The following is a 127,614-nucleotide window of genomic DNA, read 5'->3' on the forward strand; positions in this document are numbered from 1 at the left end:
AACCAAAGCAAAGGTACACTGTTACCTCGATATAATGCCACCCGATATAACACGAATTTGGATATAACGCGGTAAAGCAGTGCTCTGTGGGGGCAGGGCTGCACACTCTTGCAGATCAAAGCATGTTCAATATAACATGGTTTCACCTATAATGCGGTAAGATTTTTTGGCTCCCAAGGACAGCGTTATATCAAGGTAGAGATGTATATTGTAAACGCAGTGCGAGGGTGGTGAGAGGGGTAGGGTTGATCATGTAACTTGCAGTTTATCAAGGTAAGGTAAGACAGACAAACAGAAGCAAGGAAGGTGGAGCTTTAGCTTATCATAAATCGTATTCATGTGATGCCAAACTCTTGCTAATGCTTAGACTAGACTAAGGTTTTTACATGGCCTTTCATGCTCCTAGAACCTCAAAGGATTTTATCGTCAAGGAGCACCCCAGACTCATGGCTGGCGTACAACATGGGCCATCAAATAGAATAGTCTTTTGCCAGTACACCTATATAATTCATGTTTAAACTCTTTTTTAATTAATTGGGTATAATAAATAACTGTTTTCACAGACAATAAGGTCTTTGTTGCTGAGCTGCTTGAAAGCATTCTTGCTATAATTAATGACCATTTACCTAGCAACATAACACTTTACACAATGGAGAATACCACCCAATTCTCTTCTCCAAAGAGATTACAGTCTAAGGCCCCAATCCCCCAAGGAGCTCAAGCCCCTGCATAGACATGGACTAAAATAGGTAAGACAGAACATGAAATAGCAGTGCAGGTGCCGGAGGGCATAAAAACTTAATGATGAAGAAGTCAAATTTGGAAGGACTCCTGGAAGTGAGGTTTAAGGGGAGATTTGGAGGAGGAAGGAAAAGGGTGCTTGGCAGGTAAAATGTTGAAGACAGTTCAAGCAAATAAGACTGCATGACAAAAGATGCAATACAAAAGACTAGAAGGAGACAAAGGGAACAATGAGAGAGGACTGGCAGAAGGTTAGACAGTACAAGGAAAAGTTTGAGTCAAGATCACAGATGTAGTTGGGGTTCAGTTTATGTGGACTGATGTGGCAAGCAAGAAAACCAACGAATGAATTCAAGGCAGAGAGTAAAGTGGTTCAGGTTTTTCCTTTTTTATTTACAGAATTGCACACATAGGTTGTCATATCTGTGTTACTATGTGCAGACCTATGAGACAAATTGTACCAGATACCTTTCACTGCCCTGCCCATGTTCTTTTCATTAATCCATATCCTCAAACACTTGTTCTAGTATTCAGAACTTCTGAGCAACTTCAAACAGCTCCCACCTTTTCCTTTTCATTAATCTGGACAAAAATATTTTCTTCATCCCTAAAGTACAGTATGGCCTGAAATGAAGGCAGGAAACTATTCAGTGAGTAATACAGCCATCACAAATTTATGCCCGGGAAACTTTTACACCACATCTCAAGGTATCTAAGTATAGATTATTATATAGAATACATATTTATTCCTCTCTCCCCATGTGATAAACTGCAGAGCTGTGTGGTATGCTGTATTTAGTATCTGCATTTTGGGAGTGCATGTACTATTTCGTTAAATCTGTAGCAGAAAGGGAAGTGTGATGGGGCTGAGAAAGGTTGTAAGGCAGCAGCTCTACAGTAAAGCAGAGAGAAGCAGTAGTTTTAGGGTTAATAAATACTCTTTTCCTTATTCTAATAAAGTTCTGTATTCAGTATTTAAAAAAATGACTCTTTCAGCAATTCTTTATCATCATCATATGTCAACATTGAGTGCCTGATTTATGCGGCCCACTAATCTCCCTTCTCTAGAATTTATTTTAAGACTCACAAACTTTAAACAGCTTCCAACAGACACCTTTATGAAAAAGCTAGCCTGCCACAAAAGTATGTCACATCCTTGATTGTATATTTGGTCTCCCTTATCCACTGCTGCAACACAAATAAGTTGGAGAAAGCTAAATGGGAAGGTTAAAAAGGAGAAATGGGATGATATTTGGGAAATAAAAATAGTGACTGAAGATAGGGGAGTAACAGGAGATCTGATAAAAGGTGGAATAATCTTCCAAAGAAAGTGAGAGACGCTCCATTATTCAGATCGGACAAAGCACTGGAACTGGAGACAACAATTCTGTAGAAATGAATCACCATAGGTTTAATCTAATTGATTTCCCCTCCCCCTACCAAACAGAAAAAACAGTTCTTTGGTGTGTGCTGTTCTAATGTGACAATACTAATTCAGAGAGAAGACAGTGCCTGGATTTGGGGAACGTAGCATCACACAAAAGGCGAACAGACATCTTCCTTCCGCTCCCACCATATTAGAAGCAAAGTCTCACAATTAGCTTCACTGAGATTTGTGCAAGTAAATATTTACAGCATCAGGTCCTAGCCAACTAACCATTAAAAACCTTGTGTCCATACCAAGAAAAAAAAAAGTTAGCACTGCAAACTCTTGTTTTCTTAGCATGAATGACTCATGTTGAGTCATCTCTGCTTAGGCCAGATAATGGTTCCTCAAACTATATAAAGAGTTAAGCTTCACAAATAGAAGGTACAACCTTCATAGTTAGTTGAGCAGAAGGGCTGAAGTGAATCAAATGGAGGTTTGTTGGCTGTAACACCAGATATACAGAAGCTTGTCTGTTTTGAACATTCACAGATAATCTTCCCACAACATTGGTCACCTGCTGAGAGTCTGAATTGAATTAGGTTACATTATAATTGGATTTTCCTAAGGCACTGCATTAGCATTTTCCATGATCTCACCCTTATTAGCCAAATCATTAATCAGTTGTCTGCTAGTTAAATTATCTGCTGCTACAGTATCTGTAAGCCAGCTTCATACCCATGCAGAGATAGCAGCTTCAATGGATACTTGAGCTTTTGTGTCACAGGTTTCTCAAAAAATCATGAAAAAATAGTTATTCTACAGAGAATGGTTAATTTAGGATTTTGGTCATGTTCCTCTTGGTCTGCATGACCAAATAGGGTGGGATTTGTCTCCTTGAATGAAAAAAACAAAGCGGTTGGAGGAATTAATTTAATTGCAGAGAAATCCTTTCCCAGGGATTGTTTTCCATTGGGTCTGAATTCAAATGCTGAAAACATTTAATCCATGAAGCTTATTATTTTAATGCAAAAGTCTTTGTCCATTAATGGGAATAAAAATGGATTGTTATTAATGTGGAAATTATCCTGCATATGGCCATGAGGGCTGGTAGGTCCACTTGAAAACTCTGCCTTGGTACGATTTAGGAAGGTGTGGTGTGAAATTAGACTCACACTAAGAAATTTCTACTAATTCAGCAAGAACATCCATTAGACTTTTCATGTGACCTACTGCATAAGGCACAAGACTTACCCCTATGTAAGGCAGAGCCCTAACAGGCTGTGGCAGAATCCCTACAAGAATTGTCCTACTAAATATATGAAGGGAAAGAGCAGTAATACTGTGAGCAGATAACATCATGCAGTGTTGGCCAAACATCTATCATGCTGATTTCCTACAAAGTTTCATGGTTTAAATAGAACTATTCTATCTAAAATGTAATTGTGTTCTCAAATTAAAGGTTGGACAATTATGTTTAGCATTATTAATTACTAAAATCCTCTATAAGTAGAAACTTGTTTCCACTCTCAGTATAAATCAGTGGAATATTTCCATTAATATTCCATTTATACAAATATATATACAAACACAGAATTATGATCATATCCTTTGCAGGCCTTAGGCCCAAGCTTTCTACTATAGAAATAATTGGAAGAATTGGCCATGACTTAAATGGGAGCAGGTTCACTGTCTACCATGGAAAATTGAACAACGTGAGACATAATTACAGTTATTATGCAAATGTTGTTAAAAAGTAGGATTGTCATTTTCATCAGTCAACCTATTATTAATAATAATCATGTTTATTACAGAAGTGCCTAAGGACCAACTAAAAACGGGGCTCATTCATACTAGGCACAGTACAAACATAGAGTAGTAGACAGCAGCTTCTCTGAAGAGCTATCATTCCATAAATATATATGAAGAGAAATGAGTGCAGAATTCAAAATGGCACAACAAATAATTTTCAGAAATTAAATAAAATGGATTGTGATTCTTACACAAGATCACAATATTAATGTGCTTAAACATTTTATATTCAAATCAGATGCAACATCCTCTTAATATCCAGCAGTAGTTAAATGTTGTATCATAAGATGTTTCTATAGATCCGTGTAGCTAGTATGGGCAGCATCTTCCACAAAAGGAAGGGAAAGGAGTGGTGTTTCCCCAGATAATTTAACCAGTTCTTGAAGATCACATGTGTGAAGGATTTATCTGTGTCTCCATCATCATCACCACCCCCACTGGGATTTCACCAGGTACAAGTAACATGCACTGGAGACATAAGGAGCTATACGCAAAAAACAAAGAACAATAAAGTTACGAGGAAACATCAGGCTAGCTCCCAGTCTTTCACAGTATGGAAGCATGTGTAATTCATCTGCACTTCTCTAGTTCATATGCTTTCAGTGATGGACTTCTTTCTCTGAGGAAGTATCTGCAAGTAAATGAATACAAAATGTTTTAAAATTAAAAATATTAACTCACTTGTGATTAATTTCCCTTTTTCTTATTTGATTTTTTCCTTGAAGAATTTAAGTTCCATATAATCAAAAGCTTACAGTCCCCATAAGTATACAATAAACCAAAAGAGAAACAAGATGGGTTAGGAATGCCATTATTTTAAACAGTGGTCAGTGGTTACCATCTCATAGTCAATTGTGACCAATCTCAAATACCAGCTGTTAAGGAAATGTTAGGACCTATATGCCATGGCTTTGCACCTAGTGTAGCCTTTTACACTTCTGCAAAGTGGGAACAAAATGTATCACTCTCATTTGGCAGAGGTTTACATCCACTTTGCAGAAGTGTAAAAGACTACCCAAGGTATAAGGCGGTGACACATCTAGTAGCGTTAACTATTAGCACATCTGTGGTTCAAGCATATGTCTATGATAGTAACGCAAGTGAGCGTGGACAAAATGTCACCACAGAAAGGATAATACAAGATTGACAATATAACACATACATCCTTTCTGAAGAAGTTTCAGCAGACGTCCCTGAAATGTTGTAACATATTGCTAGGAACGCCATGAAAAAGCACACAGTACATCACTTACAAATAAAACATTAAAACAACAATAGGAAATACTCCCAAGTGTATTCTGAGTTCTGACTATGTCAGAGAGAATAATGTACTGCTCCAACATGTTATATCTGTCACTTACTTCTGAAATGTACAGTACTAATGACATCCAAATGCAGTTAGTCCTGTACTCAGAAGCCAATCACAAAACCTACCAGCCCTTTGGTTCCCAATTGAGGGAAGAATTTGGATGAATATGCTGAAAAGAGAAAATTAAATCCAAAGGTCCATATTTGTGGTAGGAGATGAAGAGGTAACATTGTTGGAATTCCAGGTTTACATAATAGAACTCTTCCTTTGTCTGTAACTGTTAGAAGCCACTTTATGTGTCTGAGATAAATTAAGTGATGAGTATGAGATGGATGACAATTAGATGATGAATATTTTCCATGTGTGAAGGTATATATGTAGAGTGTCTATTCATCTGACATACCACATGGATTACACATCCTCATACCTGAAAGGATCACTTCACCTTTGACCATAGTACTATTACAGTGGCGTACCCACACAATTAAAAAAAGAAGCAGAATTTACAAAGCAATCAATAACTCATGGTAAATTTCTGAAAAAGGTCTACTTAGGCCTAATTCAACATTGTCTAAAAGGCAGGTAGACTGGGCCCCCTCACACCTGAAATGCAAGATCAGGACCATAGAGATATTTTCTTCCCTTATTTTTTCTTACAACGGACATTTGCCTAAACATACAATCCTATGGCTAGATTCTGATCTCAGTGATACTGATATTGTCATAACTATAAAGGGAAGGGTAACAGCCCTTCTGTGTACAATACTATAAAATCCCTCCTGGCCAGAGACACCAAAATCCTTTTACCTTTAAAGGGTTAAGAAGCTCAGGTAACCTGGCTGACACCTGACCCAAAGGACCAATAAGGGGACAAGGTACTTTCAAATCTTGGTGGGGGGAAGGCTTTTGTTTGTGTGCTCTTTATTTTTTGGGGTTGTTCACTCTTGGGACTAAGAGGGACAGGACATCAATCCATGCTCTCCAAATCTTTCTGAACAAGTCTCTCATATTTCAAACTTGTAAGTAACAGCCAGGCAAGGCGTTTAGGTTTAACTTTGTTTTCTCAACTTGTAAATGTTCCTTTTTGTTAAGAGGATTTACCTCTGTTTGCTATAACTTTGAACCTAAGACTAGAGGGGGTTCCTCTGAAACTTTTTGAATCCAATTATCCTGTAAAGTTTTTCCATCCTGATTTTATAGAAATGATTTTTACCTTTCTTTCTTTAATTAAAAGCCTTCTTTTTAAGAACCTGATTGATTTTTCCTTGTTTTAAGATCCAGTGGGGTTGGATCTGGACTCATCAGGAATTGGTGGGGGGAAAGGAGAGGGAATGGTTAATTTCTATTTGTTTTAAGATCCAAGGGTTTGGATCAGTGGTCACTAGAAAATTGGTGGAGAAATCTCTCAAGGCTACCCAGGGAAGGGTTATAGTACTTAGGAGGGAAATATTCTGGGGAGGGAGGTAGATAGAGTTTCCCAAATAACTCATAAATAATTTGGGTGGTGGCAGCAAAACCAGATCTAAGCTGGTAGTTAAGCTTAGAGGTTCTCATGCAGGTCCCCACATCTGTACCCTAGAGTTCAGAGTGGGGAAGGAACCTTGATAGATATAAATCAGTGTTACTCCAAATCTGTATTTGTATAGAGAGCTGAATCCCAAGTCGTAACACTGTAACATCAGCACTGACTGTTACAGAAATGTATTTATCACAAGAAGGAATGATAATTTCAGGTAAGAAGCTAGCAGTAGGACTGATTCTCCATGGCCCGGGGGCTTTTGTAGTCATTTTACACTTATCCAAGTGAACGGAAAACCCTACCAAATCAGAATGGTAGTATTTTACACAGGCATAACTAACTATACAAGGTACAAGGCAATGGGGAATTCAGTTCACTGTTTTCCCGTTAACATCCTCAGTAATAAAAAAAAGAAGCAAAGGTAAAAAAACCAAGATAATTTTATAAGTAGAATTGTTTCTAAAAAAAAAGGATTTTTCAAAGGTGCCTGTGAAGTGTCAGTATCTGTAACTTTTTAAAAAGTTACTGAAAAAATTATAATGGGAGAGCTAGATTTTCAGCGCTTCGTGCAGAACTGAGGTGGTGATGGCCTCAAGCCACCTTTGGTATCTCTAGATCCTAATAACTGCTAGGGACCACTTCAGTTCCTGGCATAAATTAGAACAGCACAGAGGTGTCCCTCAAAAGGAACAGTCCAGCAGTTGAGAATTAGCCAAGTGCAAGGGCATTCCAGGTATGTTCCCTCCACAGATGGTCAGGAATGGGGTGATGTTCAGCTTCCACAATTTAAGAATTACCTTTACACAAGAAGAATCCCCTGTCAACTGGTTAATTTGGCTTTCTGGCTGCTTTGCAGCAGTGCAAATCAGCCCACAGTAGTTTGTATTTCAAATCTGGCCCACAGTAGTTTGTATTTCAAAAATGCACCGCAGTGAAAACAGAAAAAGGGAACTGGGCCCTCACTTCAGCAGGAATAGTGTATTTTTGATAGACTAAAATAATAAACACAGTACTTTCAAAGTTGGTGCATCTCTATTAGTGAACAAATAGCATAGAACTAATTTTGCATCTCCTTCACATAATGGATGAGAAAGAAGGAATTTCCACATGGCAAACGAATGTGGTTTCATGAAACCAACAGGAAAGAATCTAATTAATTAACATCTGCGTATTTACTGTATGTTACTGAAATACCAGTATTTCCACTGCCATATGAACTCACAATGTAAAGCAGAGAAAACCAAGTTACTATAAAATGCCTTGATATCTTCCCAGTGTCTTCAATCTAATTTAATATTAGTTTATCAATGCATCTGAAGCTATTTAAAATAGCCGGGACCATTTATTGACAGCAAAAGCGGGAAATGAGTACATATTGGAACATCCTGTTGCGGAGGTGGGGCTGTTAGCATTTAAAACCATACTACTGTTTAAATTTCGTATCATACTTTCTCAGCGGTCATCTCCAACTGGTATTCAGCTGAAACAATATGGAATTTTCTGTGATCTTAAGTTGAAGGTAGATTTTGAAACAAAAATTAGAAAATGAAAACTTCTGACATTTCAGGAAACAGAAATTGTAGGCCATCCTGAATGTGTTTATAGTTTGCATTATAGTGGGAGAAAGTATTATTTGAGCAGAATTTCTAAAAATGTTTGAAAGAGCTAAACATGGGATAAATTGTCAAATCCTTAGTTTCCCACGCGAAGACCAGCTCATGAATATGTCCTGGTTTGCTGGAAGAGATTCAAGCTTTATAAAGGCCAATTTTGAAATACTTGTGCAGTTTCAAATATGCATGCATGTAAACACACCTTGAGCCGGTCAATAATTTCCCATCAAAACAGTTTTCAGCACTTTCCGTGGAAAGTGTTGACTTTTCATTGAAAAAATAAAACTTTGTTTTCAGGTTTTCATTTTTTCTCTGAAAAGTTGTAATTTTCAACAGGAAAAAATCTGTTCTCCCACCAGCTCTAATTATAATATTAGAAGAATGTGTATGTTAAAGGCAACATTGGCTCCTGAGAATGAGAGGTGGCACTACACTAGGGGTACCTGGACACATATCACCTCTAGAGATGTTCAGATGTCCTGCCACATTTGTGAAATGGTGTGCCTAGAGTTCCACAGGCTGAACTCTGCTTACCCCATCTAAGCCTACTTAGCACCATTAGCTGACCGCTCCCATTCTTCCTAGGATCTTGCAACTAAATCAGTACTGCCCACTGAGCAGGGAGTTAGATGAGGAAGGACTCATTTTACCCTCTCCCTGTGCACTAAGCCAGGCCTGATTTGACCCCAAATTAAAATATATAATGAGTATATAAACATTAGGACTAAGAGTTCCTGTATTTAGATCAGGAGTTTTGAAGGGATAAGTGTGGTTCTTGAATACATCTACTGGGGGACCACTAGTTATTTCTGCCAAAATCAAAAAACTCCAAGATGCATCTCGGAAGCAAAAGAGAAAACACATGCCAGCAGCAAGGACACGTGAGCTCCGAGCAATAAAACCTCTTTTCCAGAGAAATCTTTATGAAAAGATGGTTCAGGGAAAGTCTCCAAAACCAATTTTTTTCCCAACCATCTTTTCAATTTTGCACAGTTGGATAAGGAAGGAAGCCAGCCCCACCTGCTAAATAAACTCAAATTAAATACACTTGCTGGAATTCTTTATCCTTTGCCCCTAAAGCTAATAAAAACAAATTCCAAGAACACTGAATGATATAGCACATAAAGCAGGTTTAGATACTGGTGCCACACAAGGGCAGCATGAACATTAGAGCAAGGTTAGACTGCAAGAAAGTGAGGAAAGCCTCAGACTTGAGATCCAGCACAAATCCAGGCACAAAGTAAAAAGAGGAGGGGCCAGGTTTAGCCCTGCTGGAAGCAGGTGCAGCTCCATTAAAGTCAGGCCACTGCTATGCTTGCTACCTTCCACTTCCCCTGCACGCGGTCCTTCCCTGGACACAAATCTGTCCTCTCCTCCACCTTTATATATTGGCCTTTTCCCTCTTTCAACCAACTGATTCATTTCCCCTCCGGTTTTTCCCCATCTATGGCATCTGCATTATCAGGAGGAGAAAGATGCACAGGCCTAAAGGGGAGGTGAGTTGTAGAACAGGCCACCTCTCTTCCCACCTATACTCCCAGTACCCATCCTTTCCACTTTCCTCTAGTCATCCTGCTTTTCTTACTCTGCTCTGGAGAATGGCTTTTGGATCAGAGGCTCTTATTAAATGGTCTCTTGCTGGCAACTTGATCCCGTATTGCCCACTTTCTGGGCATAGGCTGCTAAAGGCATGTCTCTGCAGGCACAGAACACAGCACACAAAAGAGGAAGAGCTGTGCTCTGCAATCCCCCACATTGATTTATGCCCTCAGACAAAATGAGCTTCACTAAGGGGTTTTAATAAGATACAATGTGCATCTTTATGGATATGAATGGGAAGAAAATCTTATTGTCTTGGAACCAATAACCATGAGTGCAGCCCATACCTTTCCACTTGCAACTAGCTGTTTTAATAGTCCTTGATTCATTTTTGATCCCACTGGTAAGACCCCTGGAGGTTAATCACTTAGGTTCCTGTGGACATAGAGCATGTTTCCTCCCAAAGGGCACATTCATGGCCTATTGACTTTACCCTGGGGTACAGCCTGGTGTTTCTTACCAGACCACTAGCAGCAACAAGGGTTTCCTTTAAGAAATGCTGCCCTGCAAATGTGCAAGGGCTTGGAATACACTGAGTCATTAAACACACCATAAAAGGAGAAACACATTTAATGTACATTTTTAAAATTAGGCTTCAAGTAGTTAAACTGTTTCCATAACCTGCAGCTAGAGGCAGCCTACGCAGTCTCCTGGCTCCTAAGCTTTTCTGGAGGATATATTTTTCCTAACCTCTAGGGCCTATTAAAACAATTTCTGGGTGAGTGACTATTTGGTTAATATCTAAGTTAAACTCCCGAAAGCTGCAGACACAATTTTACAAAGTAACTGGAATGTTCAGTAGTAGGTAGACTGAAGCAAAAAAAAAAATACAAACTGGCTATACACAAGTTACACATAAATACACCTTATAAACCCAGTGTCACTGTTTAGGAATCTGCAGCACTGTAGTCCAGATCAAATTTTCATGCGACAAGTGAAGCCCTTTGAATAACTGAGGGTGGAGATAATCAAGTATGCTGCTGCTACAGACTTCAAAATCTGCATTCAGATTTTCCCAACTGAGTTCAGCTTTCTAAGGCTGATGACAGCTCTCCCCAATCATGGCCAGCCAGCTTGGTGCTGCTCTGGGGACAACTGACCAGACAAGACAGCTTCATGCACTGTAGCTCTTAAGCATTTAAGGACTAAGGCATATACAGCCAGCCAACCAACTTCCTCCAGGCCAGCTGGCTCAACAGGACTAAACTTTATGTACTGAAGTCCTTCAGGACTGCAGCGCATACAGACGGACTGACAGCTTACCCAAGACCAACTAGTTCAGCAGATTGCAGTAGCATTAAGGAGCAACGGGCACTACAGTATAGCCAAATCTCACTCATGTGAAACACCCTGTTATGTGAAACAATTGGGGAATACAACCCTGATTAAATAAACAGGAGGTTCACAATAAGTGAAGTTCAATAATCAAAGCTCTGTCTGTTTGTAAATCCTCAACCATAAAGTCATATTTCACTGCAGAAATTTGAAATACAGCTGACATTGGGGCGGTTGTGCTTTTTAAAATGCCACTGCCTTTACTGCTACAGCTCAGGTTTATAAACAAAAAGTAAGAATTTCTAGTTAAACAAAAATGTGAAAATTGTTTGTCTTCAACATTACCCTTGTTTGTTTTATTCTGGTTTTGGAGGGAAAGCTTTTTCAAGAAGAAATGGGTAGGAGAATTTTTTCCCTCTTTAACTCCTTGTTTTCCTATTCCCCTTTGCATTTCCCCTCACCTCCCACCCATCCTTTGCTCTGAGGAAGGTATTCATTATCATTAAAATTAGAAAGGGTCCAAATCAAAACCCCAGATCCAAACCACCACAGTCTTTGGGAAAGTTCAGCTCTGGAGCCAAATGTTGAAGATTAGATCTATGTGTAAGTGATCCTCCGCCAACTGCACAAAAAAAGGGTCACGGTGCCTGGGGATGAGAGGGAAAATAAACAAACCAAAGAAAAAAAACAGGAAAATGAGGAAAGAAGGGAAGAAAAAAAGATGCTACTCCGTATTTCTGCAGGTCATTAAAATATTTCAGGGATGATTCTGGTTTCTGTGGAATTTTCCTTTTCCTAATTTCACTACATTTTTCTATTTCAAGTTATACTTCTTGATACTTCACCTAGTAAGTCCTCTCAACTCTCCCCGGTTGGTGTTAATTAACTTCAAATATTAAATGTATTATTTATTTTAATAACACCCCAAATTTGCAAGGTATCTCTTAACAGATATGATGAGGAAGTCCTGGTCCTGTTGAAGAATGGGAAAGCTCCTATTCACTTCAGTAGAGCTAGAATTTCACCATGGTCATGGACAGGACATGACCCAGGGATTAACAAGACAGTAAGGAGAAGTAGCGCAGGAACAACCCCTCTAAGATTATGTTGTTACTTAGCAATAGAAGGTTTTTTCCCATGGAGACCACAGAAGTTTCTTGCAGACTTTTGAAGAAGCAACTGGTCATTAAGGAAGTATTTAAAACAAGAGAGAGAATAATAGCTTTGCAGACTAGCTCAGAAAAGGGGTTCCATACAACAAAGGATGTGCCCATGAGAAGCAGAAAAACATGGCGTCGAGTCACCACTGGCAGAGTCGTGTGGATGGGTGCGGGGAGGGAGTGGCAGCAATGTGAAAAGAGGCTAGGTTAGATACATAGACTATTAAGTATATCTTCATTCAAAATTGCTTAGCCAAGCTATACATATTTAGTTCTTTTAATCTTTCCCTATAAGACAGTCTCTCCAGTAACACAATGCCCAGAACTGAGTGAGCACAATACTCCAGGTGTGGTTGTATAGGCTACTGCCTCCCAGCTCTGCAATGTATGCCTTTGGAATTGCAGGAGCCTTACAGTAAACTATGCCTACAGGATACTTTGTGTAAACATTTAGGATCTGGTCCAAAGTCCACTGAAGTCAATATAAAGACTCTCATTGATTTCAGTACAGAGCTAGGCAGTTTTTCAGCTGAATGTTTGGGTTGGAGGGCAGGGGGGTGGTTAAAAAATGGAGATTTGGCTACATTGAAACATTTTACAATTTCATGTTGCTTTCACCAAGCTGATGGTTTTAAGAAAAGAAAAAATATCCAAAAGAGTAGAAACATGTCAGCATTTTCAAAATGAAATGTTTTGATTTTTCAGGTCAAAAGCACCTTTCGTTTACACATTTCCTTCAATTTTATTTAAAAAAACCCACAAACACAAAACCAAAAAAAGCTCGAAATCGAAATAAAACTTTTTGGTTGACCCAAAGTAAAATTTTGTAGACTTTTCAATTTACCAAGCATTGTGAAAAAATGTTGGTTTTGATCAACCTGAAACTTATTCTATTTTTGATTTTTCAGAACCATCACTGAACGGAAAAATCCATTCTTTATGTAGCTCTGATTCGATGGTTTGTGGATCAGAATCTTATAGTATGTTTTATATCACACGGCCTATAGTCATATTTATACAGAGTACACACCTATAAGACAGAAATCCTTTGTTTGTCAATCAAACACATGTAAGGTACAAATTATGTGCAGATATAGTAGCACAAGCGACTATAATAAATACTTGTTCATGGATTCATTTTACTTGTGTGCAAGTCATGACATTAAACTATATGGGCCACGTCATGTAGTTGATGCTTGAATAAACTTCCCCTTAATGACAATGGAAATATTGCTTAGGTAAAGAAGACTAAAGGATTTGGCTGTACTATAACATCAATCCAGTGATAGATTCTGTATGGGGTGGTGGTGGGGGAAACTGCTTTGTGGTATCACAGACTGATTTGTTATCTTGTTTAATTTTTTTTTTTTTTTTTACAGCACCATACTTAAGCACTAATTCAGGAGAAAATCATTAACATTTAATAGCCAGTTTATTACCTAACTGGACATATATTCAAGCTAAGATAAATGATCCTTCTCAAATTCTGCTAGCTACACTATGACTGACTGTACAAACATTATTGTAGTTAGAGCTGGTCCAAAAGGAGAGAAGACAGGCGGAAAATTGTGAACATTTCCTAGTTTCCTCAGGTTTCTTCTCCCCCACTCCCATTTATTTTTGGAATTTCAAAATTCAAAGTCTTGCCAAAACTCAAAAAAATGTCAGTTAGCTCCAACTTTAGTCACTCTTGTTATTAAGTAAAATCAGTTTTTAATAAGCGTACTCAAAATTTGGGACTTCCTTAAGGTTAATGACTAATTTTTGACTAGTAAAAACAACATACAACCCCCAAAGGCTCAGTGTAGCCCTTTCTACACTCAACATCATTTCTCTATGTTATGGATTAATTATATACTATGGGCCAAAATTATGTAGCATGGGTTCCTATAACTGGGTGTAGAAAAGGAGGGAAAGTGAAAACTCTTTTTAAGTTTCAACTCATTGAGTTTCCAACTGTCCTGTTGAAGGGGGTGGCCTTGGCCCCTGTCCACCACCAATGGTGGAAAATACAGGGAGTTTGGCTTTAAAATAACATTTTACACATGAGAGAGTCAGAAGCAAACTCAAGGACATATAAAGGGAGAAATAGGCACAAAAGGGGTTTTCCTCAGACCCTTTAATAGAGACAAATTACCATAGAACTGCATCTGCAGTTACTCCCAACCTCCACTCTGATGTGTTCACAACATGGAGGGCATGGGTATGACACCATCAACATTCTTTTGTGCAGTAAATTCCCATGGGTTTAAAGGGAGGAAGCCATAAAATAATTCCATCTTCCTGGTGTCTGCATTCCCTCCCACCCCACCAGAAGCTCAGGCTACCTCATTTTTTAAAGGACTAGTCCATACATTTTAAAAGATATTGCTATTTTCATGTACTGCATCTCCTACATGTAACTGCTGGAGAAGAAATGGCCATATAGCTTCCCATTTGGATGCTGCACAAGATAGCCTCAATAACAACTCCTTATCACTATATGCAGTATCCACACCCACTACAGAACGATACATATGGTGATACCATGCAATACCTATCATTATACATTTAACTTCACAACTCAGGACAGCATAAGTCACTTGAAAGGTCATCTAGAAGAAAGAGGATTAGAGTACTGCAAGACCCAAAACCCTGGCTGACACCAAAATCCCCAAACTGGAGAGGAGGAGAAGTTTCCAAAGAGAAGGGGAAGGAAAAGGGACTTGGAATTCAAAACAATATCCTTTCCCCTGCTTCCCCACCCCAGTATCTATAATGGGTGGAACCAAAATCCATACACCCACAACTTTGTGTCATTTCAAACCTAGATCCTAATTTTGCATAGCAAGCCTAATCTTTTGTAAATAATTTGTATGCTCATTTGTCTCCAAGAGTCATTAATAATTGATACTGCCTTAGTACCTAGCATCTTTAACCATTCAGGGCACAGTTCTAGGCCTCTAGATTCCTGATTTTGTGCATCAGTTGATGTTAACAATGTCTCTGTTACTCAATCCAACAAGAAGAGGCATTTCAATTTGCATCTTTTCTACGGAGTGGGGAAAAAAATTGTTAACAGGGATAACTGCTAAAACCTGTTCCATTTCTCACCCTGTCTTCAGCATTATTCTTATCTAGTCTCGATGGGGGCACCAGAAGCTGTAAAGGCCAACTCTGAGGATAGCCTCTCTTTAAAGATTATTACTGTAACATACATTATAAAAGAGATGTTTTAAGGATCACAATGAAGTTGAAACCTATATCACAGACAGCCCCCCGTAGAACCTACAACTTCTGTCTTGTATATCAACTGCAGCCTTATAAAGTAGAGCCTTGGAGCAAGAGTGCACTATCTACACTTGAAAGTTTACTAAAAAGGCCTCATTAAAAAAATGAATTCAAAGTATGTTCAGTACAGCTGTTGTCTTACCATTTGCCTTGTGCTGCACATCTGGCGGAAACTGGTCCGGAACATACCATTGATAATCCGGCTGCATAGAACAATAAAACATTATTACAGCAATATGGACTTCATAGACACTTCAAACAAAAGAATAGTGGTATGTTAAAATATAATTATGCTGTGAAGCTTTTTATTAGTCATGCAAAAGTAATTTACCAAAAAACAAAAACAAAAAAAACTTAGATTTGGCTCAAAATTTCTACTGATTGAGCTTTTCAGCTTGTTTTCTTTTTCTAATATGTGTTTGAATTCTGTGAACAGTATCAACCTTTCTAAATATCACAAATCAAAGCCAACATTAGTAACATCAATCAGATTTTCAACAATCTTATGAACACTGTAAATAGGGAGTGAGAAGACAGAGACAAATGAAATGGACCTGAAGACATTATAAACATTTGCATTTTTAACTAGGACCATTGCAAGCAGTTAAGAAGCTAAGAGAATGGCATGCTTTGACATAGCAGGTGAAGCTGTTCCAATGTGAAAGCATGCAAAGTTTGTCAGCATTCATTTTCAACACCCTTCATCTCAAAAGTGCATTCCCCTATCCTCCCATAGAGTTAGATGAAGGTATCAATCGCATTAGGTAGCATCATGTACCACCTTGAATATGCTGTAGGACAGGGAAATTATTTAAAAAAAAAAACAATTTTTTTCTTCTTTTATGAGAAGACAATACCAAGATGGGTCCTGGTCCATAACTTGGGCTCCTAGGCATTATGGTAATACAAACAAACAAGACGATGATATTGCCTGGAAATTCCTCCACATTTCTCATAGCAGAAGGCAATTTTTTTTATTTTATATTGCAAAATGTGGAAAATAACTACCAGTCTATTTGATTCTGAAAGACCATTTGACAAAATTTTTTTTCTCATTACATTAGGACTCAGCCCTCATATACATTTGAGCACTTTCAAAAAACACTTTAACCTCAGTTGGAGTAGTGTCAGGCTTTCTATCTAGCTTTAGACAAATGAGGAAGCCTATGAAATGCCATACATCACCACCCTCAATTCATTAATTGGATGGGAGAATTCTATGGTCCCTGTTTTGCAGAAATCCCTCTGGCAAAATTCCCATCATTACCTAAAGAATTCCAATTTATCCATCCTCACTGGGAAGACACTTCACTTCACTGATTTCAGTAGGAGTTTTGCCTAAGTTAGAACTGCAAGATTGGGCTGTTGTTATGGATGATGGCTAAGGTCAGTAAAATGAAAATCCTTTTGCAGTTATGTAACATTATTCAAAAGTGGTCATAAGCCTAAGGAAAGTGAAGTCTTACTACAATTGAAAGTTCTACACTTCACACAAGAATTACTAATTTGAGCCAAAACACCTATGTACACACTTAACTTTAAGCACAGGAACAGTCCCATCAACTTCAAGAAGTTAAGCTTGTGCTTAAGTGTTTTGCTCTATTCAGTTCATAATAAACATGCAGTTCTCATAATTCATTACTACTTCTTTTCTCTCTCATATTACAGTCTTGAAAGAAATCCAAGGACAGAAGAGAGATACATTTCAAGTCAAACTAAATATAAAAGTTTCCTTAAAAATTTTCAACAGAAACAAAAAGTGAGATGCAGAAAAGGTGAAAAATCAGAAGCACAGGGTAAATGCACAGTATTACATTTGTTAAATCAAGACACTCATTAAATCGTAACACATTTCTTCTTCACTGACAAATTGCTCAGGGAGCTAAAGAGCTAAGAGCAACACTATGCTCGCATAAGAAAATAATTTCAAAGAAAACTCAAAAAACAAGTTTGAGAACTTCAAAGCAACAATCAGAAATGCACTGCACCTCCTCTGCACTCCTTTAGGAATGGCAACATTTCTAAACCCAGAGAGTCCTTCTGGTACAATTAGAAACACAGATGATGAAAACTCAAGGAGGAAAGCCAGAATAATCTGGGACTGACTCCAAACTGCTGTGAGAAACATTTTACAATATTTCAAACTCTGATAAACAAAATAAGTGTATTTCTAACACAAAATTTACCTGCTTGCCCACATTTTTCCTCAGATTTCTTAAGTTTGAAAGCATAAAAAACACATTTTGCAAAGTTAAGCTAAGCCTGAATAATTAACACATTTAATACGTAACTTTATATGCATAAATATAGGATTTAAAAATTAGTAGGTTCTTATCTTAATTTTTTGTTTAAAGTGTAATTTAATATTGTTTTACAATAAAATAAGCTTGCTTGAAAAATGACAAATTTTCATAAATCATTTAGGGCCATTTTCTACTACCCTTACTCATGTTGAGTAATACCTTACTCTTCTAGTAGTCCCATTTAAACACAGCTATCCTGGAGCAAGATATTACTAAATATGCATCAAGATGTCAAAATTTGGCCCTTAGGGCTTTATAGCATAGTTATGTATCTTTGCTACTAGTTCATCAATTTGCATAGAAATGTTTGCATGCTACGTAGAGAGGATATGATAGTGCAGTATTGTACATTACTCATGAATGACAAAACCATAAGAGAGTCAAGCAGGTTTTCCAAATAAATATGGTGATTCCCTACATACGACGGGAAAATTTGACACCATATTCAACAAATATTTATTTAGGCTAACTCCTGCTTTCACGCAAGTCAAGAAAATAATCACATTGATTTTAACAGGACTAGCATCTGGACCTTTGTTGTCACTATTATTTATTTTGAATGACCAGAGACATGCTACGTATCTTATGGAACAAGCCCATGTTTATGAATACAGGTTAACCATGCTGTATTGTAGAAATGAGACACGACCTGTGATGGGATTCTGAGTTGATCTAAATAATAGTGTAAAAGTCTAATCAAACTACGTGCGTAAAATTTATTTTCAATACTATTAGATATTTTCTAATTAAATCAAATTTAAAATAACCCCCCTTTTTCTTAGGAACATTATATATAAAATGTATTTATAAAGGTTTTAATTATTTCTCTCTAGTCAGAAAAAGCATAAATTGTACAAAACCCACAAGGGTCAGTTTTAATGAGATCAAGTTGGTGAAATATGTAAGTATGTCAGAGATCTGCTCAGGACAGCACTTGAGATGAAGTAGAGGCAGGGGAGAAAAGATGTCTTTTAGCCTTTGGGCCCTGCAGAGACTGATCTCGCCCTCAGCACCATTCGGGCACACTCAAGAAATGAAGAGGAATCCCTGCAAGTACTTTCCCTCCCCTTTAAGCCCACTTCTGCAGATTTTCCAAAGGAGGCAGGAAAGTGGGACCAGAGTTACAAATTTAACATGAAAAATTATAGGAGAAAACAGAAACATCAAAGAGAGAGAAAAGAGTTTTTCAGATGAGGCTTGAAAAGAAGTGCGGAATCAAAGGCCAGTCTAGATTTCACGAGAGGTCACAGAGCAGGACTTATTAAATGGAGACCAGTGATTTGTGTGGTGAGAGGCAGAGAGAGAGACTGAGCAGAGATCAGGCACAAGGCTGGTTCAAGTCCATGGACAGCTTTGAAAACACAGGAAAAATTTAATCTGGATCCTGAAATGGATTGAGAGACAACCAAGCTAGCTGAAGAAGAGGGTGGAATGAATCACTGAAAAGATTATAGTTCTCATGTAAGGTTGCCATGTTCTAAGATCTGCAAAATGATAATTGACAGAAGTCCTACTCACAGGGTGCTGCTGCTGATCATACATGCCCCGTGATGACATTTGTACTCGAGGGTCTTGGTAGCGGACAACTAATCCACAGTTTCCATAGTTAACACAAGGTGGAAGAAACATCTGAGGCAGGAAGCAGCACTTTTCAGATGACACAGGGAGGTCTTTTGTCTGTAGGAAAAAATTAAAAAAAAAAAAACAAAATACCATGCTACTAGCTGCACCTGTGGGTCAAACAGAATGCCAATACAAATTAATCCCTGAACATTAATAGTGAAGAAGGGTCCAGACCCATAACTGGCTACAGGGCTTCTAATTTAACCTATTCTGAATGTTGATGAACAAATAAATCTCTCTTGATACAGCACCTTCCGCACATCCTGCCAAGGACCATTGAAATTTTTCTGTTGGATGAAGTATTTGATACCTACCTTGCAAGCACTGTTTTCTGGCACCAAATGACATTTTTATCTCATGTAGTAGCACTCACTGTTCAACCAATACTAACCACATGCAGATTTGCTTAACATGGAACCAGGCTAATAAATAATATGAATAGTAATGAGCCAAATCTTGATGTCCTCACAGCTTTTGCTCTGTTGTTGCTTGGGCTTTACTGAAGCCCAATGAAAACAATGGAAATATGCTTTGGTAAAGACTGACTGGAGGCGGGGAGAAGCAAAAGCTGGACTCAGCACCTCACAGATTGGTCTAATCAAATAAGTACTTTGCACTGATATACCTAGCACTTATCATGAACCTTCACAAATATCATCAAATCAGTCACAGACTCTTTAATGAATGAATTTGGGCCAGAGTTAATACAGGGAAACATGCTTATAGAGGGGCTTACAGGGTACACAGGCATTGTGATGAGCCTCTGCAAATCCCTAGTGAACGCCGATGTAGTGAAACCTGCTCAATGGATAGTATGCCTGTAGCAACCTCCTTATATTTAGAGAAAGTTTTCTATGTGGAACAATGAGTTTATTACTATGGAATGCTTTCAGAGCTGACCCTGCAGCCCTTATTCTCATGTATAGTCCCAGTGACTTTGGTGGCACAAGACAGGTAAGAGCTGAAGGATCTGGCCCTTAAGGAGGAGAGATGAGTAGTTTAGAAGTAGGGATTTACTCTACCAGCTCACAGAAGCCTTGAAACATTTAATGTAAATGCAAAACACAAGGTATTGAAAAGGTGCACACACACCTGTTGCTTTAATTGCTTCTCTAGAAGTTCTTTTTCTTGCCAACATGCTTTTATCTGAGGAGAAATAAAAATTTCACTTCGATAAATCAACCATCTTGACTGCCAGTCCCAAAGCTGCTTCCAACACAACTGTCAGTTAATCACAGAAGACTCCAAGCATTATATACACACTGGTGCTCCTACAGCAGTGGGGCTGGAACAACTCCCACGTATGTGCATGTTGTGAATGGTCATGAGCCATCTACAAGAAACTACTTTTGTGTGCGCATGACACAAAATGCCTCTGCTATCCCCGACCACATCACTGGAGAGGAGTAGGTGGTTCCTCTCCTCCCCCCACATGTTGGTGTTTTAGAGTGATCTCCCAACACTGAAATGAAGGGCTGTCACACCCTCCTATGACCATTGGAAGGAAACTCTATGCAGCCACTTCTACTCCCTGGCTGGACTCTACCACAGCACAGATATCAATGAGAGAAATGGCTTTAAAACCACCTAAACTCTTTAAAACATTCCCAAGCTAATTAAAATGACATTCATCCACAGAAATACCCCATGTCTACTGAGTGGGTAACATACTAAGGATGTCCATGCTATTCCTGTGTGCTTGAATGCCCTGGATGGCATTACTTGTAGCATCACTAACGATTTTGCATTAAAATGAAATGTCGCCTTCTGTGCCATACAACTTTAACAATATTCTCTCATTTGGGCCTTATTCTGTGCAATGCTGAATACCTGCTGGGAGGTGCTAAATGCCCTCAACTCCCAATGAAGCTAATGAGAGCCATGTGCACTCAACACCTCTCCAGGAGGCACTCAAGTACCTTAAGGGGTATCAATCCCTTGCTTCGTATGCTACAGTAAAATCCAGTGTCTACAGTACTGCTTTGTGGGTTGGTTAAGAATCAGCTAATACTTCCGTGGTTAAATCAGGAAGTCCAGAGGGATGATAGTACAGCAGAGTACATTCCATAATGACTTGCCACTTATTGCAAAATGTTGCTCAACTTTTGTCACAGAGAAGTCTTGCGATTTCATTATTTTTTAGAGGAGATTGTGAAAGCTCAATATTTTGTACATGCCATGATTTCATTTCAGCTTCTCCCCTCTCAGAACACTCACTGGAGATAAAAAAGGATTTCCCAACCAATGGAGTGACTCCGTTCAGACTGCTCAATTAATCAGAACTAGGACAAATTCTGCTCTGGAGTAACACCACCGTCTCAGTTACAGGTCACTGTAACAGAGCAGGACTTGGCGCCACACATGTTTTATTTCCAGGTTTGGGGATGAGGCTGTGTTTCTTATATCAAGTGCATGCCAACAAAACAAATAAAAAGGGAAAGACAAAAGAACGGTGGTTTAAGAAATATTGAACAGCCTTTTTAATAGACACTCCATCTACTTAATTTGGAAGAAGTCTCTAATCATTTCTCATCTCTTTACAACATTTCTTCAGAATGATTTCATCCCATGTAGTGACATCAAATAAAATCCAATGTCAATTAAAGGAAGTCAAAAATTCTTGGGCTGTATGGAAAGTGAGAAAATAAAAATAAAATGAACATGTGCTGGCAATGGCAACTTTCTTTAAATCATACCTGAGAATTTAGCTTGTTCAGTTGGGACTGTGATCTTTCATTAAGTTTTTGCAGTGCTTCTTTCTCTTCATTAAGTCTTTCTCGGTCAGATCGCTCCTTTTTAAAGTCTTCTTCATATATCTGTACCTGAAATTATTAATATTATTTATGAAATGTATTGTGGTAGTGCTACAGTGATCCAAGATATCCATTACACTTTTTTTGTTTTTTAAACACATTCCAAATATGTACAGAATTCATCCTAAGAGGGAATTCTCACTGGAATTCTACAACCATGATCATTTCCTGTGTCATTTTTACAAATTAACCGACAAGAAACTGCTAATTTACAGAGCACTTTTTAGACTGATCCCTTCTATTATACATATACCTTCAACATTTTTCCCATGCTTTTCCTAACTTTAGTCTGTTTATCTGCATGCGATCCCACTCACAAATAATTCACAATCTCCGTATTTGTGGAATATTGCTATATTTGAATAGCTTGCTTGGGGACTGCCTTAGACGTGATTAGCACTAAGATTCCAAATATTAAGGGCGTGGATTCTTCAAGATGATTCAAATGCTGGTTTAAGATATAAATATTTTACATTTTTCCCCATTTTCCAACCAGCTCTAATGATTAGCATCTTCAGCGTCCACTGCTGGATCTGCTGGTTCTTACCTTGCAGGCGGTATTCAGGACCTTGCAAGGGATAGTCCCTGAAATGCTAACATGAGGATATATAAAACTGAGCTTATCACTCAAACAGAATGACGGGCCAGAGGTAAGCTGGGACCTATGAAGCATCTCAATGATCCCTTACCTGATGCACCATGAATTAAAAATGTTTTTGCTATTAACCAGTCAGCATTTTTATACATGCAGCACTTACATCACAAGTTAATATTACTGCTGTTTCTCTGGTTCAGTGAAGAAATGCCATCAACTGAACCCAAGAAAATGAAACAAGATAACTTGTAAATCACTATCTACATTATTTATATATAGCTGGCAACATCAGCAATGCTCTTTAGACACTTCTGCCAGTGCATGTAGGTCTATCGGTTCTCTTCCTGCATAAAGCTATGCATAAAAAGCCTTTTCAGAGTGTCAGCTCCACCACATTGTCCCCTCAAGGAGGCATGCCCAATGTCAGCTTGTAACACCTTGGGAGTGGGCACAGTTCCTGCAGAGAGTCATGTCCTATATGTTTCAGCACATCTATGAACAACCATCACCCCTCCACAGCACCAGCTGTATAGCAATCTATCCTGTCATGCTCACCCTGACAGCCAGGTAACCACATGATCTGTTAAAACTCTGGGAGAGCAGATTGTGTTACAGTTCACTGTGGAGTGACTTATGATACCCCTTTGCATTATAAGTTCTGATGCCCTGAAGAAGAGAGGGGGTGTTACATAGACTGTGTATCCCCCATCCCCTGCTTTTCCCTTTTCCTTTGCCCCTCCCCTCTTGTTGTTCAGAGCGTAGCCCTTCTGTGCCAGCCAGGGATGGGCCAAAGATGGCTAAGCAATGGAGATATGCTATCATATATATGTCAATCCCCTATTCTCCTCCACACAAGTCTTCTGTTCCCCTTCATGTTGTGTAAGGTCCAGAATGACTATACTGATGTCTACAACTGGAAACATATATTAATAAAACTGACCGGCTACATTTCAGTTCCCCCAGGAGGATTTTTAGAAATGATGTAAGCTATTTTATTGTCTAGCAGAATGAAATAAGTCATTACAGCACAATGAAGTAAAAGATTCTGCTCCCCAGCATGTGGCATACATTATATTAGAGAGTCGAGTCTGGCTCAACTGGTCAAACGTGACAAAAACAAGTATTTTATCCCATGTATCTTCTGATCACATCCATTTGTGTTTCAATAACTTCATCTAACATTGTACAGGATGACAGACCTAAAATTTAAAAATATAGGTACTTTTCAGGTGAGTTTAAACTGACATGTTCCTAGGTAGAGAGAAAACAAACCAAAGAAAATCATGTCCATGCCTCAAAATAATGATTGTAATACTCATAACCTCCAGCTTCTCTGACAACAGAGTTTTCCACAAGTTGAGGACTTCAATAGCTCAGACATAGGTCAGAGGTTTGTTACAGGAGTGGGTGGGTGGGTGAGATTCTGTGGCCTGCGTTGTGCAGGTCAGACTAGTAGATCATAATGATCCCTTCTGACCTTGAAGTCTATGAGTCTATGAGTTTTCTCTGCAGCCAGTATGCAGGCTGTTATTTGTGTCTGCCTGTGCTGCATCATTCTTCTGAGAGACTGGAATACTGAGATGTGCAACATCCTGGTTTTCCAAGAACAGGATTCTTATATAATTCAAAACAGTGACAGCTCACAAGAATGCAGAAGATCAATATCAGACTAACCAATAACTCTTGAAATATATAATTCATTATAGTAAAATTCAGCCCTGTACAAATAGCTAGCACAATGCCTATGACCTTCTTATATCCCACATAAGCCCTATGTGATGTTTTAAGTTAGGGATCGGCAACCTCTGGAATGTGGCTCACCAGGGCAAGCACCCTGGTGGGCCTGGTCAGTTTTTTTACCTGCCGCGTCTCCCACTGGGCACGGTTCACTGTCCCAAGCCAATGGGGGCTGCAGGAAGCGGTGCGGGGTGAGGGATGTGCTGGCCGCAGCTTCCCGCCACCCCCCATTGGCCTGGGACAGAGAACCGCGGCCAGTGGGAGCCGCGATCTGCAGAACCTGCTGATGCAGCATGTAAACTGGCCCAGCCCGCCAGGGTGCTTACCCTAGCGAGCCGCGTGCCAGAGGCTGCCGACCCCTGTTTTAAGTGATGCTGTGAGGGATTGCAGATCTCAAACCTGGGCCTGCAGGTCCCCAAGCAGTGCCCAGACAGCAGTCCAGAACTAGCAGGGATGGGGGCTAACAGGACTCTGGACCACTAGAGGCTCTGCCCATGAAGCTCCTGATTGGAGCAGATGTCCAGCTCCAGCAATTGGCCCAGACACATGACTTAAGCCAGAAGGACCACAGAAAGTTGTCTGAGCAACTGAGAAAACTCCTGATTTGCTGCTGAGCTGAACCCTAATTCTTGACTCTGGTATGACCCTGGCCTGATCCTCAATACCACACTCTGATTTTGGCTTCAGCTTGACCCTTCGCACAGCTCTCTGACTATGACTCCAGTCGTGACCCTCAGTGTGACTCCGGATACTGATTCTGGCATGATCTAAACCCCAGCTCTGACTCTGGCTTTGGTTTCTGGCTTCTGATCCCGGTTCTGACCACTAGGTCTAACTGCCCATATCCCCGTCCCCACAGGGTCATAGACCTTGTGCTGGTCCTCAGGACTGAATTTCATCCTATGACAATGCATACCACTGTGACAACAGGATCTTAGAAGCATCATTTTATCTGGACTAAAGCCAGGCTGCTTCCTCCTTTCAAAATCAGGATAACAAGTTAACCAGAACACAGTTTTTAGGAGAAAGGGGGAAAAATAGTACAGTGTTAAACTCAGTCAGCCTGACTTCCAGGCATTCTCACCTGCTGTCTGAGAACTTCCAGTTGGGTCCTCATCTCTTCATGGTTGCAGTTCCTATCAGACTTATCCAAATGAGGCACAAAAATGGACGGGTGTTGCTTTTGCAGTGCATCCAGAAGGGCCTGCAACAACAGGGAGTCACCACATCAAATGAATTCCTTTTTAATCATTACAATGTTGGCATCTCTGACTGAATAGATTCAAGCATGTCATGACTTGCTTTTGACTGCACTTATAATTGTCACAGAGTTCATGTGGTGTATAAACTGTGCAACTAATATTTAATTACCCAAATTTTCAAAGTGACCACATTACGGCTTCTAGGTTTGGGACACTATCATTCCTGGAGACTCAGTGCTCAGATTGCATACATAAGTAGCATTTGCACTTGCAAATCGAGCCATTGCAGGTCCATCCAATTTACATTTACCAATGCCTTTGCCTGTGAAAAATCAGAGTTTTGGAAAGCCCAGAAAAACTTCTAGGAAAAAAATGTAGGTTCCTAAAGATGGGTTTCCAAAACTAAAGATTTTTTTAAAAAACATTTAGCCATTATCTAGCAAATAATGGCTACAGCAGGGCCTGAACCAGAGACCTTTAAGCACTGAAAGTACACATTTCTACTGCATGAGTTCAAAATCCTTCAGCTCAAGGCATGCAGGGGATTGCATAGTCCATATGGCCAGCCACTAGAGGGAGTCATGATTACACACACTACACCATTGTATTACTGTTGCTCTGCTTTTCAGTCCAACCCTGCTATGATACTTTGCATTACTTTCCCTTACATTATTTTTTTGAGATTACTGTATTCCAGTTATTCATGTGTTTGGAATAATCTTAAAACTATTGCTTCTCCTCACTCTCTATAACCTATCACCAGCTAACAAATGTCACATTCCTTTATTATTCTGACATAGCCATTTGGTGTCATCCCATCTCAACCTCTGTCAAGGAGAGCATGGATGTCTCAACATTATGCATTTTTAAAAGATATAATTCCTGGAAATTGTTTCAGACTCCTCTCCTTGTCTGAACTGTTTACAGTTACCATCAAACAGCCAACTATTAAAAGGCTCCCAAGGAGTTCATAGAGGAACCACTCCCTGACATGGATGTCACTGAATTTTCTCAGAATGCCCAGTAGAGTCCATCAGAAGTGACTTCCTGTTGGCCAGCTCCCACACAAGGTCATAAGGGAGGGAAGACTGATTTAGAGAGACAGAGGGTGGGCAGAGCAGGAGTTACTATGACCATAGTAACCCGAAGGTTAATATTATGTGCCTTGTCATCCATGAAATAGTGACAGTAAAATTATAGTTATAACCTATAGCTTCCCAAGAAGGAAACTGAAAGAGGAGAGAGGATTTTTAATCTAATCCAAAATGCTGAGCTACCTTGAGTACTGTCCCAATAGTTGTGCCATTTGAGAGGCACATATATGTGCAGAGTTGTGTAAATAAGGTTGGATGTACAGATGAGATAGTATAAAAATACATGCAGTTGGTCAACTTGTAGATTCTCTGTATTGTATCAAACTTAGTGGGGCAGCCTGCCCCTCTGAGTTACAGTTATTTTGGACCATTCTATTCTGAAATGATATTTCACTACCATGTACAAGTAATAAAATTAATGGAGAGCCAAATATCTACAGCAAACCCCGCCCCCCCGGCCTGAGCAGTATGTCCTAATTCTCTGAAAGTGTATTTTAGGGCTGGTCTACACTAGGGGGAGGAAATGGATCTAAGATATGCAACTTCATCTAAGTGAATAGCATAGCTGAAGTCGAAGTATCTTAGATCAAGTTACCTACTGTCCTCACGGTGCGGGATTGATGTCCGCGGCTCCCCCTGTCGACTCCCCTACCGCCTTTCGCGTTGGTGGAGTTCCGGAGTCGACAGGAGCTTGTTCGGGGATCAATATATTGCGTCTAGATGAGATGCAATATATCAATCCCCAGAAATCGATTGCTACCCGCCGATACGGCCGGTAGTGAAGACATACCCTTAGTATACACTCTTGTTAAAATAACATTGAATTACGAGTTGGGGATAGGGTAGAGGGAAGCAGGGAAGAGATTTTGTAAAGCTTAATGGGATCACAATACATTTGAAAGCTAAAACACTCTCCTGGTCTGTTCCCAGTCAAACCCTTTCTTTTACATATGACTGTTAAGTATAGCTGCTTGGGATGAATGTGAATGAAATCTGGTTTTATTTCCCCCCCCATCCATGTGATATACACCTGTGCCTTGTTGACAATATACTTGCACATAGTGGTTCAGGCCCTCTGATTCAAAGATGAGCCTATTTCATTGTTCCTTGATGAGGTATTGTTTCCTCATTTTCTCTGATTTTTTTCACTCCTTTTATAAATCAGTCATGAAGCTTATAAAGCTTATTTGTCATATCCATTTTAACTCTGCTGACTTTATATACACCTTTAAAATAAAATCTTCGATTAGTTTCTTAGGTGGCAATAATTCCAAAATACTTTATGTCACAGATCTGTGCTAGTTCCAGATCATCTCACCACAAACACAGGTGGAAGTGGAGGAGATTAATTGGAAGAACGTTGTGAATTTTCCTAGCATATCAGAATTAGTGACACTTCTGTGCTGTAAATAATTTTGTGCTGATCCAGTAGGAGAATTCACAGATTATTTTTTGTCCCTCAACAGTTCTCATTTTTATAGTACCTGGAGAGGACGAGGGTGAGAGAAATCTACTGTTTATGTATTAAGCTCCAGTCTACTTCTCAAGCCATCTGGAAGAATTGTTTTTATGCTGTATGCAAAATAAATCTGTGCTTCTCTATTTATCAATGTCTTTATTTCTAATTATGAACAGTTGCCAATTCTTGTGACTTTAGAACAAATCTCATGATACTGGGTGCTTTTCTTAAAGGCCCAGCTCCCGGAGTCATGTGATGATGTGAGAATCTCAGCTTTCCCCCCACCCCCACCCCCAGATGTTTCTAGACATCATTGTGTGGAGAAAAAGCTGGGAAATGTGAATTCTAAAGGCTTAAAAACATAAAATGAATAAAAAACATTTATTTTCAAAATCTCATTATTTTGAGGCAGTCAAACTCAATTTTTGAATGTGTGGGGCTGGCAATACCCTGGACAACAGTTTCTATGTGCACTAGTGAAATAGTTATAGAAGAACCTAAATACCAAGTAAACCAGAAAGAACAATTCTCTCTTGCACTCAGCGAGGTCTGTATTATAGAGCAACAGGTATCTCACTGGCAGCACAGCTCTTCCCAAATGAGAATATTTTCCTCCCTTCTCCAGTCCCAACCACACTACAAGACCCTAGCAAAACAGAACAATATGTTCCAGTAAATTATTTTATGAATAGACCTTCAGAGCTGAAGTCACACAAAGTTCCTGCGCAAGTCCGGTCAATGCATTTTGGAGACAGCTAGAGAAACCACAAGTTCAGTCGAATTCTTTTACAAGGCAACATGCATTTTCCTTGCTTTGAATTTAGCCTAAGCATCATTCAAAGTTACGTCACAGTAATTTTTAAGAGCAGCATATTTCCTCAGGAAGCTTTTGTGGTTTACCAAGAGGTACATTGTTAGAAAACACATCTTGCTTTCTGTGATCTCTTGATTCAACATTTACTACATTTCCTCCTTTTTAAAAACAGCATTTCACTGGGCACTGTCTGGTGAAAAGGATTTGGATTCTGAGCTGTAAGGCCAGAGAAGGAAGGTCATTGGGTGCCAGGAGAAAAAGACTGTGGTGAAATCTTGTCCCGAAGTAAAAAAGAGCTTTGCCATTGACTTCAATTGGAGCCAGGATTTTACTCTATAAAGCTGAGCAGGGAATGGAGTAATGTTGCAAGGAGGAGAACGGGATTATGTCTGGGGCAACATGGGTTAGGGATCAGAGGATAGAGTGGAGGGAAGAGGCTGCCATTGTCAGACAGAAGAATTTGAGAAATGAACATTGCTGAGGCAAGAGGATGACTAGGAACCCACAAGGGACTTGAGTCAGGTTGGGAATCTGAAGCACAGAAGAGTGTGTGTGGGAAGCCAAAGCTTCCTCCAAAGTTGGCCTATAGGAAATTTATATTCCCCTTTTTAGTGCAACTCTCTGTTAACAGCAGCTGGCTGTAAGAATGGGCTCAGATAATCCCTTTCCTGTCTCCACTAAGCATAGCTCCCCACACTAAGGCACATAGATTAGTAGTGATCAAGGTTCCACTGCTATGCACCCACAGCAACACATCAGATGAGTAATATGGGAGGAGAGAAGAACACCCTATTTTCAACATTCAGAATCTTCCACATTGGTATTATCTGGCAGCAAAAATCTTTGAAATAAATTCAGGTCAAAGATACAAAAAATATTAAACTAATGTTTCCCATCTGATACCTCTCTTTGTCTATACCTTGTTGAGGCGACTTATTTCACACTCATAGTACTCTTTCTTTTTGGATACTGAAGTTCTTTGTTCCTTCAGGACCTTGTTCTCTTCCTTCAGGACCTTGTTCTCTTCCTTCAGTTCATTAAATACTTCATTTAGAATTTCTTTTTCTTTCTGGAATGTAAAAACATATAGAAATGTTGATAAGGTTCAGATGAAAATTTTTTTTCAAGAATGTTTTCAAACTATCTGGCAGATGTGTTGCACTTTTGTTATCCCAAGGAATTGTTCCAAACTACTGGAAGGAGAAGCAGCAGAAAAAACAATGGGTAGCTGGAGCCTGATGCGATAAAAAGTGCTGATATTTCACTGTGCTGACTACTCACATGATGAGAAAAAAAAAGACAACATACCAGACCAGATTCTGACCCCTTCATGTACTTGGTTGCACAAAGGGACCTTGAAGCCAGGTATCAAAACAGATGAGGTTGCAGAGAGATTATTACTCCAGTTCTACATTATAATAGTCCAGCACAGGAAGTGTCCACAACTAGGGTTGCCAGGCATTCAGAACGCCAAGTCGAAAAGGGACCCTGATGGCTCCTGTCAGCACCACTGACTGGGCCATTAAAAGTCCTGTTGGCAGTGCAGTGGGGCTATGGCAGGCTCCCTGCCTGACCTGGCTCCACACAGCTCCCAGAAGCGACCAGCATGTCCCTGCGGCCCCTAGGCATAGGCGTGATCAGGAAAGCTCCACGCACTGGCCACATCCTGAGCACCACCTCTGCAGCTCTCATTGGCTGGGAACTGCAGCCAATGGGAGCTGTGGGGGGCGGCACCTGCAGGCTTAGGCAGCACATACTGTGCAGAGTTGCCTGGACACTCCTCCACCTACGGGACGGACATGGCGGCCACTTCCAGGAGCGGCATGGAGCCAGAGCAGGCAGGGAGCCTGTCTTAGCCTTACTGCGCTGCCAACTGGGAGCCGCCTGAGGTAAGCGCTGCCCGGCCAGAGCTCACACTCTAAACCCTCTACCCAGATTGGAACCCCCTTCTGTACCCGAACTCCCTCCCAGACCCTGCACCCCATCCCCCTACCCCAGGTTGGAACTCCCTCCAGCACCCAAACATGCTTCCAGACCCTATACCCATGTCCCCTCCCGCACCCCAACCCCTTTTCCCAGCTCAGAGCCCCCTCCTGTATCCTGAACCCCTCATTTCTGGTCCCACCCTGGAGCCAGCACCCGCCAGCTGGAGCCCTCATCCTGTCCCGCATCCCAACCTCCCTGCCCCAGCCCAGTGAAAGTGAGTGAGGGTGGGGGAGAGCGGCAGGGAAGGGGCAGGACAAGGGTGTTCAGTTTTGTGCAATTAAAAAGTTATAACCTTATCCCCAGCATAGGCTGGAGTGCAGCAGTGCTCCAGCAATCCCTGGCTAATGAAATGGTTCCTGCAGCAGTTGACAATTAAGAGCAGACCTGAGGTTGCTCTACATTGCAATAGAGGCTTACTCAGCTCCCAGCTTGCTCCAGAATCAGTGGCCACCAAAGTACACCTCTACCCCGATATATAATGCTGTCCCAGGAGCCAAAGAATCTTACCATGTTATAGGTGAAACCGCATTATATCGAACTTGCTTTAATCCGCCAGAGTGTGCAGCCCCGCCCTGCCCCCCCAGAGCACTGCTTTACCGCGTCATATCCGAATTCATGTTATATCAGGCCGCGTTATATTGGGGTAGAGGTGTAGCTTAAAGTTACCTTTGTTCCCACCTTAGCTGTGCGGAGTGGAGCATGACCACAGTTAACTATTGCCCAATTAAGGAAAGTATCCCTAATTAGGACAGCACTTTTACCAAGTTATTTTTAAAATAGCATTGTAGGGATGAACATGAGTGGCATATTAATCATACAGTCCAATTCTGATTTCACATCACATCTACAGTCTTACTGGTGTCTGACTATAAAACACCATTGGTTTCAATGCAGTTACTGAATGGATTTACAGCAAAGTGGAGCTGAGATCAGTATCGAACTCCCAGAGTGACAGTATTGTACAAGCTTCTCCATATTCCTCTGAAGGGTTAAAACTTTCCTCATGAGCTGCTTTTGTCAGACTGAGTTAGATTAGAGTTATTTTGACATTTTTCTAATTTAATTTTAAAAGCTTGGGACTTCTTGTACAAAAGGAAAAATAAAATTAAGAGATTTTTGAGTTCTGCTGTTTTGGACAATAAAGAAACAAACTACAACAAACCTAAACCCACTGTGTTCAAGCACATCAGGGGCCATAAAACCCCATTCTTATGTACAACAGATCTGCCTCAGTGCAGTCAGCTACTGTTTTATGTGCAGTATTAAAATGCCCACCAAAAAAAGGATCAATCTTAATGTGCACATCCACCCACAGAAAAAGCACTTGGCAGGCTTACAATTACTGATAACGTGGCTACACTCCATCACTATACCCCAAATTAGTTGGAACATTTAATTTCTTTGAATCAATTTGTAATTTTAACAGAGCATCTCCCAATTAGTTAATTACAGATACATGAGTAAACTTGGAGTTTGGGTTTTTTTAAGCTATAAAAATCCTAAAAATCTTTATAAATGTTTTCATCTCTTCTTGCCTCAATGATTACTATTATTTCTAAGGCTTCCCCCATTCCTAAATCCCAACAAATGCAAAATGCTGGGGCTCCCCTTCTGATACATACAAAGGAACATAACCATATCACTACCTTATTTAGCCAAACTCCTCTGGTTCTCTACTCAGTTCAGATTCCAGCTCAAAACTGCCATCCTTGTTTTAAAACCCTCCATAGACTTGCTCCAGAACAACTCATTGACCCCTATTCCTGCAAACACTATCTGGTATAGAGCTGACTGCTCTGAGTAGTTCAATAGTAAACACACTATGTGCAGTAATACATGTTTGCTAGCTCCTGCATTAATGTTTGTTATTGGCTCATAGACTCATAGACTCATAGGTCAGAGGATAGAGTGGAGGGAAGAAGCTGGGTCAGGCCAAACGTCCTTCTAGTCCAGTATCCTGTCTTCCGACAGTGGCCAAAGCCAGGTGCCCCAAAGGGAATGAACAGAACCCTGTGATCCATCCCCTGTCGCCTATTCCCAGCTTCTGGCAAATAGGGGATAGGGACACCAGCCCTGTCCATCCTGGACAATAGCCATTGGTGGACCTATCCTCCATGAACTTATCTAGTTCTTTTTTAAACCCTGTCATAATCTTGGCTTTCACAACATCCTCTAACAAGGAGTTCCACAGGTTGACTGTGCGTTGTGTAAAAAAATACTTCCTTTTGTTTGTTTTAAACATGCTGCCTATTAATTTTATTTGGTGACCCCTAGTTCTATTGTTATGAGGAGTAAATTACACTTCCTTATTTACTTTCTCCACACCAGTCATGATTTTATAGACCTCTATCATATCCCCCCTTAATCGTCTCTTTTCCAAGATGAAAAGTCCTAGTCTTATTAATCTCACCTCATATGGCAGCCATTCCATACCCCTAATCATTTTTATTGCCCTTTTCTGAACTTTTTCCAATTCCAATATATCTTTTTTGAGATAGTGCGACCACATCTGCACGCAGTATTCAAGATGTGGGCGTACCATGGATTTATATAGCGGCAATATGATATCTCCTGTCTTATTATCTATCCCTTTCTTAATGATTCCCAACATTCTGTTTGCTTTTTTGACTGCCGCTGCACTTTGAGTGGATGTTTACATAGAACTGTCCACAGTGACTCCAAGATCTCTTTCTTGGTAACAGCCAGTTTAGACCCCATCATTTTGTACGTATAGCTGGGATTATGTTTGCCAATGTGCATTACTTTCCATTTATCAACACTGAATTTCATCTGCCATTTTGTTGCCCAGTCACCCAGTTTGGAGAGATTATTTTCAGCATTTTCTTTTATTGAGCATAAAGAAAAATCACCCACTTACAGATCTGTTTGAGAGGAGACGGGTGCACAATTCATATCAGTATGCTTCCACCCCCATACCCCAAATGCTCTATTCATCAGCCCTCTGTCAACTTCCGGAGTGACACTGCCACAAGGAGTCACTTGCATTTCTAGAGATGGATCTCCGATCTGCCATCTCCTCAGGAACATAACACCACCAGGCAAGGAACCCGATATTCTATTCTTATCTCACTGGTGTAATTCATCCCACGCTGTATCTCTTACTAGAGCAAACCCTATGTAACTCTATGGATACACACAATCAAGTAGGTAAAGTGCAATCCTCCTACCGCTTCCTGAAGCGGTCCATCTCTGACCAGGGCTTGCAGCCTCTCACATTCTTGCTGATTCTGGTGCCTTTCTTTCTCCAGCTCACTGATACTCCTCTGTGATGCACCCAGTTTTGCTTTCACTTCTGCGAGCTGTAAAATGATCACACACAGTCACAGCAGGGGTGATTGAGACAGAGGACACTGAGTGGTGCAGTATGCCCCAGGCTCCTTCAAAACCTTTCAGTACGCAACTAGACACAGAGAAGGAGCCAGAACCGTTTGTACAAAAATAAGATCCTCCTCCCTCCCTACCTTTTCAGGTCTCTCTCTAATGAAAAATTTTAAGCACTCTGGCCCTTGGCCAGATCCTCAGCTATTGTAAATCCAATTAGCTCCAAAGATTTAGCTGCCAATTTACATCAGTTAAGGAGCAGCCCCTCTACAGATTTCCCATTTTAATGCTCTTTTTTCTTCCCCATCATGGGCTCTTTCAGCAAAGATGAGCCTCATAATCCAACTGGGGGCAAAATGATCATGCACTGATGGAAACAAGTCATTTGTATTCTCTCTGTGTATAAACAATTCAGAAAATAACTGTGTGGTGGTGGTGGGGGGAATCAACATTTTGTTTCTGGTAGAAAACAAAAATAAATTGAAATGTCTTTTTCCTATAAGGCAGTTAGAGGCAGACACTGATGGAAATTATGATTATTTACTTAAAAGAAGAAACTCCACTCAGGTAACTGAGTTTGCTAGCCAACTAATTATGGTGTTTTCAAAAGAAATGTCTGTGGCATAAATACCTCAGTATGTGAAAGGAGGGAGGAAGAGACTACCACTTATTTTAACAAAATTCTTAATAAAAGAAAAGTAACAGTATTTATTTAAAATACAAGCACAAGAGCTCCTTATACAGTATAGCCTCTCAGCGGGTAAAATCCACCCAGGTATTAGGGCTAGTGAAGCTCCCCTACTAGGAGTACCAAAAAGGGGATCCCCATGCTGGTCATTCATAAATCAAGCTAGAAGGTAGCATAAGGGATGGCACAGGGGCATTTGGATCCGTGGTTTTGCAGATCTAGTGCCTTTGGCACACATTACACACCTGCAGATTAATTCTCAGGGAAGCATGGCTTAAAGTGAGCAGAGTTTTCATGATCTTGTGGAGGACTCTTGTTTTGATGACCACAATGATCCTCACAAGACTTCAAAGACCACTTTGAACCTTAGCTCCAGTAACGGATTGCCAGAAAACCCATATGCACGTTACTTGCTATTTTATGTTCAAACTCTCAAATTTTCCTTTACATGGGAGGTGGAGGTGGACACAGAATGCTAATGTTTTTATGTTATTTTTCAAATTATACATGTAGTCTAGTTTGTATCTAAGGATGGGGCTGTATCTAAGGATGTCACCTGGTGGCACTTTTAGAGCCCAATAGAAACAATCAAACCTACCTTTTTTTCATAGTGTTGTTTCATACTTCTGAATTGTTGATCCCATTGCTTGTTCACCTCCAGCAGCTGCAATTATCAGTCAGTAATTCTCAGTGAGCAACACTTGCCTGAAGTGCATTATTACATCATTTAAATTGACTAATTTTTTAATCCTGAAGGTAACAAAGGTGTTCAGCAGCTCCTCATCATCTATGGACAATTTACATTCAAGGAGAGAAAGTCCAAAGGCTGCCAACCTTTGTGGAATGTCTTTCATTTCTTTGATATTTGCATTCCAGAATACAGTCAAGGTAGAGATTTAGGCCTGGTCTACACTGGAGGATCTGGAGGGGTCACAACTTCAGCTACATCGGGGGTTCTCAAACATTTGTACTGATGACCCCTTTCACACAGCAAGCCTCTGAGTGTGACCCCCCTTATACATTTAAAACACTTTTAAATATATTTAACACCATTATAACTGCTGGAAGCAAAGCGGGATTTGGGGTGGAGGTTGACAGCTCGCGACCCCCCCATGTAACCTCCTGAGGGGTCCCAACCCCCAGTTTGAGAACCCCTGAGCTACATAAATAATGTAGCTGAAGTCAATGTACTTAGATCTACTTACTGTGGTGTCTTCACTGCAGTAAGTAGATGGCTGACGCTGTCCCGTCGACTCTGCCTGCACCTCTCATCCTGGTGAAGTACCAGAGTCGACGGGAGAGCGCTTGGCAGTCTATTTATCACATCTAGATGTGTTAAATTGACCCCCACTAGATCGATTGCTGCTAGTCGATCCAGCGAGTAACGTAGACAAGCCCATAAACTGAGGCTTTCCCCATCCACAACCAAATAGTTGTGCAAGAAGTGACATTTACATCACTCTGATAAGCAGTAAATTGCAAGTGACTCATGTTTAACACAGTAGCAATGCAAATAAACTACCACTCCCAATTTCTTTTTGAAGTTACATACACTTTTTTCCTTGTTTAAAGTTCACTATATCTTGCTAGGTATATGTGATAGGTATAGTTTTAGATGTTGCAAACCCCATTTGCCTTACTCATATGAAAGTGCCATTGAGTTCAGCAAGACTATTTTCATATATAAAGTGAACAGGGATTAGGGTGACCAGATGTCCCGATATTTAGGTGTTTGCCCGCATTCCAACCGATCTTTGGTGGGGACGCAATTTGTCCCGATATTTTGCTCCACTGGCAACACTTTGCCTTTTTTTCCCCACCCCCTTATCTGCCAGCAGCACTCGCCTTTCAACCCCCTCCTCCCCTGGCAGCACTTGGGTTTTTTTTTCTTTGCCAGCACACACCCCTCCGCCCATGTGTCCCGATATTTTCTCCTTCTCATCTGGTCGCCCTAACAGGGATTGGCTTTTATCGTAATAGGGGCCTACCAAATTCATGGCCCATTTTGGTCAATTTTACGGTCCTAGGATTTTAAAAATTGTAACTTTCATGATTTCAGATATTAAATCTGAAGTTTCACAGTGTTGTAACTGTAGGGGTCCTGACCCAAAAGGATCTTAGGGGAATGTCTCAGGATTATTGTAGGGAGGTTGCAGTATTGCCACCCTTATTTCTGCGCTGCTGGTGGTGGCAGTGCTGCATTCAGAGCTGGGCAGCCAGAGAGCGGCAGTGCCAGTAGCAATGCAGAAGTAAGGATGGCATGGTATTGGCTTGCCACCCTTACTTCTGCACTGCTGCTTTCAGAGCTGGGCCCTCAGCCAGCAGCTGCCACTCTCCAGCTGCCCAGCTCTGAAGGCAGCAGTGCAGAAGTAAGGGTGGCTATACTGCAACCACCCCTAAAATAACCTTGCAACCCTCTTTTGGATTGGAACTCCCAGTTTGAGAAACACTGGTCTGCCCTGAGAAGTCTGAATAGTATAGGGTAAAAGTACACAAAAGACCATATTTCAAGGGGGACACCAGATTTCATGATCTGTGATGTATTTTTCACAGCCATTAATTTGGTAGGGCCCTAATCATGCACGTAACTGGCACATAAAAAGTTAGCAGTGAACCCATACAAATGGTTTACACTCCTCAAATATGCCCCCTGGAAGCATCATGAGATCCAGCATAGATGGATCACTGTTTAGGATGGTCACAAAAAGAAACATTCCCAGTTTGCTAGGAGTCAGACACCCAATAAGCAATTTGTTGTTGCTCAACATTACCCCTTGGCATTACTATGAGCATCAATAAAGTTTACACTAATGTCTTATTGTCAAGGTTCCTTTCCCACTCTGAAATTTAGGGTACAGATGTGGGGACCTGCATGGACACTTCTAAGCTTTATTACTAGCTTAGATCTGGTATCACCGCCACCATCCAGTGGTGTCTGGATTTCAGTGTCTGGATCACTCCCTGTCCCCCCAAAACTTTCCCCTCCCTGGGTAGCCTTGAGGTACTTCACCAGTTGCCTGGTGAACATAGATCCAAAGCCCCTTGGATCTTAAAACAAGGAGAAATTAAGCATCCCCTCTCCTTTCCCCCCACCAATCCCTGGTGAGTCCAGATCCAATCCCCTTGGATCTAAAAACAAGGAAAAATCAATCAGGTATTAAGAAAAAAAAGGCTTTTAATTAAAGAAAGAAAGGTAAAAATCATCTCTGTAAAATCATGATGGAAAATACTTTACAGGGTAATCAGATTCCTATAGCCCAGAGGAACCCCCTCTAGCCTTAGGTTCAAGGTTACAGCAAACAGAGGTAAAATCCTCTCTGCAAAAAGGAACATTTACAAGTTGAGAAAATAAAAATAAGACTAACATGCCTTGCCTGGCTGTTACTTACAAGTTTGAAACATGAGAGACTGGTTCAGAAAGATTTGGAGATCCTGGATAGATGTCTGGTCCCTCTTAGTTCCAAGAGCGAACAACCCCCAAAACAAAGAGCACAAACAAAAGACTTCCCCTCACCAAGATTTGAAAGTATCTTGTCCCCTTATTGCTCCTCTGGTCAGGTATCAGCCAGGTTACCTGAGCTTCTTAACCCTTTACAGGCAAAAGAGGCATTAACCTTTAACTATCTGTTTATGACACTTATAAATCCTTACTCAGGGTTCAATAAATCATTAACCTTCAGCTTGGCTACTCCACCTTATATCAGCATATTATTAGTGTGTTTTCAGCCCCAATTCTGCAAGCACGTATGTTCTTGCTTAACTTTATGTATGTGAAACATGCCAATGGCTTTAGTCACATGCAGAAAGTTAAGTATACACATAAGTGTTTGAAGGATTGGGACCTTATTTCACGACAAACTGTGAGGCAAGAATATTTTGGTTCCAGACTGTAGGAGTAGCATTCCACAAGAAATCATGGCCCTGATTCTGCCATTGACTGAGGAGGAACTGCTAGAGAAGTAAATATTAATCAGTATGAGTAACAGTAACAATTTGAGCCCTATGATTTCCTGCTCTGGGAGACCAAAAATTATAATTTCATAATAGTATAATCAGTTACCTCTTGTCTCTGTCTTTCCAGTATTCTGATCTGTTGTTCAAGGGTACCTGTTGGTATCTTCTTTTTTGTCAGTAATGTACACTTTCAAAGGAGAGAAAAAAAACAATATTTAAAATAAACCCTTCTAAATAATACCCTCAAATTCAGTATTATCCTATAGAGCACTTATCTACCTTACATGTCTATTATATTAATGTTTATAAAGCAATTTGAAGAGGGACATTTCTATTTAAGTGCTATATTTACACTACTGTCCTTTAAATCTCCCTGGCAAGGCAAAAAGCCCTTAAAAATTGAACAAAACTGTAATTTACACTCACTTTGAGGCTTGCTTACTCTGTGGCGGAAATGAGAATTGTGGCCAACTGAAGTCAATGGAGCTATGCCAATATAAACCAACTGAGATTTTAGCCCATTGTGTATCATATTGTGTTACAGGGCAATTCTTTAAAAGAGCAGTTTGCAAAAGCCAGCAAAAGTCTAATGATTTTCTTCAGCTTTCTACATTCATATTTTGCTTTTTATTTTAAAGATACAGTGTATTAAAGTATTGTTTGCCTGCCTCACAACTAATAAAGGTCCTGTGCTTCAAACACTTACCACTAGGCATGCTAGCAGGCATGAATAGTCCCATTCATTCATGGACATTAGCACAGTAAGCATTATTCCTAGCAGTAAGTGTTTGCAGGAGTGGGCCCATAATTAGATCCACAATGGGTTCAAAATATACTTCATAGGTCATTTGTAACCAGTATGGTTTCAGGCAAATCCTCATTTTTATATTATTAGTTCAATAGATCATAACTTCCAAGAAGCTATCACAGGTTTTCATAACAAACCATGATGCACACTAGCTGCATGTAGAAACAGAATTGTAATTGGAATAAATATACATAACACAGAAAAGCACATTGGCCATGTCAAATGCTTGGTCACTGAAAGCGTTGCTTTCAATTCCTCCCCAACCAAATATCCAGTCAGTAGCCTGGTTTTCAGACCAAAACTGCACTGTCAATTAGAGGTCTGCTAGGACCAAATTTTAAAGCCTGATCTGTATCCGACTAGACCACAGCCAACCTGAACTCAAGTCCAAGCATATCAAGTTGTTTTCATTCCTGACCCAATCCCAACACTTGTAGTTGGACTCTATCAGGTTCCAGTTGGATTGCAAAGGTCTAGCTGCTGGCCCAGATTCCATTGTCTTTACCTTGTTTCCTCTGTGGCGCTGCCAGGACTAATAACCTCCCAATCCTTGTCACCCTTCTGTGACCCAATCCCTTGGTGATCCTCCCCAGCCTGTGTCAGTGCCACTGCCTCATCTGTGGAGCTTGGCCTCAGGGGAGCTTCTCACTCCCCATGCCCGCGATCTATCTCTGCTACTTCCTGCTCATGGAGTCGACCCAGTGGTAGTGGAGTTTCCCACTCCTGCCAGCTACTGTGGCCCTGCTGCACTGCAGGTGCTGCTGAGCTGGCACAGCTTGTCAGCCTAGGCAAGTGAAGCACAGCCTAATATAGAATTCTCAAAAGCTACCAAATACATTTTGCATATTCTTTTTATTCAATTGATAAATATATACAGCTTTAAGGACAAATTGTGATTGGTTTTAAATGTCACAGCTCACACTTTCCAGTAGAGAAACACAATGCTAGTAAATTCAAAGAATGCCCTGGTGCGTGTGGCTCAAATCTTGGTATAGCTAACAGTGCTGCAAGAAGCTGCCTTGTTCCCATGGCAATTGGCCATGCCCAGGATTAGCTTCTTAAAGAAAAAAATTAAAGACTAAAAAAGAGTTCTAAAAGATCTATAGCATTCCAGCATCACCTTCGTACATTAGAACAGAATACATTCATTCTGACAAGACTATTTCACCACACAAACCTATGATGATCCAGCCACAAAGTGATAGCTCTAAATGTCTAATTAGTTTGCACATTTCCATTAAACAAACAAACATGCCACTGATATTGCTCCCCATCAGAAATGCTCACTTACCTGTAACTGGTCTGCTGAAGTTTCCGGGCCATTCATGCCTGTCTGTGGCAGTCGAAAGAGGCTTTGGATGTCTGTTTTACTGCAGGTCTTCAAAAGAAGGCAAGCAAATAAAATATGTACTTTAGGCAGGTGGGGTTGTCCAAAGGGGGGGGACGAAAAAACTTCTATTAAAACATGCGTCTTAAAAACTTCACAGAAAATGTTCCCAACTAGCTGAGCGCGTGTGGAAGCAACACAGAGTAAGATATAGGTGATGGAACTCTGATTTAAACCTTTTTTGTCTTCTATACAGGGGCTTCCCAGAATGTCTCAAGCATGCTCTCTGTGACTAACGTATGAGACAGGAAAGGGCTTTGTTTAGTGTGGTATGTAAATTGCAATCCCTTCCTTTACTGGTTGATTCTTCCCTGGGTGAGGAACTGGCAAAGATAAGGGAAGGAAAAATAAACTTTCAATAAATAGCTCTAGGGACATGGCTTTCTTTTCCCCAGTACCAGAGATATCTGTTTCCAATTGGAACCAAGCCCTTTGCCTTGCCTGAATATAAACATTTTCTGACGTGACATTAAGACACACTGTATTTCCTTATAAGAGAGAAATTGGTGAGTAACTTAATGGAGAATACCAATAGTCCTGTAAAACCTATGGGGAAGAAAACACCTAGCAAAAAGAACAATAAGTACAGTGAAATATACACGCAGCAGTTCATGCTTTTACAGCCTGAGGGTGAGTTTTCCCCCCTTGAAATAGTTCTATAATTGTGCAAAGATACAGAGCAACACTGTTTTTCTTATTAACTTTAAGGGCCTAATCCTTCCAGTTCTTGTCATTTATCAGGTTCTCTCAATATGGATTTAGATGCCCAAGTTAAGGTATACAAGTTTAATCATTTTAGTCTTAACTTCTATGTCTTAGTTTCCCATCCGCAAATGAGGATATCTATACATAACTAACCTCACAAATGAGACACATAATTAAATGTTTCTATGGCATTTTGAGTTTTTTAGATGCACTTGACAAATATAAAGTAACATTTTTTTCTTCTAAAAATTCTAAATGATGATGGTGTTGGAGGGAAAATTTAAAAGAAAAAAACCCTTGTTCCTTTTTGTGGGAAGATAATAGGTTTTTCTCAGGGAAAGGAACAAACAATCATATGAAAACTGATTTAAGATAACATAGTTCCTTGTAAAAACCTGCAACTAAAAAAAGAATTATGCTAACTATAGACTTTTGGTGAAACACTGGACTTTTTACAGCTGAGCGCCAGACATCTGCTTGGTAATTTATGATGAAACAATTTCTGTATTGTAGAATCTCAAGCTCCATTTGAGTGAAATGGAACTTCCCACAAACAATAACTGCACTTCAGTTACAATCCAGTCATCAGGATTAAACTTTATATTGTCTGGAATATGTCTCAAGGGCTTTTTTTTCCCCTCTAGTTTTTCTTGGCACATGTTGAACCATGTACAAGATTCTGCATGCTAACCAAAGTTTCTTGATTAAAATCTTCACCAATAAAATGACTTTCTGGGAAACAGCAAAACAATTTTTCCTGAAATCTTGGTTTGTTTCCTTGTCTTGTCCAGTTGAACAGGTCAGTTTTCCAACTTTGTAAAAGTGATCAGGGATCCAATAGGGTACAACCAAGGCATTAGGAAAAAGGTTTTGTTTTGATAGGGACATTTTGGATTGTATACAGAAGTTATTCTGACCACCAAGTAAAATATATAAATAAATATTTAAAGGTTTATAGAAATGACAAGAATGACAAAAAGGACTTTGTAAAGTGAAGAGCAGTGAAAGTATAGTTTTTTGCCTAAAATTCAAGTCAGTGAGTAATTGTCTTAAAGCTACAGAGCACACACTGTACTGATCACAATTCTGCAATAATTTTGTCTCAAGATTATGTTGTTGTTTGTATCATGGAGCTTTAGACAACTGGTTATGGCCAATGAACAGAATATTTCAAGGGGCCTGAGAGCACTCTGAAGCAAAAGGCACCTGAAATATTGACTCGATCAAAGACTAACATTGGGATGACCTCCTTCATTCTGATCCTTTTTTACTTTATCTTTTGGGCAAATATGAGTTCTCAGGATTACAGTTACAACTTTTTGGTGATGCTATAGTGAAGAACTAATTTAGCCTCCTGACTCTGTGTTGTACCTTGAGACCTCACCTATGTTCAAGTGTGAAAATCAGATTGTTCCTAAGCTAGCATCCCAGGATATTAATACTTTATTTGTTCCACCAGCCACAGCACTGCGCCAGCTTTAGGTCGATTTCTAATTTTAACTACAACAGAACCTTAGTAGGGATTACAGTAGTTAAGGCAGAAAATGACTAGGTTATGGATTTGGCCCTCAGGCTACAAAGGAAGGGGCCGATTTTGGAGATGTTGTGGAGGAAGAAGAAATAGGATTCGGCCACAGACTAAAAGAGGAGGGGAGGGAGGAAGCAAAGATGATTCCCAGCTTGCTCAAATCCTGATCAATTTACTCACATAAGTAGTCCCATTGAAATCAACAGTATTACTTCAGTGAATAAGGCTAGCAGGATTTGGCCTTGTATTGTCAGTAATACCAGGGAAACTGGAAAACCACACAAAATTGGCAATATGTGCCATTGCAGATATATCACAGGAAGTTACAGGATTGCAGTATGCATAAATGCAATTGGTTTTCCATGAAAATATTTCACACCAGTTTGAAGTTGGACAGAAGAAGACAGCAATGATTTAACTGTGAGATTCCTGTGGTGGTGAAAAGGTCTCAAAATGAAGATGACATATCAAATGATCAGGTAAATCACAGACTTTGTACCTCTGGGGCTTCTTTTATCTAAGGGTCTCAAAGTGCTTTACAAAAGTGGGTAATATCCCCTCTTTATACATAGAGCAACAGAGTGATTGAATGCCTACGGTCACACAGTACATTAGTGAATAAATCACATGTCCTGTAGACATGTGTTCTGCCTGTTTATCATTCATAGATAGAAGGCATCAGAATGCTTACCATGGCATTGATGCATTAATTATGATGGCTTCCTGTAGAAAAGAAGTAGCAGTTTTCCTGATGGAAAAGTTTTTTTTAAAAAGAGTCAAGAAACAGATCTCCTGATGAACGAGGGAGACAAGGAGTACGGAGAGGGGAGAGTGTCCCACCAGAGCTAGATGGGAAACTGTCCTGCCTCATGAATGTTGGTCAATCCCAAATCAAGACAAAAGGACAAAATCTCAAATTTTCACAAACTAAAAAAGGGAATACAATATTTATTTTGGACTAATCGAAACATTTTGGGGTTTTCTCATCTTTTTGTAGGCCTTTTTCAGTCTTGTTGTCTTAAGTTTCAAAACAAGTAGTCATTTAACTGGAACTTTTCTTCCAACTAGCTCTAGACTCCCTACACACACCAAACTGGGAAAGCCCCTTAATAAGATCATCTTATCGTCTCCCAGTGTGCCTTCTCATACCTGTTATAGACTATACGCTCATGGAAACAAGGGCTGTCTTTATCTGTTATATAATACGAAGCACACTGCTAGTGCATGTTAATAGTGAGAATGCAATTGGAAAATCCCCAGCTCCAGCTGCACGTTTGTGTTTTAGCTCACTGTGTTAATGCTATTAGCACTGAAATAAACTCAGCTAGGAAATGAAATTAACATGCTGGAATTCATAAAATTGCTACCATAATTTCGCTCAAACCAGTTTCCAGGAGAGTTGGGTTAACTTTAAGATGCTGACTAAGCCTCTAGTGTTTAATACATTTGTGTCAATCTCATTTTGGAGGATTTCAGTTAGGGAATTGGGGAGACTTCTAGGGTACACTGTACTGTAGGTGTGTTATCTCAGAGTTGGAAGAAGCTGCTGCAGTGAGTTTCATCTGACCCTACCTCTTCTCCCTATGCTCAGAACAGTACCCTGCAGATATGCCCCACCCCCTCTTCTGCTAAAACTGGTCAAAATCTTTCAGATTTAAACTTTTAATGAAATATTTTTGTGCAATATTATGTATTTCAAATTTGTGAAAAATTCTTGTGACTTTCTATTCTTTAAAAAAAAAGAATAACTTATTTTAATTTAAATCAGTTCTATCTTCTGTCAGTTCTTCGGGCTAGGAACCAACAGGGGAGGTAGCAGACAGTGTGTCAAGCAGGAACTGGCAAAGTGCAGAGTGGCATCATTTAAAGTTAGCCACCAACTGTCTCAGTCCAAGGACAGAGAGATTTCCAAGGTGGCGCTGAGGTTAGTCTGCAGTGAGTGGGGCAGGGAGGAGGGGAGAGTTTTTGTGGGGGGAAGGAATAAATAAATAGATATGAGCTGCATGAACTTCCATCATCAGGTAATGGCAAGCCTGGCAGTTCTTTGAGGTAATGTTAATCCCTGACCTAAAATAAAGCAGGCCTCATGGGGTAGGGATGGGACGTCTAGCCACTTTTGGCAGATCACAGAGGTAGGCAAGTGTGACCGAATGAATCTCTGCATTCCCACTCTACACACCAGTGTAACACTCTTTGTACAAAATGTGCCTTGTGAGGTATCATTTATGCCTTGTGAAGTATCATTTAAAAATTAACTCCTCACTGGTCAGTCTGGAACCTCTTTCACCACCAGACTCCTTGACTCCAACCTCACAGCAGGAATTTACTTTAGGAGCAAACTGTAGGAGAATGAATTTCAAACTGTGACTGAACTATAAAAGTGAAGAGCAAAGAGACCCCAAGTTATGTCTCCCTATCCATTTCTTGCTCTTTCACCTATGAAGACAAAAGAGACAAGCCCATTTGACTTTGGGAGAGATTCTGACCTAAAAGTTGCCCAGACCAGTTGCTGGGAGCAACCAAGAATTTTATCTTGAACCAAGCCTAGCTTGTTAAGTTTTAGTCCTAGGAAGCATTTTATCTTTATTTCTCTTGTAACCATTTCTGACTTTAATGCCTTATACTTGTACTCACTTAAAACCTCTTTGTAGTTAAACAAACTTGTTTTATTCTGTATTCAAAACTAATCCACTGTTGTCAACTGTGTGGGTAACTCCATTTAGGGTGTCAAACTGTTGTATATTGGTATCCTTAGAGGCACAATGGACTTAATATGTCTGAATAGACCTAATATGCCCAGGAGAGTGCTGGACAGTGCAGAACACACATTTTGGGGAGGCAGGGTGGGGAAATTGAGACTGGAACCATATTTGGATCACCTTGCAAGTGGTAACCAAGGCTTCTGGAAGTCAGTGTGTGGCTGGAGTTTGCTGACAGGCTGCTGGAATGAGAAGTGCTGGCCCAGAGCTGTGGCTACACATGGACACTAGGTATGTGTGTGTGGCCTGCCTGCTTGCAGGCTGTTTATGAACAACAGAGGTAGGAGCTACAGCAGCAAAACATTGTGAGGCATCTGGATTAAACCCCAGAATGTCATAGAAGGGTCCTATTAAAGAGAGGAGGAGGAGTCTGGAGGAAGGTGAAGCTCAGAGTGGAGAATGAGATAGGAGCTGTGTTTACTTAGTACCTGTTCCTCAGTTCAGAGCCCTCAGAATTAGTATTGTTATTCTGAGGGTTATTCCCATATACACATATGGCTATTTAGCAGCTGAAGGGCTAAAACTGTGATCTTGTTAAAATATGGCAACTTAAATTCATAATTAAATAAAACCTGAAGAAAGGATCTAGAATAATGTTTCTGTGCATTGTTTTCCAATATCAATTTTTGTAAATTTCATAGTAATTATCAGATACAATATTTGACTAATATTGCCATTATTTGTTAAATAATGATTCTTCTGTTTTGTTCTAGTATTCAGCCAGCTCGGCTATCAAAGAAGAACATTCAAAGAGGGATCTCTGTACCAACACTCATAATGCAGTCAGTGTCATAACACACAGGACAGACCACACCAAGCATTTCCTTTCACTTTCTTGCCTTCAAATTTCACTCTCCACTCCTGGGGTTTTACCAAGAGATGACAGTGTAGTAATCACTTGGGGCCCCAGTGCCTCTCTAGCTCTCGTAGCCCTGGACCTTCGGTGGATAATGGCTAATGCAGCCTCAGCACATTGGGACACAATGAGCAATCCTGAGTCCATTCTTCAAGGAATTGTCCATCATTACACTTGTATTTTGCCTCCTTTACTAAAAGGGGGAGTGAAGCATATCGCTTTGCTCTTCAGACAAAAAACCAAAACCCAGCACAAGAAACACAGACACCCCAACTCTTCCCTGCCTATCCGGATGCTGATAAATTTGTCTCTAAACATTTTTTGCTAAGGTAGCAAAAGTAATGCTGAGCACAGCAAGAGCTGTAAATTGCTGTCTAACTTGCATGTTATTTGACATCTTGATTTTATTTCTCTCTTTCTTTAAATGGACAAATATGTGCAATGGCAGGCTCTGCATTAGTGAATGCACTTGTATAAATCACCAGAAAAATATACATCAGGAAACAATCTTGCACTGGGAGGATGCAGACTTGATGACCTTACTGGACTTCACCACTAACTTCTGCGATTTACACCAACACATACAGCCATATCAAAGTCTACAGTGAATTCATGTGTTTTATATTCTCCTGAAATATCTGTTTAAATAATGACATACTGTCTTCCAAATGGTTCCAGTGCTCCTATCAGTTTGTAGGACATACCCCCAGACATTCCTTTTCTTCATTCATCTCAGCCCTACTTTTTATTATTTCATTTCTAATGCACTCCTTCCATGCGTCTGCCCTCTTTCCTCCGATGAGAACAGCAAAAGGACCCCTTTTTGCTAGTTAGGCAGCAAATTCCTACTATTGGATGCTGACATGCAATTGGGCACTAAACCAACATTGACTGTGATTAGGCTTGGAAGGATTTGATTTGACTGGTAAATGTAGGTAAGTGATTTCATTGTACACACAAACTGATGAAAAAAATATTTTCATTGATGATAATAAAAGTTTACAGGTAGGCTAAGTAAGAAAACTACTAGTTGGCAACTTATTAGAGTTTGATTTAAGGATATTTATTGGTATATTTTGGCACAAGAAGTTGGCAAGTTATATTTTAATGGTTATAAAGCTTTAACTTTTTGAATCTCAACATCTGTCAAAATTGTTGTCTAACCCCTCATCCCACTGTGTGCTTCCCCATAATTTCCCTTAACTGTCAACATTTTAAATTGATAACTATTTAAAAAAAATTCTTAAAACCCATAATTTCACATATGAAAATGTTAAAAAATCAATATCTCCAAAATTCTTAAAACAAACACTGAAATATGTCAATGATAAATTATATTTAGGCATGGGAGAAATGTATTTAATTTCTCTGTTCATTTTAACACAATCATGGCAACAATGGGAAACTGACCAGAAAAACTCCATGTGGAATCAGTCCTGACTTAAGTAGAGCTTTCTAATTTAAGTGAAGATTTCCTTCTCAGTTTGAGTCACAACATAATCACCTAGAGCGTTTACTGTCTTTTTGGAGCAATGATGAGCTTTAGATATTTCTTTTCAGGAAATTTGCTAAAAGAGTTCCCCGCTGGGTCATCATTGTTTTATTTTTATATATTACTTCACACACACACACACACACAAAATACGGTCTTTGTTTGACACAGACCATTTTGTTGCTTCTCTCTCGCAATAACATTTTTAATATTCAGCTGCACTGTTACCTTTTAAAAAGACAGCCCAAAAGCATGAAAAAGGTGTATTTAAAAAGATAGTATAGTGAATAATCCTGCACCAGAAGGGAGATAGCTTAGTTTACTTAATATTGTAGGTCTTTTTCATTTCTAATTTCTAAGATTCACAGTTACTATTTATGATCTCATTACTAAAGTTTTGTCATTGTTATTTTTAGTAAATGTCCTGCAGGTGACGGGCTTCTGTGAATTTTTGTTTATTGCCCATGATCTGTCTGGGACATTTACTGAAAAAAAAAAAGTGACAAAATGGGGTTGACAGGGGAATGAGAGCCTGAGATCTGCTACAGGAATGAAGGGCAGGGTCCAGCACCTGCTGCCCACAGTAGCTGAGAGCTGCAGGGCTCCCCGTGCCATGGTTCAGAGCTCCAGGGCTTCCACCAGCTGACAGCTCCAGTTCTGCTGCCCCATGCGCTGAAGCCGAAAATGTCACAAAGGTCGCTGAAAGTCACAAATCCTGTGCAGAAATCTTAACTTACTCATTACCAAGATCTACTCTAGTATGACCTATTCATTTCCTTCCCTTCCTCACTTTTCATCTTCTTTGTTCCCTATATACCCTCATATGTGTCTAGATGGTATAAAATCATTCTTTTATTTCATAAGTTTCCATATTACAGTTATAAAAATTACAGTAACTTCAGACATCTATAGTGTTTTGGGATGTCTTGTTTTTTTGGTGCCCAACTCGAGACACCTTACATGGTTTAATTTTTAGAAAATGGTAAGCACCCTTCCTTTGAAAGACAGGCCCCTTTATATGTAGTAAATTGGGTACTCAAATTAAGGTACTCAATCACTAGCCACTTTTGGAAGTCTTGGCCATTATATCTTCCTTAATTCTAATGAAACTAAAGAATTTTTAAATGCTCAGCTGGATAACAATCTCTTTTTGATGATGCAGATAACAGGTAAAATATAGAATCACTTCATTCTATGACTCTTAATGTAGCCAGTGTTTGCAGTTAAGCCTTTATAGACTTATACTATTCAGTGGCAGGACTATATAAGCCATATTCACTATAAGATTATTTAGGCTGAGTTTGCTGATTTGTGCGTAGCATGTGTGCGCTTGTGCGCACACTCATCTCTCTGTCTCTCTCAGACCATCCCTAAGACTCCTTGAAGACTTTCCCCACCAATACACTTGGAATTGGATTTTATAATACGAATGTTTTTCTCCAACTGTTATCGTACCAGAAGGGTTTGTTATAATCTTCATTTAAAATATTATTTAAAAATAATGAAAAGAGTGGTGATGGCAATAGACATTTGGGGTACAGAATGGCAGCTATTCCCTGTTCCCAGTCTGGTGCAGTGAAATACTGAACAGCAAGGTAATTCAAACTGGAAATACAGCCAGTCTTTAAACAGGAAAGAGAGTGTGTTATTTCCTGTCTACATTTGATCTTTGTGCATAGAAACTTCACCCAGACGGAAAAATGTGTAAGAAGGGGATTTTCCTGAAAAAATGAGTATGTCAACACACCTTTTTGACATATGTATTAATGTTCATCTAGAAACTCGCAATATTCTTGTATGTACATGTGTTCAGATAAAAGTACGTTCCTCAGTAATTGAACCTTAGCAGCTTAGGCACTAAATAAAATGATTCTACTTCGAGCTTTCCTTCTACTGTTCTTTGTTGACTTCAGCAGGACTAATTGTGAGCAAAATTGCTCACATGTCTAAGTGTTTACAAACTGTGGCCTTCAGGACCTAAATACCCATTTCATGAATCTACAGTTAAACTGGAATAAAAGAGAGCAAGGAGGCACTAGAAAGAAACACTAAGAAGAAAAATGTAGGAATGAGGAAAATCAAGGATACTGTGAAACTTAGTGTGTTTTTTTATATAAATAAATAAATAAATAAATAAAAATCTCACACTATACCCATTGATGAATCATAATCTTCTTCTAATTATATCCAGTGTCAGAACTGCTATGATCCGTTTGCTCAGGAAGATATTTTTCATGTACAGAACAGTTATTTTAACTTTTGATCTATATGTCTAACTATTGATAGTCCATGAATCAAATGTTGTCCTTTCTTTTTGCTGGCATGTTAATAATATTTTTATTTGTCCCTTCCCATTTGGTCCTATTCTTCCCTATATGGAAGAGTTGCCCTCTACGTGCATGTAAAATATAAATGAATCATTTCATATGAATGCCATGGATATGATATATTTAAAATACTCTGTATATAAAAAAATATTTTATGTGGAAAATATTTCATTTTGACAAATACTACTTGGCCTAGTTTGTTATAATAATAAGAATGTTTAATAATTCATGTAATTTTGGGGAACAGAGGCTGTGCTACTGGTTCTAGCAGGGGACTGGGATTTAGGAGATCTGGGTTCTATTTACTGTTTTGACTTCCTGCATCACTTCGGACAAGTGACTTGTGCCTCAGTTTCCTCCTCCATAAAATAGGGGATACCTCTCCAGGGACATACTGAAGATCATGGTAATTTACTGAGATTGTGCCAGACTCAAATGTGGTGTGTAGGGGAGTGCATGTTAGACTCATTTAGACTTTTTATACACACTGAAATGTATAAATGTAAATGGGGAAGGAAGTCTGAGCTAGAGTACCTCAGTATATGAAACTTACACTAATTAGACTTCTGACACTATTCTTCAAAAAGTAGGTCTGAGTGGAGATGGTTGAAAAGCTTGATTAAATGTGAAGCCACTTTTAAAATGTTTCCCATTTTTGGTCAGTGAAAATTATTTGGCCAGTTCTAGTCAAAGGGAAAAGTTTCCATTTCAGTAAATGGAAAGGAGTCTGAGCTAGCAAAGAGGTCTAATTCACACCACCTGACACTTCAGAGTTTGGCCCTTTGTATGTATAGATGAAATGTGTATTTAGTTCACTTGTGCAATTCAAATACAAGGACCCTTTCCATTTGCCCATATGTGGACTGATCACATGGTCAGATGGAAATAAGTTCTTACCAAATTGGGTAAGTCCCTTGCATCCATTTCATGCGTCTCTTTGAAGCCAATCAGGCACTATGTTCTTCTCACACAACATGGTGAAGATTAAAAATGAGACTTTCCAAGAAGGGCCACTATGGTTTAGTACCAAGATGGCCCAGGACCATGGGTAACACAGCATGATGACATTCCATAATTTAAAAACTATAATACATGCAGTGATCATTACATGAAGTTGACGCTTGGAGTCCAGTCTGTTCACTCTGCATATCCAGGTTCCCTCCCTCAACTGGCCTCTTTCAGCTCTTAGATGTTTATGAAGAACTTAGCTTACATAAAGAAAAAAAGGGAAAGAAGCAAAGGGAATTTGTTTACATACAATTCCAGAAATAGAATCTTACTAGATCCTTGGGGTTAGAATGTGTCAGTTACTGTTGGTGATTGTGGGTGTGGTCAACTCATGATTTTGTCATTGGTTTCATGATTACGACTAGTAAAAGCAGCAAAGAATCCTGTGGCACCTTATAGACTAACAGACGTTTTGGAGCATGAGCTTTCGTGGATGAATACCCACTTCGTCAGATGCATGCAGTGGAAATTTCCAGGGGCAGGTACATATATGCAAGCAAGCTAGAGATAACGAGGTTAGTTCAATCAGGGAGGATGAGGCCCTGTTCTAGCAGTTGAGGTGTGAAAACCAAGGGAGGAGAAACTGGTTTTGTAGTTGGCAAGCCATTCACAGTCTTTGTTTAATCCTGAGCTGATGGTGTCAAATTTCCAGATGAACTGAAGCTCAGCAGTTTCTCTTTGAAGTCTGGTCCTGAAGTTTTTTTGCTGCAGGATGGCCACCTTAAGGTCTGCTATAGTGTGGCCAGGGAGGTTGAAGTGTTCTCCTACAGGTTTTTGTATATTGCCATTCCTAATATCTGATTTGTGTCCATTTATCCTTTTCCGTAGAGACTGTCCAGTTTGGCCGATGTACATAGCAGAGGGGCATTGCTGGCATATGATGGCGTATATTACATTGGTGGACGCGGAAGTGAATGAACCGGTGATGGTGTGGCTGATCTGGTTAGGTCCTGTGATGGTGTCGCTGATGTAGATATGTGGGCAGAGTTGGCATTGAGGTTTGTTGCATGGATTGCTTCCTGAGCTAGAGTTACTATGGTGCGGTGTGCAGTTACTGGTGAGAATATGTTTCAGGTTGGCAGGTTGTCTGTGGGCAAGGACTGGCCTGCCACCCAAGGCCTGTGAAAGTGTGAGATCATTGTCCAGGATGGGTTGTAGATACCTGATGATGCGTTGGAGGGGTTTTAGCTGGGGACTGTATGTGATGGCCAGTGAGTCCTGTTGGTTTCTTTCTTGGGTTAGTCTTGCAGTAGGAGGCTTCTGGGTACACGTCTGGCTCTGTTGATCTGTTTCCTTAGTTCCTCGTGTGGGTACTGTAGTTTTGAGAATGCTTGGTGGAGATTTTGTAGGTGTTGGTTTCTGTCTGAGGGGTTAGAGCAGATGCGGTTGTACCTCAGTGCTTGGCTGTAGACAATGGATCGTGTGATGTGCCTGGGATGGAAGCTGGAGGCATGAAGGTAGGCATGAAGGACCAGCAGAAACGCTGCCAAATCCATGTAAGCAGTGGACTGCCCACAGGCATGCTGCCAAGTCAGTCTGACTGCTGTGCAAAACAGAGCCACCCCTGAAAAACCACACACTTTTGTACACTTGAAGCACTGTACCGCCCTCTCAACTGTATGAAAAACCCTCATACACATCCAAAGGGCAAGTAACTGGAATATGTGCAAATGCATACAAAGAGAGGGAAAATACTACAGATTTGCATAGTTAAAGTGAAACACTGAACTATAAAACAAAGGAGGGGGAGCAAACCCTCGCTCTGTTCTCTTCCCCTGTCTACCCTCCCAACTTTCTATTGAAAAAAAGATCACATCTAGTGGCTGACTGAAACAATCACCCACTTTTGTTTGCTGATGTGTATTAAGTGAGAAGTTTAATGCTTTTGCGGTTCACTGCTTTTGGGAGGATGGGGAAGAGATTTTTGTGGATTTCAATGGTCATGTGAAATCCATCTAGTTTTTTTCCCTTTTGTGATGATTCTGATCCCATTGTTCTAATTGTGACATTTGCCCTTAATCTGATTGTAGGCAGCAAGTAGGGCTAGGTAGAAAACAAGAATTCTTTGAAGAATATCCAAGGTTTTGATATTTGGGTTCAGTCTGCATCAGAATGAAAATAAGACTATTTGAAGATTTTTACAAAGAGAGCGAGAGATCCACCTTAAAGTAGACAATACCCCTGTGATTAGGGCACTCACCTGAGATATGGGAGATCCAGGTCAAGTCCCTACTCTACCTAGTCTGGACTCACACCTAACCACAAGGCTATGGCATCAGTCTCTCTCTCTGCCCCAGTGAATATTTATTTATGCAAAGTGGAATAGCTCCAACAGGAAAGGGAGAGAGAATAATGCTATTAGGGTACTCACATGGTACAAAGCAGAAGACCCAGGTTCAAGTGCTTGCTCTGCCTGAGTCAGAGAAGAGATTTAATCCTGGCTCTCCCATATTCCCAAGTGTCATAATCACTGGGATACTGATGGGCTATTCTGGGGTCTCTTCTTCCACCTGGAAATTCCATCCTAGATCTGAAATTTTTTCCCAGCGAAGCTTTGGTCAAAACAGGTGCATTTCCACACACACACCAAAAAAAGCTTACTTTGAGATGTGTGGTCGCTATGTGCATTCCATGCATGGGTACACAGGCACACCATGTGTGTGAGAATGGAAAAATCTTTCAAGTAGTGTCCATTGCTCCATGCCTGTGCCATAAAGCCTGTCGTGCTCAGCACCAGGGTATATGGGGAGGTGCAGACTGTTTTCTACCACAAATAGTGTCATGATCCGTGGCAGAGGGGAAGGAGGGCAGAGAGAGGAATGCAGATAGGGATCACACATCTCAGGACCTGTCCCATTACAGGTAAGTAAACTCCATTTCCTCTTCAAGTGCTGGTCCCCATGTGTATGCCACATGGAGGTGACTGGTAAGCAGTAGTCAAAGAAGAGGGTGGTATGAGGATGCAGGAAGTATTGATGTTGTTCAAAGGCTGTGTCTGCGGAAGAGGCTTAGATTAAAGCATAATGCTTCATGAAGGTGTGGATGGAACTCTAGGTTGATGCCTTACAAATATCCTGCACAGGTACTTCTTGGAGAGATGCTTACTGACATTGCCTATGTTCCAGTGGATGGGCCCTCATCCTGACCAGGGAGGGATATGTGGTAACTGAGAGCAGCCAGGAATCCTCTTGAAGAGGATCTATGTAGATATTGCTTAACCCCAGGTTCATTCTGGTATAGCAACAGATAGTGTAGACATTTTTCTAATTGGTTTCATTCTTTGAGAGTAGAACACCAAAGCTGTCCTGATGTCAAGAGAGCAAAGCCTCTCCTTCTCACTAGAGGCACGATGTTTTGGAAAGAATACCAGTATGTGAATTGACTGATCTACGTGGAACTCAAAAATTACCTTGGGAATGAATTTTGGGTGGAAGCAAAGGGATACCTTTTCTTTTTGAAAAGTAGCATATATGGCAGGTTGGCCATAAGTGCCCTCAGCTTGCTCAACCTCCTGACACAATGTGATGGTGACCTGCATAGACAGGTGGGACATGGTTAGATGTTCAAAGGATGGCCTGATAAGTATTGACAGTGCAAGACTGAGGTTCCATTGAGGTGTTCGCTTCACTACTGGTGGGAAGGTCCTAGTGAGACCCTTCAGGAATTTGGTTATTATTGGGGGTGTAAAAATAGAATAGCTCTGTACCCAAGGGTGGAAGGCAGTGATTGCTACTAGGTGGATCGGCAGTGAGCTAATAGAGAGGCTCAACATCTTCTGATATTCCTGCTTTTCTAGACTGTCAGTTGTCTCTGGGGATAACTGGTTTTGTCTGCCCAGGTGTGGAACTCTCAAAGAAGTTTCAGTTTCAACAAATGGGAATTTTCTGACAAAAAACATTTCACTGAAAAATTCCTGAGTAGCTGTAGCAGCAAGTCATTCTGGAGATGATGGTTTACTTGTGAAATACCTATAAATTGATTCATCATAGTAACATGTTTCATTTTCCTGGTAATTCCTTGTGACATACTTAGAGTCGTGCTTTTCAGCCACATCCTTTTGCTCATTATGATGTCCGAAAGCAAGCAAAGTGGGTCTCCACTTCGTTCCCTTCAGGAATGAATAGTTTAACTCTCTCTCCCCGAAGCCAGGGTGCACTATCTTGTTTTACCTTCCTTTCCTCATTGCAAGAAATAAGAATTTCCTCTCCTCCTCTCACTACCAGGTGGAAAGTAGTTTGGCATACAGGGGAGAGGGATGCCTAAACCATCATTTTTTCCTTTCTCAGACCCTCATTTCCACTCCACCAACTTCCTCTCCCATCTGCACAAATGGCCTTTTTTTGTTTCCCTTCTTCCCCTTTCACTGTTGAACCATTGAACACAATGGGTCTAGATATGTTCGTGTATGTTTAAGGTCACAGTTGGGCATCTCTAGATATCACTATCCAAAAGGTCCAGCTGGCCAATCAGAATGCTGCTTTGGACAATATGTCTATGTCTACGCAGAGATAAAGGAGAGCTGCTGCAGCTGGCCTCAGTCAAATAGCATAAGCTATAGAGCTAAAAATTGTGAAGACATTCTGGCTTGGGCTGGAGCCCAAGTTCTGGGACCTTCCACTCTCAGAGTCCCAGAGCTGGGGCTCCAGTCCAAAGTCCAGACATCTACACAGCAATTGTTCAGATCTGGAGCTTGAGCCCCGTGAGCCTGAATCAACGGACCCAGGCCAGCTGACAGTTTTTTATCCCTGTGTAGATGCACTCTCAGTGTCTCTAGCTGGGCTTTGGAAACTGCTGAAGAGAAGTGTCTTCTCACTTAAACAGTTTCCCTAAGTCACAGGAAGTGGCTTTGTGAGAGCATTTACAGTGTGTTCCTCATATGATGTGTTCAGCAATCAAGGAAGTTTGTGTATACTTGTTAATACAACAGGAGATACCCCCTCAATTTTCTTGCCTTGCAGACAAACTGTTGCAAAAGAAACATTTGCTTACCTTCAGGGAACACGAAGTCATCTGTTTGAGCACACGTTCTTGGGCAATGAACTCAGAGTTCTCATGGTACTGTGCAATACTGTTCTTCTCTATCAGATTTCTTATTTCATCATCAAGCTCTATGCTTTCACACCTGCTTAGAAGGAAATGGTAGAGTTATATTGCCAAAGCATACAGGAAAGAATTTAGAGAGTTTATTTTCTGGTCAACCATTTCCTTATGTGGCACAATATATGGAAGAGCTAGTTCTGTACCTATCACAGGCTTCACCCTTGCACACAAGCACAGAAGAGTAAAGCAGAATCACAGAATTTCAGAATCAGCAAAATGGAATGATAATGGGTTTGTGTTAGACTTGGTATAAGATTTTTCTAACAAGAAGCTTTTTTGTAAGATGGCTTTTTCCCCACCCCCTTGAAATGAAATTTTTTTGCATAAAAATTATCAGTCATTTCTGGGGTTTTGCAAAAAATGTTGTGCCTTTCCTCATTTTTTCCAGAAATTTTAAATCAAACATGAACAAAAAACGTTATCAAAATTGTTACCGCAGCCAGGTTTTCAGTAAACAATTTGACAATATTTACAACAACATTTCTGATTTTAAAAAATTGGTTTTTAAATTAACCATTTTTTTTAAAAAAGGTCTGAATTTTTTTTTTATTTACACAATAGGTGTTCATTTTTCCTCTAGATCTAGTTAATAACAACTTCTCCATTTGAAGCTATCAGGAAGATCATAGGCAGTAAGAATATTTTATTTATTAGCTTTACTTATTTATTTCAGTTTATATAAACAATCCAGAAAGGGGCCTGTTCCAGGCAATTTGCAAATGTATTTAAGAACATAGTTCATCCATATAGCAAATCCATCAATCTCCCCCATAAAAATAAAGGCTATAATTAGACAAGCGGAAGTTTGGATAGACTACAGAACAATTCATTCTATTCTGTGCTGTTACAGACAGGGACTGTGTATTTCTCTTTCCATCAGTGTTAGTTCTTTCCCCTATGTACTAAATAAGAGAGAGTAGGCAATAAGGAAGGGTAAAGTTTTGGATTTGGTTTATTGTCCAGTAGTCAGATCCTATGATTAGGAGTCAGACATTCTTGAGTTCTGATCCCAGAACTACCACTAATTCTAGAGCTAACACTAACTGAACTTCATTCACAAAAATGTATGAACTGGAAGAGGTTTTATATAAATTACTGTAACTTTCAACTAGAAATGTTCAGTCTCTCTGATGCTTTGGACAGCGAAATGATGTTATAGGCATGTGTAAATCCCTTGCCACCTTGGATAAAGTTCAAGTTATATAGTGCTCCAGAATGAGAAACAGTACTGGGTTAGTTAGGCATCTGTGCCCAGAGCGATTACATCGCACTGCATAACAAACATTGGAGTGAGGTAGGTTGCTGAAAATTGAGTAAGGAACTGCAACTAACGTGGTATGGTAATTTATCACTCACCAATTAAGTTAAAAAGCTGACTATCAAAATTATACAAAATGGTTTGTTGCACTATGGAGCTCCAGATCTCACAGTGAAACAATCCAAATCACATGCCTCCCGACAAAATTCTGCACTAAATCATGCCACTGAATGAAGATACTCTACCACCACCAAAGGTGTCACAAATAACTGCAGCAGGCATTCCAGTGACAATTTAGGACGCACATGAGTTGATGTGTGCGTGAGTTTAATCACAAAGGGCCCAGTTTGGGGGAAATACTTGGCCCTTTCCTGGATTGGACTCAGAAAATGAAATTTAACCCCCTGCACAGTGCCAGCATAAAGATCCATGCTTCTTAACTTCCATTTAAGCCCTATTTTCAGACTATAAGTAGGAATTAAGTGATGCGTGGGCTGGCCTTCTGTACAGGGTGAGTTTCACCTAAAATGAGCAGCAGCAAGCCATTTCAACAAACATGAATGCAAAGCTAGGATTATATGCTAACTAAACAAAATACAGTGCCTTCAGTTATGAAAGGCAAATGGAATAAGGGTAGTACACAATGTGGCTAGGCTATCCTGATCCCTTTAACGTTGTTAAGTTATACACAAAGAAAGAAAAAATGAAATTCTGCCTTTTCCTTAACTTTTCTTATTATAAAACTCAAACACTGTAGACATTACAAGCTGCACATTAGCAACATACATTTGTAAGATTCTTGAAATGGTATTGTTGCACAGCATTATGCATGAGTGCATTAGTTTGTATGCTCTGTTAATTAAACAGATAATTAGGACTTTTTAATGACTCTAACATGCATTATGACATACTCATGCTCTCTTATCCACATCCCTCCAAAAAACATTTGTTTCAGCTCCTCCAGATTGCCTGCAAATATGCCTAGTGTATGAGATATATTTGCATCGCATGACAAAATTTATTACACATTATGCAGCAGAATTAAATGTATTTGATAACATCTGGAAGTATTCAGAAATTACATCATCAAAGCAGTCATTTTGGCACAGTTAGGGAAAAGTAGACTGAATATTATTTTCATAATTAATGTAAATACCATGATTTACATAACTAATGTAAATACCAGAACCAGCCATAGAAAGGACTGCAGATTGATGGACAGGGAGTAAAATTAGTCCCCACCAGAGCCACCCCATCCCAGCATCCTGTAGGTCCAGAATTGAAGAGACTTGGCCATGCTCTGGGTGCACTATGTTTCCCTCCTCCTGGATTAGTGTATTATTAACTAACAATTGTGCCTCTGTGGACTAGCCACCAACTTGGCCAGTATCAAGGACTGAAATAGGAGCATATCAAGCTGAAAGCCTAAGTCTCTACAGCCTGAGCTAAACATTCAGGCTCCACAGTTGGGGGGCTGTAATTGATTCACCACCTCTGTGGATCAAGCGTAAGGTAGGCCACAACACTGGGTTATATTTGCACGATTTCAGGGTGCGATAGTAAATTTCATTTTTATGTTGTACTAACCTATTTTGTGCATGTGTAGACTGGTGTCTACGTCCAGCCCTATGGCACTGGAAATTGTGAATCATCACATAGGCAGAGGTGGTCGTTTATTCCAGGCACATAAAGAGTATCTCTCCATTTGTCTGGGTGCAGTAGTTACATGAAGATTAAAATTATTAAACTAATTTAATCTAAAAGTGTATGGGTGGGAGAATACTGTCCAGCTGTTAGAGTACTATTTCAAGACACAGGAATTGAGAAACATACTCATATAGACCACCATGGATTGCCCTGCAGCTGATGTAACTTTCTCTTCATAGCTTTCCCCTGACTCATGGCCTGGGTCAGAAAGTGAGCCCTCAAAGGTGAACAGTCAAAGTCATGAGACCTGTGATCATCTGTGTGATTAATGATGGAGTGGGGGGGGGGGAGTGGGTGAGGGTAGCTCCCTTTGACACCCAGCCAGCCAGCAAGCTGTAAAATCCCTCTTGGCAGCTGTTCTCGGCTTGCTTTACCTGTAAAGGGTTAAAAGTCCCCCAGGTAAAGAAAAGGAAATGGGCACCTGACCAAAAGAGCCAATAGGAAGGTAGAACTCTTTAAAATTGGGAAAGACACTTTCCCTTTGTTGTTCTCCGGAGAAGGAGACACGGACTAGCAGTACTATAAGCAGGAATACTGTGTAAAGTTTGAACCAGATATGAAAACCATCACATCATATCTAGAACTACTTTTAACAACCCAAATATGTAAGTAAATTGGGAATGTTTAGGAAGACGCGATAAGGTTTATTTCTGCTTTTTTTTTTTTTTTTTTTTTTTTTTTTTTTTAAAGGCTTGTGGACTCCTCTGTGCTAACCCCAGATGCTTTTGTTTGCTTGTTACCTTTAAGTTAACCCACAAGAAAGCTATTTTGGGTGCTTAGTTTTTGGAATTGCTCTTTTAAAATCTAGCAAAAGCCTAAGTTGCAGATGTATTTTCTTCCTTTGTTTTTAATAAAATTTACTGTTTTTAAGAACAGGACTGGATTTTTGGTGTCCTAAGAGGTTTGTGCATGTTGTTTGATTAGCTGGTAGCAACAGCTAAATTCCTTGGTTTTCATTCTCGGCTCTTCTCCAGAGGAGGGGGGGCAGGGTGAGAGGGCTTGAGGGTACCCCACAGGGAAGAATTCCCAAGTGCTCCTTCCTGGGTCCAAGGGTTTTTTTTTGCATTTGAGCGGTGGCAGCATTTACCAAGCCAAGGTCAGAGAAAAGCTGTAACCTTGGGAGTTTAATACAAGCCTGGAGTGACAAGCATTTTTTAAAAATCCTTGTGGGCCCCCACCTTCTGTACTCAACATGACAATCTGATTTCAAGTTAATTAGGCTCAAAGGATTGCTGCAGTTCAATAGAGAACCAGCAACTCTCCCTTGCTGTAATGACTATTTGCACTCATTCTTTTATCTAATGTTCTTACTGAAGTTGTGGATTAAGCATCCATTTTTTCCCCTTCAGGTTGCACTCCTAGGAATACCATTTGTGAACTTATGAAATATCAAGTGAACATATGGCCTTGTCCTGTAGTCCTTACTCAGGCATAACTTGGACTGAGCCCTATGTGTCATTTAGATTGGAATAAAGGTTGAAGCAGATGTTCCAGGACTTCTGAGCAAAGCAGGGGATAATATAGAAGCCCATTTGTAACAATTATGTTTAAAATATTTAAATGTGAAGAATTGCATTGTTCATCTAATGCTACTACATAGGGGAAAAAATCAATGTATTTGTCATTGTGGAGGGGGAAGCTGAATGGTTATTAAAAGTGAATAGAACTATTTAACCTTTACACCCTGAATTCTTTGCTACCAGATGGATAAGGTATCACATATGAGGCTCTTACAGTTAAATAGTAGTTTTTGTCCAGTCTAATTTTAAATGTGACAAACAATAAGGCTTCAACTTAAGAACATAAGAATGGCCATACTGGGTCAGACCAAAGGTCCATCTAGCCCAGTGTTCTGGCTTCTGACAGTGACCAATGCCAGGTGCCCCAGAGGGAATGAACAGAACACGTAACCACCAAGTGATTCATCCCCTGTTGTTCATTCCCAGCTTCTGGAAAACAATTCTTGTCCATCCTGGCTAATAGCTATTGATGGACCTATCCTCCATAAATTTATCTTTTTTTTTTTTTTTTTTTAAATCTGTTACAGTCTTGGCCTTCACAACATTCTGTGGCAAGGAGTTTCACAGGTTGACTGTGAATTGTGTGAAAAAATAGTTTGTTTGTTTTAAACCTGCTGCCTATTAATTTAATTTGGTGACCCCTAGTTCTTGTGTAATTTACTCCTTCTCATAATACTTCCTTATTTATTTTCTCCATACTAGTCATGATTTTATAGACCTCTATCATATCCCCCTGTAAGCATCTTGACTCACCACTGCAGTGCCTCCTGCTGGTCATCCTCAGGGAATTAGCTCACCCAGCATCCACAGCACCCTCTGCAGGCCAGTGATCTGCCTTACTGCTGGCCCTGTGTCCCTCCCAGGATCCCGGTGCCCTTGTCTTGGGTGCTACCCCCCTGGCAGTACCCCTCACAGCTTCAAGGTCTTCCCCTCCCAGGGGAACCCCCACCCACTATCCCCACTTCACCTCTGTGTTAGGCTACTGCCAGTTCCTGTCTTACTCCTGCTCACTGGGGCGAATTGCAGTGTAAGCCACTTATCACAGGCAAAGGGGGGTTGGACCTGTTACCTCTGCCTACTCATGGGCTGCCCCCTCCAACCCAATACCTAATGAGCCTTACCAGGCCTGCAGCCTGGGGCTTTCCTAGGCCAGAGCTCCCAGCTCCCTAGGCCTTTCCCCAGCCCTGCTCCAAACTAGGTTCTCTTCTTGGCACCTTGCAGCCAGGCCCTTCTCCCTCTACAGGCAGAAGGAGACTGCCTGGGCCTCTGGCTCACAGCCTTTTATGGAGGCCAGCTGGACCTGATTGGGGCATGGCCCCAGCTGAGCCTACTTTCCTCCAATCAGCCCAGGTTTCTTGCCCCAGCCACGGCCCTCTCCAGGGCTGTTTCAAGCCCCACAGGGCAGGAGCAGGTAATCACTCTGCCGTATTCAAGATGTGGGCATACCATGGATTTATATAGAGGCAATAGGATATTTTCTGTCTTATTGCACTGGTCTACAATTTTTGAGAAGTCGTCTGCTTCAGAGATAAAATGTGATATTTATTATGTATTTTGATGTGCTGAATTCAAATATGACTATTAAAACAACTGATTGGCTACTGTTTAAGATATTTAAGTTTTTACATTTTATGTCTAGGTATATTGTGTAGATAGTAGAGTTTTAATCATAAATTGTAAACCTAGGTCTTTTCATGTGTTTATGGTTGCTTTACATAAGATTTCACCTGTCCTGTTTATGTAACACTTTAAAATACAGCAAAAGGGTTATATAAATAAAATTTATTATGAAACAAAAGGCAAAAAACTATTATGTACATAGTTTAGTCCTATTCAGTGTCTACTCGGCGCTTCTTGGCTTGTCTCTTGTATTCATTAAATGAAGCATCTCTTGTCACTGTCCAGCAATAGTCTGCAAGCATTTGCCCTGAGAGCCTGCCAGGAGATTCCACTGATGTAGTCTGGAGTCCAACAGCTCTGCCTTACTCTTGGGTAGTTCCAAATCCCTGACAAGGTCATTCAGTTCACCTTGTGTTATGAGGTGTGGTTCAGAGGAGGAGGATGGGAGAAAATGTGGGTCCTGTGACATTGATGGTTCAGGACCAGAAGTTTCATCCTCTTCCTCGTCTGACTCAAGTGAGAAAGTGGTGCATCAGGAACCGGCAGTCCTTCTCCGTGGGGTACTGGGCGTATAGCTGATGGAATGTTTGGATAATGCACAGTCCACTTTTTCTTCTTTGACACACCTTTCCCAAGTGGAGGCACCATGCAGAAGTAACAATTGCTGGTATGATCTGTTGGCTCTCTCCAAATCATTGGCACTGCAAAAGGCATAGATTTCCTTTTCCTGTTCAACCACTGGCGAAGATTTGTTGCACAAGTGTTGCAGCATGTGTGTGGGGCCCACCTCTTGTCCTGATCTCCAGTTTTGCAGCCAAAAGAAAGGTGATAGGCTTTCTTAACCATAGTGGTTACTGCGCTTTTGTGATGCAAAAGTCACTTCACCACAAACATAGCAGAAGTACGAGGCATCTCTGCTCACTTTGGCTAAACAGAAATGTGTCCCTTTGCAAAATCAAACACTGACAAATAAGAGAGCACGACACTGTATGATTTCTAGAGCTGATATAGGGCAATTTGTTCAGCAGATTGATTTAAGCTTCGTTATGCTTGCATCATCCATGATTTCTAGGAATAACATGATGCAATTCATATCATGTATGACACAATACCAGCTTCAGATTGCATCATTCATTGTTTTGCCTAAAAAGCAAGTACTGTCCAAACCTAGTCATAGATTTATTCATAGATCCAGTCAAAGATGTATTTTAGTCATTTCTGATTTAAATTGAGATCCCTTCCCTTTATAACTCACTTATCCTCCACCATTCCCAAGTCAAGGGTCGTATATACTGACCCAATAGCATATCTTGAAAACTAGAGCCAATCAACAATTTTAAGCATCATTTTCGTTCTCAGTGACCCAGAATTAGTAAAGTTGGACTACATTTATTTCAGAAGCATTTTGGCTGTAGAGCAGTGTTATCTATCCCTTTCTTAATGATTCCCAACATTGTTTGCTTTTTTGACTGCCGCTGCACTTTGAGTAGATGTTTTCAGAGAACTGTCCACAGTGACTCCAAGATCTCTTTCTAAAGTTGTAACAGCCAATTTAGACCCTATCATTTTATATGTATAGTTGGGATTATGTTTTCCAATATGCATTACTTTGAATTTATCAACACTGAAATTCATCTGCCATTTTGTTGCCCAGTCACCCAGTTTGGAGAGATCCTTTTGTAGCTCTTCATAATCTGTCTGGGACTTCACTATCTTGAGCATAATGTACTCAGTTAATTATTCACTCCACTGGATTTCCTAGGGCACGCCATTTTCTCTGTATCTTTATTTTAAACCATGAGCTTTTCAGCAGGCACTGACTTTCTTTGCGTATCGTATATTACATACACTAAATAAATTAATACTCAATGCTTAATTCAGGCCTGTGAAAAAGAGGTAAAAGAGAGTAAATATCTGAATTATCTTTGGTCCTATAAAAAGGTGCCAATGCTAACACACCATGCCCTATTGCTTCCTTTTATATCCTGCCTCAGTGCAACAGGTTTATAGTATAACCTCCATTATCAAGAGATACCTAGGACACCCCCAAAACATTGAGTACTTAGGGGAATCCAGCCCTGACTTACTAACCGATCCCCACAGTTATCTGGGCAGCAGAAGCAGTGCAAGAACAGAAGACTGGAAAGTATGGGCAGAGTTATGACTTAAATTCCAGGAAGGGGAGTGAATTCCTCTCAGAACCTCCTCTCCTAGCTCACTCCCCTCCTCCTGAAACTCACACACGGGCAGTTTCCAGCATTTTAAGCCTCTTGTCAGGTCAAATGAGAAAGGAAATGTAGAAAATACAGTAGTTAAAATGGCAATAACCAGCCTATATTAGCCTACCGCTGTTGCTCTAATCTCTGAAGCCTTCCATAGACTGCCTGAGAGAAAATAATCAGGCAGTTTGCCAGCAGACTTTCCCTATAATCTAGACATCACTTTACTGAAACGTCCCATTCAATGAAACAGGATCATGTCCTCACCTAAAGGTGGCATGACTCTGATTCAGATACAGAGCTTCACATAAATGAGATTTAGACAATGCAGGTTGCACTCTACAGGTTATTTGCATAACAAGTCAGCAGGCAGGCATAGGGATAACACACAGATTCTCACTGGAAATCCCATAATATATTTCAAAGCTTCCTAGTGCCTTCCCTCCTTTTCATACAAATACTCTGGATCCATTACCTAATGGATTTCCCAGAGGATTCATATGGGAAATTGGAGGGGAGAGGAATGACTTTCATGAGGACAAACTTAACTCCTCATTTCATTCTACTAACATTATTTTGAATGTGGATAGTATAAAGCTAATTGACTTTCAGTACAGTATTTCCCATCCTTCAGAAAGAACTAATATAGGTTTGGACTTCAGTCCATTTCCTAAGCCTCCCCTTTATGGAACTTTAGCCAATTACTGTCTTAGAATACGTTGCCTTGGATTGCCTGTTCTTAATCCATTTCATTATGTTATGCTCCTGTTCATTAAAGGAGTGAAGTAAAGTTTTGTTAATTTGGTGTATGGAACTTACTGTGAAGAATATAAAATATTAAACCATAGAAATTCATTGCATTTGGCATGTAAAGCAGCAAATATAATGTTCTGCTCTGTTAAAGAGTGCTGTGTGACAAGCTAAGAATTTTAGACTGACCTAATGAAGCAATTCTTCCTAATGACCTCTAGACGGCACTCTGAATTTAGCTGTCATAGAAAGTAATGTTCCCAAACACACAAACTACATTGGGTTTTACAAAGTTTAAAGATGCATTTTGTACGATCTTAAAAGTTGCACTGAAGGAAAAACATTAATAAACGAAGGCATTTTGTTCTGGACTATTTAAGCTGTGCTTTTGTTACTAAAATAAGTCAGATATCATTGTATTGGACTACAATGAAAATGACACTTACATTTACTGAAGTGTCAAGTTTCTATTAGAAGTTCTGATGATTCATATGATTTTCTTTTTTGTAAAAATCAATAAGAAAAAATTGGAAGTGCTTGTATTTTTAATAGGACAAAGTCTTTGCTTTCCATATCTTCACAGTGCAAACATATCAACATCTATGATGTGAAAAAGCCATCCTGATTATGAATTGTGACAAAGTTCCTCCTGTACGTTGGTGGGTCATGCGCTTATTGGCAGATTTGCTCACCTCACAGATTCACCCTGTGGGTTGGGAAACAGCCCAGAGACCTTCCCCTCCGATAGAAGCCACAGTCCAGGTCAATTCCTCCTGTGTTTGATCAGGAGTTGGGAGGTTTGGGGGGAATCCAGGCCTGCCCTCTACTCCAGGTTCCAGCCCAGGGCCCTGTGGACTGCAGCTGTCTATAATGCCTCCTGGTACAGTTGTGCAACAGCTACAACTCCCTGAGCTACTTCCCCATGGCCTCCTCCCAACACCTTCTTTGTCCTCACCACCAGACCTTCTTCCTGATGTCTGATAACACTTGTACTTCTCAGTCCTCCAGCAGCATTCCAACTCACTCTCAGCTTCTTGCACACCTCTTGCTCCCAGTTCCTCACACACACTTCCTCTCCCCTGGCTCCCTTTGGCCTGACTGGAATGAGCCCTTCTATAGCATCAGAGGGGCCTTAATTAGATTCAGGTGCTTAACAGCCTCACCTGACTCTAAGCAGGTTAATTGGAGTCAGGTGTTCTCATTAGCCTGGAGCAGCCTCTGCTCTGGTCACTCGGGGAACAGAAAACTGTGTATCCAGTGGCCAATATATCTCACTTCTACTACTCTGCTGTTCCCAACTGGCCTGGGTCTATCACAGAATATATAGCAGGCTGAATACATAAACAAACAAAAGGTAAGATGAGCATAGTACTTCCTTCTTGTAATTTTTAAGGGTTGCTTTTATAAGCAAAAAAATCTGATTAGAGCTGTCCAAATATGAACAATTCTCTTGAAATTTTGAGGTGGGGAGTAAAATGTACATCACTTAACTTCAGGAAACTGTGTTCTTAAATGTCACTTTAGTTTGAAATTTTGCTGAAATTCCTATATTGGGAATTTTTTTTTTAGAAGAAAAAAATGGGAAAAACACCTATCAAAAGCCAGCCTTACCTTATAAAAAGTGAGAGAGGGAGAGATATGGGATTCCAAATAATCACCATTTTATCATCATCCGCATGACTTGTTTTGCAAGGCAACAGTCCTCTCAGAAAGATCAAGACTCTGTTCTTTTGTTGCATCTAGTGTCTGTTTGCCTAGGTCTGCACACTGCCTTTGATATCCACTCACTTATACAATCTAGCAATCATTTGTCTCCTTTGTTCACTTAGTGCCTGATCCTGTACCATTGAAGTCAATAGGAGCTGTTCTATGGACTTCCACAGATGTAGTATCAAGCCTTTATAGAATAGTAGAATAAAGAGATGTTTATAAAAAAATCTCAAATATTGGAAAACAAACAAACCAGTTCCCAGGCCTCACATATTTAGGGATAGTAACCTACAGGAGGTCAGGCCCCAAACACATGGACCTACTTGCCCTCTGATGCAATAACAGAACAGAATTTTCATGTATCTCATACGATGGTGCCCTTGTTAAAATGGAATCAATATTTGAAAATTCTCAACTGTCTGAAAAATGAATCTCTTCACAGCCTATGCAGTGATGGAATTACAGGAAGTAGCAGCATAGGCTTGTGGAGACCTGAATCAGATAGACAGACACTAGGGTTTTTGGACTGGTTTAGAGAAAACCCCCAAAATACCCTTTGACGGGGGAGAGACTGTATGTCTTTACTTCACAGTTCACCCAGTATATTATGCAGGTGTTACTCCAAATCTCCTCCCATCCACATACAAAAACTTCTGACCCCAGTTTAGTGACGCTTTCACTCCAAGATAACTGGCCCATCCTGGAGTAAAGCCTAAAGCCCAGGTGCTGCTTTTGCACTGCACTTTGCAGTGCAAATCATTTGAGCACTAGGAGCTCTTCAGTGCATTCTCAAGATTAACTGAAAAGGATTAGTGTCTCAGCTTACTGCAACACAAAGAACCATGCGATATGCCCCCACAGGTCATAGTACACATGCAGGTAGCATAGCACTAGCAAGGACACAATAACTCGGGTACAGCTTTGCGGTGTGGCTGCTCACACCCAGGCTAGGCTAACATGGGTGCAGATCACTCATGTTAACTCTGTAACGAAGACATACGGAAAATGACTTCTATGCGCTTTTGTGGACACAAAGAGTAGATTCAGCTAATCGGGGAACCAGGAGAACTGCAATGAGACATTGGCCATGTGAGTAATATCACCAGCCTACCCAGCTTGAATCTCAACATGCATCGCAAAAAGCTTGAAAATATCGAAGTTTTTGTAGAGTCCCATACAGTGCAAATAATTCATGTCCAGAGATCAAAGGAGAACTGGAGCATTTAAAAAATTTTTTTTAAAGAGAATGGTTTGTGTACTTTCACTTTGGGTTATAGCTCTGACTCAGATTGCTGCTTGACTCTCAGTCCATTTTTTTTCCAGAGAGTTTAGTGATCATGTACTGCTCTAGAAGAAGGGCAGACCTGGAGACTCAAATTATCCACCGACCAGGTACAGCAATATTTCCCCCCAAACCTCTCTATCAGTGTTTCATCCTGAACCAGGGTAGGGGTGAGAAAGTAGCTTAATCTCCATAGCTATACTGTTCCTCCCCTTTTTTCTGAGGCTTCCCACATAAGTGCCCCATTGCTCCAGTGATTTTTGACATCTGTCATCTTGAAAATGGACTAAGGCCACCAATTTATTTCATATAGGATAGTGAGCATCCAGCAGATTCTAACTCCCAATCATGATTGATCCTAGGTGGCCTAGAGGTGAAAAGTTTTATGCTCCACAACCCTGACCCATTTGATTTTTCCATGATAAACAAGAAAGCACACAGAGCATCAGTGGGATATTTATGTTTATTAGGTTGTCAGCTCTATCTTGAGATATAATACACCCCTCAAGATCATCTCAAATACAGCCTAGACACCAGATAAACAATGTTGAGATTTAGTTGATGCACAGTGCTAGACCAATATTGCTCTTTTATAGAAATGGTGACCAATTTTCATACTGTAATATCATATGACTTGCAATGGCCCAATGCTACTCTAATGTGGTACTGCTTCAGAGGTTTAGTTATTATTTTTTATATAAAATAAAAACCTCAGAGGTTGTGTGTATGTTCACACCCAGCAAATAAGAATACCTAGCTCTTATATAGTGCTTTTCATCAGTAGGAATGTGCTAATAAAGTTTGCGGACGACACAAAGTTGGAGGGTATTGCTAACACGGAGAAGGACAGGGATACTATTCAGGAAGATCTGGACCACCTTGTAAACTGAAGTAATAGTAATAGGATGAAATACAATAGTGAAAAGTGCAAGGTCATGCACTTAGGGATTAATAATAAGAATTTTAGATATACGTTGGGGACGCATCAGTTGGAAGTGACAGAGGAGGAGAAGGACCTTGGGGTATTGGTTGATAGCAGGATGACTATGAGCTGCCAATGTGATACGGCTGTTAAAAAAGCAAATGCGATTTTAGGATGTATCAGGCGAGGTATTTCCAGCAAGAATAAGGAGGTGTTAGTACCGTTATATAAGGCGCTGGTGAGACCCCATCTGGAATATTGTGTGCAGTTCTGGTGTCCCATGTTCAAGAAGGATGAATTCAAACTGGAACAGGTCCAGAGATGGGCTACTAGGATGATCCGAGGAATGGAAAACCTGCCTTATGGAAGGAGACTCAAAGAGCTTGGCTTGTTCAGCCTGGCCAAAAGAAGGCTGCGGGGGGATATGCTTGCTCTATATAAATATATCAGGGGGGTTAATGTTAGGGAGGGAGAGGAATTATTTAAGTTTAGTACTAATGTAGGCACGAGGACGAATGGGTATAAACTGGATATTAGGAAGTTTAGACTTGAAATTAGATGAAGGTTTCTAACCATTAGGGGAGTGAAGTTCTGGAACAGCCTTCCTAGGGAAATAGTGGGAGCAAAAGACTTATCTGGCTTTAAGACTAAGCTTGATAAGTATATGGAGGGGATGTTATGATAGGATAGTTTAATTTGGGCAATTGATCTTGGATTATCACCAGATAAGTCTGCTCAATGGTCTGCGGGGAGATGTTGGATGGGATGGGAACTGAGTTACTGCAGAGAATTCCTTGTTGGGTGCTGGCTGGTGAGTCTTGCCCACATGCTCAGGGTTTAGCTGATCGCCATATTTGGGGTCGGGAAGGAATTTTCCTCCAGGGCGGATTGGCAGGGGCCCTGGAGGTTTTTCGCCTTCCCCTGCAGCGTGGGGCACGGGTCGCTTGCTGGTGGATTCTCTGCAGCTTGAGGTCTTCAAACCAATTTTGAGGATTTCAATAACTCAGTCCTGGGTTAGGGGTTGTTATAAAAGTGGATGGGTAGGGTTCTGTGGCCTGCCTTGTGCAGGAGGTCAGACTAGATGATCATATTGGTCCCTTCTGACCTATGAGTCTATGAGATCCCAAAACACTGTACAAAGGAGGTCAGTATCATTACCCCCATTTTACAAATGGGGAAACTGGGGCACAGAAAGGGGAAATGACTTACCCAAGGTCACCCAGCAGGCCTGTGGCAGAGCCAGGAACAGAATTCAGGTCATCTGAGTTTTAGTCCAGTGCTGTATTAACCAGGCAACACTGCCATAGTATATATAGATATCACCAAATATATGAAGGAGATTGACTAGCTATATTTAGTGACTGAGACAAGGTGGGTGAGGTGATTCAGTGATGTTTAGTGAAGAGATGTTCTTGCACACAGTGCAGCTGTAATTAGAAGACTACTCACCCCAGCTGGGGTCATAAAATTGATTCATAAAGGAAATTCTGGGCTAGAGCTATGCTGTCTGAGCAGTTCAGCTTGCCAAATAAAAGTGGAAGATGAACACAAGTTTAGAAAACTTTATCACATTATACTCTCCCTCCCATCCCCACCACAACATACTATAAGTTTAAATGTATTTGCACAAGTCTTCCACCAGTTTGGTGCAATTGCCTAATAGTAGCACATCCCAAGTATTATGAGGGGTGAGATCTGCGTTTGATTTAGTTTTGATCTCTTGATTTCCAAGCCAGCATGTAACAGGAGACTCATGGATGTAATTCTTTCAGGTCTCTGGAAGAAAGGTCTGGCAAACACTTTTTTCTCCTTTTATAAGCAGTGGGCTACACTTAATACTTTTACAGCTCAGGATCTTGTGATGGGTGGACAATATTCCTGCTGAGCAAGAATGAGTCCTGATCCACAGGCCATTAAAATTAATGGAAAGACTGTCAGGACTCTGGTCCTTAGAAAAGGTTGGCGAGTGATAGAATACAAAAGGAAGAATTTTAAAGTCCTAAGATAAACTACCCAAACCCTGCTGTAAAGAGGAGTTGAGAGAATAATTCACTTTTCAGTTTGGAGGCTGAACAAGAAAAATACAAAAAAAATCTGTTTGGTTTGAAGCAAAATTGAGTATTTTCCATTTTTCCCCTCACCAAAATGAAAAAAAAAAAGATGACATTTCTTTACTTTTTCCAGCTGTACTGTGAAGGGACAAGTCCGTACAGCAACCCAGAGACAGTATGGGGCTTAGGGAACCATCACGATGAAGAGAGTTCAATCAGCCTTCCCTCCCACCTGAATAAGCACATCATTTGCCAACTCTTGGCTCCCTCTAGGTGGTTTTCTATGTAAATGGAATTTGGGACTCAGAGAAATTAGCATAGACACAGGTCTTTGGGAGCTGTTCTCTATGCTTCAGTGCATTAACTCCCTCTAAAGATTACTTTAATCTCTAATGCACACAATGCTACTCAGTGTAATTTCAGCATGTCTACCATGCTTGTGTCATAGGTATGATTCCTGAAACTATGAATACACCATGAACAATTGTAAACAAGGCGCTTTATAGAGACAATTTACAGCCAGATCCCAGCACCAGAGAGCCATATTTTGAGCAGAAATGAATCCCAGGGTCTACGGGTTAAATCTCATGCTTCTTCCCCATGGGTGGCTATTTTGGACATGAGAATCCTGCTTGGCTAGGTCTGCAGTGAAGGTAAGATCCATATAAAGAAACAGATTTATGGAAGAACTGTCTCAGATAAAATGAAAATTGACATATCCCAAAACAAACCATTTTATATATTTGAAAAGGTTAGTTAACCTTTCCCCTCTGTTATTTATCACTCTATGTGCCTCGGTACTTCCTTCCCTTATGGAAATGGCCTATAGAATTTGATAGAGAATGAGATCTTTCTCCAGAATTTCTAACCCTATTTGCAGCGGGAATAAATTTATAGCAGTGATTAAATGCTCCATGTTGTTTAAAAAAATATACAAAAACAATATCCTCTTTAATTCTATATTACTCTCTTAAATTCCATAGGGTTTTGCAGGAATTTCATATAGTATTGTTTAATTTCTATAAAACATTTGATTGCTCTCTCTGATATTAGGACCTTTGTATTACAGGTTGATCCAATCAAGACCAGATGTGAAACTGACAAAATACCATGACAAAGGCTTTACATGGGGAATTTCCAACCCAACTGGAAGCAGGAAGAACCAGGAATCTTGCAAGAAAATCTGTTTTTTGCATGAATTTCCAGTCTAATTTTTCAGCCTTAAGAAGATCTGATAGTTTTAGTTAATATCAGTGGCCAGATCCTAAGCTGTGTAGCTCAAGTGAAGTCAATGAAGCTATTCAAGGTTATAGCATATGGGTATTTGGCCCTCATGAGACTTCTGGTTGATTATTGGAGTTGCATGTTTTGAACTTCAACTCCACTAATTCACATCTGTGCTACCATACATATGTCTACGCAGTACACTCTATTACACATAAATATACATTATCACTAAATAACCAGCCTATCTGGTAGATTAAATCTATACTTTGACAAAAAAAAAAACACAACAACCCTTTTCACCCCAATATCTTTCATTTGAAAAGAGTGAATATTGTAAATGATTTCCAACATAATTCACTTTACTTCATTAAGCTTTGCAAATTCAGAAGTCCAAAGAAAAATAGAAATTTACTGAAGTTGTTTTGAAAACACTGCTAGAAGATCCAGCCTAAATTCACAGAAGTTAAGTAAGATCCATTGAAAAAAGAAATCGAAACAAATTCAGAATCTTTCAACTGGGATCCCTAAGGTCTCTAGGAAAAATATTTAGAAATAATCCTTTTTCCTTCTTGAAAAGAGGGCTTCACAGTGTAAAGTAGAGAATGGGGGTTAAAATGTGTGTATATTGAGACATATAGAGAAATCACTTCAACTTTCGCTCAATACGGTTCCAGCCACCAAACATCTGCCTGTCACCCCATAAATGTTGCTACATTTGTTCCCTTTATGACAAAGGAATGGAGCTTTTAAGGCACATTTAATAGCCAACAGCTGTTTGGCTGTCAAATGCCACATCTGGAGAAGCAGCGCACTGTTAACGTGAACAGAAAATTGCTCTTTAATAGTTTTGCTTAATTTTATGAATTATACAAATCACAACGAGAGATACATGTTCTTGATAGAAAACACATCTGCTTTCTTTGAAATCAATCTAAAAAGATCCCAATAATTAACTGAAGCCACACCTATAATCCATTGCATTTTGCTAAAAGATAAATGAGTAAGCCTATCAGCCTGGTGGCATTTAGAAATATTCAATATCACACACAGTCTTTACATTATCCTTATAGCATATGTGTGAAAAAAGAGGAAAAAGGAAGGCTGCCAATACATGTCAAGTGCCAAGGGGCTTGGCCCCATTGTGTTCTGCTTTTCCCTTTTCTCAGAGTTCCTTTCCTCTCGAATCTCTGTAGTGACATATAGCTCCTGCCTACTTCTATATCATATCATCTGCAGATAGAACAATAAAATGTCTCCTTTGGTTACTTGACATGGTTGCCTGAATAAAGCAGAAAGAGCCTGATCCAACATTCCTGTTAATAAAGAATGAGACTGGATCCAGTGAAGTCAATGGACTCACTAACCTCACTGGACTTTGGATCAGACAGCAAGAGAATTATGAATGCTACCTACAAGGGAAAAAGTGACCAGAGCACTCACCCAGCATCATAACTCAGAAATCTTTTATCTGCATGTTGATTACTAGTTGAAAGAGGGTCGACACTTTGCCATGCAAATCAATGATTACTCAGTTGACTGGAAAGCTCAACCAAATGGAACCCTCAGATAGCATGCAAGTTTCCGAACTGGCAAATATGATCTCCTTAAACATCCAAATGCAGAAAGCTAACGAGAGAGGAGGGGGCAGGAGACAGTGAAAATGGAAGTGAAACCTGAGACAGTAAAAGAGATACAGAAATTCAAAGCAGACCAAGAATTACTTCCTTTTCAAACAAGTGTAGCATGACTTACCCTTTTGCAGAAACCAGTATGCACCAGTAAAACATAGGTATTCTCTAGGACATCACAGCCACATGTAACTTCTACAAACTCTAATACTAGTAGGGTAGCTGAAAGCATAGGTGGAATAACCTGTCATTTCAATAGACAGCTTTCTAGAAGATGTTGCATTCTCACTGCTGTGAGGGGCTGTGATAGCCTATGAGACAGAGCACACACCCACACACATATATATGTATACACATGTCTATCAAAAGATAAACATTGGTACTTTATTTCTGCAGTCTTACCAGCCATCAAAAGTAGTATGGCTGGATATTTATAATTAATCCTGATGGACAAGAGATGCATAAAGTAAGATCTTTTCTAATATGCCACCCAAGCAGGGAGAATCAAGGGAGAGAAATGATAAGGTTATGTGGGACAAGGAAAGGAGGAGTTCATACTACAATACAGTAAGAATATAAAATTACTTTCTGATAAAATTTCTATAAAATCTATGTTTGAAAGCACAGAAATAGCATTCTGCAGGCCTCAAAAATGCTCAGATACTACACAACTGCTCTTAAAATTGCTGCTCAGCCTGTGCTCAGCTGTCTGAATATTTAAATAAATTGCATACATAATTTTGAAAGCACCCAACTGGGAGCTCACAACTTTCTTTTTTCAACTTGAGAATGCCAGTCGGCATTCTATCTTTTCTGAATTAGCACACTAAATGAAATAAGAAACACACAATGAATATTTATTGTCTCTTTTACATTAGCTCATTCCAAGACAGTATTTAGATTTATCACCAGTTTTAACCCTTATTGGTGCCTTATGAAGAGTGCTCCAGCACCTCACCTAGTGTAAATTGGTATAGCTCCATGGAAGTAAATGAGATTAGGCTACTTTTCACCAACTAATAATCTAGCCCAAAATGTCTTGGTTTGTTTTTCCCATATGAACCAGACAAGTTCAGATTTAGCCATCCCTAATATAAACAAAATACAACAAAGAGGAGGCAATTTAGAGTTAGTCTAGGAAATGTAGAGTGGTTGGTGAGGGGGAAGTCTGGAGATGCAATACAGTCTATCACTTTATGCTACCAATGAAAATCCAGCTCAGTAGTGGCTGGTCAAGTTATTATACTGCAATGCCTGCACAAGACAAGTTGGAGTCTTGTTGGTCAGGAGTTCACATCACAGAACCACCACCACAAACTGCCATTAACTGGCTTCTTGTCTCAAAAAAGGTGCCATCATCAGCATGTGGCATGGAAACAATTCCTTTCACATCCATAGAAATAGTTCTTCCAGGTCACAGTTGAGCTACGTGAGCAGGATGGTATGGGCAAAGTTGGAGTTTGTCTGCCCATGTTGTAGCTACTTTTTGGATAAACAGAGAACACCCATTTCCAGGGATATCCAACCTAACAATTCACAAAGATTAAAAAAGTCACTAAAGGAAAAAATTCCTATTTTTAAAAAAAATTTCCTCAAAAATCCAACTAACAATTAGCTTTTGAATGTTGTCTCCTTTCATTCTCTCTCTGACAAACACAGAACACTTAGCTCTCTTTAAAACACTTTTCAATTTGTTAATCTCTAGCTAGACAGATAAACTTCTGTCAAAAGTTTAACATGTTGATTAGGTATTACAGGATTCACTGGAACATGCCGCATGATTCTTTATGGCACTTTATAGCTGTACTGGCAAATCTAGGAACTTTAGGAGCTACTCTCACCCTGTTTTACACCAAGCAGGGTTAGATGGGGGGTGGGGAGGGTGGAATACTTGAGTCTAACCTATACTATAAGCTCTACCATTAGCAGAGCTGCAATGGCAGCCAGTGATAAATCTTTCCCTTTAGGGTGAATAAGGTCTATATGTACACTCAGTAACGTGTCCTATTTCTGTTGATCAAATTAGCAGATCTAGTTTTCCAGAGGAATGGCTGGAAGTGAGGAATGAGATCTATAGAGAAGGATAAATTCTCATTTCGAAGAACACAGACTGGCATACAAAATTTTGATTGAACAACAAGGGGTACCATGGTGTTCAGTTCTACGCCATGGGAAGTGCTGTTTATAAGTACGTTTTCAGTATTTACAGAAGTGTCTGATGCCTTAAAAAGGAGAGATTTTCTGTGATGAATTAATACATACCTTTCGGCCTCAGGAGATTCATTGGTGCACAGCTCTAGAGCATTCTCTGCATCTTCCTTCTTCTTTTTGAGCAGTCCACAATGAATCTGTCAGAAATGGAAGGAAAAAAAGTTACACCAAGGAAAAGAACAGTTTGAGGAAGGACCAGGCCTTTTTGATGTTTTTAGGGCAGGAATTAAATGGGAAGAAATGATCGTGTTTGAAAGGATTGTGTTTGAAAGATACTTTACGGCACTTGGTTCTCTATATCTTGCTCCTTTTCCTCTATCATTAACTGCAGCTGGATGGTGGACTGTGAGACCACCACTGTTTCTGCAGAAATTTGGACTCTAAATACGGATATTCAATATGCAGAGACATAAGGATGACACTACCTCTATCCCATGACCCTTCCCCCCTCCCGCCATAAATAGTACCAGATTTGTTGGTGAGAGGGGGCAGTAGCAGGGCTCCAGCAATCCCAGGCCTCCCTCATGGATCCAAATATTATCTCATGGATGCAAAGCTGAGTCCAAGCACAAAGCAGTTTGTGCCTAGAGCAGGAGAACTGAATTTGACACACTAAAGATATATTTGGAGGATTTTTTTTTGTATTTTTTAAGAAGACAAGTGGAAGTAATTTAGAATATCAAACTGCTATGACCCAAATCATCCATTAAGGGTCTCTAGAAATGCAGTAATGTTTGAGAGAGTTACTCTAAAAAAGTACTACAGAAGTCAGGAGCAGCTCTATGTTTTTTGCCGTCCCAAGCATGGCAGTCAGGCAGCCTTCGGCAGTGTTTCTGCTGGAGGTCTGCCCCGGTCCCGCGCCAGAAGGTAACCTGACTGCCGCCCTCACAGCAACCGGCAGGCTACCCCCCACTGCTTGCCACCCGAGGCATGCACTTGCTGCACTGGTGCCTGGAGCCGCCCCTGTCAGAAGTTTACACAGAATGACAGTCTATCAGGGCTGCCCAGAGGGGGGGGAGGGGCAAGTGGGGCAATTTGCCCCAGGCCCTGCAGGAATATAGTATTCTATAGTATTGCAACTTTTTTTTATGGAAGGGGCCCCCAAAATTGCTTTGCCCCAGGCCCCCTGAATCCTCTGGGTGGCCCTGCAATCTATGGGTTTATTGAACTATTCTACAGAATTCTCTGTCAGGACTAGAAATCCCTAGTAAATTCCATAGAAAATAGTTTTTGGACTATGCTATTATATTCTATAGAAATTGTTCCATGTGACAGAATTCTGATTGCAGGATGGTCACAGAAATAGGAGAGTGGCTTATGAGAGATTCTCTCTGAAGGATCAAGTCTGCTTCCCTCACGCTTCTAAATGAATAGGGGTTGCATGTCTGGGCAAGGTGGCTCAGAGAAGTGGGGGAGGGCAATCGCAGGAGATAGAGTCAACAGTTCCTGCTTTCACTGGTGCTCAACAAGTGCAGTTGCAACAGGAGATGTGTAGGAGATGCAAGGATGGGGCAGCCTCCTTAAACTCTTCCCTTCCCCTGCATATGGGCCAGCCACCATATGGCCCTGTGTCTTCAATGTGCAAAAGCCAAGAAAAACCTTCTCAAGCAAAGATTCCATCAAGAATAACCACCATTACTCCCGGGGGGAAAAATTGCATTTAAATAGCCCTTTCCAGCCAAAGATCTAAAAAAACTCAACAAACACATATTTATTAAGTCTCACAAGACCCTTATGAAATATTATTCTCACTACACACATGGGAAAACTAGGCACTGAACTGTTAAGAGTCTGATCCCATGCCCACTGAAATTCATGAGATTCTTTCTACTGATGGCATTGTGTGTTGATTCAGGCTCCATAGCCTGTGGCGAGTCACTGGTTCATTCAGGAATGAAACCCAGAAATCCTCATTCTCACTACTTTGATCTAACTACTGGAGAACAATTGCATCGCTGTAATTGCTGCTTTTAGAACACTAGTTTTATCTCCACCTACCTATTGTGACTTGTGTGATTTCAGAATATCAAATGGAAGGATGACCGTTTGAACACTGAAATAAAATGGGAAGTTATCACGACCAAAGAAAGATTGTTTGAAACCAAATGAGTTTTCAATTAGTGATAAATATATTTATAAGTAACATCAACAAACTCAAACCACAACAAAACATTTAATAGGCACCATACTGCTTCACCTGTGCACACAGCAGAATCTTAAAAGGTGACCAGGGTAAGATCTGAGGTGTTTGGCTTTTTTTTTTTCTCTTAAATTCCTATACCTTCAGGCACTTCTCACATTTTAAATGCATCTGGTTATCACTAATTACAAAGATCCCATTAGAAAAGGATGGCAATTCAGTTTCATGTGAAACTTGATTCCAGCTTTCCTGAGTTTTACAAATGTCTTTAATTGTAACAAAAATGTGTTGAAATGCTTTAAGTTGTAGTAGTTTGACTTCCGTGGGAGCTGTGGGTGCTCAGTATCTCTGAAAATTAGGTCACTTACATAGGTGCCTGAATTTACATTAAGGTGCCTAATTTTAGATATCAAGATTAAAAATTTGGACCCAGTTGTAATAAAAACAAAAACCAATGAAATTAAAGAAACTGGCCTTAGCTGTTCGAGGAAAGAAAATCCAGAGTTCAGATTGCCACTCCATCTCTAATTCATCCTGCTGGACCTGGGTATTGCAGTTTCTCAGGTTGACGTGCCATGTTGTGTATTACAGCATGTGTCTAAATATCTAGGCGTAATGGGCCAAATGTAGATGGTGCATGTTAGAGTCATTCAATGTCATTACATTTACTTATTGATGTGTAAAGGAGTTAAAGTGGACGTAATCGAGATACCAAGGAACTGGGAAATAAAGTTTGACACCTTTTTATACATGCCTGTTAGTTGCTTCACAGACTCAGCGAGCCAAATTCAGAATGGATGCATATGGGAGATGTGTTATACATTACATATTGGTGAGTGCACTAAAGCCACACACATTGAGGATGGTCTGAAAGAAGGTAAACGTTAAACCAACTTCAACTCTTTGGTAGGCCACGTCCAGACTACCCGCCGTATCGGCGGGTTAAAATCAATTGCTCGGGGATCGATATATCGTGTCTAATCTAGACGCGATATATCGATCCCCGAGCGCGCTTATATCGATTCCGGAACTCCATCAACCCCAACGGAGTTCCGGAATCGACAGGGAGAGCCGCGAACATCGATCCCGCGCGGTGTGGACAGGTGAGTAATCCAATCTTAGATATTCGACTTCAGCTACGTTATTCACTTAGCTGAAGTTGCGTATCTAAGATCGATTTCCCCCTCGTAGTGTGGACCAGCCCATACAGGGGGATGTTTTAGAGAGTAGCAGTAGCCTTCCTTTTCAGATCTTCAGTTTCTGGATACAGCAAGTGAAAAGCTATTTTAAGGCATCATTTCAAGGAAGTTGCCATGTTGGGTCTCATTCACACAACCAGCCCAACAGAGTGCTAAATTATTAAACCAATTATGCCAAATACATTTACGGTATTTGTGCACAGTATTAATATTTTTCTAGTAATAACTGATTTTTACAGTGCAATATAATTTATTTATTGGGCTTTTTATTATTAATTGTAAAAATTAAATTTAAGATACTGGAGAATTCAGCTACTTCAAAATAAAAAAATGTCATGAGTCTTTGCAGGAAATGGGTTTGTAATGTTCAGGTAGAAAACTACTGAGAGTTACAGAAAGTGTCTGGCTACTTCCCGGACTTGTAAAGACAGCAATAGAGTTACAATGATGAATTAGACACATATTTATAAGGTGTAGAGCCAGTTAAAAGAAAAAATTCCCACAAATTGGCATTTTTCAATTTTTTTCCAGAATTTCACACACACAAAAAATATTTTTCCAATAAATGACCAAAAATATTTCAGTTTTCGAAAGTTATTTGCAGAAAATACAATTTTTCCTTTTTTTAATTATTGAAAAAGCTAGAAAATTGACCAAATATGAGACTTTTTTTCAAAAGATTTCATTTTGGTCGAAGAGGCATTTTTCATTGAAAAGATAGATACTGACAAAATTTTGATTATCTCTAATAAATTGTCATTCAGAAAGTTGAATGACACTAGCCAGCCCTGTATTCATCAAGTTAAGAAGCCCAGAAAAGTTCTTAAATTTTTAGCAAGTTTCTATAGTATGTAAATTAATTCCCGTGAAGTTTTCACTTTGTTTATCCTTCTGACAAAATACTGCTCTGCAACAATCCATAAAAAATGGTATAGTTTAGTGCCACAGTGGTAAAGTCTAGAAATTGGATTAGGAATGTGTAGTGCAATTCTAGAATATCAGAAATTTTAGTTCTTCCTTCCAGCTCTTTCCTCCACCAAATTTCTATGTCTGAATGTCTTTCTAATGCAAATCCTGTATTTGTATGCTTTTGCCTCTACTGCATACACATAAAAGTCACAAGAACAGAAACAGGTAATCATACAGAAATGAAAGCCACAGGGCTTTCAGACTTGTGGGAATAGAAGCTCTTTGTCTCTCTCTGTAGGTAAAATGAGGTAATTGTGGAGGGAAGACATTTGCATATGCTGCTCTCTGGCTTCTCCTGTGGGCAAAAGGGGAAAACTGAGGGTGCTCCCTATCTGTTGACAGATAGAAGAGTTTCTTAAGGTGCTGAGAGCTCTGCCATCTGATGATACTAGTCAGCTCTGTGTTTCTGGGGAACCAGGGCGCAGTATCTAGCCTGTCTGACACACACACACACACACACACTCTCTCTCTCTCTGTCTCTGCTTGAATCAAAACTGATCAGAGAAAAGGCTTGCAGAGAGCAATGAAGGGTGTGGAAGACACACCTGGACCCTTCCTGACAAGAGTGACAAGCTTAAGATATCTCCATTAGCATACAGAATGAACAACAGAGACAACTCCCCTAGCCTCATCTGCACGAAATATGGGACAGAGAGACTTCTCTATTTGCATACAGAATGGAGAACAGAGAATCGCACTGAACTCTGGGACCAGAAAAGCAGGGAGCACTGCATCATGGGGGATCTCTGCTCCAGATGTTAACAACCTATGCCTGCCTACACCCAGCTCAGCAGTTATCAGACCAATTCTAGCGAGGAATCCTTGATTGATATCCAAAATACAGAAGCAGCCTAGTTGCACTGTGAGCTCCCTGGAAGAAAACACCGCTCATAGCCAAGAGTGATCAGCTCCTATTGTCTAGCCCAGGGGTAGGCAACCTGTGGCATGCGTGCCGAGAGCAGCACGTGAGCTGATTTTCAATGGCATTGACACTGCCCGGGTCTTGGCCACTGGTCCAGGGGGCTCTGCATTTTCATTTAATTTTAAATGAAGCTTCTTAAACATTTTTAAAACCTTATTTAGTTTACATACAACAGTTTAGTTATATATTATAGACTTATAGAAAGAGACCTTCTAAAAATGTTAAAATGTATTACCGGCATGCGAAACCTTAAATTAGAGTGAATAAATGAAGACTCAGCACACTGCTTCTGAAAGGCTGCCGAACCCTAGTCTAGCCTAAAGAAAACTCTTGAGTCATCAGTTTACCCATAAACAAATCTAGCGTTCTCCCTTGAACCATTGTTGTTTCTCTACAAAAAAACTTACCTATGTTCAAGTAAGTGTTCTGATGCTTAGATCCAAACTATGCATCAGTTCCACTGGGACTCCATCTTCTCCTGACTGATCATGCTGGGGGCTCTGCCTGTCTCCGGCACTCAGGACCCTGAGCTACCGCCATCACCTGGGAACCCTGACCAGTTCAAGCCTCATGGAGTGGGTGAGATCCCCTTCTTTCTCTCTCTCTCTGTTTTCCTTTCTACCTTAAGTATTAACCTTTAATGATGTATGTTATGTTGGTTTAGGCTCTCCTTGTGTAGATATTATTATTCAATAAATAACTTTTATGGTTAAGCTGGTTGCTTCTCTCTCTCTCTCTCTGAGCTTTACTCTTTTGTGGTTTTAGCTTTCCCCATTTACTCTGCAGCAACGCTTCTTTTACCTAAGCTAAAGATCCCTGCAGCGCCCAAAGACTGCGGGGTTTGCTCATCAAGTAGGTTACTACCAGTACAATTGGTATGTGTGAGTGAGGATAGGGACATGCTGAATCTGGGACACATAAAGGGGCAGCTTGAAAGTGCTGATTGACCCAGTCCTCTCAGACGTGCTCTGTTAATGTGTGTGTGCGCGTGTGCACACATGCTCATTTGTGTTCATCCAGTTCTGGGGTTGGAGGAACCCAGCCCTAGGGAACCTAGGTCCTGCAAGATAGCTCCATTGGGAGGGGACTTGCGGAAGGGAGAAGTAGAGCTCCATATGAAAATACACATAACACAAGCAGTACATTGATAGAATCACGGAACTCCTCCTCAAAAAAAGTAACCCAAATAAATGAGCATACCCCAAAGTAACAGGCAAATCTGGTAACACTGAAGATTCCCCATGTTCCAAACTCTCATACTGCATTAAATGTGCTGTGTAACTGTGGATGTGTGAAAGAATGTGCATGTGTGAGAATTAATGGGGGTTATTCAGTGGGGGGAGAATGGGCCACCCTGATCTAGAATTGAGTAGGCACAAATTGCAAAGTGGCCGAGTCGGGATTGGACTGTATTTGTGAATGCAATTGGTGAGGCTTCTCCTGAGATGCATAGTTTGGAGTGGGTGGGCTCTAACCAACAGGCAACTTGTTTGTTCTTGTTTCTAAATCAATTTGGTTATGACCCTAGGTTACCAAGACCCCTGCGCATGTTTGTGAGGGTTAAAATATTGTGAGGGGCCATTTAGATTTTAATGGGCTTAGTCTGAGTACCGCTCTTGGTGGGGGCTCAAGGCAAACAAATTTTAACAAGGGATTCCAGATACCACACTGAATCTAGCCTAGCAGAAGAGTCTGCTCCCCAGTAGAAATGTTACAGAAATATAATGCTTGCAGTAAGTGTCTGTTCTGGCAGCAATACAAAGGGTGATATGTCACATTATTAAGACAGGGAGGTTTTTTCTTTTTTAGACCAGATGTTTTCAGACCTATTTATTAATGTTAGAATCAACAGAAATGCAGATTTAGACCCTAGATTAAGGATACTCCAATTTTTCCAATCTACATACTCTGATGATAGAGATTCTCTCATAGGACACATTCCAGGCAAACCATTTATTTTTCCCAAATGTTTTATTTTGAAGACCACCAGAGGTTTACAGACCATAGCAGTTTGAGAGCCACTGCCTTAAACTATGTATTCTGATCATTAAAACAGGTAGTTGTCATTGTATCGATCAGGCAGCCCACCATTACAAAAAAAAGACAGGAGAAACTGTACTCTTCCTCTCAGTCATCTAGCTGTTTAACTCAGTTACCAAGTGAAGGAAGTTGGTATGAAATTACCATCATGTTTCACCAACAAAACTGAGAAAAAGCATGGGGTAATAGAAGGGATATTGTGGCTTTTCTTAGGGAGAAAATATACTAGTGAGTGAAACTTGAATATAAGGTTACCAAATTATGCAAAATGTATTACCTCAGAAAGATACTATTAAGTGTCACACATTTTTCAGCCTAGACACAGGTGTTAAACAACACAGATTCATATAATGAGGAGATAAAAAAAAGAGACGCATTTAATCATTCTAAGCAGTACACATATTACACAGCCACAAAGTAAGTGGAACTCTTGTAGTCACGAATGCCATTGGTAAACAAGCCTGTAGGTCATGGTAAGTGTAAGTGGTGTGTGGGTGTTCTGTGGGAGGAGTTGGAGGAGAGGGAGGAAGAGATAGGCTATTACTGTAAATGTGATCAATATATAAAAGCAATAGAGTAGAGCATATTGTGTGAAAAAAGTTCTACGCTACACATACCGAAAGTAATTGAGGGGGAAATAAAGCCTTCAAGACTCTTTCCCCGTCATGTTTTTGGGGAAGTCATATTTAAAAGACTAATACTTCAATGATCTGTTTCCATCTAGAAGGTCATTTCCAGGTTTGGCTTTTTCACCACAGTAATATTTCCACGAGTGTTTTACAAGACTAGCCTTGAAATAGCCATTAGTGTTTTTCTGCTCTTACATCAGCCTCTTCACTGAAGACTCAGCATAGCCATTTAAATGCAGCAGAAAGATCACACCGAAACACACACAATGCAGACACTACCAAATCTTGGAATTCTTCTGGATCCGCTTTCATTTCTCCCTGATCCAGTGCTCAAAATGCTGTATTATGTAGAGTCCTCAATTAACATTTTAAAACTTGAGGTCAAGATTTTCAGAAGTGAATAGCAATTACAGACACATGAACATTTTGTTACCGAACTTGATACATGTAAAAATATATTTGATACATTTCCTGTATGGTGCTAAGATACTAGAATAAAATTTAACTGATCTCACTATTAATCTTGTACAGAGTGTGATTCTCTCTCATTTGTTATGGTAACAGTGCATTCAGAGATGTACAAGAAAAAACACCACCACAAAAATCCCACCTTGAAGATCCTGCAATCAGAGAACACTGGAATCTAAAAGTTAATAGATAACTGTTGAGAGAGAGAGACCTTTTCAACAGAACATGCAGAAAAAAAATCTACTTGTTTGGAAACCAGACAGAAGGTCAATTAAAGCCCCAATCCTGCAGTCTCTACTATGGAATAGTGGGGAAGTTTATCGCACATAGGGTGAGGAGCAGCAGCTGTGGTTTTGTACTATACAAGTCTTTTGACTCTAATCCAGCAAAAGGAAATAGACTAATCCTCCCGACACTCACACAAATACCCACTAGGGTGACCAGATGTCCCGATTTTATAGGGACAGTCCTGATATTTGGGGTTGGGTCTTATATAGGCACCTATTATGTTCCACTCCCTGTCCCAATTTTTCCACATATGCTGTCTGGGTGATCTAATACCCACTGAAGGCATTGGGGTTTGGATGGACACAGGAGGCCACTGCATGATTTTCTTTGCAGGATCTAGGCATGGTTAATAATGGAACTTAAAGCCTGCATTCATTCAGCAGTTATTTACCCACTCTTAATACGGTTATATACTTTGTCCAGGTAGCGTTATGGGTATAACTATATTTTAAAGTCAAAGAATCTCCTTAGAAATATACTATAATAAAGGGTGGGGGAAACGAAACTGGTGTTTTTAGGTGCATTCATCAATTGATTAAAAATTGAATTAATTTAACTGATTTGTTTTTCAGTTGCTTCACATTTGAGATCTGAAGAGTAGAGGTGGGTGAAATTAATTATTCAGGCAAAACTTCTTTTGGCAGAAAAAAATACAGTTTCAGGTTGACTGAAATATTTCATAAGTTTCAATCAAAATGACTTTTCATTTAAAAAATTAAAACTAAAAAACCAAACAAAATGTGTTCAACCCAAATCATGTTTATTTTCCACTTCTGCAGTTCCGTGAAACTTAAAGGTATATCATTTGAGGTCAACCTGAATTCTCTCTCCCCCCTAACTCTCTCACCCCACCAAAAATTAATTAAATAAAAAACAGTTATTTGCCTAGCTCTCCTTGATAGCCAAATTTATATGTACAGCAACTATTTCTGGATGTGTGATTACAAACCCTCTTCCTCAGAAATAAACAAGGGGTTATAGCAGAAGTGTCACCAAATGTAGGCTCCAGGTCCACATAGGGATTTATTCACAGAGACCACAGTGCCCATTAGGGTGACCAGATGTCCTGATTTTATAGGGACAGTCCTGATTTTGGGGTCTTTTTCTTATATAGGCTTCTATTACTCCCACCCACCGTCCCAATTTTTCACACTTGCCGTCTGGTCACCCTAGTGCCTGTGCAGAACTCCACTGACTTCAGTGGATTCCATATTTGGATGGGGCTCTGTATGAGTGAATCCTAATGCAGCATTGGGCCTTTAATTTGTGGGGTTAAATGCGAGTCCAGTGCAAGGAGTATCAGCCCTATACTTTCAGTTAGACTGAAAAAAAGCACAAACCACAGGAAAGCAACAAGTATCTCCAAGCTGTCCAACCCACTTACAGTGCCTCTCTGACAAGAGCACCCCGTTCTTCCCTTCCACCTTCAAACAAGTACCCAACTTTCTATCTCTCCATAAAAATACAACAGTCACAGGTAATTAGAGAAAACAGCTGGTTATTTAAAAATAAATTTAAAAAAAAAATCAAAAACCAAATTAAAACAGAAGTTGTAGATCCCTATTAAGTTAGAAACAAATTACAAATATACTCAAATTTTGATGAGTTTCCCCTTTCTCTGCAAATACTGCATGCATCTCTGCTAATAATCCTTTTCTGAGACCTCAGGAGACTCCCCAATAAATCATCTTATCAGTCCATTTTATATACAGTAGAGAAATACTCCCATGTGCTTAATAGTTTACTTGAGCATGCAACATTTTAATTAAGCCAATGCTGGTGTGCAGATTTGGGGAGTGAGCCCCAGCACTCTAGGCCCATGCATTGCATACTGGTTTTTTTTATGAGGATAGAACAATGTTAAAGCACATAATTTGGTTAACTTGTTTAGTAAAGTTCAATAAAATCTCTAAAAACATGAATACACACACTATTTTAGGCAAATTTATTTATTTATCTGTAGCCCAGGAAAGCTTATGCTCAAATTAATTTGTTAGTCTCTAAAATGCCACAAGTACTCCTGTTCTTTCTTGCGGATACAGACTAACACAGCTGCTACTCTGAAATCTGTCACTATTTTAGGACTATAAAAACTGTTTCTTTTTGCAAGGACACACATTTCAGTTCTGATGATGTTGCCTAAGAATTCTACTGGACCTTACTCTGAGCATATTCTGTATTTCCAGTTGGATTAGTACTGTGAGAACAACCTTTCCAATGGCATTGCCAAGATAATCTATAGTTAATATTCATTAGCATGTAAAAAACCTGTAGGATTTTGGTTTTGTTTTTTTTTTTTTTTTAGGGTGGGACAGCAGGGAAGGAGGAAGTAACTGTTTAGTGCTTTGTAAACTTCAGGTTATGCAATGAACAACTTGTGCTTTATTATCTATAAAGCACCACAGGATCAATGAGCAGCATAGCTCTTTACAATCTCAGTAATAAAAGACAGTGGCAAGGGAAAGAGAGGCAATGTAGAAGCAAGGTGGTCAGTCAGTTAAGTTTGGTATATACCTTATTAGCACAAGGGGATTTTACTTTTGCAAATTATAAGGAGAGCTACATTAAAAGACAGGAGGGAGCAGAAATGGGAAGTGGCTGGTGGAATGCTAGTCAAAACAGAGCAAGTCTTTAGAGGGGATTTGGAACCCATTGACTTCAAGGGGTTTTAGAGCAGATACTTGGGGCATAAGGAGTTTGTTCAGCATATGAGGGGAAAGGAGGTTGTTCCAGGCATAGGGATGTTAGTAAACCAAAAACCAAAAACACGCACACAATGGATTTGGGAAAGGAGACAAAAGGGGGGCATACTTTGCAAAGAGTAACTGTACAAACACAGGGTACAGTCGGAGACAAGAGGTAAGATGCAGACAAGCTCAGCACTGTGCACAGCCTTAAAGGCAAGGCTGAAGAGCCTGAGTTTGATGAGGAACTCCATTCTCTTTCGCTTGTTTTTTGTGCACTATATCTAACACCTTGATATCCAAGTGTAGGCTGAGAAAGCAATGGCGAAACTGCAGACAGGCGGGGTGTGGAGAGGGCATGGCTGACATGGGCATTTGAGAAAAGCTTAGCACAGCTCCTATTGCATGGCTGCAGGAAGGAACTCCAATTTTAAATCTCTCTCACCCAGATTGAAAACAGTTACTTTCCATATAAATTTATATAGGAATAGAACAGACACACTGGGATTATATATGATGTTTGACCATTGTTGCTAAAGATTTGAATTCTGCCAGAACCAAGCTGCACACTAATAAGGACACCAGGGTGCAGCCAGGTCTGAGAATAAGAGAAAGGATGACCTTTGAGGAATGTCTGTCACCCACTGCATTTAGCCTGTTTGCTTGTTAACCCTCACAGGTGTCTTGGCGGCTATAACTTAATTTTAACATGGAGCTACAGTTTAACTCAACATCACTACTAACACTGTATGTATCACTGTGAATTAAAGACATTATGGCTCTGAAATGTTCCCATATTCAGAGGTGAACTGTACAGAACCTGCTTGTACATTTCTTACCACCACTAGGCATGGTTTAAAAGCCATTGTAAAAACATAAGATCTTTAAATAAGACAAATAAAATGAATTGAACATTATCACTGAAGTGAAATAATGAGCCAAAAAGTCCTGGTACATCCTCATATGCCATAAAGACCAGCAGATAAGGATAAAAAGCCCCACTTGCTAGTAATGGTAGACCATAGTTAAACACAAAGACAAGGTTTCTGCTCCTATTAAAGAGTCAATGAACGTTTGCCATTGAATCCAAAGAGTCCATAAGCATAAGCACCATCCAACTCATTTATTTCAATAAGAGTTTTATCCTGTTAAGGAGTATATGATGGGACCCAGAGTAGATACATTATACAGATTGTGAAATTTTATATTGCTGGATATTGCATAAATGTTTTAGCTGGCAATATACCTAACTATCTTTTAGCTATGCAGCCCAGTGTGGAGAAAGGTGATCTGCAAATGACTAAGAAATGAAAAGGTTATAAATGTACTTGCAAGTTTTAAATACAAAGTGAGGCTTTTGGGGTGTAGGCGGGAAACAGGATAAATCTGGATGATTTCATTTGGAGGCTAGACATGTATTCAATTAAAAATAAAGCACCGATTACTCACCATTCTTTATGCGAGTTGCCTCTGGGGGCTGCTAAGTTAGAATGGTCTCAAAGGCTTAAGAACGCTCTCTGAATCAAATGATAAAGTAAGTGGTTTGGAGGCACATATATATCTCAACATTTAATCCACCCATGCTCAGGGAAACCCCTTTCTTAAAGTCATTCTGCCACTGAAAACGTATTCATCTCTCTCATATAAATACAACCCACGTAGATCTACTTGAAAGCAGTGCTGATGAAAGACCACAGAGGATTCCCTCATTCTTCAGAGTACCATGGAACAGTGACACAATAACACACCCACTCAGCAGGAGGAAGCTCTGTGGGAAAGGCAACAACCTACACAGTGGAAAAGTTATATCAACTCAATAAAAGTATAAGCACAAATATTAATCTAGAAGTGGTACGATTTACTGTAAGGACCACATAGGTCATCGACTCATTTCTAAGAATGCACTTTACTTCGGTTTCGTCTTATTATTGGTTTCTCTAAAGAGATAGAGCTAGATTCTATCATTCATATAGTCTCTATCAAAAGGGATATACAACACCCACTCGCTGATGAATAAATGGCACCTTAAAGCTGCTGATTTATTCCTTTATTTCTGAGGGGAAGCTGGGTGCGAAAAGGCAGCCATTGCACAGGTTCATTTCCCTTGACAAGAAGCGATGTGATATTTTTTAAAATTATACTCATTCATTTTAGGATACAACTCACTGAACACAGGCTGGTAATAAGTCTCACAGCAGCTGATAAAAGGTAGCACAGTCATGCTGTTAACTAGAGATGGGTTAAGGAGATAGTAACCCCTGAATTAGGTTGAGGTTCAGGGTTAAGCCTGTTTCAGGAACAGGTTTCAGTTTCAATGACACCAAAATCCCACAAATAGGTTTTGAACAATTTAGCTCCAAATGGGATAAAATATCCTGACATTTTAGGAGATTTTTGCCATCTTAAATGGTGTGATTATTATTGAGATCACTGTTCTAATAAGATTTTCACCCTCCTATCCCCCCCCAACAAAAAAACCCATCGCAGCCGCTCAATCCTGTATTTGCAAATGACCATAACTGTGTTATTTTATAACTAGTAAGGCCTATATACACACACAGACTTAAACATTTCAAAAGTCAGCTATTTGGGGAGTTATTCACTTTAAATTAAAAGGTCAGGTTTTACAATAAGGAATGTATTATTGTTCCATATAATTTCTTCGCTATAGTTCCTTGAGGACCCAGTGCTTTGATTTATGGGCTGTGTAAAACTCATAATGAAAAGAGGACTGCCTCAAAGGACTTAGTCTAAGGGTGTTTCTCCTTCCTTAACTTTAAAATAGGTACAGGGATTTTGTGCAAGCCTTTACAAAAGATGAATTAAAAATAAACTTCACTTTTACACAAATGCAAAGCATGGAAGGCAAATAATTTGGAAAGTTATGTGCCTGTGAAAACAGAGTGCAAGGATGGAAACTAGTTTGTAAACTTGAGAGTAGTGGTTGCTACCAGCCTGGCTGCTATGTTTACTTACCCACACATGCTTCTGAATTAGGCCCCTTATTACTTAATTGAGATGTACAGTGCATGAAATCCTGACCCTAAAAATCAATGGGAGTCTGGCCATTGAGTTCAAGGAGGCCAGAATGTCATCTGTGTGTCCAAGTATTTGTGTGAAAGGAGGCCTGGCTGGCAAGTGAAGAAGTGGGGATTGCTGACAAGTTTTAGTTATTGTTCCTATTAGAACAATGGATTTTTTTCCATGACTAGAAAGGAATCAATGTTCCAGTTTCTGCTAGAAAATATTGTCAGAGCACAGCTAAATCACTACCAAAATGTCTGAACTAAACAACCATTTAGAATCGGAACAAATATGCAGAAGCTATTTTTGCAATATACATCTTCTCATAGACTTTACGGTCAGAAGGGACCATTAGGATCATCTAGTCCAGGGGTGGGCAAACTTTTTGACCTGAGGGCCACATCGGGGTTCCAAAACTGTATGGAGGGCTGGGTAGAGAAGGCTGAGCCTCCCCAAACCCTAACCATCCTGTCCAACTTTCTGCCCCCTGACTGCCCCCCTCAGAACCCCCGACCCATCCAACCCCCCCTACTCCTTGTCCCCTGACCAAACCCTCCTGGGACCCCTTGCCCCTAACCGCCCCCTTGGGACCCCACCCCCTATCCAACCCCCCCTGCTCCCTGACTGCCCTGACTCCTATCCACACTCCTGCCCCCAACAGCCCCCCTGGAACCTCACCTCCTATCCAACCCCCCCCAAGCCCCTTTTGGAATGTGGCCCCTGTGAACATGGGTGGAGGACTCAGGAGGAGCAGGGGCAGCCAAGCAGCCAGAGAGAAGCAGCAGGTTCCCCTTCAAAGCACCTCTTCTCTTCGGCCGGCTGCGCAGCTGCCCGGTGCTCCTCCTGAGTCCTCCGCCCACGTTCACCACGATCCCACCACCCACACTGCCTGCCTGCTCCCCTGAGGCTGCAGGAGAGCCTCCCTTCCTGCTCTCCCCTGCCCCATGGTTCAGCCCCCTCCCGCGCTGGCAGTGCATCTTGCTAAGGCTGTGGGTGAGGGGGGACAGCAGGGGAGGGGCTGGGGGCAAGCCTCCCCAGCTGGAAGTTCAAGGGCCGGGAAGGACGAGCCCACCAGCTGGATGTGGCCCGCGAGCCGTAGTCTGCCCACCTCTGATCTAGTCGGACCTCTTGCACATTGCAGGCTTCAGAACCAACTACTGCCAGCTACCTAAGGGTATGTCTACACTGCAACATAAGCCCAGGGTTAGTAGAACTTGAGTTAGCAGACCCTGGGTTTGTTAACCTAGAATTCAAGTGTCTACACTCATTTATAACCCCAGGTTAGGAATTGTTGGAACCTGGTTCCGACAAAATTTGACAGTCCAGAGGACAAAGGAAGTCGTCTTGTGGGATTGTGGAATACTTTTGGCTGTCTCCCAGAGCATGAATCCAATGTGTTTACACTGCAAAATAACAGAGCTTGAACCCTGGGTCTCAGCTTAACTCAGGAGTGGACTCATCACCTCCGTGGGGTCCTCGCACCCTGGGTTAGCACAGTTTGTGTGTAGATAGAAGGGGGGTTAGAGTTATGCCTGAGTTTGAACTCTGGGCTTACCACTGCAGTGTAGACATACCCTAAAAGCACTTCACAATGCATTGCTGAAGAGTTGCCCTGAGGAGCGGCTATTCCGGTCACTGGGCATCAGTCCTGGACAGCAGTTTTTCCCTAAAATTCCCAATACAGAACATGGACCTTGTTAGGTCCTATGAAGAGAAAGTGAAAATGTATTCTCCTTCCTTCTGATTAAAACTGAGTTTTAATAGCCATCCTAATTCAAACAATTACTTGATTTCATTGTAAACGCCTTTAAACACTGGTAATAGGAAAGTAATGACATTTTCATCACAGAAAAGCAGGCAGAGCAAAACATTTTGCAGAGGTAGCAAATAGTAGCTCAGCAGAGAAACTGAAGGAGGAAGCCTTTCTCCTGACTTAAAGGGGAATAGTTATGAGGATCCATCAGAATTCACATAGGCATCTTGCTATCCTTGGTCTCCCATCCACATAGTTAAAAAAGGAAAACCCCTTTGGCTACACCAATATAAACTATAATTGGACAATAAAACATTTCATTGCCTTTTGTACATAGCCAAGCCACTTATCTACAGAAAGCAGAGGCTGGATGTCTGCCATCCTCATTATTTTACTGTTCACTGAAGAGCTTTTTGTTCAGGGATTGTCCATCAGGGAAAAAATAAGGAAACGAGTTAGAGAAAATTTAATACAACTTGAAGATAACTGCTTAAAACACTTGATCCTGAGTGGCTTGCAAATGACTTTATTGCAATTTAAGCGTTAGAGTAAGGAGAAGAGACCACTATGAGAAAAAGAGATTGGGAAGAAAAACAAAAAAAATTCAGAAACCATGTTTAAAAACAGATTGGGACCCAAGCATTCTGGAAAGGAAGCTGAAGGAGAAGGATTTGCAGCTCAGAAACTTTCCAGTTTAGCTCTGGGAAAGTTAAAACTTTGATAGAATTTTTTATACAAAAAGTGCAGTTTCTTTGGTAACAAGGACACCTGTTGCTTCCCATTCCCCAGCACAAGCTGTCTACAGCTGTCCTGTTTTCAGTGGGTTAAAGAGAACTACTCCTGCACACTTACATTTTTGTCATACTGCAAAGAACTGTTTTCCTCCGTCATATATAGGTTGGCTCTTTTCACAGATTCGCATGCTCCAAATCAAGCAGTAATGGTGGGCAACAGCCAATCCAGCTGCCATGCCTCTATATAACCCTTGGTATATGCACTTCTAACAACTACAGGTATATATGATATAGGGACTTAATTTGTTGGCATAATTATGTGATTGGTTTTTAACTTGCATTATTGAATATTAGTAATAGTGAAGATTGATGTCTTAGGACCCAATTCTGCAATAGAATCTGCAAGACAATCCTGGCACCTGCAAGGAGTTCAACAGATATAACTGTGGGTGCAAGAGTCTCTGTCTGTAGACTTTGTTGCAGGACTGAGGCCTATATTGTATCCAGCCACACAAGAGTCACAGCAGAAGCTTCTCTACACTGCCTCTCCAATGTGCCTTTGCCCTGCCCTAGAGAGTGCATCAATCTCCCTGGCCATCCTATTATTGACCTCAAGTGCTCAAATAGCGCAGTGAAAGCACTCAGATACAACACTGATAGACAGAAGTATTTAACCCTTAAGACAGACTATGCTCAGAGAGCAACTGCTCATTAGGATGTAAATTGTGGAATGGACACAAGCTCACTAGCAATGGGACAAACATATTTTGTTTAAGACACCAAACGGATGGTAGCATTTTGTGGTCTCTAAAGAACAGGGGCAAGACAAAAGGGAGTGCAAACAGCATCTGCTGTCCTTGCATGGACAGCTATATTAGAATGGTGATTGACCCTTATGGGAGGGAAGACAGGTGATTCCACTTTACGACTTTACCTATAGCTCCACCGTAACAGGACAATGTTAAGCCACTATTTGGGCTCCACAAAGACTCCTCCAATAGAGGCTGCTATGAGTTGTGCTCGAACCAATGCACCTCCTAGCCAGTTTGGCTTCAATCTTTTTGTGGGCTGCACTGGCTTATTCTGGGCCCATCCATGAAGGGGAGAGGTTGTTGTTGGCTTCCTCTGCAGCCCCCCCCCCCGCATCAGAAGTTCTGTCCCTTACTTACAACTAGCAAGTCAAAGGCTATAACTACTTAGTACAAATATGAATGCAGGTTCCATTCAGTTATTTTCTCCCCCCAAATCTTCAGACTTTTCAATTTATAGCAATTGTTAATACACAAATATAGCATTGTGAACTAATTTAAGATTGCTACACATGTAACAAGAATGACACAAGAGGAAGGGAATACAAAATTAAGATACTTTCTAGTCCTCCACCTACAGGCTACAGATCTCACCATTAATTCAATTGTGTTACAGAGAACATGCATTGCAGCCTTAACTCTGCCTCACCTAAGGATTCCAGCTTTCAGTCACCCAGCTTTCCCACACTACATACTCCAAACTCACCAAACTTGTATATTAAGAATAAAGCCCTAGCCCCACTGGAAATCACTAGGAATTTTGCCATGGACTTCAATAGAGTAAGGATTTCACACTAGGTATCCACAACTAATAATGTTTGGAGGACGTAGTATGATGAAGTTGGTTCTGTCAAAAGGAAGGTTGAAAAAAAAAAAAAAACTCTGAGCCTTGATTTAGGACATCAAAAAATCAGCAGCTTCAGGAACTTGCTATTTAAAAAAAATCAAGTCTGTCAAAACTTATTTCAGAGCTGTCCAGAACACTTCTAACAAAGCAACTACTGATTTGTTGAAATTTAAATAGCTTTGTAAAGACTGTTCACGTCTATAAAGTTGCGATGGAACCCCAGGGTCAATGTGACCCTACCTGGCTCCCCACATCACCTGCCCGGCTCCTAAGCAGCCTGCCTGCCAGACTAACTCAGAGCTGAGAACCGTTTGGTTCTCAGGATCTGTGGTTCTGGAACTTCCTGCCAGATGAATTGCCCCAGAGCCAGGACTTCATTCTCTTTCACTGAGAATTTTCAGTTTTCATTTCAAATCAGAATTAAATCAAATTTTGAAATATCAAAATCCTTCATAAAATGAATTCTGTTTCTCCACACAGCTCTAGAATGTTTCTTCCTGCCCCCAAATATAGAATTACCTCCTGCCAATAAACAAACAAACCTTGCACCCGGGATGGGGAAATAAATCAGTCTTGTATCCATGACTATTTTTCTGCACTTTAAATTGCTGGCATATTAAAGTGTTATTTAGTGTTTCCACAGACCAAGAAATGAGAATGCTAGATTTCCATCAGGATACAGCATTGCTTCTAGGCTTAGGAGGCCATGAGTCAGCAACTTTAAAATCTTTAGCAATAAGAAAAGGTATTTTAAGTAATTTTCAGAGATTTTCCTGGCAACACACAAGTCCAGACTTATGAAGCCACTTAGGGCCAGAAAACATATCAAAATTAGAGTGCATTGAGAAAAGATGAGGAGAAAATGGAAGTAAATCCCAAAAGAAATAATTTGCCTCCCAAATTCTTAGTGTAAACATTCACATTTCACTTTACCCGCTCTTGCGCCTTACGCACTTACTAGTACTATAACATTTCTGTACAAAGAATTCAGGGAATTCCTTACCAAAACAGCTGAACAGGCTGTAAAGTTGACTGAAGAAGAGGAATGGGAGTGGAGAAGGCACTTTGGGGAAGGTTTTTGACTGCTAGTGAAGCAGTTGGCTGAATAGGAACAAGGAAGGAGCCATTTGCAAGCAGAGGAAAGGAAGGAAACTGAAAAAACAGGCTACTCCACAAAAGTTCAGATGAGAATTGTAACCTCTAAGACTTCACCAGATGACTTTGTGGAACCTTTAGAGACTTAGCCACTAATATTACCATAATAAGCAGTGCTTCCCCCCTTATTGTAATACATATGAATCTATTTTTCCTTCTTTCTGAATCTAGGATAATATCAGTTTACAATATTACAGTATATCTGCATAAGATCTGTGTGGTAATGTTAAAAACCACATTATGAGAGAACTCTCAATCACTGGATCTGATTTTTGGATCTGGCTGTTAAAGAATTTAAAAGATGCAGTATTTCCAATATAGCTCCTCCCCTTCACTAGAAAACTGGTCTAAAATTCAAATGTCTATGTACATTTTTTTTGACAGAACTGCCTTAAAGGTCCTGTTTCCTCTAGAAAAGACTATAAAAGTGGAAAAAACTCCTGATCTTTGGCTGTTATTTCCACCTCACATGACCTTCATTTAAGTGGAATAGTACCCATGTGGACTTCAGATTTTACTAATAAAAAGAAATCTACAGAGAAGCAGTGTTCAAGCAATGGGGAACTATTAGAAAAAATGTATAAATACTTAGAACTGTAAAAAAAGGTTGCTAATATGATTAATTTTTATCCACATTGTAAGGAAAAACCATTCACTGAGTTTTGGACAGGGGGCTCCCTTTTTTATACAAGTGGTTGGAGTACTAAAAGGCTATAGCAAAGATATGTTTATACTTCCACTACCTTAAAATATTTAAGTACTGCAAGTTATTTTACGCACTAGGGATAAGTCTCTCCCAATTAGACTTTTAAATGATTCCGTAGCTATCCATCCATCTTATTTATAAGGCAGTATTCAACTACACTAGGAAATACAGTAGTCTGGTAACCTTTCCCTTAGAAGCCAGAACTCTTCTCAACAGCATGAGGTAGGAAGCTTCTTAATTTTGTTCAGCATAATTTAATTATTTTGATTTATAGGGCTTCTCTCAGATCTTTGTAGAAATGAAACACACACAAGTGATAACAGATTGAATCCAAATGAAATGTCCATGTGACTATTCAGACTAAATAAAATCATAAAGACCAATTGTCAGGGGGTGGCACCCTTGAGATCCACTCCCTCCCAGCTGCCTCAGAGGGTATGTCTACACTGCAATAAAAAACCCATAGAAGCGAGTCTCAGAGCTCAGAATCAATTGAGTCAGGCCCATGGGACTAAGGCTGTGGGCTAAAAATAGCAGTGTAGGCATTCAGGCTTAGGCTGGAAACTGTCCCTTCTGCACTTTAGGGTTTCAGAGTATGTTTACGCTGCAATATAAGCCCAGGCTCAGACTCATGTTTGAGCCCAAATGACCACCTTCTGTTTATACACAAATTTCTCGGACTTCAGCTTGAAGCCTGTAGAGCTGGAAAGTTCAAGCCCAAGTCAAGCCAGGACCCAGGGTTTGAGCCCTATTACTTTGCAGTGTAGATGTAGCTCGTCGACTTGGGTTCTGGGAGCCAGAAGTATCCCACAATCCCTTGGGCCAATTTCTTTGTCCTCTCTATCTCAAGAATCTCCAGTCAACTCCAGGGAAATGGAAGCAGCCCCCGTTGGCGTAGTGCAGCAGCTCAGTGAGTCAGCATTTAACTCTTCCCTTGTCTTCTGACCACCGAGTTGCAAGCAAACCATCTGAATGTCATCAGTGTTTGAAATGGAGACTGAACAGGAGTAGTCTTTCATAAAGCATGCTTCTTCATGATCACGGGAGCACAGCCAAATTTTGGTAAGTCTCTGGTACGAGACCAGCAAAACAGTGGACTTTTATTAAAGTACTAGAGGTTGAAGGAAGAGGTTTAATGTCTGAACCCTTCCTATCAGGAAGGAGGGACGGAATTGACTAACAAACATACAGATATTTAGTCAGTTTACATTGTAAATTCCTTGGGGCAGAGACTATGTCTCAACTTGTTTTACATGCTTTGTAAACCACCATGTACGCTGGGGGTCCAGCATACAAATACAGATATATGTATATGGTTTGTTCAAGCAGCACAAGTTGTTATTAGACTACAATTTTCCCAACATTAGCATGTAGTAAAGTAAATGATTAAGCCATTTACGTAAGCTTTCTAACAGATGGCACCATGATGCAATAATAAAGGTAAGCCACCACCTACATCAGGATCTTCTTGCTGGAATAGTTGACAATATTTGACTGTGGTCAAATAGTAAGCAGTCAGTTCATATTCTTTGACTGGTCAACTGAGCAGCTTACCAAGCCTGTTCCACACAGTCCAAAGGAATGTGACAAAAGTCCCCTGCAAAGGGTCTACTTTGAGTCCAAAATAAAATAATTCAAAAATAAAAAGTCTCTTCCTTCTCTCTGCTCCAGCCTCTGGCTGTCGCTGAAGCTTTTCTGTCTCCTAGAGTCAGAGACCTCAGCCCTTCTTCCCAGGTCTACACTACCAGTTAAGTCAATTAACTTACATTGCTCCAGGGTGTGAAAAAAACCACTCCTCATGAGCAACAAGTTTCACGTTCTCCATACTGCTGCTATGTCGTGGGAGACATTCTCCTATGGACACAGCTTACCCTTCCTGCCAAGGTGGAGTAATTATGCTGACAGGAGAGCACTCTCCCATCAGCATAGCATGTCTTCACCAGAGGCACTACGGTGGCACAGCTGCATTGGTGCTGTATATATATATATTGTAACAGGGTCTCTTCCTCTTCCCCCCTTGCTGCAGCACCCTGCTGTCTCCACAAAACACTCTGAGCCTCCTGGATGCAGCACCTGTGGCTTTTTATTTACATACAGTTCCCACCACCAGTGATTCTATTTACAGGTCTTACTCTCCTCCTCCTCCTTTACAGGGAGTCTACCCCAGCCTGGAGACTGCTATGCCTCCAACTGTTCTCTTCCCCCATTCCTCTGGGGGCCAGCCAGCCTTTATGGCCCTTGAGCCTGCAGGTCCACAGATGCAGCCCATTCTGAGGCCAGGCACCAGGCTTCTCCCCAGCCCCAATCCATTTCACCTGATTGGGGCTGGCTGAGCAGGGGATAATTAGCTGCCTCTGCAGCAGCACCCTGCTACAATATATATATAGATAGATAGATAGATAGCACTGTAGTGTAGATGTAGACTTGCCCAGACTATTTCCTGCAGCCACCTCCTCCAGCCAGCGGCAGCTCCCCAGGCTTCTGTCCTGCTGCCATCTTTGGGAGCTCCTCCTCACAGGAGCACACCTTCCAGGTTCCTTGCTCTGTTGAGTTTTCCTGGAAGCTCCTCTCCTTAGCAGCTTCCTTTCTGGGCACCAATTGGGGGCACCAATCCCCCCCCCTTGGGCTCATTAGCTGCCAGCCAGCCCCTAGGGATTTAATTACTTTCAGAGGAGACTGGTTTGGCTCATTCGCCCTTACAGGAGCCTGACTCAGGTAGTATGATCCCTCACTCACCTTAAAAGGCCAATTACCAACAAATAATTAAATCCTATTTAGCCAACATCAATCCACCTCTTATCAAAAGTCCAGGGGGACTTCAGTGGGTCTCCACACAGACCTCACTACAGGATAAAAGGTAACATTTTGAAAAGTACCTAAGTATCACATTTAAAAAAAAAAAAGATGACACTCAGGGCCAGATTTTCAAAGATATTCAGGCACCCAACAATGCAGATAAGGCAGGTAGTGAGATTTTCAAAAGAGCCTTAGCAGGTTTGGCTTACAAGTCCATTGATTTGAAAATCCCAATAGGTGCCTATCTGCTTAAATACTTTTGAAAATCTGGCCCAATAACCTTACACAGCCATATTCTATACTCTTTAGGCTTTATATAGTAAATCCAGACCCAAGTCCTTGAATGTTCCCAGTAGCTGATAAGCAGCAAGTATAGGTTACAGAATATCAGGGTCATGAGCAGCCTGGATGAAGCCTTTCTTAATAAGTGAGCCACAGCATTTCAAGTTAACTTGTTACAGGGTCATTCTACATACAGGATAATGCCCTTAGAATTGTTTTTTAAATATTAAGTGGGTTCTTTACAAATAAACAAATGCAGATGCTGTGCCATATAGCAGCATTGTTATAATACTGCCTGTAACAAGGGGCTGGCCAGCAGGTCCTGAGCCAGGCCCTGTTAGCCCAACTCCAATTAAGAAACATTAATTGGAGCTGGCTGAGAGTGCCAAGCCTAAATGCATCTGACGAAGTGGGTATTCACCCACGAAAGCTCATGCTCCAAAACATCTGTTAGTCTGTAAGGTGCCACAGGATTCTTTGCTGCTTTTACAAGCCTAAATGGTAGAAGGGAAGCACCTGCGGGCCTTATTAGCAAGGGGGCTATATAGGGCTGGCAGGCAGGAGCAGGAGGAGCCAAGGCCTGTGCATCCCTGCTGGCTGAAGAAGCTAGATGTCCCCCAGGCTGCTAATTTGCAGCAGTCTGTAAATAGAAGGTGGTGAGAGCTGACACTGTAAATAAAAGGCACTGGTCATTGCCCTCGGAAGAGGTCTTTGGCTGATTTGTTGTGAGGACAAGCAAACTCCTCATTGTCTTTACTATCTTCATGTTTATAACCAATATTGATTGTGTTTATCAGTGCAGAGTCTTTAAAAGCAAAACTCCCATTGAATTCAATGGCTCATAGACTCCTTAAGAAAAAAAAATTATATATATATATATATATATATATATATATATATGAGGAAATCCCCTGTGCAGTCACGGATTTTAAAAAAAAGCTTTTTTAGAAAAAAGGATTAGTCAAAGAGTATGGGAAGTTGTACTACTCTGTGGCTTTTAGTGACAACTTCCTTTACAACAATATGCTTGTAAAATCACTAGGGGGATTCTTTTTAAACTCAGGCCCTAACTTTGGTGTGTTCTAAATCCCAGGATCTTACCTGAGTAGACTCCAGCTGCTTGAGCTCCACTGGTTCCCACTGCCACAACTCAACAAGGACAAGAATGCAGATACAACTTGCTTTACTACAGGGCATTTTATGTACATTTCACCCCTATATATCTTGCAGAGTAAATGTAAAATAATTTCAAATGACTGCTGGTGCAGCTAGTCTTGGAACACACAAGGAGAGAGGCAATTCTTGATCTGTCTTAAATGGCTTTACAGGATCTGGTTCAAGAGGTGAAAATAGCTGAACTGCTTGGTAATAGCGACCATACTGTTATTACATTTAACATCCTTGAGGAAAAAGCCCAAAGAATCCCACCATAGTAGCATTTAACTTCAAAAATGGGAACTACACAAAAGAGAGGAAGCTAGTTAAATGGAAATGAAAAGGAACAGTCACAAGAGTGACATACCTGCAAGCTGCATGGAAACCTTTTAAACACACCATAATAGAAATTCAAATTAAATATATACCCCAAATATAAATAAAACAACAGTAAGAGGACCAAAAAAATTCTACCGTGGCTAAACAGAGTAAAAGTCAGTTTGAAACAAAAAAAGCATATTTTAGACATTGAACTCAAATCCTACTGAGGAAAATAGAGAGGAACAAACTCTGGCCAGTCAAGTGTAAAGGTATAATTAGGCTGGCTGAAAAAGCATTTGAAGAGCAACTAACAAAAGGCAAAATAAAATAATTAATAATACACTGATAGCTTAGTACATTAGAAACAGAAACCCTGCCAAATCTCAGAAACTGTCCCAGATTGATGTGTCAGAGGAGGTTTTAAAACAAACTGATAAATTAAACAGTAATAAATCACCAAGACAAGTTACCCAAGAGTTCTGATGGAACTCAAATATTAAGTTGCACAACTACTAACGGTGGTATGTAACCTATTGCTTAAATCAGTCTCTGTATTAGATGACTAATGCTGATTTTTAAAAAAAAAGAAAAAAGGCTCCAGAGGCAATCCTGCAATTACAGGGGAGATTGCCTAACTTCAGCACCAGGCATATTGGTTGAAACTGTAATAAAACAGCCTGATCAGACACAGATGAACATGATTTGCTGGGGAAGAGTCAACACAACTTTTGTAAAGGGAAATAATGGCCCACTAATCTATTAGAATTCCTTGAGGGGGTCTAAAACAGGTGGATAAGGGTGACCCACTGCATATAGTGTATTTTGGATTTTCAGAAAGCTTTTGACAAGATCTCTCACCAAAGGCTCTTAAGCAAAGTAAGCAGTCATGGGATACAAGGGTACATTCTCTTATGAATCAGTAACTGGTTAAAAGACAGGAAACAAAGGGCTGGAATAAACTTTCAGTTTTCACATGAAAGAAGTAAGTAGCAGCATAGGTGCCAATTCTGTGGGTGCTCCGGGGCTGGAGCACCAACAGGAAAAAATTAGCGGGTGCTTCACAGCCACCAGCAGCCAAGCTCCTCCCTCCTTGCTTCCTTCTCCCCACCCCCACCCCAAGCGCACTGCATCCCCGCTCCTCCCCCTCCCTCCCAGCACTTTCCGGCCCCTGCTGCCTAACAGCTATTTGGCGGCACTTAGGACTTTCCAGGAGGAAGGGGGAAGAGCGGGAATGCAGTGCACTCGGGGGAAGGAGGTGGAGAAGAGGCAGGGCAGTGGTGGAGACTTGGGGAATGGGGGTGGGGCAAGGGCAGGGCAGGAGTGGGTCCAGGGGCGGGGGGGTGAGCACCCTCCAGGCAGAGGGGAAATCGGCACCTATGAGTAGCTGTGTCCCACACATCTATATTGGGACCAGCACTGTTCAACATATTCCTAAATTGTTTACACCTTTTTTCTAGACCGTGAGGTAGCAAAGTTTGCAGATGATAGAAAATGAAGCTGGTGCTAGATGAATGGAGGAAATGAGGATGAGAATCACAAGCAGGTCCATGGAGAATTTTGCAAGGGAAAAATCTTGAAATCCATGGGGAGCAAATGGAGCTGTTTAATGATAGCAGTGAAGTGTTTATACTTCTCCATGTGTGAGAGAAGACTTGAACTACAGCCCATCAAAAATGGATTTTCCATTTAGTGAAAAACTTCAAGTTTTCAACATCTGGTTCCAATGCAAAACATACAGCTAGAGAGTTCCTTGTCAGAGAGTTCCTAGCACACTGACCTGCAGTGGGGGTCTCTCATTCTGGCCTCTTGGAGCTATTCCAATTCATATACTAATTAAATATTAATTGGGCCAAAGAGAGAGTCTAGAGCTGACTCTATAGCCTGCTGGTTCAGGACATATTGGGCCAGAGGGACCCCAGAGTAGCCAGTAGCCTGGTGTTTAAGACACTAGCGTCAAATGAAGGAGACTAAGATTTAAACCCTGCTTCAAATCAGGCAGGGCGAGGCCTTGAATTTAGATATCCCATATGCCTTGTGAGTGTCCTAACCACTGCGATATTAATTATTCTGGGATGGGAGTTTCTTTGTTTCCCCCTCATCCTGCAACTGAGATTCCCAACAAAAGGTTAGTTGAAACAGATACAAGTTCTGCAAAAAGTTTTGGCTTTGATGAATTAGTATTTAGTCAAAAAGCATTTAGTCAAAAAAATTCCTGACCAGCTCTAGCAGGCACTGATTTTCTGCACATGCTGGAGAGGGTGAATTTGGGAGTTTAGAGGGAAGGGAGTCGCAATTAGCAATCAAGATGAAGGAAAAATGATGCATGAGACTCTCAGAAGAGGTGGTGTCTTATAGAAGCAGTACTGCAGAGGTGATGATAGGCATATTTATGGACAAAAGAAATGTGGGGAGAGACTAAAAATATGCATGTTGCTCCATGCCAATATTAATTATTTTAAACATATTTGGCTTTTAAATGCAAGAGAAGCTGTGCCTTTTGTTGGGCTTATAATGATGACTATTACTAGAAACGCATAAACAATTCATGTTTGTACAGAAATTTATATTTAAGTGCTACATACATTCAGTGTAATACTTTAATCCCAATTGTTATTTGAACCCCTATAAAGCTGCTCTGTTGATAACTCCTTAAGGCAATAATCAATATCCCAGATTTAATATACAAATCTAGTGAGAACACTGTTTACTTACCCAACAAATGGAAAAGTCTTTCTGGCTGTGAAATACACCCAAAGTGAAGAAACAGGATTATATTTAGCAATTATTGCAATTTAGGTGGTAGTTCAAACTTTAGTTCAAACTGTGCGGCATCACTGACTCATCACAAGTGGGTTAGAGAAGGGGATTTCCTATTTAAGTACAACACAGATGAACAATAAAAGTAAAGCATTCACAGCTAATAAAAAAGGCTAGAAAATATCCTTAATAGTCTTTGTGGAGGCAAAATCTTTACAGAACATAGGTGGCAACTTCTATTTCAAATAGATATAAACTCTGCTATTCTAAAACCAAAAGCATCCCCATAAAGCTAGTCATTATTCTAATGCCTAACTAAACCAAGCTGTGGCTGCCTTTGCTAGGAGAGAGTTAGGGCAGGGATTCTCTGCAGTCTTTGTAACACCCTAGGTTCTAGCATAGAAGAAATCCTAGATTAACCAGGCAGGTATTTCACAAAAGATGTTCTAACATGAAAATGGCTTTCATTGCAGCTGTTACATAAGGTGGTAGAGAAGGCCATACTAAAGAACCGAGCCATTACCCAATATTTGGGCTCAAATCCATGAGTCAGTGACACCATCCACAAATTTCAGTAAGTATGAAGGTCATTTTTGTAATTACTGTTTCTAGTAAAGATGCCCTCCCACGTACAGTGAGGGTGGGAGGGAGGTTACGATCTATGTGGGAAGCTTCAGCTGTAGGCTGTGTCAATGTGGGACTCCTTATGATTTAAGAGTGAGCCTCTGTAAGTATATTAGTAATTAGGTAACTACTTTTTGCTTCCAACAAACAGCTGGGTGATGTTTCTAAAGAGTTTTGTGTCAGGGAAATATCTGAACAAGTGCAAAAAGTTATTTTTGTATTACGGATAGGGAGCACTCTTGTGGTCAGAGCACAGAACTGGGAGTTTTAAGCTCAGTTCCTTATTCTGCCACTTGCCACCTTGGACAAGTGTCGTGTGAACAGTCGTGTGAACTTTCTGTACCTCAGTACAAAGTGGATGAGACTGCACAGGGATATAATATTTATTTCTATTCCCAAAGTCCTTTGAGAGCCTCAGATGAAACATATTATAGAAGGTGGAGTACTAGCATTTTAGGGTTGAGATTTATACTGAATTTAGATATAGACTAGTAAAGAAAATTAGTGATGTTTAGGACTTACTAGTTATACTGGGGAGAAATCAATAGATTCAGCAAGATGGAGTTCACCTCCCACTCTCTCCTCTCCCTTCCCTCTCTTCTGCCTTCTACTTCCCCCATAAATAGCTCATTTTAGAGAGATGGGAGGGTGAGATCACGGGTATCAGTAAGTCAGCCTGCCACTCCTCTTCTTTTGGGTTGGCAGAATGAAATCATTTGGATAGCTCACTGTTGAGTGCTAGGAATGGGGTATCCAGCAGTGAGAAGCTGACTTTAGAGCAGCAGTAATACATGAAGATATTTCAAATGTAAATTAATTAATTAGTTTGAGCCTCTGTGCTTGTTCTGCACTAGTGGCTGTTATTTTGATCTTTTCTTCAAGACAGTTGAGCTGCCCTGGCTATTTGGCAGCATCTCTCTAGGTGTAGTGTTGTTTCTAACAGTCTCTCCTGTGAACTGGAATGACACGGTGCACAAACAATCCCATCTTTAATGTCTCCAACGTTACATGGGGATGTCAGTTCTCAGCTCTGTAACTTAAGTATCTATTCCCTCTTCTGATTCTGGATTTGGATGAAATAACATATCTGTCTATAATCTCATTCTGCCTGGGATCACAATACTCAAACATCTTTATTACTCCAAGCAACAGTGTCTCACTCATCTTCCCCCACACCCATATGATAGCAAAAAAAAAAAAAAAGCATTACTTTCATTTTCACATCTTTATCCTCCATGGACAGATATGTATACAGACTTAATTCTTGCTTCCCTGCTGGTGCAAGGTTTTTCATCTGGAAATCCAGCATTCCTAGTAGTATGAGTCCCTTCATGCTGTGTGTTTGCTTGGCTTCGAGGAGCTGCTTTGCCTGTTAATCATACTCTCTTCCCTTGCTGTGGGCCTCACTAAAATGACTGCTGCCACCATGGTTCATATACCATGGGCTGAGCAATAAATGAGGGCTCCATATTCCTTAAAATAAACTGGCTCTTTATTAAAAACTATTTACTGAGATGCTGCAACTGCAGCTGGCATTCCATCCACGTGCACACAGACTGACTTCTTGGTACCTCCTCCAAACTCCAGGTTGCTACATCCTGAATCTACTGTTACAGGTACACGGGTGCCTCATTGTACCTGACTTATCCAAATGATTATGACTTAGTTGATACCATTTAGGCACAGTCACAAATAGTGAGCAATGTAAAGCCACATAGCTTTGGTGAGGATTGTGCTTCTGGAAGCACAGCTACTGCTAGACCATTCCTGAGCACAGGGAGGTGTTCATACTGCACTGAACATCAAGATGGAACATACTGCTACCGTACCTGTAGCCAATCAGCTCCATGGGCCAGGTGGGGATGGGATGACAGACAGGACCATTTCCCCTACCTTTTGCCTGCTCATCTCAGAGTACCTGACACCTTTGAGGACTGTTGTATTAGTTTCTTTTAGGATCAGAATGAAGAAGATCCATGGTCCCAAGAGATGATAGGCATGGCAGCCATGATGGTGAAGCTCACTTCAGGAGCCTTTATCTGCCCCGCCTTTAAAAAAAAGGGAGTGAGAGGTAGAATATCCCATCCCCTCATTTTTGTCCACCAATTTTTAGACCCACATTTTCTTATTATACAAACCATGATCGTAACAGTCCTTGAGTTATATCTGCAGGCCTTTTTGTTTAGACTAATTTAGCCTGTCTCACTTTCATACCTTTTCCCCTATCAACATTTGATTTTATAGGTAATTGTGACATTTTTGCATTTTTACATACTTTTTACAGTTGAACTTACAATAAGTTTTTCAGCCCATTGATCCCATCAGAAAGGACACAGAAAGGAAAAAGTTGTTTGAATTCCTGAGCTTTTTATTTATTAAGTTTACTATTTACATACTAAGCTCTTACTGGGTACCACTATCAAGTATGTTATCTGTTATTGGACATAAGCAATGCTGAAGTCAGTTTTATAAACTACATCTATGACTATTTCTAGCATACCTCTTACATTTTGATTATGGAGTCTAGAGAGACAAGATGGGTGAGTTAATATCTTTTATTAGACCAACTTCTGTTGGAGAGACACCCAAGCTTTTAGAACCAGTATTATTTTGGTCCTACACAAACCTGTCTCATTTACTTCTGGAAAATTAGCGATCTGTCAAGCGACTCAAGGCAGAAAAGTTATACCTTTAATAGTGTTAGAAAAACTCCCTGCTCTTTACACAACAAAAATAGCAAAGGACAAGACTGAGTCATTTGAAGTAGTGGCCAAAAGGTATTATTCCTGTGTTTAGGGGATAACGGCTGAGTAACTAGAAGGACTAGGTCTTCAAGTCTCAAAAAGGTTGAGATAGATGTTTTTCAGGCAATGATTTCCATAATTATGTTAAAGAAAACATTAAGGCAGAGATCCTCAAACTGTGGAGCATGCTGAATATTGGGGGGCGGGGAGCACATAGCTGGGGCCTGGGCCCACCCCCACAGGGGTCAAGGAGGGAGCACCACCCAGCTCCACTCAGGGCCCCAGCTCCCAGCCCTGCACCCAGGGCACCCTTACCCCTGTCCACATCCCCCCTGCCCAGAGCTGCATCTCCTCTCCCAGCCACAGCTTGGGATGGGGGGAAGATTGCGAGGTGGTAAACGTGGGGACGACTGCATTAGGGATTCTTCAAAAGTACATCAGGAAAAAAGTTTATTTTGAAGTCAGCCAGCCTTTATTAACTAATACAATGGGTTTGGTTTTGTTTTTTTAAAAAGACACATAATGGGTCAAATTCATCCATGCCAGGAATGAATTAGGTCAATATGTTAGTTCTGGTACAAACAGTAGACCAGATGCTGTGTTATGTAAACCAGCCCAACTCCATTGCAGTCAGTGGAGCAAGGTTTAATTGCACTAGTGGAGAATCTAGCCAATGAGTTTTAGTTGGGGATAATGTGGTATTAAGCTAATTTTTATTTTCATGATCAAAGCACAAAAGTGAGGTTGTTAATGTGAATGAAGAAAAGGGTACTGACATTTGGAAGTCATGTCCACTGAAACCAAACTCTCAAGTTTATTCATTTAGTAAATTGTCTGACTCAGTGTTTTTACATTGAAAGTGATTCATACTAAAATATTTTTTCTGTTTTGTAAGAGTATACAGCACATACACCATTAATAGGCCTGCACTTGGGCCAAGCTTAATTCTAAGTCAGAGTTCATTTTCTACATCTTGTACTCAATACCTAGTTTATTGTATCAAAGTTATTTCACTTCCATAACCTTTTTGTAGCATTGACTAAAAGCAGAAAGTACCATTTCGGAAATATGGAGAACAGTTTCGATACAGATTAAGGTATCTAAAGGATGTAAGGCAAGCCTTTAACCCAAGAGCTGGGTCACAAAGTTGTTTTAACTCTGCTGGATGAAAACAAGTTCTCACTGATCACGTTTTAGTCTCTCTCCCCCACCCCACCCCCGTTCACCTCCTATTTTTCCTTTTCTTAAGCCACCAGTCACACTGGGTGAAAATGATTTTCAAAAAAGGCTGAAAAAAGTTGGGGAAGGAAGGGAAGCTTTAAAAAAAAGTAGTCAAAATACCCCAAATTTAATTAATATATATATTTTAAATATCACAAATGTTACTTCACCTACCCAGTCTCTCATTTTATATCTTTTTTGGACTAACTTCTGTTGAGAAGAGAAGATTTCAAGCGACGTGGAGCTCTTCTTCAGGTCTCCTGGGTCCAACATGTTTACAACGCCACTGTAAACAATATAAAATTGAGGGGGTTTTCCCCTTCAAGGTTTTCTATTTAAGAACAAGGCTATTTTCAATGGGGAAAACACTAGGGAAAAAAAATAAGACCAGCTCTATACCCAAAAGACTGAGCAGAAGAAATCCAATTATTCATTGCCCCTTCAATATTCTGAGTGGTAAGTTGTCAAGAGAGGTTTTATGTTGGGTGCAGGGGGATCTCTCATGTGTTGGTCAAAAACACAGATACATCAGTGACAAACCGACGCTCAAATAGATTGGGATGGCATATTGTCCAGTATTACTGGAGCATAATGTGCAAGGCAATAGACTTTTTACTGCAATAGAAAATGTAAGGTGTTTTGTTTTAAGAGAATGTGTTTAGCTCATTTGATATTATTTTGCATTTGTCAATTAAATCTGAATCCTGAATCTGGATATTTTGTCTCCGAAAGTGGTCATTCTACAAGTTTTGCTGAAAGAACCTGACAGTGTGCACAAAATCAGAAAGCCTTTTTTCCATTTAAGTCATTATGAAGAAGTGCTATCCATCTTTCAATCCTGTTTTTATTCAATGGATACTAAAAAGTACCTCAAACAACATATTTTATTCCTCACTTCTAGTAACTCAAACTGTTTGTTCTTAAAGTGAGATCAAGTCTAAACCCCAAAAGAAGATTTGACAACATGCTAAGGTATATTTTAGCATTTCCCCTGTGAAATAAACTTTGCTAATTTAGAAGACTGAGTTGGCTAAAATATACTGCTGCTCAAATAAACCACCGAGTAGGTTTCTTCTACAACTCATTTTTATTTGCGACAGAACTGTTCCTAAAAAAAAAAACCACCACTCAAATATGCCACATGATGTCACCAGAGACACATCAAGAATTTTAGTTAGATGATAGCCTCTGCTGGCTTTGTTTCACCTTTCAGAACAAATGCTTCAGGGACAGATTTTTAATAAGAAGAAAGGCAGCTCAAGGTCCAAGTGTAATTGTGAGCTTATCTTTGAGTATGCAATTGTTCTTGAACTAAGAAACCAGGTAATCATTTGTAGATTAAGTCATTCAAGGTATACACAGCATCTCGGAAAATGAAAGTACATCAAAGCACACTACACAAAACTTTTAGTGCATGGTAGCAGAGTACATGCAGCACATTGATAAATGCCAGCTATGCACTATAGATTTACACTCTGGCTTGACATTCACTAACTTTCCATGTAGACAAGTCCTATGAATGGGATCCAAAAAAGCCAATATGCTGAACAGAGAGTTAACATTTCTTATTTCCTACTTTAGGTAAGATGAGGAGCGGGGCCTTACCATTCCTCCCTGGGAATTAGGTTCACACCTCTGCCTGGGGATTCACAGCCTGAAATCTTGTGCTGGAGTTAGAAGTTTAAGCCAGGTCAGCTATTTCTTGCAAGGTAATGGTAGTACTGCAGCTGATATACTTATATCCAATAGCCCAATGGTTAGAGCACTCACCAGGATATAGGAGGCCTGGATTCAAGTCCTCACTCTTAGTACTTCTATAAGAATTGGAGAAGGGACTGGAGCCTGCATCCCATTGTGCTTTAGAGTCGCTCACTTTCGCTGGGCCAATAACTAGGAGTTATGCAAAGTGGAACAGCTTCAATGGGAATAATTGAGACCTCACCCCAGAATATCCCTTAGTCCAGTGTTAGGGTACTCATTGGAGATCTGCGTTCAAACCCTGGCTCCACATCAGGCGGTGGTGATTTGAACTTGGTCTCCCACATCCAGCGTGTGAGTTCTCTAGCCACTTTCTCCCTGGAGGCCCAACTCCTACCCAAATCACTGACCCTTAGGGCTTCTTTCCCAGAATCCTATCCCCACTGTGGATCCTTATTCCCAGTCTCTCTCTAGGCTGTCTGCCTGAGGTTTGGCCTTTTCCTGGGTCTGGCCAAGAGCCAGCACTGCCTCTCCTGCCACCCTCTTCCTTAGGGCTCATTACAGGAGACAACCTCCCAAGTGAGCTCTTCCAAACCTTTATGGAAATCACCCAACTCTGCCCCAGCTGGGTCTGACAATTCAACCAAGCCACCTAATCCCTAGCCAATTATCTAGTGTAGCTCATCCATAACAAATGAGGCTGAGGCCAGCTAGAACCTTCTTTACTCCCAGTTGGAGTTTAGCACCCAGTGCAAATGATCATTCATAAACAGACTAATGGACCAACACAGAGTGTCATGTAAAAACACCTGAGTGTTTTACTGGCAGTTCTTTTTTCCTCAATTCCCAGCCCAATTGAGAATTCACTTGTGCAAGCATTCACAGAGAATTCTGCTGTTGAGTATGTGGTTCATTTTCAAGAGCCTTTACAATATACATTAGTTGCATGTATGTTTGTAAACTAGAGAGTGGAAGATCTAGCCCATGGTGTAGACGCATGACTTTGTGTAGCTGATCTTTTGCTGTGACACCATGATGGTGTGAGGTGTGCAACACCACAAAATTCAAGCAGAAAAAGAAATTTACTCACATTTTGCCACACACTCCCTCTTCAAATAGAAAGTCTGCAGCAAGGCATAGATTTAATGTGACTATTTGAGTCACTAAAATAAATTATATTCTCTTAATGTTTGTTCTGACACTGCAAGTTTGGCTAATGGCAGCAGCAATACTCATAGAAGTCCAGAGCTAGAGAAGACAGACAGAGCTTAATAGAGCTGTTATACTCTTCTCTTATCAAACTTATGCAAATCATAGTACCATGTATACTTATACAGACTCACAAGCGTGTCTCTGGATCTTATATATGTGCCATCCTTATCATTGAAGATGAAGACATTTTAGCCTAGACTCTCAAAGATATTTAGGCACCTAACTCATTGATTTCAGGTGCTTAAATACCTTTGAGGATCTGTGCCTGTGTGTTTGGAATGATTGCAAACTGTATTTGAAGCAATACTAGTGACTCCCATTGAGGCACGAGGCAAACCCTCTGTCTGTTATCTCATGTGTATTATAAAACTGAAGGCCAAATCTAAAGTAATGTATTAGGTGGAGCAGGCTGCATATCAGTAAGATGTAAGGGAATCTTAGTGGGAAAAATGGAATCTGAGCTGATCTAACCAACACCTGCTAGCGACTCTGAAAGTTTAAGGATATATATGTGGAAGGCTACACTAGTTTACACTAGCAATGTCAAATACCCAGCCACATCCAATCATCTTGATATATTTGTATGGCCCACATGACATTCAAGCTTTTTAACTGAAAGAGTAGTAGCAAAGTTAACCTTCTAAATAAGAACCAAAAGTAACTGATGCACTGAGGTCTTCCGACAGCCTGAAATAATGAATCAGAGCTGTGACGTTCCCCCCATTTCCAGTTAATCTGGTTGAAGTGTTAACTCTACAGCCAATGAAGACACTTCAGCATCAGCATTTCACTGCTGATCATTTTAGCCCATATGAAAGGGAAGCCACTAGAGTTCATGGGCTGCTGCAGAGGAGGAAATACAGACAGTGAGGGGAATACAAAGACAAGTGAAAGTGAGAGAGGAGGATGTGGACGGAAGAGAGAACCAGGAAAGAAACAGAAAAAGTCATAAATACAAGTAGTTTCCCACACAGTAAGTTGAATGTGGCAATAAAGTAGAGAATACTGAATAAGTAATAACTAAACTATTAGTATATGAAGATTATATTTTACTCTTGATCTTTGTGCAAATCTCCCAGTGACATCAGTGAGAGATTACTGAGGATGAAGGGTAAAACGTAGTCCTAAATGTATACTGTTTCTTAGTGACCAAAATTAAAAATGGAGTTCAGCCTTCTTCACTGAATGAGTCTGGCACCCCGACTTCACCATCCTGTTAGCAGATTTTCCTACTACACTCCTCATCTGACCCCTCGCTTCCAAATTTGAAGTTTTATATTAAAAGTGCAGCCTTAAAAAACAAAACTTTTGCAGCTCACAAGCTTGTTACATCTGATTTATGGAGTGGAGCTTTCACTGCACAACAGATGGGTCATTTTCTTATTGCCCAATTCACTAAGATCTGCATAGAATTTTCATCATACCTATGTGTTTCAGCGCAACGTGACTGCAGCCTTCCAAGCTGAAGATGAGCCCTTCCAGACTCAGACCGTGGCTTGTATTCCTCAGGAAGCTTGGCCTGTTACAGAAACCCTCCCTCCTCCACCTTTCTTTAAAATGAATTTGTTCCATAGCAGAAAGTTGCAGAGTTGAAATTTTAGGACTAAAAGAACAGGAGTACTTGTGGCACCTTAGAAACTAACAAACTTATTTGAGCATAAGCTTTCGTGGGCTACAGCCCACTTCATCGGATGTATAGAATGGAACATATAGTGAGGAGATATATATACATACAGAGAACATGAAAAGGTGGGAGTTGCCCAACCAACTCAAAGAGGCTAATTAAGATGAACTGTTGTCAGCAGGAGAAAAAAAAACAACTTTTGTAGTGATAATCAAGATAGCCCATTTAAGACAGTTTGACAAGATACTTAACATGGGGGAAATAGATTCAATGTGTGTAGTGGCTCAGCCATTCCCAGTTTCTATTTAAGACTAAATTGATAGTATCTAGTTTGCATATCAATTCAAGTTCAGCAGTTTCTCGTTGGAGTCTGTTTTTGAAGCTTTTCTGTTGCAAAATGGCCACCTTTAAATCTGTTACTGAAAGGCCAGAGAAGCTGAAGTGTTCTCTACTGGTTTACGATTCCTGATGTCAGATGTGTCCATTTATTCTTTTGCATAGAAACTGTCCGGTTTGGCTAACGTACATGGCAGAGGGGCATTGCTGGCACATGATGGCATATATCATATTGGTAGATGTGCAGGTGACTGAGCTTCTTGTTTTTAAGTGCTGCTATACTCCTTAAACTCACTCCTTTTACACATCCTCCCCCTGGATGAGCTGGAAGTGAGCAATAATCCAGCTCCTGCACATTTTGTAGTTTACAGGTCTCTTCTGTTCCCATTAAAATCAACAGGAATTTTGGCATTGCCCCAGATGGCAGATGAAGACTGACGGTACCTCCCATGAGGCTTTATGGAAATATGCTTAGAATGTGTTTTATGCTACATATGCCATGTAATATATCTCAAAGGTTATGATCTACTGAATCTATTCATCCTATTTGTATGCATGTATCAGTTTTGTATTCAAAGTTATGAATGTCGGCTGTGTACTGGCTTGATTTCTCAATAACCTTAGTAGAGCGTTTGGTCCGTTCCTGGAGGAAACAATGTTGAAATTAAGTACCTAATCAAGAGACACTTAAAGGACAATGAATCTTGGAATGCTCCAATCGACATAAGAAGTCTACCTGAGGACATTCAAGGTAGCATGTAAACAATGTAAAAACTGTGTCATGCATGGACATGTGACTTGTCCAGGTGACTCCTAAATTCCATTTTGTAGCTGGACTTTGCACAGGAGTGAGGAGGGGGTCTCCACCCACATGAGAAATTCTATTTCAGTCCCTGGGACCCAGCTCCATTTTGTCTCCAACTGGCGAAGGAGAGCGCCTCTCCAGCCCCCAGGATACTTAAAAGAAACTGGAACAAAGGACAGTGTGCAAGGGGTGTGAATGACTGCTGGACCCAGGCTAAAAGGAGATGAGTCTGTAAAGGGGAGCATTCTGGAACTGGTGAGGATCTTATCTGTATTCAGTGTAATTAGACATAGATTTGCGCATTTTATTTTATTTTGCTTGGTGACTTACTTTGTTCTGTCTGTTACTACTTGGAACCACTTAAATCCTATTTTCTGTATTTAATAAAATTACTTTTTACTTAATACATACTCTGAGTTAATAATTAATACCTGGGGGAGTAAACAACTGTTCATCTCTCTCTATCAGTATTATAGAAGGTGAACAATTTATGAGCAAAACAGATTTATTTGGGTTTAGACCCCATTGGGAGTTGGGCATCTGAGTGTTAAAGACAGGAACACTTCTGTTAGCTGCTTTCAGGTAAACCTACAGCTTTGGAGCAAGTAATTCAGACCCTGGGTCTGTGTTAGAGCAGACCAGCATGTCTGGCTCCTGAGCTAGCAGGGAAAGCAGGAGCAGAGGTAGTCTTGGCACATCAAGTGGCAGCTCCCAAGGGGGGTTCTGTGATCTAACTCGTCACAGAGACCACCACCACAAAGGTGATGAGAAGAGGCAGGGAACCTTTCCCAACTGCCTTTTAAAACTATTACAAAAAGTCTGCAGATTCCTTTCTTACTCTCCCTGACAGAGCGCTGGAGCAATGGCTTCTTACATATTACAGCACTGCAATGGAGAATTACCAGTTACAAAAAAAAAAAAAATCAGCCCTTCTGGCACAGGGAACTTCATCTCATTTTCCAAAAGTCAGGGAGCTGCTGTTTCCTCATGGTGACTTTGGTAATGGATTTCTAAACACAAACATGGAGACAAATGATTGTATGATTGTATGATTTTAGAAAACAGTTAACCAAATATCACTGGGGGAATAGTTTCTCATAAGTAGACACATTTCAGTTTATTTATCTAGGCATTACCTATTCAATGCAGAACAATATTTACCACTTGTTGTTAAACTGTTTTCAGGAACAATTTCAGAACAGATCAGATGTTCAGCAGAAGGAAGAGGTGGGATTTTGAAGAAAAGTAATGACTTTATAGGGGATCATCAGGAAGGAAAGAAAAATCACAAGGAGAGACAAGGAATTTCAGACATTGGTTGAAAAATTATAGGGACAAGTGGTTAGATTTACAAAGAAACATTTGAAAACTGTAGCTTACAGACGTTGTGGTTTTCTGGAAGTTTCTCATTGAGAACTGTCTTTTTAGGACCCATGCAAGCTATGCTTGGGAAAGCCTTGTTCCAGAGAATCAGGTCCTTTCATGGGGATGAGCTACTCTGTTGCATGACAGAGCTTCACAATGCTATTGAAGAGGGAAAGCATGATAAGATCTGGTACCAAATTGTAAGTAGAAACCTTGATCAGTCCGGTTTGCAAGTTTCTGAAGTTGCTTCATGTAAAATGTAATCTAACTTCCTGCTTCCAAATAAATAAAACAAACAAACTGAAGCAATAGTGGTTGAAAATATATTTAACACTTTTTGTACTTTGTGGGTTTTGGGGTCTCAGAACTTGTACAGATGCAAATATTCTAAGCAACAAAAAAAACCAGGGATATCTGGGGGCTTTCAGGGAGTGATTTATAACCTAGACATTCAGTCTGATATATAGGTTGTTAGTGTCCCTGATGGCACGTAGGGATAATTTGCCAGATTTTTTTTAGTTACCTAAGATAGTCAAGAACAGTTTAGAGTGATTTTATAGGACACATGATGAAGCTTTCACAAGAATTGTGACTACAGAGCTGAGACTAGGCAAGATGATTTAAACCATGTTCAAGTTTTCTTGAGGAACTACTGGTGTTTCAGAATTTTTACGAGGAACTTTCGAAAGGGTCTTTGGAAATAAGATGCACTATTATATCCTATAACATACCTGATAGCATAGATCTGCTCTAGGAATTTTTGGGAGGAAATGATATGACCTGTATTATTACAGGTGGTCAGACTACATGACCATAATAGCCCCTTCTGGCCTTGGAATCCATCAATCTAGTGAAGCAGGAGTGGAAAGAACAATGAAGGGGATTCAGCGGTTGTTTCCACAGAAGGACATAGGAGTTGACACTGAGCATTGCAGTGCCCAACTTTCAGGCACCTAGAAAAATCACAGAAGAAACACTGCAGTCTACAAAGCCTGAGTTAGGTGCCCAGGATCCCTATACAATGAATAGGGAGAGATAGACACCTTAGACTGTGATCTATAAAACCAGCAGGCTAAGCGGGGAGCTGTCTAAATTCATCAATGGGAGATGCTATCAAAGGTGTGCATGGTAAACCCTATCCCTCTCACAGAGATTGATGCACAAGTCTGTGCTACAGGGAGGCACCTCCCTCTCTGCCAACAATCCAGCGCAAGATGGGTGTTTGGCTGCTTAAGTTGCATTCAGGGCTGACACAAAACAGCTGGGGGCACAGGGAGGCAGAAGACGTCCCTTATAACTTTTAGCCTAGCAGATGGAGGTGTGAGTGAGTGACTGCCAGTGAGAGTCCCCACTCCTCCTGAGGGGGAGAATGAATTTGAAAAAGATCAGCCACCTCTCAGGGGAATGTCCTAACCACCGAGCTATTGAATATCCTGGTATGGGTCTCCCTCAGTCTCTTCTGTTGAAGTTATTCCACTTTAAACAAACACTAATTGGACCAGTGACAGTTAGAATGATTCTGTAGCCCAATGTTTAGGGCACTGAGCTGAGAGTTGGCTGATCCCTCTTCAAATCCATTCTCCCCTTCAGGAGGAGGGAGACTTTAACCAGAGGTCATCCAACAAGTTCTGGGCTCCCTCCCCCCCATTCCTCCACCTGCAGGCCACAAACTGGATCCAAATGCCCCCCACACACACACACACTGTAGGCAGCCAAATGCCTGTTTTGCCCAGTTTGTGAATTGCTCTGAGGTTTAGGCAAGAAATAGGCATCCAGACACCTACCATGAGGCTACAGTTCATATGCCCGGGCGGTTGGGGACCTCACTCAGTGCCTAATTTTAGGTGCCTACAGAGTTAGACAACAGCAGAGCAGAAGTTTTGTGGATTGCAGTGGTACATAAAAGCGACTTAGGCACTAAGTGCCTTCATGGATCACAACCCAGGTGACTAGCCAAAGTCAAATTTCTAATGCCAATTTGATTTAAACAATATGGTAAATAATATAATGACAGTTTTGTAAAGCCATGCAAGGCAGTGATTGTGGAATGACAATAGAAAGACTTATGCCAACACCATCTGCAGCAGCAGCATAGATGAATTCTGGAGGGAGCATAAAGAATATTGGGTCAAGTTGTGAGAAAAATGGATAAGGGCTTTCTTAATGCAAACAGTTTGAAGTTGGAAATGATTGCTTTTATTAAGATCAAAAGCTGAAGACCACATCTCCAAGTGTTTAATATTAAAAAAAAACCCAAAGATTCCAGCAGCATTTAGCAAAACAAGGCAGATGTGCTGTTAACATGGAAAATAGACTGACATTTTCAGCATTTAAAATGTGAAGATAACTCCTCTAATTAGTTAGGAAAGCTAAGAGAATGGGTTAATGATTACGGAGAAACGTAGAAACACAGATTTGTGTAGTAAAGAGGGTAGAACAGGGAGAAGAGATGGATCCTGAAATGGGAGCTGGATTACAAAATAATCTGGGAATCAGTCTCGGATAAGCAGGGATGTACTTGCAGATAGAGGCAGCGTACAGAGAAATAAAGAATACAAAGCAGCAGCAAGGAAATGTGTCCCCAATATGTTCAGTATTTCTTTTCTCACCGAATATTTGTCTCTCCCTCTACTAGGGCTTGTCAAAATGGCAAAAAAAAATTGAGGTTATTTCCTCTCACAGGAAATGTTTGCTTATTTATAGTTCAGGGGTTTTTGCAAGGGGAATTAGACATTTTCAGTTGACAAAGAACTGGAAAATGTAGAGCTTTTCACAAAAAAGTTTTTGGTTTCTAGAAAAAGGTAAATTTGTCAAAGAAAGTTACAAGCAGAACATTCCAGTCAGCAAAGTACTCCCACTGACCTTCTAAGATTTAACTGCTTGTTTAGATTTTGCTTATGTCTACAAAATATTTGTTGAAACAATTTGTGACTTTACTTGTTTTATGTAGATACCCTCATGCTTTATCAGTCTGCTTTTATGGTGCATTCTGACATGCTTGATTTGTAGAATAAGGCTGATATATAGTGGTACTAGTAGATTTTAACTCTTACCAATATGGTACTGACCCCATGACCCTGCCTCCCCCTCACAAAAAATATTTCATAATTAGAGCCCTGCATGGATACAAATTTATATCCACGGTTGCAGATATCTGCAAATGCAGATATCCATGGATTGAAATTGGTATCTGCTGAACCACAGGGCTGTCCCAGGAACCACAGTGGCGAAAGGAGCAGAACATGGGGCCACCACTCCCAGGAACCAGTGCCCTATGCCAGCAGCTCCTCTGGCATAGCAGTACCACCCTCAGCCCTGTCCTCCAGCAGGGCTGCACAGACCCCAGACAGGAGATGCAGCTGCGTGGAAAGGCTGGGGACGGTAGGAGGAGCTGGAGGACCTGCTGGAACAGGGAACTGGCTCCTGGGAATCGCAGCCCCACATTCTGCTCCTTTCACTGCTACGGTTCACAGGAAAGCCCTGCAGTTCAGCAGATACCAATTTCTATCTGCAAAAAGAACAGGAGTACTTGTGGCACCTTAGAGACACAATTTTATTTGAGCACAAGCTTTCGTGGGCTACAGGAAAATACAGTAGGAAGATATATATATACACACATACACACACACGCACACATATACGCACACGGAGAGAAAGAACATGAAACAATGGGTGTTACCATCCATACTCTAATGAGTGATCAATTAAGATGAGCTATTACCAGCAGGAGAGAGAGAAATTTTGTAGTGGTAATCAAAATGGTCCATTTGCAGCGGTTGACAAGAAGTTGTGAGGAACAGTGGGGGGTGGGGGTGGGTGGGAAATAAACATGGGGAAATAGTTTTACTTTGTATAATGACCCATCTTTATTTAAGCCTAATTTAATGGTGTCCATTTTGCAAATTAATTCCAATTCAGCAGTCTCTCATTGGAGTCTGTTTTTGAAGTTTTTTTGTTGTAATATTGCAACTTTTAGGTCTGTAATTGAGTAACCAGGAAGTGTTCTCTTACCGGTTTTTAAATGTTAAAATTCTTGATATCTGATTTGTGTCCATTTATTCTTCTATGTAGAGACTGTCCGGTTTGGCCAATGAACATGGCAGAGGGATATAGAAGCCCTTTACACCAACATTCCACACAAAGATGGACTACAAGCCATCAGGAACAGTATCTCCAATAATGTCACGGCAAACACAGTGGCAGAACTTTGTGACTTTGTCCTCACCCATAACTATTTCACATTTGGGGACAACATATACCTTCAAATCAGCGGCACTGCTATGGGTACCCGCATGGCCCCACAGTATGCCAACATTTTTACGGCTGTCTTAGAACAACGCTTCCTCAGCTCTCATCCTCTAATGCCTCTGCTCAACTTGCACTACATTGAGGACCTCTTCATCATCTGGACCCATGGAAAAGAAGCCCTTGAGGAATTCCACCATGATTTCAACAGTTTCCACCCCACCAGCAACCTCAGCCTGGACCGGTCCACACAAGAGATCCACTTCCTAGACACTATAGTGCTAATAAGCGATGGTCACATAAACACCACCCCATTCCGGAAACCTACTGACTGCTATACTTACCTAAATGCCTCCAGCTTTCAGCCAGACCACACTACACGATCCATTGTCTACAGCCAAGCTCTACGATACAATCGCATTTGCTTCAACCCCTCAGACAGAGACAAACACCTACAAGATCTCTATCAAGCATTCTTACAACTATAATACCCACCTGCTGAAGAGAAGAAACAGATTGACAGAGCCAGAAGGATACCCAGAAGTCACCTACTACAGGACAGACCCAACAAAGAAAGTAACAGAACACCACTAGCCGTCACCTTCAGCCCCCAACTAAAACCTTTCCAGTGCATCATCAAGGATCTACAATCTATTCTGAAGGACAATCCATCACTTTCACGGATCTTGGGAGACAGGCCAGTCCTTGCTTACAGACAGCCCCCAAACCTGAAAAATTCTTACCAGCAACCACAGACTACACAACAAAAACACTAACCCAGGAACCTACCCTTGCAACAAAGCCCATTGCCAACTCTGTCCACATATCTATTTAGGGGACACCATCAGAGGACCTAATCACATCAGCCACGCTATCAGAGGCTCATTCACTTGCACATCTATCAATGTGACATATGCCATCATGTGCCAGCAATGTCCCTCTGCCATGTACATTGGCCAAACTGGACAGTCTCTACGTAAAAGAATAATTGGACACCAATCAGATGTCAAGAATTGTAACATTCAAAAACCAGTCAAAGAACACTTCAATCTCCCTGGTCACTCGATTACAGACCTAAAAAGTCCCAATACTACAACAAAAAAACTTCAAAAAACAGACTCCAAAGAGAGATTGCTGAATTGGAATTAATTTGCAAAATGGACACCATTAAATTAGGCTTGAATAAAGATTGGGAATGGATGAGTCATTATACAAAGTAAAACTATTTCCCCATTCCCCTCAACTATTCCTCACAACTTCTTGTCAACGGCTGCAAATGGACCATTTTGATTACCACTACAAAAAGTTTTTCCTCTCTCCTGCTCGTAATAGCTCACCCTACATACTCTAATGAGAGTGATCAGTTTTGGTAATACCCATTGTTTCATGTTCTGTGATATATATCTTCCTACTGTATTTTCCACTGCATGCATCCGATGAAGTGGGCTGTAGCCCATGGAAGCTTATGCTCAAATAAATGTTAGTCTCTAAGGTGTTCTTTTGCAGATACAGACTAATATGGCTGCTACTCTGAAACCGATTTCTATCTGCAGATATCTGCATCCACCGATAGAAATTTGTATCCGTGGACAGCTCTACAATTCAATCTTGAAAATGTCTTTTTTCCGGTATGGTATACTGGCAATAAATGTCTTAATTGTACGGTACACCTGACCATACCGGCTTACTTGCACCACTGCTGATATATCATGGGACTTGCTCTTTCTCCTTGACTCACTGATCTGGTCCCATATTATGATGCTTGGTCAGTCCAATACATCAGAAACAATTTCATTTGGCTTCTTGGCAAGACTACACTTTAACCAGCCAGGAAAATAGTTTTTAAAAAGGCCCCTGACAAATCCCCACACACCTGTCAGTTTAGCTGGTAGTGGATTAGTACATTCAAGAAATTAATAATTCTCTCCTGTCTCTAAACATCTCCTCTTGATGTCTCAATCAGCTTTAAACTTCACACAGTCAAAACTAGGCTCCTGATTTGTCCCACATTCCCTCATCCTCTACCACTGTCAACACCACCACTTTTTTCTGGGGCACTTAGACCCATAACATGGGGGTTATCTTTGACTCATCCCTGTCTCTCATCTGGCATATCTAGGCTTTGTCCAAATCTTGCCATTCCTTCCTCCATAATCTTTCTAAAATCTGACCTTTTCTTTCTGGCCACTTGACGAGAGCCTAAATGATCGTTCTAGCTATCTCCTTTCTTGATGACAATAGCCTCCTCCTCTCAGGCCTTGCTGATTGCTCTCACAAATCTATACAAAATGTAGCTGCTCAGATAACCTTCCTGATAGGTCACTGGGATTGACATGCAGGTTAGCCTTAACCAAAAGAAGGCATTTCAGTCTAGTTTCCTGTGTGCCAATATAGGAAATCTTTACTGAATGTAAATAATCTATGAAATTTGTAAAAAGAATGGAAAGACCTATAAAATCAACCACTTCTCATGACCGTCACTGGGTATATTCTTCCTGCTTACTTTGATACAACAGAATTTCTAAAGGAACGAACACTGCTAAGGGTGTTTCATACAACACTTTCTAGTCTACATTATCCATGTGCAGAGGGACCCTTCTCAATCCATATTAGCTAGGATGCAATGACAGCCAATCTTTCTCCATCCCCAAAGTAGAGCCAACAGCTATAATGCTGTACTTAACATTCATACTCAATACAACCCCAAAACCAGTTACTCACCTTGTAAAGATAGTGTCTTGCAATAACATTTGAAAGCTAATAAGCTTATCATTAGTATCAGCATGACATGTATGCAACATGTGAAATTATGGCTACTCTTCTGGAGTCTATAAACAGACAGAAGAGGCAAAACAGGTTTTTTCCAGATAGATAAGAATGGTTGACACATTGAGTTTTGGACTGAATCACAAACAAAGCCAGCTGTGGCCAAGAACAATGGAATATATTTGCACTGAGGATCATAGAAAGATCATTTGCACTGCAAAAAAAATAATAGTCACAGGAGTTCAGAGCATGCCCAACCTGGCCAAAGGATAGCCACAGGCAACTAGATCGGGGATTTTTGTGGGTAGGGGTTGTGTCCTTGAAAACCCAATAGCCCACTAATTAGGCCATTCACCTGGAATGTGGGAGTTCTATCTTCAAATCTCCACTCTTCCTGATTTAGAGCAGAGACTCTAACGTGGGGGCTCACACTCCAGGTGAATGCCCTACAGTGCTATAATGTATGGGGGTGTCTCTCTCTGTCTCTCAGACGTTTCATGAGAGCAGCATGACCTGGCTTAAATGTCTGACACCAGGAGAGGGTTCATAGATGTGAATTCTAAGCAGAGAGAGGTGCTTCCCTCCTGCCCAGAATTAGATTCCTCCCTCCCTTTGAGGGGCAATGCTTACATCACAGCCCTCTTCCTGGCATTTCCTCTTGACTAGCTTATGGTCTATGTTTATGAGACACTAGGCATATATTGGGATGGCTAGCCCCTTCTGTCACTGTGGCTAATTTTTTTTCTTTAGCCCAGTCAGAGCTAGCATGAGCACATCTCTGAGCTGGGAATCACACCCCCAACTGGAAGTGGAGACATACCCTTGGGCTGCTCCCTATACAGCTTGCAAGTACCTGTGAATCCCTTTCCTAGGTGCCTAACTCTCACCATGCATTGTGTAAGGAGCCTGAATGCCTAACTCAGGATGGAGGATTTCAGTAGACAGTGGGCACCTAAGTGTTAAGTGTTGCTACCTTTGTGGATCAAGCTCTAGCCCATTAGAGATTCAAGGATCTACAAGCCAGCATGGTGTGATCCAGGGAAAGCAGTTTACTTAAGACTTCCCATCTCTTAAGATGGTTCACAACATCCCTACAGTCATAACATTACCAGCCTTTTTTTTTTATTGCCACCTACAACATTTGTTTGTGTTCCACAGGCTAGTAATGCATTGTGTTAAGTAGCATTTCTTCTTTATTTTACCTGCCAGTAGCTTTGGTGGACCCAACAATAGAGAGTGTTATTTATACTATACCCTTCATAATCTTACATCTCAGTTAAATCCCGTCTAGCTTTTCCTTTTCAGAGCTAAATAATTGTGGGTTTTGCAGTCTCACACACTAAGCATTCAAGTCATCGCCTTAGACCTTCCTTACATGAATCCCAGTAATCAATTATTGTTCTCTTGACTCTTTTACCTGAATTACTGCATTGTGTCTTGTCTTCGGCCCTGACCTTGCAAATGGATCCACAAAGATGGAACTTTGCCCCCTTATGGAGCCCCTCTGATCTCAGCGGGGTTTCACACAGAAGCAGGTGTCTTATACACAGGGCTGCTTGTAGGATCTTGCCCTGAGCCCATAAGTGCTTCAGAGCAGGGAATGCATTTATGTGTTGGTAAAGCACTGGGGAAGTGATACTTAAGTGTAAGAATTAAGAGCAACCACGCTTAACTATCATGCTGCCTTCTTCCTATAAAGGGTATGGCTGAAATGGAAGGTAACCATGATAGAATAAAAGACTCCATATAAGAGTGTTCTGTTTTTACATATACCCAAAGTCACTGAAGTGCATTCTGGATGAGGGGATTTTTCGATCCCCTTTTAATACAGCTCAAAATTCTATTAGATTGTTTTACCTGTTCTGGCATATTGGGCAGATATCTTTATCGTGCTCTTGTCTTTACCGTGCTACCCAATAATGCTCTTATCTTTCCTCAAATTCAGTGCCCATCCCACTATGTGAAAAGTTTAGACAGTTACCTTATGTTAGAAGTTTGCCAGGCAGCAGCATATTTCAGCCAGCTGAATCTTCAAAAATCACCAGTCTTCAATATCCATTTGGAGTGCTTTAACACTCTCCGACTGTGAAGTGATCCAACATCATATCCTTCCTTCCCAATAAGAAGGAGCTTTTTAGTTTCAGAGTAATTGCCTTAGTATTTTGCTTCAGTATTTAACAGACAAAAATCTATGCATCTTGAAGATGACACAAGAATTCCCTCCTTCCCTGGACTGATCTCAGGGATTCCTTCTCTATCAAGTTTCAGTGCCTACTCAGGCTCAAGACTTCCAGGCTTAAAAAAAAATGTATCCTTACAGGTTATGTTTGATTGCTGACACAAACTGCCAGTGCAGGGAAAATTAGGTAGTATGTCCATTTCTCCCTACAACTTTCACCATCCTGTATACGTTCTCTTCAGTGCTACTACACGAAATGTGTTCTTCTCCCAGCCTACTTCCACTTTCAACTTGTCTGCTAGCAGCACATATGGTCTTCCATCTTTTCATACAGTATGTGTCCAGATTTGGTTATCTTCTCTAGGGCTTAACAAACCCTGCACTCTCCAAGCATGCATAAGACCAGTTTCAGTTGATTTGATCTTGTTACAAAATAGTCTGCCTGCTCTTACAGGGTTTCTTATTTTTTCAAGTCAGGGAGAAGGAAGCTATTTCTCCCACAGAGAAGCTCAACTCATTCCAACTTAGCACTTGTGTCTGTCTTCATTCTACTGCCTAATGAGCCTCAGCAGTTTATTGGGAGCCCAAGCACTATCTAACCTTACCAGACCAGCTGTTGGCAACCTCCACACCATCACACATTTCACTTATCCAAACTAAGTTGCCTAATCCCCAAACATTGAAAATCTTGAAATGAATTTAAGTCAATGCACTACAGTTTTCACAAAGTGAAACAAATGACCTGCTCCTGTAAAACCTATCTACCAGCTAGATTCATGAAGGATCTTAGGACATGTGATGCTCAGTGTCAGTACCTAACTTTAAGGCACCTAGAAAAATCATTGGAAAAAAGACTGACTCACAAAGCCTATACAATGAATGGGGAGAGATAGGTACCTTAGATTGCAGTCCACAAAAGTCAGCGTACCTAAGCTGGTCAATGGGAGATGCCAATGACAGGCATGTGTGCTAAGTCCTGCCACACTGACTTAGATAGGTGCTTAAATCCAGGCTACAGGAAGGTGCCTATCTCTGTTAGTGATCCACAACGAGGACCCTCCCCCCCCCCCCGGAGTCAGTTCACTTAGGCATCTAAGGCATTTCATGTGATAATGAGTTAGGAAAGTACCTGCCACCACACAAAACAGCCAGAGGAGGAGCTGCTGCTGCCGCCACCACCCACCTTATAACTTGTAGCCTAGTAGTTAGAGAATTTGTCTGGGAGGTGGGGGATGTAAGTTCAGTTCCCACCCCTGTCTGAGGGGAAGGGATTTCACCACGTGTCCTATTTCTCAGGTGAGTCTCTAATCACTGGGATATTCTGATGTGGCTCTCTCTCAATCTATGCTGTTGAAGCTGGTCCAGTTTGGATAAATAATTCAAGAGTCATTGAAACACGGGGATCTGAACTCTGTCTCCCCAAGGTGGGTGCCCTAACCACTAGGTTACAGCAACTCTCTCTAGCCTACTAACTAAATATTTAATCCAAAGCAAAACAATGCAACAGGAAAGATGGAGAACCCCACCTCACAAAAGGTCACAGCGAGACCACTTTAAAAGGTAGGAGATACCTGTTCAAATCCTTTCTCCACCCGGATAGTGGGGTAGGGGGGATTGAACCTAGGCCTTCCACATTCCAGGTACATGCTCAAACCCCACTGAATTGCAAATTATAAAGTGAGTGGTAACGCCTACTCTCCTGCAGCATTCAGATTTTGAATGGGACTCATTCCCATAGGTGTGCTTAGGGGTTGCCTACCAAATCGGG

General features: G+C 40.6%; 1 protein-coding gene across 1 annotated transcript; it reads right to left on the minus strand.

Moving 5' to 3' along the window:
- Positions 1-3,026: 3,026 nt before the first annotated feature.
- Positions 3,027-111,661, minus strand: TNIP3 (TNFAIP3 interacting protein 3). Its single transcript, XM_050946555.1, has 14 exons — positions 111,597-111,661; positions 77,401-77,487; positions 57,134-57,266; positions 41,374-41,460; positions 39,381-39,461; positions 35,919-35,984; positions 34,479-34,610; positions 30,224-30,373; positions 25,820-25,939; positions 22,287-22,412; positions 20,683-20,736; positions 19,486-19,644; positions 15,807-15,867; positions 3,027-4,550 (listed from the first exon to the last, which is right to left on the minus strand). The coding sequence occupies exons 1-14, from the start codon at positions 111,659-111,661 to the stop codon at positions 4,519-4,521; spliced, it is 1,353 nt and encodes a 450-aa protein (XP_050802512.1). The 3' UTR covers positions 3,027-4,518.
- Between the last annotated feature and the right edge of the window lie 15,953 nt (positions 111,662-127,614).

Source organism: Gopherus flavomarginatus, chromosome 3 (assembly GCF_025201925.1).
Source record: "Gopherus flavomarginatus isolate rGopFla2 chromosome 3, rGopFla2.mat.asm, whole genome shotgun sequence".
Lineage (NCBI taxonomy): Eukaryota > Metazoa > Chordata > Testudines > Testudinidae > Gopherus > Gopherus flavomarginatus.

Bases quoted from the DNA above. Each gene is read 5' to 3' on its own strand.
- TNIP3 (XM_050946555.1), bottom strand. From the start codon at position 111,661: ATGTGGGAGACCAAGTTCAAATCACCACCGCCTGATGTGGAGCCAGGG. The intron at 41,461-57,133 runs GTAAGCAAATGT...CTTCTTTTGAAG, and splicing joins TGACTTCGTGTTCCCTGAAG to ACCTGCAGTAAAACAGACAT. The intron at 34,611-35,918 runs GTAGGTTTGATT...ATCATTTTACAG, and splicing joins AACAACACTATGAAAAAAAG to CTCGCAGAAGTGAAAGCAAA.